At 29.5% G+C, this 144,179-nt stretch overlaps 3 protein-coding genes across 6 annotated transcripts in view; all 3 read left to right on the top strand.

The window, feature by feature from the left end:
* Positions 1-3,765: 3,765 nt before the first annotated feature.
* Positions 3,766-84,779, top strand: LOC129975888 (signal-induced proliferation-associated 1-like protein 2). Of its 3 annotated transcripts, none has more exons than XM_056089161.1 (25): positions 3,766-3,951; positions 47,639-49,119; positions 59,519-59,670; positions 59,819-60,007; positions 61,690-61,765; positions 62,171-62,269; positions 62,624-62,727; positions 63,784-63,941; positions 64,024-64,130; positions 66,423-66,557; positions 66,642-66,736; positions 67,086-67,231; positions 68,725-68,839; positions 68,947-69,084; positions 71,546-71,661; positions 71,847-71,993; positions 73,686-73,761; positions 74,194-74,797; positions 76,134-76,218; positions 77,065-77,269; positions 78,545-78,738; positions 81,065-81,207; positions 81,566-81,629; positions 82,321-82,396; positions 82,839-84,779. In XM_056089161.1, the coding sequence occupies exons 2-25, from the start codon at positions 47,760-47,762 to the stop codon at positions 82,989-82,991; spliced, it is 4,737 nt and encodes a 1,578-aa protein (XP_055945136.1). In that variant the 5' UTR covers positions 3,766-3,951; positions 47,639-47,759; the 3' UTR covers positions 82,992-84,779. The 3 variants fall into 3 exon arrangements, with proteins under 3 accessions (XP_055945136.1, XP_055945137.1, XP_055945135.1); XM_056089162.1 differs by lacking the exon at positions 3,766-3,951 and adding an exon at positions 45,682-45,745; XM_056089160.1 differs by lacking the exon at positions 3,766-3,951 and adding an exon at positions 45,722-46,025.
* Positions 84,780-89,920: 5,141 nt separating this feature from the next.
* Positions 89,921-121,105, top strand: LOC129975760 (cytosolic endo-beta-N-acetylglucosaminidase-like). Of its 2 annotated transcripts, none has more exons than XM_056088960.1 (12): positions 89,921-90,890; positions 91,548-91,705; positions 94,619-94,767; positions 100,206-100,360; positions 101,922-102,070; positions 104,122-104,290; positions 106,205-106,308; positions 107,486-107,594; positions 109,287-109,456; positions 112,045-112,314; positions 113,432-113,549; positions 119,697-121,105. In XM_056088960.1, exons 1-12 carry the CDS (start codon positions 90,027-90,029, stop codon positions 120,006-120,008), a joined length of 2,727 nt encoding a protein of 908 aa, XP_055944935.1. In that variant the 5' UTR covers positions 89,921-90,026; the 3' UTR covers positions 120,009-121,105. The 2 variants fall into 2 exon arrangements, with proteins under 2 accessions (XP_055944935.1, XP_055944936.1); XM_056088961.1 differs by having other exon boundaries at positions 89,921-90,214.
* Positions 121,106-137,101: 15,996 nt separating this feature from the next.
* The window catches only part of LOC129976424 (tubulin beta chain-like), an 8,031-nt gene continuing 953 nt past the window's right edge, over positions 137,102-144,179 (top strand). The window contains exons 1-5 of the mRNA XM_056089985.1: positions 137,102-137,261; positions 137,860-137,968; positions 138,487-138,597; positions 140,017-140,261; positions 142,491-143,127. Of these exons, the coding sequence (XP_055945960.1) occupies positions 137,205-137,261; positions 137,860-137,968; positions 138,487-138,597; positions 140,017-140,261; positions 142,491-143,127 (1,159 nt within the window). The 5' untranslated portion in view covers positions 137,102-137,204. The remainder of the gene's footprint in view (positions 137,262-137,859; positions 137,969-138,486; positions 138,598-140,016; positions 140,262-142,490; positions 143,128-144,179) is intronic.

Raw genomic sequence — 144,179 nt, forward strand, 5'->3', positions numbered from 1 at the left:
CCAATGAATCTAAAATTTGTAGCAGAACTACAATTTTAGAAACAATATTACTTACTAAAATTTCAGTTATCAAAGCTGTTGCAATTTTCTGTTACAGCTGTTCTGCATATAAGAATATAAATAGTCAATTCATTGACAGATTTAGTTCAAAATTTTGATATGGATGAATACTTTAGATGTTAAAACTATGTGCCAAATTTTACTGATGTAGCACTTTGAGTTTTGTAGTTACTGTGTTCACTTATACTTGAATAAACAGACAAAATAATAATAATAATAATTGAAATGGATTTCATTCAAAATTTTATAGAATTTAGAATTATGAAATTCAAAACTTTCGTGTTATCATGTTCACAATCAAACATAATTCCAAAAATGTTTTATTCAGATATTTGAATCAGAAAGATTGGACAAAATCTTGAATTTGATATTTTGGAGATTATATTTCTTTCTCTTTGTATAGTTCATATTAGAAAAAGTGAAAAAAAAAATCTTATAGGCATTAATTTAGTTTTAGTATATTTTGGCAAAAGTAGCAAATGATTTATAAAATAACTTTGGAGCATCATAAACATCATGGCTAACTTTTATTTTTTGAAGCCTCGAATCATTCAGTTTATTGACATTTGGAAGTCCACAATGAATGAAATACATGTTTTTTTGGGGGGAGGGAGGGGGGCATATAGTTAAAAATTTCTAAATTATTGCCCAAATATTTATTAAAGCAAAAAGATTTAAATAATTCACTAATGGCAAATCACTAAACGGTGTTGAAATATATCTAATAAATGCTTTTAAGCAATTGCAATACAGCAAACAAACAATCAGATTTAGGATACCGATTCAGTCAAAAACCAAAACTAGTGGTTTTGGATGAATACACAAAACTATCTCTAAAAAGGAATTATTTTTCCTCTGTCTAAACAAGTAAAAGGAGATAAAAGAAAAGTCAAGTAAATGAAAAGGATATATTTTTCTCTATTCTATCAGCATTTCCCTAAATTGAGATAAAAACCTTTTCTACTGACCTTCAGATTCATTGAAATCCATTAATCACATTGACACCATGAAAAAAATACAGTCTATAATCGGGTTGTTCTAGTGTGGTGATTTTTTTTTTTTTCTTTCAGAAGAAAAAATACAAGCATCTGGATAAAAAAATAAGCACTTTAAAGGTTCTTATATAAGGATCATAAAAAATAAATAGTTTTAAGGACTTTTAATCATACTACACAAATTGAATGACAGTATTTTCATAGTTTGCAAATCAGCCAATACAATCATAGATATTTACTAAACATAAAATAATACAGATGACTATTAGATATTATTATTACTTAGTTCACTACTTGACTATGTTATATATATATATAAGTTCATATATTATAATTAAATTAAATCATGTACTGAATCTATAGAACTTCAGCTTTTAAGTATTGACAATTATAATCTTAGTGATTACTAAATGAAATAATGTATAAAAAGTTTAAACCAATTATTAATAATAGCATCTTATCTTTAGTAATAATAACATTTTATAAAATATCTACTAGAATCAACGTATTTCTTAGTTACATTGCAAAAAATGACATGAAATTAAAACTTCTTTTTAAAAAAACTTGATTTGCAAACAAATCCTAATTTTTCAGAATAAAAATTCATTTGATTTCGATAGCTAATCAGTTTCTCTGTCGGTCTGTAGTTTTATTATATCTAATTATTAATAGATATAGATAAATATAAAATATATTAATACTGAAAAAAAATGTTTGTTTGACTCCAAAAGGCAGTGAAAGTTTACAGAATAGTATAGCTTAAAAGAATATCATGAAAATAGATACATTTTAATTTTTTTTAATAATATATATATACACAATTTTATTCTCTTTTTTATGAAAAGAAATATAATGGTTGCAAATTTATATTATTATTAGACAAAAAAAAAATTAATAAACACACAATAAAGTTCGATAAATACTCCAGATGCTCAGTCGTAGTAAGTCAGAAAAATTCAACTAGACACAAATTTAATATAATTAAAATTCAGCTTAAAATTTACTTTAAGTATTTGCAAGCCAGCTGAATTTTGTGAGATGATTAAGTAAATAATACATTTGTTGTCATTAGTTTTGCTTGGAACAAAGTATGACTGGCTGCTGAGCATATGGTTTATGATATACTCAATTAACATGGGAATCATTGAGCATGCTCAGGTATGGAATATAAAATAAATATTTATTTACGTAAAGTATAGGGATGTTATATACAGTATTCAAGTGTAGAATAAATATATTTACAAACTGGAATATAATAAAAAATCACCTGGCTGAATGCCTGCTAGACACTTATTTGATAAGTTTTTCCTAGAATGAATCCGGTAACCATCAATACAGTTATTCATAAAAGTTTCAGGCTATTTCAAAATTTCTTTGCATGTTCCAAAAATATCATTCAACACATTTACCCATTTGATTATCAGAATCCAATTTCAAGAGAAAACAATTAATGAAATTTCTTCAACTGGATTATTGGCTGAACAAATGTATTTTAGGTTCATTAAAATTCCTATAAAACGATTAGCATTTTAAAAGAAAAGAACTTTAGGTACTACCGTCTGCTATTTATTTATCGAGATAGATGTAACCAACAATTTATACGAATATTAATGATATACATTAATGCATTGATATTTGACTGACATGAGTTAATTCAAAAAAACCACATGAAGAAAATAAAATCAGAAATTTTCTGTTTGTACTGAAATTTTGACAATTTCTTTATCTCCAGCATTCATAGTACTGCAATAATGGTGGTAAGTTGAAAAGTTACTGAAAAATATTTTTTTAAGCTAATTCGTTAACACAAAAACACCATTTCGCGCCCCAACACACCAGCAAAGAATTGTGATACAACTCAACGTATAAATAACAACACTTTTCCTGGGTGCCCTTACATCTCAAACGTTCCCGCTTCCGAAAAGTATAGTTTATGATAGAAGCCGATAGAGATACGATCTTACAATGTTATTGGACTTGAAAAAATTTTAGAGGTAAATATATACCAGGACGCTCTAATCGATGAGATCTTTGTGATCACTCAGCGTTGATATAAGAGAAATTATTAAGGACAGGGTCATTATTTATTTCGTGAAACGTGATTGTTATTTGCATTACGCTTATAGTAAACATAGATTTCTCTACAAAAATGAGCTAATCATTAATCATTCAAAATACGCTTTTAAATTCGATTTATCGCAAATTCATCAGGTCAAGATCAAAGGAAAGATAGAAGATAAACAGAATGCAAATATCACTGAATACTATGATGTTTTTGGAAGAAATTTTAAGAGCAACTCAAAAGTTATATTAGCATCAAAGAAAATAAACACAGTGTTTCATATGAATAATCGCAACCGAAACAGAATTTAGTGTGTCCTAATTGATAATAATTTTTTTTCTTTTAGTAAATAGAAAAACTTCTAAAATCTTGTGGTAAATTTCTTAAAATCTTCTATCTTCGATTTCCAAATGCGAAAAAAAAAAATTTAATGATTTAATGATGATAACCATAAGTAAAAAGCTCATTAATATTTTCCATTTCTTACTAAACAACAAGATGAATATTACTCGTTTTCTCCAGTTAAATCTGAGCATGCGCAGAAAAACTCATTTACGCTCGGAATCTTTCTAAGTGCATTGCACGATCGTTCTCTCGCTATCCGCTTGTTTACTATGGATTCACCTATTCAAAGGCAGACTTGGGATACTTTGCTCACTTGTTGCTCTGTCAGAACTGACAGAAAGCTGTACTGATGTTAATTCTCAAATAGTTTACTGATTCTTGTGATTACATAATAAATATTGCATTTTTGTGAATTCTTTGGAAAAAGATAGCTTCTTTTTATTTTTTTGATTTACGAAAAAAAAAAATAATAATAATAATAACCGCCTGGTAAGTAAAACTATTTTTCCAGTTGCTTTATTTAATTAAAATTTCCTTGAAAGTGTAAAAAAGTGATGCAGATATATAAAATATTGTAAGCTATTTAGTTTTATTGATTTGAACTTGTAAAAAAATTTGTTTGGTGCTTTTTTTTAATTAAATTTACTGAAGATTATAGAATTTTTTTTATTTCATTTGTTTCTAATTTTTGCATTCTAATGTTTGAAAATTTGCTGTTTAAACAATCCCTGAATTTGTCTTGAAGGCAATAAAATTGTTGAAACAGCTCTGTATGTTCCAAGCATATATTTGAAAAATATGAAGTTGTGCTTTTTAATGATTCAAATTTATTATTCTGTCATTTATCATCTATGCATCATCTACTATCTATCATTTAAAAATGTGTGTATTGGATTCAATGCATTAATGTCGGTATATTATTAAAAAAAGCGATGCACTACAAAATTATATTTTATATATAGTTAAGAAAAGTTTTCTAACTACATGTAAAATATAATATATAAGTAACATTTTTTAGTAAAAGCAATGCTAGAAATTATAAACTTGTAAAAACAATATGGATTTTTATAATTTTCATTTGTGTGACATATTTTTGTTATAAAATAAAGAATTTGATTATAATAATTTTTTCCCTTCTAAGGAAATTTCCCTGTTAAGTTAATCCATGTCTTAATTAGTCTTTTTTTTTCATATTGTTGTTCAATTAAAGCATTTTATAAAGGGTTTGAAATATATATTGAATTATCATTAAAAGCTTTAATCGTCAGAGTTTAATATAAAAACAATTATATTTCCCACTAATTTTATTCATTCTCATTTTTAATTCTGCCTTAGTGTTAAATATGAAATGACTTTGAAGAGAAATTTAAATATTATCTAAATTTAAATCTAAAATATTGCACCATTTCTTATGAAGTCAGTTCACATGATAAATATTACTAATGTAAGCACACCTTCTAACTTTTGATTGCGTGTACTCTTATGTTGTCCTGTAAGATTAATAGATTTCAAAATTGAATTATATGGCACTCTTGACTGTGTATTATACAAGAATAAATAGATTTGATTGAAAAGATTTTTCTTAAACAAAATCTTACAATTAATCAATTTTCATTATTTTAATGCTATATATTTTTCAGATAATGAAAGCTTAATGATACTCTGAGGGGATTATTCTGTATTAATATAATACAATTATCCCGTGAAACTTATACATTATTTAAAAATTCAGACCTGAAAACAATTGAATAATTAGTATGATGTCAAAGTTAATTTAAAACAATGGATAACTCTATTCAAATTCAGTTATCCCTTCTTAACTAGAAAAAAAATGCAATGTTTTATATTTAAATAAAGTTTTTAAGCACTTTTATCATTAAGAATTCTATTAATCTGAGTTTTGATATTTATATACATTTGTATGTATTTTATTTCAAGCAAATTCAAAGTTTTAGGAAATATCAGTAATAGAGAGGACCAAAATATGAATTATTTAATCAGCAAATTGTTGCTACTAAAATATCGAAAATTTAGAACTCTATTATTCATTATTTAAAGCTAACAAGAATTTTGAAGTTGAAATTAAAAACATTACATTTTCTTATGCAATTAATATTTATATTTAAAAATAATTTGTTAAAGTAATTAAATTATTTTATGCTTTACTTCTATTCTTCTTATTATTTTTAAATATATGAGGGCTTATTGGTGGAAGTAAAGAATCAAACATTTATGCAATAAAAAATCTGTGTTATGTTCTTACATCATGACCATAAGTTCTGAATTGATTTAGTAAAAATCAGCTTTAACTGACTCCCATACTCTTGAAAATTTGCATTTATTTATTACAGTTTATACTCATTTATCATTTGTTGCCCTTTTCATTGTTTTGGCATATTAAAATGTATCTTTTGTATTTTATTTATCCAACTGAAGCTCATATGTTTATAACTACTTCAAAAGTTTTTAATAAAAAAAAGTTTTAACCCTCTCTTTTTTTTCTTTGAGATTCAAGAGTTTTATTTTAAATTTTTAAGATAATTTTCAAATTTTTTTACCAATAGTCGCTTTCAAAAAATGTATATATATATTAAAAATTGGTAAAATTATATAAATGGGGCATGATTATTGAAAAACATTTCATACTGCGTCCATCAAAATTTATATAATTGCAATTTTAAAATTTTTTTTCTTCTTGCATTCCTATTTCAGCTACAAACCCATTCTCTAATTTTGCTTCTGTGTATTTTTTTTTTTTTTTTTTTTTTGTATGAAAATAGGGAAGAAAACAGGAAAATGAATGATTCGTTGATAATAAGAATATAATAAAAATAACTAATGCATTCATTTGGTGTAATTTTAATGATACTTTAAATATAGATGACATCCTAAATATATATATATATTTGAGAAGGAAATAGTCTAATGATCTCGAATGATATCAGTTTTTATCATCCGAAAATTCGTGTGTAGCCTTCTTGGAGTGTAGACCTGTAATTTAAGAAAACCTGAGGTGCTTATATTATACTGATTATTTAATATGCCTAAAATGCAACAAATTTCTATCCTTAAAATTGTTAAGTAACTTATAGGTACAGTCGTCAACAACAACAAAAAAGGAACACCTTTGTGTTATTTATTATCGCATCTTCACAAAATTGGTATCAATGGAGATGGATTAATGGGACAGGTTTGAAGAGATAGACAAATTGATTAACCGAGTTTATTAACAGGGTTAGTTAATTATTATCTCGAAATTTTCCATTATGGAAATTGGGATTTTTTTTATTTCGAATTAGAAGGTTTTTTTTATGTATGTATATCAAATTTCGTTCTGAAATTCGTAATAGTTCTTGAAATGTTCTTAATTTTATTCGCCGTGAACTCCGCCTGAAAAGAGGCAATCCACCAGGGACCGTATAGTAAGTAAGTTTCAGCTTGTTAACAGAAAAATGACTTTTTTTTTCTCAGAAATTTCGAAGGATCGAACAACACGATTTAGATTTATCCTTAGTATGAATGCGTTTTTTTTAAATATAAATATTTTTTTTATTTAAATGTTGAAGAATTTCCATGTTTCCATTTACTTTTAAAATCAATACATCATTTAGTCTTTTTTTATTGTTCCCGCACTAAGAAATTAACACACATTTTAATTTTTATAATGAATAAAATATTCTGTTTTACCCATTTCTTAAAGAGTCGCTGATTTGGGAAATGTGAATGCCATAGATATTTTAAGCCAATGAAATTATATGTGGTTATTAAAAATTTCGTCTTTTATTTTAAGACGAAAAGAATTGTTAATCGGATAGAAGATTTATTGTTTACTACTGTAAGAATGAATGAGTGATGAACATTCTTTTTGCTATGCAATGGCTGATGTAATCAAGAGAAATAAATACAAATGAATTAAGCCAAACTCATTATCATGTACATATTTCGAACTTCAAAAACAATGTTTTTCAATAAACATAGTTACAAAGACGAGATTCATTAATAACTCTGAAGGAATCATTTTCAACATATTTTTAAAATATTCTCTACCTAATTAAAGAAATTTAGGAACGAGTGCTCAGCTTTAAGCCATTAAGTATGTAATAATAGATGCTAATTAATATCCTTATTTTAGCGTTATTTATTTTACTGAATGGTAAGAAATGGTGCGAATTTCCTTGCATCCCTATTTCTTGTACTTACAAACAAATAAATACCAGTAAAGAGTAAAAATTAAACATTCCTACAATCATTCTGTTCTGCAATCTAATTTTATATACTCTAAGTGGAGGAGGGGGAAACATTCGTTTTTTTTTTAAAGAAAGCAAAATTCATATTAAATTAAAATCGTCTGATCTGAAAATAAATTCAATACTTAACTAAATGCGATATTGTAATTGCAGTTAAAGATCGTGCTTCATAAAAATTGGATCTGTAAATACAAATAAATTTAATATACAGTACCTCAAAAAGTGGGCATTGCAATTCGACTGAAGGAATTTTACAATTATTGTGAATATTTCGAAAGCTATTTGGGGTATGAGCACAATTTTTTGAATTCCGCAATTTTAGCACATCAACTTTGCGCCCATGCAAATATTTTATTATATTACAATGTTGCAATTCTCTTTTTTTCCCACATTCATTTAAAAAAATTGTTAAAAAAATATATCATTTGTGTTATTTATGCATTTATTTCGTGCCTTTTTAAAATATGATAATTTTTTTTTTGAGTGATTTTTTTTTTTTTTTTTTTTTTAGAAATATAAAATAATATCCGAGATATTGTCGAAAATTCATGATTCATTTAACATTGGAAGACTCATTTTTCAAAACTCTTGATATTATCCATAAAATTTTATTGAGAAGTTAATTTTAAAACAACAAATCGATTCAGTAAAAATATCGATATCCGTAATGGAAAAATTTTGAGATAGTAGTTAACCATGTTAATTAACCCGGTGAATCAATTTTTCTATTTCAACAAACCTGCCCTTTCAAATAATTTCCATCGACACCAAATTGGTGAAAATGCGATAATAAATAAGTTATAAGTTATATATATATATATATATATATATATATATATATATATATATATATATATATTAAGTAATAAGTTATATATATATTATGACTGTACAATAGCTTTTTTCTAAAAATTGAAATTTATGATAAATATTTTTGCAGCATTGGTCATTTCTCATTACATACTGAACTTGGTGTATTTCCGTGTATATATATATATGTGATTTTGTTCTGTTAATATAGTTAATCGGTTAATTTATTAATATAGTTAGTTAATCGGTTGTTATTAATAATAATTTATTAATCAGTGAAAAAAATTCCATCATAGAATTCATTCTGCCAATTTTATTTCTAATTTTAATTTCTTCTCAAATCTTCCATATTAAGAAATTTGAAATTTCTCAAAACTTGGTTCCTAATTATGTATGTTTAGAAATATTGAAATTGAAATTTTAGGAACTAAATGCATATTATACCTTTGTTTAGTGTCTATCTGAGTCACAGAGATACTTGCCAGGAGTTTGACATGCATGGCATATGAAAGAGATGCATTATCTTCAAACTGCGAGAGATAAATTTCCAAGAATGTGTATATTTGCGACGACAGATTTAAAATTAATATTTATATTATTTTTAACTTTATAGTTGTTCCAAATTTAGCTGCAAAAAAGTTAGAGAAGTTTTCTTTTGCTATTGACGTATGCACGTATACACTATCTCCATTCATTTCAAATGCAAACGACTACTTCGCATAGCCAAGAAAAGGAGGAAATCGTTTTCATCCGGATGTTATCGCGGGGTTCGGCGCCGGAAGCGGGACCTTTCGCCCTAACCCAGTATATTTACGGGCATTTTCCTTCTGCCTTTTTCTAAGTTTGTCATCGCCCCTGCCGGTGCCCCTTTGGTGTGACTGGAAGCCCTTTCTTTTGGTATACAAGTCTAAATAAAACAATTGCATTCAACACTAGTATAAAGTTCACTTCAAAATATTTGGACATTTCTTAGTTTTTTCATAAATATTTAATCTCTATAGTTGAAATGGATTTTGATGTGTTATTTGCTGTAGAAAATGATCAAATATGTTATTTTCTGACGAAAGTGAATTAAGATAAATGCAATATTAAAATAAAATAATACTTAGGCCAAATGTCGTGAGACGTGTATTTAAATTGTATATTGGTGATATATTTCCAATAAACGAAAATTACTTAGTTTAATCGAAGTAAACATATTAGACAGGGCAATCCCGATTTTCGTTATCTGCCCCGGATTCGTTTCCAAGTTAGTATAAATTTCCCGGTTTGTTCGGGTTTTTTCTAATGAGTAAATAAATCATGTTGAAAATGCTCATATTTGAAATTTATTTCATATCGCAATTTATTTCATATTAATTCAAAGAACCAGCCCCCTAGCCATAATTACTATTCCGATTTCGCCAGCGTTTGTTTAATATGAAAGTTTGACATCTGAATCTGTCGTGAGTGGTCATCTACCTCCTTCCTCCATTTTCGACGGAAATTGGGGGGGAAAAAAAATACTGTCTCACTGTGCATTCTCTATGAAGAACCTCTTCTACATTTCGCCAGCTCTAACTACTGTACCAATTTCATAAATTTTAATTTCATAGTAAAGTTTAAATCTCGAAACATCAACAACAATCACATATTCTCTATAACCCTCCATTTTCGAGAAATATTATTAAGTAAAATTTTGAGAGAGCTTTCAAGGTCAGTAACTGGATACATTTCGGTAATTTAATTCGCTAAGTAATTTCATAACTTAGTAAGTATAGATAACCAATCAAAAAGCTCTATGTTTATCGATCAGATTTAGTTTAAAATAATACTTTCTTTTGTTTTGATATTTCATTAACATTTGTTGATATGATTAAAGCAATACTATTAATAATTTCGACTCTCAGTTGTTTGTTGAAGGCGATTAGTATATACATAATTATAAGAATTATATATATATATAAACATAATTTTTGAAGCAGAATTGTGGCCGAAGAGTGAAGGCACTTCGAATTTTTTAAAATTCGCTCTTATTTCATCCCGGGAGGTATATTTTATGTATAAGAAGCGCGGACGAACTGACGCCTATTTACCAGCGATACAAGAGCAGAAGAGCGTAAAAGAGACAAATATTTTTCCCGATGCTTATATACCATGAGATTCTGATAAGGATTTCTTTCCACGTGTCTATATATATATATATATATATATATATATATATATATATATATAATCAACAATAAAATATATTCTATGTCGATATGAGGGGAAATATACACTTCAGAACATTTTGCTTCAATTTAAGAAAATTAAAGGCACTAATAATTATTTAATATTACGTTTTCATTATATATAGCGAAGGGTCTTTAAAATAGTTTGGCTTTATGCTGTCAAAATCGCCACTGCCTGTGTGTAAAGAGCTCCTGTTCAAACCCGCATTGTTTTCGTCGCCATGCCCAGGCCATCCACAATGCCCGTTTGGAGGAAACGCATTCGAGGAAACAAGAGGCAGGATGCTGGCTTGGATGCGTCGGCAGGAACATGGGCGATCCCGCGCCAGCCCGAAAGAAATGAGTCAGTGGCTTTCATTTTATTGCTGGCCCCACCCTTTCCCACTTTTGAAACACGCCTTGGGAAGGAGGAGGGAAAACCGTTGTATTTTTCAGAGGAGCAAAAGTTTGTTTTTAAGGAATTGAGTCTTTGGCTACTCAAAATTTGTCTCCCACCCGCTCCCGACTTTCCTGTTTTCGAAGATAGCATCTCTTCTCTTACAGTTTCTCATGTACAGAGAGTGTGGTTCTGGTTTAAAAAAAATTGACTTCGATATTTAGATGAATCTATTCGTTTTTGACATTCCATTGTAAGAGTAAAAAATGCTAGGTAGGTGGTTGGGGAAAAATAGACAGAGAGGATATAGACATAGAGGAACATACATAATTAGAAAGAACTGGAAGGAAACGATTCGGTAAACAATCTTTAATAAAATTATACATTTCTTTCTAATTTTAGATGGACTCCGTGGGCAAGAAGTTTCTCTTTCAAGCTTTGTTTATACGAATACGATAAATTGAAAAGTGCAGTGAGCTAGATAGATGAATTTTGGAATACTGGTTTAGAATCGAAATTATAGATTTTGTATCAAATATTAAAATCTGTTCAGATGATCGATTACTTTCGGAGCCAAATCCAAAAAGGGGCTGACCATCAGTGGGTGTTTACTTTCAGGTGCATGCAAACGCGATAACTGAAAAACGTAATATAAAATTTTGTGACTACAAGTGTAGTTTTGTGTCAAATTTTTGTTTCAATCTGTTAAGAAAAAAACTTGTCTTCAAAAGAAATTCGATTTTCGTATACTATTTAAACATTTGACAGGAATTAGTCGCTAAAACTCTCGCCAGGGATCATACCGTGGTTTCAGTCAAAATGCTCAATTCACTCCCAAAGTTAATATTTCGTAATTATTGTACACCAGTATCTTGCAAGGCGTTCTCTGGGTTAATACCTTTATTGGGGAGAATGCGAGTTAAGTTTTGGGTAGACGTTTCCCGTTGGTTCTGTTGTAGTTTTGCAGTTTATCGTGGTAGTGATGGATTACTTTCCACTTATCATTTTTGCACATTTTCAGTTTTTGAAGAGCTCTAACCCTTTGTTATATATGTACCCCATTTTTTACAAAACTTAAATCACTAATGTCTTTTACTGTTTTATACTTAAAATAGCAGGGAAACAGCAAAATATTATAATTGCAATTATATCTTTGAAGTTTAGCAAATGTCAGAAGTTTGTATCAGTTGGCAAGAGTTGAAAATTTATTTCTGTATTTTAGACATATTTGAAGAAATTAACTGTCGTTTGCAATTGTTCTTTTTTCAATTAAATAAAGGCGGAGAATACCGTTTTGCGATATAAATTATGAGTTTATAATTCGATTTTTTTTTATATTGGAGGGAAAAATCATCTGGTTTCCTTAATTAACGTTGGAATTACGATATTATCTGTTACGATTTTGAATATTTCAATTACAGCTATTTATTTGAAAAAAAAAAAAAGATTATAAATATATCGTTTATTTTTTTAAAAAAATATATACTTTGGAACTTGTGTATTAACTGCATGCCATAGGCGAATTTTAGGCTTGTCATGGTCACATGTCAGTGGCGAACATAGTCAATAAGCTATTGTCTTTAGCGATTTTTTTTTTGTGATTAATCTCTCTTATGTGTTTAATACAAGTAGCCATTCTTTGGTAAAAATTATAATGGCTGTCTTTTTAAATACAATATACTCTCTGTAACGCGGCAGATATCAAATCGAAGGACCGCCAGATTAATGAAAACCGCGGAATAACGAATACATTTTAAAAGCAAAACATGTTTATTGCACAAAATATGCAGAATTTTATAAAAATTATTCATTATGTAATAAATATTGCTAAATGTAATTCAAAATTTGAGCAGCAATTTATTTTACTCTTTGACAAGATAATTGACATCCGGTTAATAAGTTGGTTGATTGCTATTTACTAACCATGCTATCATAAGTACTTTCTTTGGACAGCAAAGTATGAATCAAATCTTTCTAAATATTTAATCACATTTAAAGAAGTCTGCTACAGAAGAAACACACACCTAACAATTCCTAATGATTAATAAAAATCTCGTAATCAGTGAATGCTTGGGTGTTTTCTCGCTTTTCTGTATATTGCTACGAAGAAAATACAATTTTAGAAAAAGGTTTGGTTTATTTTAAAAGAGGAAATGGTTATACAAGAGAATCGGTTACATGCCTGCATATAGTACCAAGTTGTATTTTTTTTAAAAATAATAATAGTCAAATGCGTTATTTAAAAAAATTATTATTATATTAGTTAGTTTGTCGAATTTTGATAGATTTGGCTAGAATTTTTGTTTGAGATTTCGTAATCAGTGAATGTGCCAGTGCTTTTCGCTTTCATGAATATTGCCCCGAAGAAAATACAATTTTAGAAAATGATATTATTTTAAAAGAGGAGACATGTCGGCTTATGCTCGGTGTATGGAACTGCAATTCGGACAGAAGAATAACAGCAAATGGATTCCCTGTGCGTTAACTTATTTAACTCCACTCTATCTCTCCTACTTCAAGGTGCTTGTAGTGTTCGAGGGTCACCATTTAAAGTTGTCGCCTTCTGGATTTCCGGCTTCCACTCTTCAGTCAATTGGAATTTTCGCAGCTCCGTTGTAATTGACACTGAGAGAACCATTGTGTCGTTTCGATTGTCCGACCGCCTCCTTATGCGCTATTCTTGGAAAGAGGTTTGTGATGGCTAGTCAGTCTTGGATGAATTTCACTGGCTTAAGAATTCTATCTCCTGTGTCCTATTAAACGGTTCGTTGATCGTTTAGATAATTCTTGATGCTGATTCAGATAGATATTGATCGAAGATATCTATGCATAGTATAAAATGAAGTCTCCTGAAAGCGTCTGAAAGAGAAAAACTCGAGAAATACTTAACTGACTTTGGAGACTTTTTTGTATCATTTTGTAGGGCATTTATTGAGGAATGTTTTAGTATATTGAAGTCATATCAAAATAATAATAATAAAAAAGAGTTTTATACTTGCGATTTTAATTATTTTCCTACTATGAATCGCACGTGCTTAAAACCAGGAGTATCTGTGCTTATCCATGCATGTGCGAAAACCTCAAACTGCGCATGCGCAATTAGCAAGATCTGTGGTATGCATACTAATGCAATACATTTCTTGCCGGCGTCCTGGCATAGGGGTAGCGCGTCTTCCCCGTGATCTGGGCGTCCCGGGTTCGAGTCCCGGTTTGGGCATGGTTGTTCTTCTGTTGTTTTATCTGTGAGATGTGTGAATGTGCCCTCCTGTAAAAAGGGGTTGTGCAAGCGAATGAATGATGCGTGAGTGGCAAAGTCGTACTCTTGGCCCTAGTTGGCGCTGCTATAAAAAATAAGAGACGTTCCCCCTCAGGCTTAAATCGCTGTCTTCGTAACAGCGGGCTTGTCAGTGGCAAGTGCCATAAGAAACAAACAATACATTTCTTTGTTTACGTTGGATTTTAAAGAGCGACTCAAAACTCATTATACCCCCCAGAAATTAACTAATATTGGAGACATTTGTACCATTTTGTAGAGCACTTATTGGCGAAGATTGCAGTATATTGAAGTCGTATCAAAATAAAAAAGAGGAGTTTTATAATTCCGATTTTAATTATTTTCCTAATAAAGCCGAAGGACAAATGTTTCACACTGCTGGAATTGACTTAAGCGAAAAAGGTTTTTCTCATGGAGTTTTGTCTATGAACATATCGTATTTTTTTTTTATCTTTTTAACAATCTGAATATTTCTGAATGTGTGCTACAAAAAATTGTTTTGTAGTTATTTTTGTTGATTTCTAAATATATTTTTATGTTTGTTTGATGTTGCGTGACATGCCCATGACATGAGGCTAGACTTAACTTTAACGCTAATTATGGTTTAAATCCGTGTGCCTTAGGGCGGGTCGGAGAGTTAGATGGTTGACTTTCCTCTTGGATGTTATGCTATGGACAACGCTGTGCGGATACTGCTAGTATATAATATAAAAGGGATAAACGATTCAAGTATCTTCTTCTTAAAGTGCTTTCTTTTTGATGTTAACGTGAAAAGTGCCTGGTGGTCCTTGCAGGAAAAAACGTGCTCGTGTGGCACCCCTTCAGCCTGATCTCGTTTTTAGTCTTTATCGTAAAAATGAAAATTTTCACCAAATCTTTAGAACGAGTGTCTCATCTTTGTAAAATATCTGCGCATAAAGATATTTATTTTTCAGAAGTTCAACTAAATTTTCTTCCCTGCTTTTACAAGAATAATTGGACGCTTTTGTAACTTTGTCATTTATTCACGAAAATTGATTAATTGCGATATTTAATTGAATTAATGTTTCGAAATTTTTCCATTACGCCTACCAGTTTTAATCGTTAAGTCGATTGCTAATCATGAAATTAGCCTTTTTTTTTTTTTTTTTTTTTTTTGTAAGCTTCTGATGAAAACTTCTAGATCTATAAAGCTTTGAAAAATGGCACATCCAATATTAAATGAATCATAACTTTTGGCGATATCTCAGAAACTAACATATATCCCACATTTTTTTGTGTGTATATTTAAACAACCTAATTTGACTACACAAATGGATTAGATAAAGTTAGAAATTAAAAAAAATTTTTTTTTAGAAAGTTTTAAACACAATTGTTATAAAGAAGTGAATTGTAACATAGAGAAAGTTTTACATAATAGCAAAGCTGGGATAATAAAACATTGAAATCCTTGAAATGATGAGCATATCGGTAATATTTTTTAAATATACACAAAAAATGCTAAATGCTCTGAAATATCTGTGTGTTGAAGGACTGCATTATTTCTAATTGTTCTGTTCATCGTGATGCATGTGTTTTAACTACTATTATGAAATCGCCATTGGATGTTTTCTACATCAGATTATTTTTATATAGTTTATAAAAATAGCTATAGTTATTAAAAGTAAATTTATTTAACCCTTTGATATAAAAAATGTAGAATATTTACAAGAAATTCTTATTAGAAGAAAGAATAATTTTGTTGGATTACGATTTTCATCGAATCATTCATATTTTATTGGCTTTCTTTTTAAGATTTAATGGTCAGTGGCTAGTTGTGCAGGTATTGTATACTTATGAATACTTTTCAGTAAAATTTAAGAATCAGTCCTATAGCTGAAATATTTCGCTTCCGTTTGATATAAATATTTAAAAAAAACTCGATAAAAACTACCTTGTTCATCAAGAACAAAGATAGTAAAAATTTCTGTTTTTCATTGTGAAAAACATTTACTATCGAGAAATTAAAAACAAAGCTATTTTATATTTATTTACGATATTTTACTGGTTAACACTGCTATGTTATCTGTGCTTCAAATACGATTTTATATTTTTCCTGAAATATACGAAATAAGATGATGTAACTCAAAGAAATCAATTCATTAAATCTAAATTAAAAAGTGGTCAATCAGAGATTGAAGTAAATAAAATTTATCTTCACTTTTTCTATGGCATTAATAGAAGCCTGTGTGGACTGGACCAAAATTGTAGATAGCTTCATTTTAGAAATTTGGAATACAGATATCAGAAGTGCAGTTCATCAAGGCCAATATTGAATATAACCGGTTTCACTTTCTTCTTTTCTTTTGAATGCATTCACTTTTGTATCCTTCCCGAGTTGATTCAGTAAATCTCCCTTTTTATATCGCTAAAAATCTGCCCTTTGTTCTTCTATGTTGATTTGTGATTAGCAACACCAGAAGCATTTTCGTTCAAACTAGAAAATAAATCACTTTCTCTTTTCACATAACTTTATTGCATGAAGGTAACTGAAATAACATTTTAAAAGGAAGAAAGTTACATACCCTTAACCCTTTCGCCCGTCCACTCCTGTGCGCAAAAATGTCTATTTTTCCTCTGTTTTTCGCCACATTTGAACAGACAAAAATAAAAACTCAAACAAGTAAACATTTACAAAACATTTTAAATGTTTAAAAGTTTCAAAATGGCGAAGAACGCTTGAAGCGCATTGCGGCCGCCTTGCAGATGTTTCACTTGAACGCACTAGACGCGTTGTGGACGACCAAGAGGTTAATAAAACGTATATTTTAAAGAAATACGATGATATATTTATGGTTCACAATCCTATTAATTGCATTTTCATGCTTCTTAATATGGTTTTTGGTCTCTGTAATAGGATTCGAATGAAAAGATGTAATATCGTAAGTTCAAATGCAGATTAATGGCCATTTGATCCTTTTCTTCTATTGTGGCTCTGTATATAGTGCCTTTATTGCAGATGGATACTGTTACTGAAAATGTTCAAAAAGGTAACTGGTGTTTAAAAATCAATCTGATTCATGTTTGTTTAGTAATTTGGAATTTCTACGAAAATAAATACATTTTTTGCTTTTAATAAACTGAGATTTACTTAATGGGCCTTAGAAGGTGGATTCTTTCCAGGCGGAGTTTTAAGCGAACAAAATTGATTATTTATCTAGAAGTACTGCGAATTTTGGAACGAAATTGGATATGCTTATGTAAAACGTGTACTGCGTCTAAGTATCAAATAATTTCGATTACCTTTATAAAAAAATTCATAATTAATTAATTTACATGGTTTACATGGTCTCCTTTTCTTTCTAAATAAATCTCTCTTCCGTGGACACGAATTTTCAGGAGATGCGATAGTAAATAATTAAGTTACAGATGTGTCCCAGGCCTTTTTTTGTTGACGATTTTATGTTTTAATGGTATCTCAGATTTATCATCTTTTTACCGACCTACTTTAAATTTTGAGAAGTTGGATGTACTGGTTTCTGTTTGAGTGTTTTAAAATAATACAAGCCAGCTTTGTTTAGTTCTTTCGCCCAGATTATCTACTTTTTAGGTTATTAAATGATTAATTTGTTAATTGATGCTAGTAAAAACATTCAATCAACATACTGGAAATTAAAAAGTATATATATTTCGAAATAAAAGCGGAAGTGAAAGTCCTACTACTGAGTTAATGACTATTAAAAATACGCGATCGAATGGTTTGATGTATAGTTTGAATTCCTTCTTAGAAATTTACAAACATCTTTTTTTTTTTTTCAGATAATGTATTAAATTGATTTCTTTAAAAAAATTTCTTTTAAAGAGGAAATTGTGCAGAAATGAAAGTGATATCATAAAAAGATAATTTTTTGAGTCTTAAGATAAGACAAATATCATTTTTCGAAGATAATTGTTTTAGAAAATACGAATATCAATTTCCATAGGAAAGTCGTAATGATTCGGTTGGACTTAAAATTAATGTATTGTCTCCAAAATTGAAATATTTTAAGACGATTTTGAGACTTTTTTTTTTTTTTTTCAAACTCTAGAAACCATTTGTTACCATTTCTGGTATCCATCCAGAATAGCAATTTTTAGTCAAATCTTCGGCACGATTTTGAAGTGCTTGTCGAGAAACCGTTAATTAATTTGAAACCTCACCACGGTTAGTTATCTCGAGATGGCCTAAGCCTGTTTTTGTGTTCGATTAAACTTTCTGTTTGAAGTCTATTTCATTATTTCATTTATATCTTCTTTCCTCTGGCTGAATGGACTTTTTGGTGAGATGGCGAAATATCTCCAGAATATTTCTAACAATATTTTGCAGCTCCATTAAGTAGCTGAGCGGAGCGTTGGATTTAATGCACCTGTAAAAATATTCGATGAATGAAGCAGTCTGAAATTCGTATGATGGTTTGTTGATATTTGATATTTGAATTTCTGTGTTTCGTATGTTAGCATTTTATATACAGGGTGTTTATAAAGTCCCGGACCCATTTTGATGTTTAATAACTCATAAAATAATAAAGATAGATTAAAATTAATAACATAAATGGTTAAATAGACTCAAAAAGTTTCATGACCCTTGTCAATGAACTTCCACGTGTGCCCCCTTCGTCGCACGGAGAATATCAAGTCGATAGTCAGATTCACGTCAGGTAGCGACAAGCATGTCGGCATCCACAGAGCCATTTGCGCACATTATGGCGATTAACAATGCCAGAAACATGAATAATGCTTCATCGGAGAACATTATGCTCGTCAGAAAATCAGCAGCATCTTCTGTCCTCCTTAGATATCTGTTGCAAAGGCCATCCTCCTAGGCCTATCGTTCGGTTCCAAAACTTGAACAATTTGAACTTTGTATGCATGCTGTCTTAATTTTTTCTTAATAACCTTGTACACCGTCGAAATTGGCATATCCAATTCTGTTGCCGCTGATCTCACAGATATTCTAGGATTGTGTAAAAATGTCTCTCTGACACGCTCAACATCAAAATCACTTGTGCAAGGACGTCTGGAACGTTTCTTATCTTCGATACTTCCAATTTCTAGAAAATTCTTTTTCCACCGCAAGATGCTGTTTTTGGATGGAGGATCTTTTTGGTAAATTCTTCTGAAATTTCTCTGTGCTTGCACTATCGATTTCATTTCTATGAACCACCATAAAATCTGTGCTTTCTCTTGTGGCGTACGCATTCTCCTTAATATCCACTCGAATAAAACATCACATACAAAAGTACTACATAGAACAAACACATCAAAAGTAAACATAACATTGCAATAGTTGACAAAAACAAAAGAGAGAAAAATGCAATTAATAAGCAGACAATATTTAGAAAAATACAGATATTTAGACTGGAAAATGAAATTATCTGAAAATAACCACACGTGCAGACGATATTTACAAAAGTAAAAATATTCAAACCTGAAAAGGAAAATATATGAGTTATTCCATCAATAAATGCCATAAGTTTGTTTATATCTTTATTATTTTACGAGTTATTAAACATCAAAATGGGTCCGGGACTTTATAAACACCCTGTATGTCACCGCTAAGTTGCAGAAATCATTTAATCTGAGCATTGACTAGGGTGTCCATTAAAGTGCGGAAAATTGTGTCATTTCACAAATTACCTAGATAATCTGCACATTCCCTACTAGATTAAAGGTTAAAGTAACTAGATTAGCTACTCGATTAAAGTAAAACTAAGATCTTGACCGGAACATCAGCAACGTTTCTGTACGCTTAAATTAAATTTCGTTTATTTATTTTTTGATATCTAATAAAATCAAGTTAGTTCAATCGAACAATCATTACATTAGTTGACAGAATCAATCATCAGTCAATTGAAAAACTACAGTACAAAGAATCAAACGGTTTAACATATTATTGCAATTAAGGAAATTGATTTGCGAAGCATATGATAAAATGATGCTTACTTATTGGTGCAATTTAAAGATGGGTGGCATTTTGAATTGCATAGCTGTTCGGTTTTTGCGACAAGCGCACCTATTTTTGGTACATTTAGATTTGCAGTCACCTTTTTTGATACCCTGCCTGGTACAAAGAGATTATTTTATCGATGTTTGACGTAAAGCTATTTCTACAGCAGGGACATCTTCTTTCGATAAAAATCTTTCTTTGCTCAATTCGTAGCAACTTCTGAATTTTAACGATACGGAAGCTGCTAATGCACATTACCCAGTTAACATGCAGAAAACTCTTTATTCCGCACTTTAACGGAGCAAATCAGTTAATCTTCAAATTAACGGCTTCTGAGCTTTAACTGCAACATATATATATATATATATATATATATATATATATATATATATATATATATATATATATATATATATATATTGAATTCAAAGAGTCGTGTGTGTAACACTGAATTTATCGAGAGCATCATGTAAAAATGATAAGCTTTTGAAAATTCCAGAAGCTGTGAACGCTTTAGTTCTTTTGAAAGCGTTTTAGTGTAATCTTTATCATTAAAGAGTTTATTTGTTCATTCTTTGTTTCATTTTTTAAAATGTAATTATTTTTTAATTTCTAAAATTGGGCAAAGAAACAACGGCGGGATTAAATTATTCTCTTTTTATGTGGAAACAAATGAAATCTGTTCGCATTCCAGCTAATCGGCTGGGAAATTTTTTCCAATTTCAATTTCACGATTTTATTTTAATTAATGTTATCAGTGTTTTGATTGTTCGGACATTCATTATGAAAAGGGAAAAACCGTGACCGTACTACAGAATAAGTATATGTTGTTTCTTATTGGCATTTTAATGGAAATGAAATTTCAACTTTAAATTTACAGAAAGGTTTCTTAAAGTGTAGAACGCTATCCTAAATGTTCAAATATTGGGGAGGCTCCCAAGGATTCATTTTTTTCTAATTCTTCAACACTGATACCATTGAAAAAAAAAGTATAATTGAAAATTTTAAAATAGCATTTAAAATTCAGTAGTTTGATATCATTTCAGTTATCATTAATTAGTTATTCGCTTTTCTAGTTTATTTCCAATTAATTTTATGAAAAAATACTTGAAAGGCCTGAGAAGCTCATTCCTTCAGCACTTGCATGTTAAATGGAAAACAGATTGTACTGATGCGACTGTTTCAAAAATTTCGTGTTTGACTACTGTTATGAGCAGATAATAATTATCACCATAGATAAGCCGCCGTCACCTTCACTTATCATTTCCTAGTTCGCCATCTTCTTGGTTTTTGAAAATCGCGATCTGGAAATGCGTATCGGGTGTGAACGGAGAGAGGAAGTGTTCTGTTTGGATTCACTTGGCGGCTACTTCCCGGGTGTCATCTCGCGAGCCACCGAGGTATTTCGGATTTGGTACTTAAGGGTTATGATTCGTCCACATCATCGTCGGAGCAACACGCTTTCATTATGACCCGTCTTGCTAATTCATTTCATCTCTTTCTGCATCGTGCGTGCAGGAATTTCCCTCGCGCTCCCAAGCGAAGGTTTCAGGCCGAGCGAAATTATGTTTACGAATGTTCCGTTGCGCTCAGTGTCGCATCACCGAGCGCAGTGCTCAAACGAGTTCGTGAGTGCCAAAATTTGTCTCAAACTGATGCGGAATGTGGCTCGGAAAAACAATTCTTTGACGTTTATTCTTCTCCTTTAATTTCCATGTTTTATCTCGCCTCCTCCCTTCAGTTTTGGACCACCAAAATGCAGATAAAGTTTATCATTTCAGATTCTGAAGTTCGACTGCTTCATCCCAAAGTTGAATTAAATATCGCTTATTTATAAGCAAGTGGTTCAATTTTTTTTTTTTTTTTTTTAAACAAATGCATTTTTATGCACTCGTCTCTCCGAGAAAACTGCCTCAGATTATGGGGACTGTCTGTTGCTATGCGTGGTAGTAAATAGTTTATATTAAAAAAAACAACCTAGATTTATAAAAACGAATTTTTATGGAATTTTCAAACAAATATTTTGACTGATTTGGATGAATCAACTGAAAGGAAAAATAATAAAAGCGTTTAAGTGAAGTATTTTATTTCGGTTTCTTTAATTCTCCCTCATCCCCTCTTTAGAATTTTTCTGGCTTAAAATTATCCCTATTTATTTGTGGATGGGTTTTCGAGGCATAAAATTTTTAAACTTTACCCTTTAAAAATTAAAATAGGCTGCATCATTTGATTCTGTTTCAATCTTATTTCTTACGTATATCTTCAAAATGACCATACATTTGGTGATTTTTGAATTAAAAAGGTGGATGTTTCGTCTTTTCGCATGCGAATCATGTCCAACGGATGGGTTATCTCTGATATTTGAACGAGTTCTTTCGTATTTTGAAATCAATGAATCAAAAATTATCTTCCTTTTCCCAATCTTATGCTCCCATCCTTCCGATGGGCAGAATGCATTTCTAAACCAGTGTGAGTTAAAACTTTTATTGCTGATTTATCTTTCATGGATGTTTATTTATGCACACGATTAATTCAGCATTTGGAATCTCAATGTGCAGATCAGCTTGCATGATTGCGATTGTCATTCTTCCTATATGAATTTAACATTAGCTTTAAAAGGCCAAATGACGTCGGCACCTGCCCATTTTCGAATCTGAATTATCATGCACAAATCGTTAGCAGGTAAGTCGATTTTATTTCAAGACCAAGAATGCAAAATTGTTGAGAATTCTTCTTATAATCTCATTTATTCAGCGACCAAGTTAGAACTCTTCCACTTCTTTTGAGATCGAAAGCAACAGAATCAGTGAGGTCCATAGTGGAAGTTCTTTTCGCAGGAAATGACTATAGGCTATCTATAGAATTTGTTGATGGTCGGTTATTTCATTTACAAAGACTGTGGCTTTGAAATGTATTGTGTTCAGAAGCATCAAGTGTCTGGTTATAAAGTTTTGGTTTTAAGGTCTATAAGGTCTGGTAATCGAAATGGCGTGAAGTACACTGTCGGATGGTGCTCATGGTCCTCTCGCCGCGCCATTTGGACAAGTCAGTAGCGACCGTTTGTTTAGAGCTTGTGATCTCCAGAACGCCCCATACAGAGCTTGTAAGGAGGTATTAAGAATACCTGGGTTCTAAACACACACTTCCAGTGGTGCCAGATAGGCAGTTAGCAGCTAAAGCAGATTATATTCGCCTCGCTGTTTTCTGGTGTTTCAGTACTAGATCAACCATTTATATAAAGTGGAAACTTGGCAAAGAGATGGAGGATTGTCCCTCATTATCTAATAATGGGATAGCAGTAATATTACTTCAAAATGGGATGTTTATATAAATAAAATTAGAAAGCAATTGCTGCGCCATATGAAAGAATTTTATCCGTTTAGTTTCTTTCCGTAGTGTAGAAAGTTTTATAGTCAATATTTTTATTGTTAATATTTTTTTTAGTATTATGAATAATTTTTTTAAGATTAGTAATTCATTCTTAGGTACATTTCTATTGGAAGACTACCTGGTGCAGTTGTTCTCATGACAAGACGTCTGGAATTTTTCTGTAGTTCTTCACCGATCATGGTCCTTAGAACCCAAAATTATCTTTCGTTCAAAAGTTTACATATGCAATTGCTTCGAAGTTTGTTTGTTTGAATGAGGGGGATTTAGGGATTTTTAGCTACAAAGGCTGTCATCCCAGCGTTCAACAATATCTCTAATTAATAAATGTCAAAAAATTTCAAGTGTTGAAGGAAAATATGGAGAGAGAGTTTATCTGCAAATGCTTTGCTCGTGAGTTGTTTGAAATTACAGCTTGAAAGAGAGTTGAGGCCCAACTTCGACAAGAGGCAGCGTCTGATGCTTGAGTATTTTCGGCAGTGCAGTAAGATATGATCCAAATTATTCAAAGATTGGCATGTTTCGCAATTTGGTTGATTCGACAGGTTAAAACGATGTAGAAGGCCAGGTGTAATGAGTGTTTTGGTAGAAATTCTAGCGCAAATGATGCCTTCTCTTCTATTTCTTGTCCGCTTCGGCTAATAAGTGATTTTCAATCCGTCATTTTGACTATTTCTAATATCAACAATTTATGTTGCCAATTTTGAAAAGAAAGAAAGAAAATGTCGACTTTTATTTCCTTTGTTTGAAATTGTTTTAGTGCACGTGGAGTGAGGACTGAAAGCTTGAATGAAACTAATTAAATAAAAATAAAGAAGAGAAAGATTTAATGGTAGTGTTATGTAAAAATGATCAGGTAAAACATGTCCAGAAGCTATGTGTTTTTTAGGTCTTTATATATTTTTAAATGAACCTTGCTTTTCGGAGCCTTTGCTAAATTTGATGATCTTTTGGCCGCATTATTGAGAGTATACAGTATTAAAAAATATTGTAATAATAAAAGGCAACCATTATGGCTTTAACGCAAATATGGGTATTTTTATTAAATTAATACGATTAATCGGCAATAATATCATATTAGTCTATTGACTATGTTCGCCGATGACATGTGGTTAAGCCTAAAGTTTGCCAATGGTTAAGTTAAAAATGTTAAAGTTAATAACATAAGTGCCGAAATTTAAAAACTGATGATAAATTTCCTTTTAATCCAATTAATAGTTATAATTCAAATATTTAAATGCGTAACAGATAAAATTTTAATTCCGATATTAATTTAGAAAAGCAGAACGCCTTTTTTCTGTATAAATGAAAAATCAAACCTAAATTCTTAATTTCTATTATTAAATGCTATTGTTTGTATTTAATTAAAAGAAGAATATTTGCAAACGATAATTTCTTGAAGTATGTTTAAGATACAGAGATAAACTTTCAATTCTTGCCGACGAATACTAACTTTTGGCACTTGCTAAAATCTTCAAATTTCTCATTTTAAACTTTGTAGCAAATCTAGAGGATTTTTAAAATTTTTTTTGCAGGTGTCTTTTTTTGAGCATTTTGCAAGACAGTAATTCTGCTTAGTTTCAGGATAAAAACATGTTCAGCAAGTAATTTATAATTCAGTTGTAACGTAGATTAAATATGTATTTGTAGCTAGCTATGCAATGTGAATTTGTTGCAATTTCGTATTGAGTCGAAATAATAAGTAATCTTAATCGAGACTCGTATTTTAAAAAATCATTTTGCTTTACCGATTTTTTGCAGGTAAATGTGAGGGCGTAAATTATTAAGTGAATTTATTGCAAAACTTGCTGGATGTCATTTTGTTCATTTATCAAAATTTGTTTGGGCTATTTTTTCATTTCATTTCTGATTGTTTGTAGCAATCAATACTTTCAGAATACCAAAAGTTTAATTAATTTAGTCGTTAAATTTATTTATCTTGCATAACATTAAAAAATGAGTGCTAGTTTAGGAAAATGTAAGTCCAAAAATAGGTTATGTATTATTATTAAAGTTTCATTATAGCTTTAATCTTAGTGCTTCTTGGTTTAAACTTCAGAGAAAGACTGAGATAATTATACGCGAATTGTAGGGTGTTTTTTTTTTTTTTTTTTTTTTTTAAACACTGGGGGACGTTGTTTGGTACTTGCCCTAATCCTCTTTTTTTGCAGGTATGCTTTTGGTTGGAGACTATATAAAAATCTGTACTAAAAATGGCGAGGTCTGTTCATTAACTTAGGCAACGTAATTCTTTATGTCAGTTTGAGCGATTGGAAGTATGTGCCTTTCACTTATTATTAAGGAACCAGCTATTGAATAGAAGAAGAAAAATGTTTTAAAACGATGCCCCCAGAAAGCGCTCATAAGTGGTGTCTCTGCGCTCTCGGAAAGAGTACAGCACAATAAATTTTCCTTTGAAGCTAGCACACAAGAAAAGAATCGGAAGACAAGCGGCCCTTTTTAATCCGTGACCAACCACGCGGGGCCGATACTTTATTGTTGTCCATCGATGGGAAGCGCAGCGAGCTGCCCCGGCTAATATGCGATGGGCTTCTTTGTGGCGAAAGAAGATAGTGGCTGTTGCGATCCGCTCGACTGGGCAGCTCTTACTTTGTTAACTCTTCGCGTCGGCGACCTTCGGTTTTAATTATCAACGTCTTTGATCACGTTTCTTTAATCTTTTGTTCCCCTGGCTTATTTCTTTGGGAATAAAATGGAGTTCTAATTTACGAGTACGAAGATGGAGAAAGAATACGAAAGATATAACAGCAGCTCCTTTAGAGCATTGATGCTGTGAAATACTTCAGAAAACGTTCTCAAGGTCGTTAAATAATAAATAAATAAATAAAACACTGTTTGAAATAGGAGAATTAATTCATTTTTAAAGAATAACACGCAATTTAACTTAAATTGCTGAATATCCTTTATTCATAAAAAAAATAATAATAATAAAATAAATAAAAAAAAAAAGGATGGTTTCAATTTCTGTGTTTAAAAGTCTTGAATTTACCTACTTTTAGAAGAGAGAGAGAGAAAAAAAACACCTTATTTCACCATTTTTAAATCGAAATATTTATTTATTAGAATTTTGGCTGGTTCTAAGTTTTAGCCACAATAAATCGATCAAAGAAATGTATTTTTCGAGTTTTTTTTCTAGTGGGTGCATATATGTAGCAAAACGTGGAACTCTGATGCTACGTGGGCCGAATAAAATTGGATGGTGTGAGATCCAAGCAGAGTAGTTTTATCTCTCAATATCGTGGAAGAATGCCGCCAACCGAATGACGAAATCTAATGGGTCATTTACCGCCCCGGGCACTATGGTAAAAATTTCCATTGGATTAATATGTGGTGAAAGAAATTGCTGAAAAGCAGTCGAATTTCTTTAATTAAAGATATGTATCATTTGGAAACCTGGATAATTTCATATAGAAATTTCGAAACGCCCCATCTTTCAATTTTATCTTAAATAATTCTCTAATTTTTTTTAATCGATTGCTTGCCTGCGGAAAACAAAAATTAAAAAATAATAAATGATCTGATATTTTTAAGAATTTTGTAATGGCCAATGAAAACATTTTTACTTTTTCGTGTATGTTGAGAAAATATTGTTATAACCGTATCTAATCACTTTCTACAAACGACATCCTTGCAATAGCGTAAGTGGGAAGTTACAACATTGTCAGAATGTCAGGAACCCCAACCCAAGGTGAGGAACTAAAGTTAAACATTGTTTGATCCGAATTTTGGATTTGAGAGACTAAGAGATAATTGCAGAAATGAAATTGGAAATAAATAATATTTAAATAAACATTATTCATTTTCAAAAATGAATGGAGAAATTAATTAATACTCAATGAGTACTTTACTCCTAAGTTATAAAGTATTTTTTAATTAATTGATATTATTATAAAGAATAAAACTGTCTTATTGTTAGAGATGAATGATTTTCTAAAGATCCCATTTTAAACATTTGCAGGCGTATGTGAGAGTTTTCGGAAATTCGAAGGGAGGACTCCACGTATTATTATTTTGTCTTTATCGTGGGTCTTTTCATGTTGTGTAAGTTAATACAATAATCTATTTTAAAAACAAATTTAAATTTCTCTTTTGTATTTTGTCACTTTCAGATAGGTTTGCCCTTTAAGATGGAAATGCAAAATAAACCAAAGGGCCATAGATCCAATGATGGAGTCTGTCTGCCATCTGAAAGATTTTTAGTGGGTGCCATTGTTAAAGTACTTTGATTAATTTTTTTTTCTTCCTTCTTTTGTTCTGTTGTAACCTCCTTTTGCGGTTGATATCCGTGCTTTCTTGTTACTGCATCGATTGTATCATGTATGGCATTATTTTTCTTTTCCTTTTACTTTTTTGTTTGAAATTTTGGATGACCTTTAAATTCAAGCATTGGTTTGAGGTGCTCCCCCTCCCTCCCCCTTTCCCCGTTTGTTTTTCAAGCACGACAAGTCGTGGAAGTCGGAATCAGCATTCTTTGTTGTATTGCAGCAATGAGCTGTTTTTTCATTGTATGATAATTTTTTTTTTATTTTGTCCTGATGTGTTGGCGGTTTATTATTTATTAAGGATTTTTTTCAGTGTCATGAATACTAAGCAAAATGGAAAGGTTTCTGAGGATACTCATTACAGTTAATGTATGCAAATAACTGTTTTTTTTTTTTTTTTTGCATTTCCATCTTGGTGAGTTTTATTAAATTATATAACATATTTTTAAAAACGAGAGAACTAAATTCACTTATCGTATGCTAGACCATGCACTTTCTTTAGTCCATCATATCCTCTCAGCCTTAGTGTTGAAGTCTTCGTTCCGTGTTCGATTCCCAATTTAACGAAGGCCTAATTCCATTGGATAAGCCGTCAGCATCAAAAGGTGGAAGAAGGAAGCGATTGGCGTTTAAATACAATGATAGCACGCACGGATGAGATGCCGAAAAATTTAATCAGTGGTCTTTTATTTCTGTTATTACTTGGGAAATTGCAAAGAATCACTAACTGCTTCTGCGACAGTGCGGCCTCGCCAGAGGTATGTATTCAGTGCCGAATGTATTTCAAGCGCTAATCGCTTCCCCTTCGCTTCGACGCTAATGGCATAACGGGTTGAATGTTCAATGTATATATGTGATGCCAGATCAATCTTTAGCAACACAAAATGTCGGGAAAAAGGCCTAGTTGTGCGAAGTTTCTTAACAGAACGCATATCTCAACATATATTAGTGAAAATGCACATGTGTCTCTAATTACGGGGGAAATGCCGTGCAAGTGTCGCTATTGTCTCGTGCGATATTTCTGTGTCGAAGGAAATAAATGTGCCCGATTCGACTGCTGTAAGACGCTAATCGTGTCCCCTACATTTTGACGTTAATGATTTGTCCGAACACCAATCAGACGTGTGTGTCAGCTCTAATCTGATGGCGATGGCAAACTACATCTCGCTGGTATAGTGCTTAAATTTGAAGCGGAAAGTGCCGCCTTAGTGTGACTTTCTCTGTCTTTGTCTCTTCTGTCCATTTTTGAGGCCAGACCCAAAATATTCCTCATGTTGCTTCAAAAAGGGATGTTAAATTAAATCCGTTTATTATGGAGGAAGTTCGTTTTTGTGTATTTTACTACTTATCTGTTTAGTTTTGCGTTCTGATTTGTGATTTTAGCATTTCTGCCCATTAATCATTACTTGTCATTCGTGTTCGAACTGATTTCGAAGACGAATAAAAAAAAAAAAAAAATGGCGCATTGTTGTCTTATTAAACTTAGTTTTTTTTAATACTTTACTTGAAGAAGTATTACTGCCGGTTTGAAAATTCTTTTTCTATTTAAAGAACAGCGTCTAATTTGCAAGATTTGCATTTCGTAAGATTAAGAATACTTTTTGTGCTAAATTTAGCAAAAAAATTTACCCTTTGTGTTTGATATTATAGAATATTTGAAACCAGTAAAAAAAATTTGGGAAATTGAACTATTCATAAAAGGGATGGTGGAGAAGAAAGGAGGAAAAATGAAATGAAAGTAAATACGCTTTTAAATGAAAAAATAATCATGCCTAATAAATCGTGATATAGCTATCAACAGACAAATGAAATTTGAAATATTTCTTTTATACCGCAAAATTTCAGTTGCTTTTAACAATATATTGTTTTTCACTTTTTAATGCTTTCATTTACATAGAAAACTTATTTTTGATTGATGTGATTGGTTTTAAATTAAAAATGCGAGTTAATACTTTTATTACTGTTATTTATATTTTGTACGCGCGATTGTACATCTGGACAAGAATTGGAGATCTTGAATGCAAGTACCTTTATTTATTTGATTTAGTGTTAGTTAAGTTTATTTACTTAATTTAATTAAGTTCCTAATATTTCAAGTCTTTAGAATCGTTGAATATAATTGCATTTTAATATTACTTTATTTTGTAATAAAAATTATTTAGTTTATCCGTCATATTTTTTATCGAACGAGACGTATTACTTTTCTGTTATTGTTTATATACAAGTTGAATATTTATGTGATATTTTTTTTTGAATGTATATACCAATAAAAAAATAAAAATAAAAGTGCCATTTTTTAATTTCATCCAAACTTTTTTTTTTTTTCAATTTTTTGCTTGAAATGAATTGGCTTGCGTCCCATTTTTAGGTTAAAACAGCTATAACTCGGTCTGTGACTTGTAAAAAAATGTTTTTTATTCTTTAATTTTTTGTTTTAGATTGCCAACAATACTTTATCTGTCCAATAGGATCGTGTGTGTATGTGTGTGTGTGTGGGGGGGTATAATAAATTAGAATCCGTATCTTTTGCAGTAATATATTCATTGATTCATACTGTTTAATTTTCCACATCATTAGAAGCATTTTTGCATTTGGAATTCTCTTTCTAACGATTTATAAATTATCTATTGGGCCTGAGTGAGCCCCCTGTTTTATTAGTTTTGATAAAAAAAACTGCTTCTTTAATAAAATTTTAGTAAAATTTTTATTTAAAAAAATGTAGTGTAAGTAAAAAAAAAAAAAAAAAAAAAAAAAAAAAAAAAAAAAAAAAAAACCATCTAGAAACATGCTCAAACCATCTAGAATAAACAATAGCGATAAAAATTATTTTAATAAATATTATGTAATGAGCATTTCAATCTGTTAATGCAGCGTTTCTCAACCTTTCAGTATTCGCGGCCCAGTTTTCATTCATAAATTTCATCTCGCCCCCCCCCCCTTCCCCCGCTTACAATAAAATGTATACAACAATAATGTATATTTTGTACTCTGTATTCTGTTTTTAAATTATTTTTAACTAACTGCCAAAAAAAAGTGTAAAAACAAGCCAACATTGGCGAGAAGTCACATCTGGCATTTTGGATAAGAGTGCGGTGAACAGATGAAGCGAATGAAAGCGGGGACAATTTAAATATTATATTTGAAATGAAAGCCAAACAGGGAGATAACGTTAAAAGAATATGAAATTAGAAAAATTCATTAATGAAAGTTGACCTAGATAGGGTGAGCTAAATTTAGAAACTGGGAATACATTTTTTCGAATAATAAAAGAAACAAAACAGAAGTATAACTAAACAAAAGAGAAAAAAATAAGTAATGTTTGTGGAAGGGAATCCACACGACCGATGCCGTCTCGAGCATGCGCAGATTTTTTCTAATAGGAAAAAGGAAAATGTTCGATAACGCAAGTTTCTATTCCAGTCAGTCTCATTCGAGTCGATCCTTCTATAGCTATCGAATATATCGCGAATGTGTATGTTATATATGTTTTCGTGTTAATTGAAATTCACCATATTAAATATTTACGGCAGCAGATTCATGCAGATTCGTGAATAAATTTTTAAGCGGAAGTAAGCGAGCATTAGACGACAGTCAAGCATCAACAATCACACAGACGAGCGTGGTTCCGAAAATCAAATCAAGAAAATATTCTCAAGAATACTTAAATTTTCGGTTTACCAGTACTGAAGTAAATGGAGAAGAAAGGCCCCTGTGCATCATTTGCTCAAAAATGTTGGCCACAGGCAACATGAAACCTAAATGAACCTAAACTTAAATGACATTTGGAAACGCTTTATAGTGAGTACGTCAACAAACCCAGAGAATTCTTCGAATTAAAATTAAAATCATATAAAAAGCAAAAATAATTTTTTTAAAAGAAACTTTGTGCATTAAAAAGCTCTAATTGCATCTTACAAAGTGTCATATAAAATAGCCAGACGTAAAAAACATCACACACACCATTGGTGAAGAGCTTATTTTGCCAGCAGCTATTGAGATTGTAGAAACTATATTTGGAGATAATTTTTCAAAATAACTGCAGTCCGTACCTGTTTCAAAGGATACTATTGCTTGTCGAATTGGTGATATAGCTGAAAATGTACAGTGTCAGCTTTTCTCGAAGTTGCATGACAAATTGTTTTCAATGATGAAGCAATTTAATTACTTGATGAAGCAACATATAGTAATAAAGATGCTCATTTAATTGCCTATGTTCGATTTTGTGATAATATATCAGTTGTAGAACTACTTTTCTGCAAATTAATAGAAAAAACAACGTCCCTCGCATTATTTGCTATTTTAAAGGATTTTATGAACGAGGCAAACATAGAATGGAAAAATTGCGTCGGAATATGCACCGATGGTGCTCGTTCAATGTTCGGAAGATTCCAAGGTATACAAGGACTTGTAAAACAAAAATCGTCTCAGTGCGTCTGGACACATTGCATGATCCACAGAGAAGCTTTGATTTCGAAAGAAATGAGTCCCGGTCTGAATATTGTGTTAACTACGGTTGTAACCGTAATAAATTATAAAAAATGAGACCCCTGAAATCGAGAATCTTTTCTGCACTTTGTAAAGACATGGGTTCAGTACATTCAACGTTACTATTTTATTGCGTGGCAAGATGGTTATCACGTGAGAAATTTTTGCAACGTGTTTATGAATTAAGAGAAGAAATCGCCATTTTCCTAGAAGAAGAAAACAGACCGGAGGCTGAGAATTTTCGCGATGGTTTATTTGTGATGAAATTGAGCTACTTGGTCGACATATTCGAGAAATTAAATAATTAGAATTTTCCACTCCAAGAAGCAAATACGCATATGTTGTATACGAGTGATAAAGTTAATACTTTTTGTAAAAAAATGGAATTATGGAGCAGAAATTTAAAGCAAAGAAATCCAACAATGTTTGCAAATGTGGATGATTGTACTAAAACTTACAAGGCTGAAGAAGAGCATGTAAAAGTGGTTTTTGTAACCATTGAAAATCATTTAGCCATGCTGGCAAAGAATTTTAAAATGTATTTTCTTGCTGACGACAAACTGATAGCAAGTTACGAGTGAGTTAGGAATCCATTTCATAAGATCCCTAAAGGATTCAATTGATGAGGAAGAAAAATTCATAGACCGCACGACAAGTGGGGAAACTAGAAGACAATTTAGTAACAACTCACTATTTGAATTTTGGGTAGGAGTAGAGGATGATTTTAATTGCACTAAAGACAAGGGCATTTCGCATTCTATTACCATTTTCAACATCCTACCTTTGTGAAACTGGATTTTCTGCTGTGGCTACGTGAAGTCAAAATATAAATATCGGCAGAACTGAGAGTGGCTATTTCTAATATTAAGCCTTCCTTCGAAAAACTTTGATCTGCAAGACAGACCCCAGGAAGTCACTAATAATTATTAAATTTGTTTTAATTTAGTATGTTTTGATTAAGTAAGTTGTTTTACTTTAATAAGTTATTAAATATGTCGAAATGTATTTTGTTTTCTATGTGTACGTGTGCTTTCCTTTCAGTCAGTTAATCAATTTTTTAAAATAATATTTTCTCTTGGATATTCCCACGCCCCCCCATAGTGTGCTCGCGCCCTCCTAGGGGGGGCGCCCCACAGGTTGAGAATCGCTGTGTTAATGTTTTTATCAAAATTTCTCTTTGTTTTACTAAAAGTGACCTGAAAGAGGACTAAATGAAATTATCTTAAAATCTGCGATCTGTCACATCCTCAGAGATTTTGGCATAAGTATACATAACCAAATTTCATAAAACTTTTATTGAGTTGTTCAAAATTACGAACTCCGTCCCAAAATAGCCCTAGTGTTGCTTTAAAAATGGGACATTAATATAACTAAACTAAACTGTTTGGCAAAAATTTTACCATACATCATTAAAAGCTCTCTGAAGCTCCGCTACAGATTCAAACTTCTTGCCTTTCCCGTAAATTCCATATATTCTCTACAATGTTGAGATCTGGGCTTTAGCAGAGTAGGAAAAAAAAGCTAAACATTATTTGCTGCAAATTTATTATTATTGTTGTTATTATTATTATTACTGATTCTTCAATAAACTTATTCTCTCATTGGCTGTTATATATTTTCTTATGTAAAATATTTGTTACTTAAATAAATATTGTATTTGAATCACATACAACACATAGATTTCTGAGTAAAAAAAAAAAAAAAAAAAAAATCTCATTTGTTTGTTTGTGAAAAGTGTTTGCAGTAGAATAAAATTTAAAGAAATTTTGCATATTTCTTTTTGAAATGTGCTTCTTTGAAAATGTGCTATCTTTCTATCTACTTTTTTTTTTTTTTTTTTTTGAAAATGTCCTTATCGATTTTTTTTAGTCATTGATTGCATTAGTTAGTTAAGCATATTTTTTTGAAAACAATGCTTGTCAACTTAAATCCTTTTTTTTTTTTTTTTTTTTTTTTTTTGTATTCTTGAATACATATTCCCTGTATACATTCATTTACATAGAATGGTATCAATGTACAGGATGTCGTAGTCGTATGACGTAAACAAATGCGTATGTCATGTGAGCCGGAATTTACACCATTATGTAATTGATATTCATGAGGGAAAAAAAAAAAAAAAGAATTGTGAAGTGAAGAGTTAAAAAAGAATCCTCCCAGCATTTTGAAGATTCTGACTTTCGGTTTGCATTCGACAGACATGAAATATCGTTTCTTCGTGCAGGTCAACCGTTGCATCTTCCTCTATTGTCATAATTCAAATTTAATCCTGCGGTAAAAAAAAAAAAAAAAAAAAAAAAAAAAGGAGCGAATACCGTTCAGTTGGGTGACTCGAACTGCCAGTTATCTTGCCACAGGGCCAAGTTCAACGAGAGGTAAGTAAATAAACAGAAAAAAGAAAAGAAAAACAGAGCTAAGAGCCATTTAGAGCGCGAAATCCACAACAAAAAGAAAAAGCATTTTTAAGAAAGTCGTCGGATGGCTCTGTCAAAGAACTTTAGTAGATAATGCCTAACTCTGTCTCGGCGTTAAAAGTAAGGCCAAAAAATGCCGAGTTTTAATCGTTCTGTGAAGTAAACACTTATGATTGCATAATCGTGCGAGGAATATAAGTGCGTCATTCATCTAATGATTTCGTCATCAGTATGTAGATGGAAACTTTTTGAGCATGTGGTATGAATTATTGTTCGAATTATAAAGCTGTTCTGATGCTTAAAAAGAAAGACACAACATTTTTTTCAAGCTTCTGCTTAGCATTTCCGAGTTATGAAAAGTGCAGACCATGGAAACTCCTGATAAGAGTTCAAAAATGACTATAAAAGTAAATTTTCGTTGATGAAAGTGAATAAATCGTGCACCATTTAGATCAAAATATATTTTATAGAAATTCTGATAATAGAAAATGATTTTATTTAAATGAACGAACGGAAATTTAAACCCAGATCAGAAAAATACCCTTATTAAGCACTCAAGTCATGTGAATAAAGAAAGAATAGGATAAAAAGCAAATCTTTATTTCATTTGAAAAAAAGAATTGTTGCGAACTGTGATTGCACAATCGGCATGACATGACGGAGTTATAACACCACTCAGGGTCACATCAAAATAATATGAATGCCCGACAAAGAATATCTAATGGAGTCCAGTTAAAGGAGGACGGACATTTAATTTTGTTATGCAGTTTGCTGTCTTCAATTATTTAACACCTTCCGTGGGATATTTGATGTTCGTGGGTTCCTCTCAATGTTGGTATCAAACGTGAATGATTTTCCCTCTCCACTTTCTCCTATATGCGATATGTAAAGAAAAAGGCGTTATAAGCGACAATAATTCGACTTAGGGAATTTAAGAATTATGTCTATCTGTCAGCAGAATAATTCAAATACGCTTTAAGCTATACGATTGAAATTCGGTGTATTGTCTTTATGCAAAACTTTTAATTTCTATCAAATTTTGAAGTTGTTTGCCGAGTGCAAGTGAATTTGATAATTATAAAATGTGAAGCGTAAATGGCTAAAATTTGGCACATAGTTGTGGCATCAAAAGTGTATTTACTTATCAAATTTTCAACCAAATCCGTCCTAATATTCAGCATCACTGCATCTGCATAGATGCACTCAGAAACACGACAACTTAATTAAATGAAATTTAGTATGTAATCGTATTACCAAAAATATTCTGTGTATTTGTTGTTCTGCATCATTCAAAAAACCATCCAAAATGCGATTTTCTTCACTCTGCTATAAAGCACAAGTGTGTGATTCTGAGAATACAAATTTAAGCACTCGTAGTGCTCGCGACTTTACCCAAAGTCTGGGGGGGGATAACATCTTTACTGGGAAATATGCGAGAAAGTTTCGGAGAGACACCATACTCAGGGTTAGAATTAGAATAGACGAAAAGGAAAACACCCGAAATTAGGACTAGGTGACACTGTGTCAGTGTGATGCTTTGTATCAGGTACACAAAACTGATACAGACTAAGAGTCTCAGGTATTCGGTATCGGTTTTTGAATTCGATTGATAATTTCCTCGACCTCATTCGTTTTATGGCCAGGTGATCTATATCGATCCGATACAAAATATTGGGTCAGTATAACTTAGTTCGCCATCTTGGTGACGCTATTACCGTGCGTGATGCTTTTTTTTTTTAACTACATATGCTTCATCCCCAGCCGTAAACATTTCATCATGCTTTTGCCCCGTGCAACGGAGCACACGCCACTGAGTACTCCTCTCCTTCTCCTATGTTAACTGTATCAATACGAACTTTTCTTTCCTCTTTTCACCCTCCCGCCAGTCATTGTAAAACCAAGATTCCCGGCATATCGTCATCAATACTTCTTCCGAAGAAGTGAAATCCCAATTTGAAATCATATTCGCGTCAATATCAGCTGCCAGTCTTAGGCGCAAGTACTAGAACTGATACTTACCGAGTAACCGAGTTGTATCAGATACAGTTCGATATCAGAATTTACTTGGCACAGTAAAGCCGGCAAACTCTACCCTAGATCTATCAGACATAATTTTCTTATTTTTGAAGCATTAAACATGCCATATACAATTATTGTACTTAAGAAACGTCGAGAGGAGGACATTACCATTGATTTAAAATTTTAGGATTGCGATTATTCGCTGCAGTATGACGGAAAAAAGTTAACTATTAAACATTCCTGGAGAATAATTTTTAAAAAAATGTCAAGTGAATTAAAAGCATGATTTAAAAAAATTGTAAAAAGTTGATAAAAGAGCAAATTTGGTCTTGAAAAGACCAGAATAGCAGCGGTGAATAAAAACAGCAGCAGTAGCAACTATCCTACTCAACAAAATTTATCCGTTTGAATAACATACAGTCGTGACTTTCCCAGCCGAACTGTTTCTGTCCAGTTGAAAAGTGGCTTTTTTAGCCACTGGAGCAATGACCGAAACATCACCCGTTCGGATCCTGAATTGCATCTGCTTCGCTCTGACTTAACCCCGAGGGTATATGATATCAAGCAGGTGATAAGGTCATAGAAGTTGGGCAAGAAGGGGGGTGACGGTTTTTTTTTTTGTTCGTTTGTAAATAGAAGGCAGTGAGACAAAATAAACTTTGATAATTATTTTTACGTGAAAAATTTTGCTCAGATCCTTGGTGTCATTCGATCAACATAGATATATCGGTTGCGAATCGGCGCAATATTTTTGAAGTTTGTATTTTTTCCTGCTGCCTTGATTAAAAATTTTTATGTTTGCATGCAAGTCAGTCTTATCAATTCAAAACTGATTAGGGGCCAAATTATTAATCTTCATGTTTGTACAGGCAAAATAAAAAATTAAAATCGAATTGTAAGTTTATTAAAAAAAAGGGAGGGGCATATAGAAATCAGTAATGTTCTGTCTGTCCTCAACTTTTTCGTACAATTCTATGTAATTATACAACATATGCCGTGGAGGGGAGCGAAACATCATTGCATAATAATAGTATTTTTCTTTTTTACTTTCTACTCTAGATGTTTTTCGGCGATGGTTTGTGGGATTATTTTTATACCTGATTAAAATTCAAAAATTTTTGGACAGCGGTGAAATGCAGTATTTTCATTATACTGAAGGCCGACGCACGCATAAATAATGCTCAATTTGAAAATACTGATAGCATCTCTATTGGATATGAATGGCGACGAGTATGCTACAATATTAAATTTCATAGCTGAGAAAAGTGTTGAAAAAGCATCCAGGAGCACATTTTTTTTTTTTGTGCGTGTGTGTGAATTTGCGCAACAAGATTAGTTGCATTTTTGAATTATTGTATTTATATATAAATGCCAATTAAATTCTTTTCCTTTGCCTGGATATGCTTTTCTAATGTATTCACTCCATACCAAATTAAATCTGTTTTACTTGTTACGTTTTCAAGTGCGAAAATTAATTTCTGAAGCTCTTGGTCTTCTGCTAACTTACCTATTGACAGCGCTCGCACGGCGATATGATGATTGAATGTTAGCAGAACCAAAATTCGCAGTGACATAAATTAAATTTATGACAACGAAATCGGAACAAAAAGAATAATTTTGTACATCAATTTTTTTCACAACAGTGATACTGTTTGCGAAAGTGCAGATGATAAAAATCAATACAAATAAATAAAAAAGAGAAGTTCAGAAGAAGAAAGAGAGAATGTGCAAAAGTATAAATTTTGCCACGAACAATAATATTGGATTTTAAATTATTCAAATATAATTTTCAAGGAAAAATATTATGAGAAAGAAAGAAAAGAAAGGAGGAGAAGGGGCTGGGCTTTTCTTATAAATTCTTATTTCTTTTTATTGGGATCTCCTTTATAAAATATTATAAAATTTATTATTTGATAAATCAGATTTTTATTGTTAATGTGTGTGAAATTTTAATTAAAAATTCAAAAATGATCTTTTTTATTTTGTTTATTTTTTGTTCTATGTTTTTTTCTACTTTTAATCAATTAAAAAAATATTTGAAACATGTTTTCTAACAAGAATACAAAAATATGCAAGAATCTTAAGGAATATTAAACATATGAACGACAATAGAACATCATAAGAATTCTGGAAAAACACCAGAGTTGTTGATAAATAATTACTATTGTAAGTTGTAGGATAATTCTTTTTTGTTTTCGTTTTACAATCCAATTAACATCGATATTAATACAAAATACAAAACGTGTAAAATATTGAACGTAAACTTCTGTCGTTATACAACACAAATCGTTATAGACAAAGCAGATTTCTGGAAAGCAAACGATATATTTACTTAATTCTGAAAAGAATCTATAAAAGATTTAAGCTTGTATACTATTAACACGAAGAAAAATATTAAATTTTACTGTTTTAAGTTAGAAATTAAGTTACTTTGTTAAAAGTCTAGAAATAGCAGTGTGTTACGAATTTTAAGGAAACTGATAGAAAATAAAGGAAATGCATTATAACAGTGTAAGGCATTTGAAATAATATGAGTTATATATCCATCAAAATTTGAAGCTTAAAAATATTTTGCCGTAAAAATTACTAAGACCAAATTACATAAAATATTTTATACTTTCGGTGATCCATTTGGTCTTCAAAGGCAGCTAGAATGTAATAAAATAAAATTATCCTGAGTTTTTCGTTTGCCATGTTAATGGATATGTAATCTATTTATTAAATTGAATGGCAGATTCACTGATTTTTTTCCTTATCATTTTTCTGAAATAAATAACTAATGAATTAAACTACCTGGAATTTATTATCTTTTCTTTTAATACCTTTCATATGTAACCATCTATGGCATTTAAGAGCCTCATTTTTTGAAATCTACGGCTTACGCAATTAATATTGCGCACTTATTGTCTTTTTGGAATACTTGTGGTGATAACATTTAATATTCAATGACGCATAATTATTGCAACTTCTATTTCACGAGGTGAAGCGAAAACCTGTTTCTTAAGACTAGGTGTGTTATTTACTCTGATATTATGGAAGAATGCTAAGTTTTTAGTTTTATCTTCATTAGCACTATCTTAACCTTTTTTTTAAATCATTAATATCGTTTTTAATCACCATTGCATTACTTCATTAAATATTTTTAAAAAAAAAATCATGGATAAAAATTTTTTCATGACTTCCCAGTTCCCTCCCGAAAGAAAAGAATTGAACGAAATGGGTCGAAAATTATATCTGACTATACAAAGCTACATGTATCTCAAAATACTGCCTGCATTAAAACTTTGTCACTTTATTGAGTCCATTTACATATCTTGTGAAAAATTCTATGTCATCATAAATTGAGTCAATTGTGCAGAATATTTAAATATGAAGGGTGTTATTCCACTATATTTTAATCATTTTTTTCCCTAGAAATTTGCGATTTCATTATTTAATCCTACAATCTTTTTGAAGAAAACGTTGAAAATTTGAAGAATGACTCGATGAATGCGCTTCAAAATTCAGCGACCAAATATCATTAATTCTTTGCCTCTAAAAAATATTGAATTGCAACACGCATTTTATTGTAACTGTAAATGTAGTAATAGCTAAATGTATTAATGGTTTTTTGTTGTTAAAAATGCAAAATATTGAATATTTATCGTTGGAGCAAGTTACATCTGACGTTAATTTAAAATATAAAGTTTCTTTATAATAAAAGTGCTTGTATCTGGCAATGCATGTAAATATGTGCTGGTGAAGGGCGCTGATCTATATAAAGATCAATTTTGTCAAAGGTTTCACCTTGTTAATGGTTATGGCAAAAGCCTGTCGAACAGGAAATTGTCCTGTGTAGAACATAACTTTTTTTAAAGCACGTGCCAGAAATAATTAAATAAAGAAGTGGGAATTGGATTAAATAATAGGAGATCATTTTAGAATGCAACTAAAATGAGCTAATTTAAGATAAAAATTAGAAAATTAAATATGATTTAAAATAGATTTAAAACTGTCATTACATATTTATATAAACTTATGAAAATAATTATTCCATAAGATATCTTTAAGAAATAATCAGCTTAATAATCAGAAGTATATATTCGAACCTATTTGCTTAAACTCAAAAATGGTGATATAATTAAATTGGCATAGAAAAAAATTTAGCATCTATCAACCTACTATATTAAATGAAGTGATAAAGTCATTAAAAATAATTTCAAATCTTAATAATGCATCAAAAGTAATTTACTAAAAACAACATAATTATTCTTAAAAGTTTGTGAGTAGATTTAAGAATGAATGCAAAAATTAAACCTAAAAGTTTAAAATTCTTTTTACAAGAATATAAGAACAGTTCTTTAATGAGTAAAAATTCGAAGTTTATTGTTTTTTAGTTTTATTTCATCCGCTTCTACCCTTCATTTAAATATTAGGAAAAACAAACGCATAATTTTATACTGTCAAAAATAGTAATAAATTAAAATATTAATCAGTACTTTGTGAGCTGGATTTTCCAACGTGTAGGGAATACATGTAGAATGCATTTTGCACCCAAAATATTAACACAAATGTAGGATTATCTAAAGATGTTTTGATGGTTTAATTTTTTAAATTCCATTTATGATTATATACAATATTATGTGGGAGACAAATCATATGAAAGCTGAGATTTGTGAAAAAAATATTGAGCATTTTAAAAAAAATCTATAAATTTAAACAAACACAATTCTCTCTGTTCTTTTTTCTTTCTTCTTTTTTCCCCCTTTCTTTTTTCTCTTTTTACGGAGTTTGTTATACATTAATTATTAAGAGAAATAATTCATCAGAGTGTTTGTAAAATTATTAGAAAAAAAATTTCCATTCTGCGGTAATTTATTGCATTCTGTCAGTGACCTTATATGAGTCAACAAGTAACAATTCTAACTTGCCAAAAAGACTATCAACCGCATTTAAAGGCATAATAAAATATTATGACATTTCTTTTTACTTAATTTCAAATTTTTTTGACGCTGACAAATTTTTAAAAATATGTTCTTACATTACAACAGCATGGAAAACGCTATTTATTGCAAGGAAGGACTGAACAGTAGCGTTTAAATGCCAAAAGGTATCAACGTTTTGAACTTTGTGAATGCATCTCTACATCGTTTTACAGGAATACAGAAAATTTGATGTAACGTAAAAATTACTGAACGAAGGAGCTGAAGTTTTGCATGTTCCTATAAAATGGCCTTATCGTTCTATTTATATCCAGATTTAAATGTGTTACTATTTAAAAAATTTTAAACTCTAACTTTGAAATTTTTTATTTATTAAAAGTTGCTTTTTAATAATAAATGTGTTTGCAAAATATCTAGAATGCTTTATATTATCATAACCAAAAGAGTTTAGGTCAATAACTGTATTGATTTCTAAGATATGAATAAAAGTTCAAAATTTAATTTTAACATTGGAAAGTCAAAATTTTCTTACCTCATAAATTCGAAACGAACTTGAAAGTTTGATTTCCGGGAATAATTTTTTATTTTGGTGAGAGAATTGGATGTAGTCATTAGAAATTTTAAAGATTGTTCTTATTTCAACATATAGACAGGCTTCTTGTGAAATTTTTGATTAAGAAATCTTTAAGAATACAATAATTCTTTAGTGATACTTTTTTAAGATTGTATGATGAACGACGCCAGAATAAAGCGAGCTGGATCCCTTTTTTTCCCCTCAACTGTTCAACTATATACTGCCATTGCTAATAATAGGATTTTTGTGTAACTGAAGTAGCTCAGATAATTATATTATTTAAAAAGATTTTTAAATTCTTAAACATTTTACATAAAGAATTCACGTGAAAAAGAATCGAGGTTACAAAAATTCAATAACTTTTACATCTGGCTCAGTTATGTAAACTAATAAACTAAGAGAAAAATAACAAAGACGCAATTTTATATTCCATAAATCTAGCCAAAATAGTCATTCCACCTGTTTTACATGTATGTGAGTAAAAGGTAAAATGATTTTAACTTTATGTCATACAATTTTCGAATTCTAACATTCAATTCCTTAAGGGATTTTAGGACCATCAATTCTAATTAATAAAAAAGTTATTAATTACTGTTCTAAAATTTTGGGATGAACGTCATACATTTTTTTTTCACCGTTTGGCACAGAAGTGAAAAGATTTTTTGAAATTCTCATTCTAGAACGGTTGTTTTGATACCGACAACTTTACAGATAAAATGTTGTCTATTACGTTTTTTTTTAATTTAAAATTTTAATTCAAAAAGAAGACAACTTTAAAGGTCCCATGCCATTGGTTAATAGTTTTTAATAATAATATATTTAGATTAATAACTAATAATAATAGTATTTAATGATTAACAGTTTTAATAGTTTTTTTTTTATTTAATAACACATGTAATCGTTTAAGATCAACTGCTGCTAAAACAGAATTGCAATAGTTAAAAATTCATGTCAAAAAATCTATGCTCAAGAGAATATTTTTCATCTAGCAAAATGCTAATTATTCTGAATAGAATGGCAACGCATATGAAAATCACTTAATGTTTAAAAATATTTTTGACTTTATTTGTTTATTTTATTGAAATGTTTTTGATTTTATATAGATTTTGAAATCCTCATTTACTCGAACCACTGCAACCGGAGGGTTTCAGGTTTGAGACCGATTCCACCGAAGAACCGTCGTTAAATCCATCGCTCTAGTGCACATTAAATCCGCCTGAGGCGCTGTGGAAGTTTAGAGAGGGGGTTGCCAGCTCAGGTATCGTCCTCGTCATCTGCCCGCGGTTCAAATTACGTGGTCCTTCCCAAAATAACCCTAATGTTATTTTAAAATGGAACGTTAATATAACTAAGCTAAATTAAACTCGAACCTCGATATTCATTTTTTAAAAAGATATTTAATCAATTGTTGAAATTTTGATTTTGAGCCCAGATAGTATGGCAATCATGGTTAGGCGTGTGGTGGTGTCTGAATTCAAGATATTAAAAGTTGAAAAGACGTCAAAAATCCAAAATTAGAAAATGCAAAGCTACTCTAAATCATATTAACAAATGTCTGTTGGCACGTTTCTAAAAGCATGATTTCGTATGACTTCAAAAGTCGATCAGAATTGATAATAAAATTACTTTGTGTGTTCAAGTTAAAAAACAACCAGCGTAAAAGAAAAAAGGCATATGAATGTGTCAACGTGACTCGTTAAAAATTTCAAAGTGCTAAAAATTGGGATACAGAAAAATTAAGCCAAACGTTACAAAAAAGAAGGGGGAGGGATGAAGACAGAAGGTAAATTATTATGGGCACGTATTAAAAAGTGATTATGTTACAAAATTAAAGGAAAAATTACCCCTTCCCTAGATGTTTTAACTTAAGCGATAAACAAGCTCTCGAGTAATTACTATGATTAAATAGTAAAATTAATTCGATATTTCAACAAACCAGCATTAGTGGTCTTCCTGAAACTTTCTTGCATACTTTTTTTCGCTGCATAAAATTATGAAGGCAAAGTTGGGAACGCCCGAGTGCTCAGATTTTTATTTTTTACTAGGCACTCATGAAAATTTTGGGCTTCATAGTATAGTAAAAAAAGAATGTGCATTTTGATCGCTTTTTTTTTAAGCAATTAAAACCAAACTTTGACACAAAACTCTATTTTCAGTTACCAAATTACATTTCAAATTTCATTTATTTCCATCTTTAAATTTTTGAGTTACTATGTTTATGTTCAGGGGTAGAAACCAACAGATAGTCGACTTTTTGATGGAATTAATTCGATATTTGATAAAAATTTACACTATATATACTAAAATTACATCCCGAATTTCATTTCGCCAAATCATTGTGATTTGAGTTATCGCCTTTATATGCGTGAAATAGTACAGACCAACAGATGATGAATCCTTCGAAGAGTTTGTTAAAATTTGATAGGGGTCTATACTATCTTTTTTTGAATTGATTGTTTTTAAAAAAAAATTTTCATGATCATTTCTATGTTTTTGTCAAATCCAAAGTTTTACAATAGAAGACTTTGTATAAATACAAATATAAATATTAAAATTCAAATTAATTTTCAAAAAAAAACATTTAATAAAAACTATGCATTATTATACAACTGAAAAAAAAATCCTTTACTTAGAAAATACGCAATTTACGTTTACATACTTATACAAACGTGCTTAAAAGTATTTAATTTTTGAAGCAATTTCTCGCTACACACCCTGATCGAAATCGTTTGAAACTTCCTTTCATTCACCTTTCAATCTCTCTACCGTAAACAAATAAAAAAGGGGGCTTCAAAATGTGCTTTACTTAAGGTCGCTAAATACTTAAAACTATCACGATCCCAAATAAGAAAATATCTTTGCTTCTTATAAATGGTTAAAAAAAACATATTGACTTAAAACTTGTTGCATAAATTTTTATATTAATCATAAACTAATATTTATTCACCAAGAATCCTTCTTGGGGACAATCGCACAGTAACCCATTTTAAATTCATGTATTGGAAATTAAATTTAATGTAGGTGCTACTGCGATGGGAGATGAGACTACAGAATAATAAACGCACCGCTCCCTAGCATCCGAATTTCCGTCAAAACATCTTTCCCCCATGCAGTTTTGACGTAGCACCATAGGCTTGTCATTCCTGCGTTTTGTGTGCTATTATATTCCCCCTGGCTCTGCCCGATTCCATCGCTCATTCGCTCTTTTCTAATACGCGGGGAGGTGTGGAAGACTCCAAGACCGGTTTTCTGTCTGTCGAAAAGATAGGATCATGTGACCGGAAACTTTACCGGATGTGCTTAGTAACGCAGGTTCTCTCTTGGCTTCTCCAGTGTAGGTGTGTTATCCAAGCAACGTTTGCTATTGAACCAATTTTCATTCATATATTTCATGCCGTTACTTTGTTTTCACTCATTGTCATTAGAAAATATTGGAACCTAATTTCGAATCCCTACGTTCCGATTTAATTATTGGTGATGATAGTGTTGTGATCTCTTAATCTTTGCTATTGTTTCTCTGGTTCAACTCGGGCTTCACGTTTACCTTGACGGATAACTTCATATTGTGGACCACTTATTGAATCATAACCTCTTTATTGTAAATGAAGCTTTTTTAACGTGAGTACTTGTTGAGTTTGGGAATGTGTTCAGATTGTTTATTGTTAAACCTAATTTTTATTCTTCTTAAATCTCACTTTTTTTAAAAAAACAAATTACGTGTGTATGTGATGTTGTTGTCTGTTTGTTTTGCTTTTACTTGGTTTTCATTCAGTGATAAAGATCGACTGACTGGTTCCAAGCGCGGATAGAAAGCTCAGTTGTTGTTGTTTTTTTTTGAACAAATTTTAACTTGAAAAAGTGATTAAGGGTTTAAGGAGCATTTAATCTAGTGTACGATAATATTGAAAGTAAGATATTTTAAAATAATTTAGATTATTACCGTTGTTGAAAAAGAAAAACTGGATGAATTCATATATTTTCGAATGCTATTTTGAAAGTGTTATAAAGTAGAATAATGTGATTATTGTTCAGTATTATAATATTGAAAACATATATATATATTCTCTTTACTATATCCTTTCTCTTAAGCAAAATGTATTTTATTTCATGAAGTTAATTGTTTTCAGTTTCTCAAAATTTTCTCTTTTCCCCCCCATTTGCTTCTTTAGTAAGTTAGTTAAAAAAAATTTAAGAAAATTATGTAGTAAGTTACAGAAAAATGAAGTTGCAACTTAGCATTATGATTTGTTCTTATAATTATTATTATTTCTTGGTAAAGAACAGCATCATTATATTTTTATTAGCCAATTAAAGTTTTTTTTAAACAACTTCTTTGCAAATAATATATAAGTTATCATATATTTATAATAATCCTGTCTTTTGAAAACTAAAGATAATCAATTTAAAAATCAATCTATAAGTAAATAAATAATTATCATTTATAATAACCCAGAATCTGTATTATATTTGAATTCTGAGTATATTTTGAAAGTGAAGTAATGATGATAAATTCTAATTAATCAAATTTTAACTCTTGGGCAGGTATTAGTTGGTTAATAATGAGATAATACACCTGTCAAATTATGAATTGGCCAGTTGTTTCTTAAGTTCCAATTATTCTTTTTAAAAATTATTCTGTTTATTATAAGATTTCCATTTACTTTTTCTATTTAGCTCTTTTCGACATGTGATTATATTACCTTTATTCAATTTGAAAAGAAAAAAAAATATTTATTATTTCGGTGTATGATGTTATGTTTTCATTCATGTACTTAGAAACAATCAAACTAATTTGATGGTTATATTTATAAATTTATATGGTTATATTATTTATAGTAAAGTATCAGTATGTGTCAAAGCAAATATAAAACTGTTTATGCAATCTAAAAGTAGCTGTACTCAGATTGCGAAATATTTCTAATATCTTAAAAAAAGGGAGGGGGGAGAATCTACCAATTTAAACTATTAATTTTCATTACATAAACTATAAAATCTAGTAATTAGTATTTTGAGAATTCTTTTAGGGAATATATTTGTTGTTTTGTAAAAGATTTAACATAGTAAATTTGAATTATAGAACATGATTTTGAATATTTTTTTAAATTTCTTTTAATTAAATCCTTTTAATATTTATACTCTTAAAGTAAATTATTCATATGAGCTTAATTCTTTTGCTTTTTTTTATGTAAAAGCACTGGAATAATTTTTAATATGAATAATTTTCTCCATAGATTATGATGATCAAGATCTTTACAAAATGGTATTTTCAAGAAGTGCACTTTTAAAAGTTGCCATGTGCTTGAGTGGCAGTTCCTACCATGTTTGTCAGAGGTAGGATATGTTTTTTACAGCATGGATACAGGAGACAGTGTGCGATCATCAGACAGTATTTGTGGATCTCTGATTGGAAATGGCCTAACTTCTGATGTTCTTCGAGCCAGAGCAAAGCAGTATTACAACAACTGCCATCCTCATGTACCACGACCATCTTTCAAAAGCAATGCCATTCATAAATGTGGTAGTATGACTCAAATCAATGGCTATGTGAATGGAGCAAAGACACCAGTGAAACATGAACAGAATCCTCGCCATCCGGTGACCCCACCCAATTGCCCGCCACCAATACGATATCAAAATGAGCGTCCACATCGTTCTAACAGTGAAAGATCCAATAAATCTCCTGGCGAAAATTTAAATTACATTGTGGGAAATAATGGTATATTGCCTGCTAAGATTGGTCTTTATAGAAGCAATAGTAGCTTGGACTTGGAGCATACCTCTGAGATGCTCGAAGAAAGGTCAGGTATTTTGAGACGGGATTATGGAAGTGCTTCGTCTCTTGACTTGATCAGTGCGACTGGTGAGAGCTTTTTTGCCATGTTGCGGGAATTTCGACGTGAAAATTTTGATCAGAGGAGTCCAGGTCCACCCAAAATTCAGGAATTTTTAAAAGGGAAAATCGATCCTACTCCGTCCACTCAGAATGCAGCAAATGCATTAGCCAATGGACCCGAGTCATTTGAAGAGTCCAATAGTCCTAAAATTAAAAACAAATTTTATAAGTTATGGGATATTAAAGACAAAACTAAAGCTAAGAACAAATTGTTGAGTAGTGAGCCTTCCATTTTTAAGAAACTGCGTGGCAGCAAGACTGATATGTCTGACTGTACAGGCAAGGGATCTGATAACTCCCTAGATACAGAAGCTAGAATAGAAGATAAATTACGTAGGAAAGCATTTGCACATTATGATTGTGAGAGCCTTGTTGCTAATTTAAGTTATGCTTCTAGACTTAGAAGCTTGCTGAGCCGTCGGCGAAACACTACAACTGGTGCTTCTGCTGCTTCAATGCAAAATCGTTCTCATGCTAACAATCTTGAAAACATGAATCCTGAAGATTCTGATCCTGGTGATGGACAAAGTAGTGAATTGTTGTTAAGTTGCCCATTTTTTAGGAATGAGCTTGGTGGTGAAGAAGAGAGAGTGATAAGTTTAAATAGGACAACATGCAAAAAGCAGAAAGTTCCTGATGATGCTTTTGGTGTTTCTCCTACAGTTCACAAGCCAAATCTGGCTTATGGAGTATCAGTTTTAGAAAAAAGTTCTGGTTCCAGATGGAGTCAGAGATTTTGCCCATATCAGAGACATCCTCTCCAAATGGAAAAAACTGGTGCCGGTGCTTTGTATTACAGATTGTTTTTCTATGGACAAGGTAAGAATTTCCGTTTCATGAATTTATTTCCTAACTCGTTCCTATCTTGTTAGCTGTTTATTTTTTTCAACATGCAGCTGTATTTATTTGTTTTTAGATATTGTTTGTAAATTTTTCTAAGAAATAGTTGTATTTGAATAAATTCTACAAATCTGCCCCCTCCCTTCAAATTTTGATTGTCATATTTCTGCTTATAGTTGTAGCATTGTAGTTAAGAAAAGCATTTGTTAACAGATACGATTATGTTACAGACCTCTAGTGTTATATCGTTCAATGTGTTCATTTCTGAGCCTAAATATTTAAAGCTATTGCCAATTTCAAGCCTGTATTCTCCTATATTAAGGATTTTAAAACTGGTATATGGCTAATATTTAGTTTTTTTCTGGTTAATGACAAGATGCATTTTGTCTGTGCTCCTGGAATCTTAGCAGAAGTATCAATCTCACCAGCAAATGCAAAAGTCTGTATAGATTTATTAAAATTTTTTCTTGTATGTTAATGCTAGAATCTTTTATAATTTTTTTGAAAAGCGAGATTGAACAAAAGATGAATCCATCTCCTTGTCTTAAGCCATTTAAAATAATAATTTCTAATAGATTATTCTGAATTTTCGCTCTTAATTTAGTTTTACTTAAACTAATAGTGACCACCTTGATTAGTTTTTCAAGTATGTTAAACTCTCTCATTGATTCTATTAGCAGTTATCTGTTTATTTAGTCATAAATTGCTTTAAAATCTCATAATTAGTAGTGGCAATATCATATTTTGTCTTTTCCATAATTTTCTTAAGTTAAAGATTTGTTTTGTCGTTGATCTACCCTTATGAAATAAACATTGATGATCACAGATAATGTTTTCAATATAAGCTACTAATATGTTGAATAGTATTTTGGACATTAATTTATGAAAGTTGCAGAACAGGCTGATACCTCTATAATTTGAGGAGGCACGCTCATCCTCCATCCTCAAGTGGAACTTCATGGTTCTGCACAAACTTGATAAGGTGATAGACTTCCTCAACAATTTTATATACTGCATTTTTTGCGAGTTCCAAGGGAATAAAATCTAGATATTTATTGTTTTTAAGTTTATTAATCCTTTCTTTCACTTTAATTAAAAGATAGCTGTGGAACAAACTCGTTTTTACTAGAAGTTGATTTAACCAAAACCTCACTCTGAATATTAGCATTCAACAAATTATTAAAGAATTTATTCCTTTGGTAAAGAATTTCCTTCTTGTCATTTAAAATTATTTTTTCCATGTAGTTACTTTTAAGTTTAGAAATCCTTCGAGCAGTATCTATTTCACAGAAGAAAGCTCTGCTTTCGTTCGATACTCTCAGATGTTCAAAATCTCTAAAAGGATCTGCAAAAAAAAAAAAAAAAAAAAAAAACTTTTTTTTTTTTTTTTTAACTAGTCTTTTTTTTCTCATGTTTTCTAGTAATCCTCCACTGATCTTCTTGAATGCCATTTTAATTGCATATTTTTATGTACCATTACTTTTACTTATTTTGTGAATACTTGTCAAATCAGTTTTTTGATTTAATTTTACAATGTTCCCTAATATATTATTAACTGTATACATGTTAGTATTTTTTAGTGTACTCCATTTAGTTCTGACATTTTCCATTTCAGCAGCTCCTCATTTTGATTAAACTGGTGGCTTTTACTAATTGTTTCATTTTTAACCTTTTACAATCAAACCACTTCAAAATCTCACCTTTCTAACTTACAAGTAATTGAAATTTTATTTTTGAGTGTAGCCATAACTAAGTAGTGATTGTAGGGACAAGTTGCATCTTGACAGCTTCTAATATCCTGAATATCTTTTACACATCTAGTAAGTACACCATCAATTTAGTTCTGCATCTCCCTATCAGGCGATTGTCAAGTCTTCTGTATTCTTTGATAATTGAATAAGATGCTAAAGTAAGATCATGTCATTATCATCAACAAAGTATATCAAATGTCCAATATCATTAATATTATCTTATTAACTTATTTTCCAGTCATTGCCCTAAATTCATCCTCCTTGTCTATTTTGATATTTATATCTTCCAAAATGGTTTTAATATCTTCTGGACAGATTCTATATAGCATATGAAGTTTTTATATTAGCAAATGAAGTCTTATTAACTTTATTCTCTGTAGGTGTTAAGAGCATTAATAATGCTATAGTTAAAGAACTAAAATGAATTTTGCACACTTGAGATGAAGTCAGTTACTAAGTGCTTTATTTTATTTATTTATTTTCTTAAGATTAACCTGTTCTAAAAACATGTTTCTTCTTTTCACAATTATCATATATTTGTATGGTTTCTTTCCTCAGTAATTCCTTCACCAAGCTATCTCATTTTTTTATGGCAAGTATGTCAATAATATATTTGTTAAATTCTTTTTATTAAGAAATGTAGACTCTTACTAAAATGCAATGTGCAAACATTCCCTGCTTCAAAGTGCAATGTTCTCAAGTCTTTCCCAACTTGTTTTCTATAAAATGACCAAGTATTTCTTCCTTTGAATTTAACAATATTGAAGTTTTTTCTGAGTTTAGGGTTGTTAGCCCCATGTCCAACCTGGAGGACGGCACCCTTAATGTAATCCCCAAAGGCAGGGTACCTATTGTAAATGCTTCTTGTGACTTATGTATGCTATGTTATGATATTCTTTCATACAGGTTACCACACATGTGAAATGACATAAAAAATATCTACTTTATTTTGTTTCAATATTTCTGAAAAAATTATAGTCTAAAGTTTATCTCTCTTGACTCTTTTTGAATCTAAAATGATATTTCTATCTTCTGCGATAAAATCTGACTGAATTAAGGAGCTTTAAAATTTGTTATTGTAGAACAATCAACAGTTTCATAATTTTAAACTGTTCAGTTGGGTAAGTTCTGGGCAACAATTAGTGTATCTTCTTTGAGGCGGGTGATGAAGTGGTCTAAAAATTTGCTTTTTTGCAATAGATAATTTTATTTTAAATAATAATGTTCAAGTTTTTATAACACTCTCAGGTTTAGATGCAATAAAGTACACCTTTCTTTTTATTTTAAATGTTAGTGTCTAAAGAAAAGTTAACAAAATATGATTCATAGGAAAGAGGGTCTGTATAGAAATATAAAATTTGTAATTCATTAGAATATTTGTGAGCTCAAACTACTTAAAGTAGTATTCTTTAACTCATTTACACTATTATTCTTATGAGATATATATGCCTAATACTACCTTTTTAGACATTGGGTGTTGGGGCCCAATTAAATTGGCTATATAGTATATATATATAAATTATGTTTGCTTTAATGCCACATAATAATTGGTGAAATCCTTCCTCCCCCTCCCTTTCCTAGAAGATATCTTTATTTCGTCTCTTATAGATACATGTTAAAAATTGCTCTTTTTTAGTTTTTATTTATAATATTAATTTGCTTAATCTTTTAATTTGAGCTTTTGCTAATGTGATGGTGACATATTGATAAAAGGTTTCCATGCTCTTGTAGATTAATTTTATATCTATTTTATGTGAAATAAGTTATTGGAAAATATGCTTTAAATCTTCTTTAAAAAATTGATTAGAGATAGAAACTTAATTTATATGTTAAAAATAGGTATAATTGAAAAGATAATTTTTTGAATTTTAAAAAAAAGAAGAAAAAAAATATTTGTTCTGCAATATTTTCAAATATGTGCTCAGAAAAATGCTGACATTTTGCTTAATTTTTAATTAATTAAAATTCTAATGGGAATTTTTGTTTAAAAAACTTTGATTTAAACACATGCTATTGATAAACATAGTCAAATTATTTTAGTGATAAACTAACAAATTTGACTTTTTTTTTTTACAATTAATTGTTGGTTTGTAGTTAATATACATATACTAATAAACGTATTACTTTTGATTATTTTATAGTGAATCTTCCTCTTCTTCCTTTTTCTTTTCTTTTTGTAATTTGCCTTGTGGATTTTTTCCCTTGTTATTTAATAAAAATAAGAATCCTTAAAACCTTTTAAGAAACAAAAGAAAATTAGCCTGAAGTTGATGGCCATAGTACATACATATATTTTAGTTATATATATATATATATTATACTCTAGCAACCACTTAATGTGATAACTTTGGAACTTCATTATTTTAAACAATTGATAAGAGTAAAAAAGAGAGAGAGAGAGAGAGAAAATCAGCTATATTTTTCATATCAAAGAAATGAAAAAGCAATTATCTCAAGGCCATCTATGATTTATTCCAAAAGTAATAGTTAAAAATATCACTGTTGCTTAGTAACAATTATTCCTTAACAACTTGTTTTTGCATTGTTTGTACAAGTATCATGTATTAAAATATCAAGTGTTTGCCTTACTTTGAGTTTTGAAGCATTCTCTGCTTCAGAATCATCATTATTTATTGCTTGATCCTGATCACAGAAAACTCACAATGTTTCAAAATTTTACACTTTAGAGTTTGTGAAATTTTCAATCTCACCACAGCATAATGTTAACTCATTTTGGATAGACTTTCATATCTATTAAGTACTTCAGTTTCCTATTTAATACTCAAATCATTTCTTTTCAATCCATTATTCTTTCATGACTCAAACTCCCTTAACAGTAGTTTATGACAGTTTAATAGATTTCAAGCCAGACATTGAAACGTAACTATCTCTTTAAACCGAAACTGATCGAAGAATTTGAGCTCTATCTCATTAAGAAAATTATTTGCAGAGATGTTTCCTTACAAATGAAGCAAGCAATCCGCTTTTTCCAATCATTAACTTTGGTTGAAAATGAAAAATCAATTGATTCTCTACTTCAGACCTGACAATAATAAATGCTGTAGTAATTACAGCATGATTTAATAAATATTTCTGTACATTTGAATACTTCAGTTTGGAACCTGAAGAGTTTGATAATGTGAGAGGAAATATGACATTAATTGCAATCACATTAAGAAGCATCTGCTGTATAACAATATGAAAATAGTTTTTGTGCTCTAGAATTTAGAAAGAAATTGCAGTCATTGTTAAAAGCCTTTACTCTGTTTTTTGTGGGTTTAAGAGGAAATTTAAATGCAGTTTTCAATACTATTGTCAGCATGTTCCAGCCATGATCATTTTAAGGAAATGCTGTTCACCTTCTCTACTAAGAATATGAAGCAAAAAGAGAAATGAAAAGCAAATTTGTAGTGTTTTAATAATTCAGAAATGAGATTTCCTGTTCTCGAGAGGAGCTGAAATCAAAGCTAAAGAATTGCTTGGCTCTAGTTTAAGATAGTTAAAGTTACCATTATCACATACAGATAGAAGTAAAAAACATATGTAATTAAGAAGTGTTTTTTTTATTTGAATTTTATTTGGTAGGAAATAAATTTATGAACTCAATTTAAAGCTATTATATATATTTATCAGGATTCATATAGTTCAAATTACGTTTTAATGAAAAATGACTATAAACTTATAATAAAGAATAACTAATGTAATTTTGATGAGAAACTCTGATTCACTTGTATGGTATTCTTTAGCTTAACTAATTTTGAAATAAGCTTCAGTCAAGATGATATGTCCTACTAAGCTTAGTTTCATACTATTATCATTATATTTGTTGCAAATAATTAAGTCACTAAGTTTTAATATTTCTTTTTTTCCATGTGCACATTTTTTAAAAGGAAAGCAAAATTATCATAATATATTAGTTATCATCGGTAGCAAACTTGCTGATAGAAAAGAGAGTCGGATTTCAACATTAGGATGATCAATTTTAAATAACTGAAACACATCTTTTAACCCTCTTGCTGTGTATCCCACGATTTCCACAGGCAACATAGAAGTATCAAAATTTGTACAATCTGCGATTCCTGCGGGGGTGCATTTTTCCATCTGTTTAGCTGTGCAACCTGTTCTTTTCCTGTTCGTTGTTTCATTTTGGATTTTCTGGTTTTATTCAGATCTTGGTTAACAGATAGAATTAGTTGTCCATGGTTCTGTGAAATATACAAGCATGCTTTGCATCATTTTGCTTGCACTTTTCAAAGTTTAAAGATGTATGGCAGGAAACATATCACAATTTTTGAGCCTATTTTGATAAACCAGTTGTGCAGCGAGTTAAGTTATTGATTAACAGAGATTTTTACAAAATTGTTTTGATTGAATTTTTACATTTTGAGTGGACTTAACAACTTTTTTCCCAGGAAATTATCTTGATACATCATCTTAATATTAAAAAGTTTTCTCACTTTCAGTAGAATCTTTGAAAAGGGCAATTCTTCTTTTCAGATTTCAGCAGCTGAAATAAAGAGTCATGTTTGAAGTTAATTTCTACACAATTGCTTGCTTTTTCCTTGGATTAGACCTCTTATAGCTTTACATAATGCTTGTAATGATGAGTGTGCTCTTGAAGTTGGTTGCTGGCTTTTAACAAATTCGTTTTTCTCTCTCTCTTTCTCTTCTTTTTTAATTTCTTTTTATTTTACCTTCATATGTTTTTGCTTCACTACGTGCAATTCTGCTCTCCCCCTCCCCCCAAATACACTACTTATTTAGCCTGCCATTTTGATTTTTGATAAAAAGAAGTTACATTTTAAAAAATATATTACCAATACTTTGTGAAATTTTATAAGGACAAAGTTATTTTAAAGAACAAAAAAAAAAAAAAAAAAAAAAAACGTTATTTGGTACATTAGTGATAAATTATGTTGATCACAGCTCTAAATCATTAACACTTTTAAATTATTCATATAAGTTAATTATCAATTTAAGAAAATTTACAAAATAAATATCTAGAAGTACTATTTGTAATTCAAGAGTGAAAATTTAAAATTTTGTGTCTAATGTGACTTGGAATGATTACATAAACATGTTTTGAAAAAAATATAATTACTTCTTAAAATATTCAGAAGTTTTTTTTTTACATGCAGTTAACTGATAATCTTTAAATAAATGTATTCATTAAACAGGCAAAATGAAAATAATTTAAAAAAAAAAAAACTTTATGAATTTATTAGAAAAAATAGGCTTACAAACACTGAAATAAGTGCACATATTCTTTGTAAAATGAAATTCCACTAAGCCACTATTGGAAAATTCTATTGTTAGATCTAGAAACAAAACATGATATATCACAATTACTATTACGGTGAAATTTTATTTAGGTGTAAAAGGTAAGTTTTCATCAAATAACTCTATAGATTTTTAACTTTTTTTAAAAATCTTTCTCAATCCCCCCCCCCATATTTGTAAAATTCCAACTCCTTATCTTTTTCAGTATTGTTCTGGAACAAATTTGTTATTTATGAATCAATTTTGACGGAATTCTGTAATGACCCACATACAAAGCAGACAACAAAAATACAAATTGAGTTTTCCTTCTTTGTTTCCTTAGATAATCTTTGCCAAGATTCTACAAGAAGAATAATTTATGAAATAGCTGGAAAACCTTCCAAAATTTTTATATTCCATATATCCTCTCCCGCCTTGCTTCAAAATAAATAAAAAAATTAATATATATTTGCTTATCACAATGAATTTTCATATGTTAGTAATTTTATGAATGTTAGCTTTTCTGTCCTCCAATTATATATTTAAAAATATTGATTAAAGGAATAATTAACATTAATATGTTTTGTGAAACAAAAATTAATTATTACTAAAATTTGTTTAAATTTTGCTTTGCTACTAATTTTTTATACCTCAGTAAAATTATTTTTTAAAAAAAATGGGGTTACAACTGTTTTTCTTAAATAAGATCCTCTGAAAAAATATAGTGTAATTTCATTTCTGCTACTAATGTTGATTTGTCTATATACATTTGAGAAGGAAAGAATAATATTGCATAAACTATGTGGCAAGTTCTATTGTCATGGGAATAACTGATATTTAAGTATGTAGTTGAAATTGTGAAAGTTTGATATTACAAGATATTTACTTTCACTGCTTATGTTGGCAAGAATATCAATTGTACTAAAATGACAAGAATTTCAATTCCTCCCTCACCCATTTAGTAATATAACAAACATGATTGCTCAGAATTTGCCTTTTCACCATTTGATGCTGTACTTTCGCATTAAAAAATGGTGCATAAATATTTTTTAAACATTTGTGGCGTGAAAATCCTGGAAATTGCTGCAATTCAGTAGAGTCTAACCTATTGCTATGTAGAAATTTTATATTAAAGTTTAAAAAATAATTTAGTTTGTGTTTAGATGCCTTAAATTACCGAGTGTAATGCTGCATGTAGTTAACAACCGTATTATTAGTGCAATTTGCATCCAAAAATTGTATTTATTATAGGAAGATAAATTGAAATTTTAACTAATTATTTTATCATTTACATTCAGCTTCTGTTAAAGTAAATTATACTAGTAACCTCGTGCAAGATCTTTGCATATTTGATCTTTTCCTCTAATTCCCAATGAGAATTTTGTCCTTTGCTGTTGATTTGTAGAAATTAAATATTCTGGAGTCTTGCTTTTTTTCCCCTCCCTTTTCATTCCACTTTTTCCAGTGCTCTGGTTTTTGTATTAGTTAAGAAAATAGGAGTTTGATGGGATTAATAATATGTGGAATATTTCAAGTATTTTCTTGTTACTCGGAAGATTGAAAATCCAATGTGACATCACGAAATGAATGAATGCCTGTACCATGTTTTGGAAGAAAATGCAAGGCTGCACATATTTGTCCATATGCAAATTGGTATGGTCATTGTCCTTTGTTTTCTATCTCTATTCCTATATCTTTTAGGTGAAGATCAGTATTTAAGAAATATGAAGGAAAACTTTTTGGCTTAGTTTATTTTTACTTTGCAATTTTACAAAACTGCTTTTAAAAAAGTGCTTTAATTATTGAAGGGAGAGAGTTGAGATTTGAAAGTCTTAAAATTTTAATTTTTCTTGCCAAAGTACCAAGAACTTCCCTGTAATCTCTCTTCATAAATATGACTTATAGAAATATTCATCCATATGTTATCAAAATTGGATTAGTTTGCATCTACATATTAATGTGTGTGTTTATTCAAGAATATAGAACATTATGTCCTGTGTCATTAAATTCTTGAAATCCAATAAAATTAGATAAGAAAATAGAAGATTAAAATTGTGTATGTTGAAACTGCTCTTCTGTTAAGTGTAGTAAAATGGTTTGATCTGCACCATTGAGGCATAGAAATATATTAAGTAGTTTGGAATATATAAAGTAGTTTGGAAATATATTAAGTAGTTCATTTTTTCCTAACACCAGACTTAATTGTATTTTTTCACAGCCAATTTCACATTTAATCCACATAATCATTATTTATTTTGACACTTGATACAGCAAGGCTTGCTTTTGGGAAAGTTCGATTGTTTCTACCCAGTAGTTTTTGGTTGGCACCCTTTCAAGTATGAAAAGTGAAAAGCAGCATTTTCAGTATATTTTACTTTTTTATTATCTAAAAGGTAAAAATGTTATTGAAGATGCAACATGTTCTGGAAGGCCAGTTGAAGCCAATGAAGACACCAATAAAGCATTAAATAATTAATGCAAACCACAAATAAGAAATTATAAGATCGCTGTGAGATTGAATTTATCGAATTCGACTGTTCATGATTGTTTGAAATACCTATTTTTAATCTCAAAGTTCGACATATGCGTTCCTCGTGCTCTTACAGAAAAAAATGTGTGCTGTCACTTTGACATCTGTGAATTGCTTCTCAAACGTCAAGAAAATTATTAATTTTTGAAGTACATCATTATTAGGTACAAGAAATAAGTTTTTACAACAGTGTTGAACGCAAGAGATCATAGAGAAAGCTGTAAGCATTCATCAGAAGAAGGTGATGCTATCCATTATGCAGCAGTTTAAAGTTTTTTTTTTTTTTTAAAGCTTCTATCAAACAATACAGTGATCCATTCTGAAGTGTACTTTCGTCAGATGAACAAATTAAATATTCACTTAAACAGAAAAGGCCAGAATTGATCCATAGGAAAGGTGTAGTGTTCCATCAAGATAATTGGAGACCTCATACAAGTTTGGTAACTCACCAAATGCTTTTACAGTTTGGATGGGATATACTGCCATACCCACTATATTCTCCATATCTGGCACTTTCTATTATTTGTTCTGGTCTTTACAAAATTTTTAGATGGTAAAAACCTGTACTTCAAATGAAAAGGTTAAAAATCACTTAAATCAGCCCCCCCCCCTGCTGCAAAGAACAAAAATTTTATGAATATGGAATCATGCTACTGCCAGAAAATAGCATTGAATGTTGAATTAATATATAATTCAATAAAAGAATTATTCACTATAAAAAAATTCTTTCATTTTTATTAAAAATAACAAAAATTACTTTCCAAATGACCTAATACTTATTTTGCAGCGTTGTTGTTTTAAATCACTTTTTTTACACGAAGATGTTTTATTTTAACAGAACATCAAAATTGGTTTGGGAATGATGAAAATCTAGGACCAGTTGCAATCAGTATTAAAAGAGAGAAACTGGAACATGTTGACAATAGTGCTAAGAATAGCAATGGAACTGTTACTCACATTCAGTATCGATTGATCATTCGAACAAGTGAGGTAAGCAAAATTTTTGTTTATTTCTAATAAATAATTAGGTAATTTCTTTCAAAATTTATTAAATTTAGTTCTAATTTTTCTTCTAATTGCATGAAGAATAATTTTGTTTGTGAAAAAAAATGCTCATTACAATTTTTTATTATTCCAGTTATCAGTTATGCGTGGCACTGTTTTGGAAGATGCTGTACCTACCATTGCTCGATCAAGCCAACCAAGAACGAGTCATGTCAAAGAAGTTATTGGGTATATTGCTCCAGAGCTACATTTGCCTTGTTTGCGACTTGCAAATCTCAGTTCACAAACTGAAGAGCATTTACTCAGGCTTGATGAACAAGGAGTAAGTTCTGAAGCAGACAAATTTTGATTTTTATCAAGTGCATTAAAATTTTAAAGTGTTAAAATACTCTTACTTTGCTATCAAACTCGGTATCCATTCAATAGAGGTAATGTCTTTTTTTTCCCCCTCCCACTTGAGGAACCTATTTTAGAAGTAAGGCCTTTATAGGACTTTTAGAGGCCTTTGCTCTTAAAATATTCCCATATATGTACAGTTCAAAATATAAACATCTGTAAATTATCCGATAAAATAAACAGAATTTGCAAAAGATTATATTAATGTTTATTTTTATATACTTCCTCTTCATTTATATTTGAAAAATTTTCTTCTACTTTTCTAAATTATAAAGTTATATCAAATCATCAAAATGAACACATATATGCTTCTCTAGTTAATAGAGATAAAGCATTCAGCATTCCTTATTGTATAGTTGTTTTGATAGGATTCTTGATGTACTGTTTTGAAGATGTTATTTCTATCATTGTTCGATCAATGAATGCTAAGCTGAATAGTTCAAGATCATTAATGTTAAAAATATTCAGAATTCGGTATCGATATTTAAAATAGTACATTCACTAATGTCTTCTACATTTTTTTTTTTTTATGAATTCAGTATAATTAAATTTTATTGTCCTTATTGCTCCTACTTTATGGCACACATTGGAATTTAACATGTGGCAGATTTCCGACTTCGTAGTTAGTTGCCTTGGGCCACTGAATTGAGGGAAGATATACAGAGGAAGATAGACAATATTAATAATCTAATCAGGGTTGCCAAGAAAATAGGAAAACCAGAGCACTGTGAATTTGAAAATAGACTGGACATTTTTCAGGGAATTTTTTCTTAGTTATTTTTATCTAAAAATTGCTGATCTCTAAAGATTGCAAGAATAAAAAATCGTAGTCATAGCTCTCGAAAACAAAAAAATACCATTTGTGATTGTGTAATGGGGAAATTCTCTACCTTTCTACTCTCTCCCCCTTTTTATTTCTGTATAGATCAGTCCAGTTTCGATTTGCAAGACAGTTTTTTTTCCATGACATTTCCGAATTGCAACTGATAAACATGAATTTTTTCATAATATAGCAGATTCACAAGACTTCTATAACTATAGGAAAGAATATAAACTATTTCTATTGTGGTATTAGCAACATTTAATCCGTGGAAGCAGTGCAGTGGTGTTAAGTCTACCATACTTGAGTTTATCGAATGGTTTGTTTATTATTTTAGTAGCTGTCAGCTTATTCAAAGTAGATTAAAGAATTTTTTAAAACAATGAGGTACACAAAATCCATATTTAATACTATTTGGACAGATAAAAAAAAATCGTGATTGTACTGAAATGGTTTAAAAGGTTCCGTAAAATCCATTTGTTGCGTACTGCTCGCTTTGCAAGAAGATAATAGCCTATAGGGGGTGGGATCTCTATTTCAAAAGAAATCTGTATTCATATACTATGTTATGAATGTAATCTGTATTTTATTTATTGATTAAATCAGTAAGGACATTTTTTTTAAATTTGCAAATTAAAGGCCTTGATGATAAATTAATATTCTGACCTGAATGTTATGTTTTACTATTTTTGGTAGAACATAGCAATTGGAGTTAAAAACTCTTATAATACTGATTTAACCAAGCATTTTTTTTTTGTATAGTATTAATTTCATTTTAATTATTGCAGCTGACAAAAACTTTCAAAGTTGGTGTGATGTATTGTAAAGCTGGACAAGGGACTGAAGAAGAAATGTATAACAATGGTATATGCATTGCTTATCTTTTTGGCATAAATTCTGATACTATTATTGCTAAAAAATGTATATCATTGGCATGTACAAAATTTTTATAGCTTACTGTTTCTTCAACTGTAGTTTCTGCAATATATTATCATTTTCAATAAGTTAAAAAATTCTTTAAAATATTAACATCTTTTCACTTAAATATATGAATTCAACATATTTATACTGAACTGTAAATAGTTTATTACAAATTATATGTGTATTTATAGGAATGCTAGTTTTATTAGAAGTTTTAATCATGTTGTACATCTGAACTCTTTACTTTTGAATTTAGACTTTAAAATGTGAATGAGTATTTGGCGTGTGAATTGGGATTTTATTATTCCAGCAATATTGAAATTTAAAATTATTTTATTTGTCTTTTAGAATTTGCCGGTCCTGCTTTTGAAGAATTTTTAGATATGCTAGGTCAGCGTATACGGCTGAAGGGTTTCGAAAAATATCGAGGTGGTCTTGATACGAAAAGTAATTATTTTCACACTAATTATTATTTTTATTTTAGTTATTCATCCCAGTAATTATATGAAATTTCATATATTTTAATTAAATTCCTAGCCTTTATTAAATGTATTTGTGATTGTATTTCTGCACCTCATATACCCAGTTACATAATTGTAATTTTTCTTTAGTTTTTTTATTTAAGCTTAAAATTTCTAAATGTTGGTTTAAAATTTAAAAGGAATAATTTATATATGTATGTGTGTAGCAACTTAAAATGTTGTTTATTATATTATATTATATGACCTTAATAATAATATGTATTAACTTTATATTTATTGCTTAATGTACTAACCTTTTTCATCTATTCTCTGTGTTCAGCTGACACCACAGGTTTGTACTCTGTGTTCACTACCCATCAAGATTGCGAGGTCATGTTTCATGTATCTACTCTCTTACCATATACTCCAAATAACAAGCAGCAAGTAAGTAATTAACATTAATTTGAATACTAAATTGGTTCCATTTAATTTTAATCTGTGTCTATTTATTTTATAAGCCGATAGAATTTGAAATGTCATAATATACTGATAAATGAAACGTGACTTAATTCAGGATGGCCAGCAGACCAGGAATCATCAGGGAATTTCAGGAGATTGAGAAATATATTCTGAAACTGGAAATTTTTTAAAAATCGATACTTCTGATTAAAAATGGCAATTTTGTGGTATTTTTGCTGTGTTTATTAACTAGATCATTATTTAAATTGCTTTTATATCCTATACACTTTTCTAAAAACATTTACACCTTTATTGTGTTTTCCTTTCATTATTATAGGCATGGAAGTCAATTTGATATAATAGAGTTGCCATGCAGCTCAGAAAACAAAGAAAATGTGAAAAAATATGGAAAATCATTTTAAAAAGCCATAAAAATACAAGGGAATTTGAAAATTTTCATAAAAACTGAGAAAGTAATGGAAATTTTAAGTTTCTTAGTTACTTTTTCCAATCTAAAAAAATGTCGATCTCTAAAGAATAAAAGGTCATAGCTTCCAAAAATGGAAAAAAAAAAAAAATTGTATAATGCGGAAGTTTGCCACTTTTCTACTCTGTCGGCTTTTTTTTCTGTATAGATCAGGTGAATTTCGATTTACAAGACAGTTGTTCTTTCGCCTTGAGATTACTGAATTGCAGTTAGAAGCATTCATGAGACTTCTGTAACTGCCTGAAAAAATAGAAAACATTTCTCTGAAAGTAATAGCAACATTTAATTTATGGAAGTAGCACAGTAGTGTTTAGTCTACCATACCTTTACAACATATTTAGCCTGTTTTATAATAATAATTATTCAATCATTGTATTGGTAAGCTTTGTGGTAGATTTAGTGTGTAATATCTTCTAAGCCTTATGCATATATTGTATCTTTTAATTTCTCATTAAAATTTATTTATCATAGTTTTGTTCCACATCATAAAAATTTTATTTAAGTTTAAATTCTAATTTGTCATTTATTAACTATAGTATCTGGTTAATTTTTAGCTTTTAAGGAAGAGGCATATTGGAAATGACATTGTCACTATAGTCTTCCAGGAACCAGATGCTCTACCATTTACACCAAAAAATATTCGATCCCAATTTCAACATGTTTTTGTTGTTGTTCGTGTTGTTAATCCATGTACAGATAATGCTTGCTACAGGTAATCATTTCAGATGAATCTTTGTAAATTCAGTGTATGATATTTCTTTCTTTTACAATAATAAAGTGCATTGTTTATTTAGGGTTGCTGTTAGCCGTTCCAAAGAGGTTGCTGCATTTGGCCCTCCAATTCCAGCAGGTGCTCTATTTCCCAAATCAAAGAAGTTTGCTGATTTTTTGTTAGCAAAAGGTATTTAGTTTTTGTTGCTAATATTACTGTAGTCTTATGTTTCATTGTAAATTATGTTGTTTTTCTGAAATTATTCAAACTCATAAATCGAAAAATATTCTTTGTAATTTTTGCTATCATTTGGTGAGAATTTATTTTGCTGGCATCAAATTCAAACAATATATGAATCCTGGATTGACTTGCAGATAATGTTTCTGGGCATTACAACCTGATTTAATGGAGGATAGTCAAGGTTTATTTTGTGTTGTTTTGTTCCTTTTTTATTATGGGGGACTGCACATTTTGAAATATGGGAATGATATTGTCAATAGTGTTAGGAACAATCTTGAAGAATAATTATGAATTAATGATTCTTAGGGATGAGTTAAATTTTATTCAATAGTAAGAGAAGTTCTCAAATTCACAAGTTATGCTCTTTCACAAGAGGCGTGATCTTATGTCAGATAATCGCCATTGTACTTACTTCCTTATTAATATGCAATATTCCAATTTTTGTATTTTTTATACAGATACACCTCTATTATTTGTTTCTTATGTTACTTTTTATCAGAAAACATGTTAATTTTTTTATAATCAAATTGAATGGTTCATTATTTTGATAAATGAATGTCTGCTGTGTGACTTCATAATGTGGGAAACTTTCTTAAGCTCTCCTTGATTTTTAGAATGTGTTCAAGAAGTTCTATAAAATTCATTTATTGCATACTGCTTGCTTTGTAAGAAAATAATAACCCTAAGTAATAGGGGAAAGTCTAGTCATGCCAACTGAGAAAAACATACCAGACTGCATGCCAGTTCAAAAGAGTCATTACTGGTGTTGGATGTAATATCTAAATGGAATTCAGAATGAACTAGAGATTAATAAACAATGTTTTTCACATATCCCCATAAGAAGCAGATTAGTTGACCAGAGTATTGGACCTCTTCTTCTTATCCATCGTCAGGGGAATTTTTCATACAAAACCTTTCACACTTCCTTTGTAGAGGTAGCCAACCAGCTAAAAAATGATATTGGATTGCAAGTCTTCTAGTTCATGAAATGCAAAATTTTCAAGCATATTAAGCACAGTTACTTTGGTAAAGAAAAAAAGGCTCAGTAGTTCGATTATGCTTTAAACCCCAACACACATTTATTTTATAGCTTTCTCTTGCTTCTTCCAGTATGATATGAGAATTTCCTAATCTTGAGTATTGCATCGGTTAACAATACTTTATACATGAAACATTGCCTCATCTGAAAAATTGCACATTGTAGAAAATTTTCATCCCCCCCCCCACAATTGTTTGATGTCAAAGCTTATCGTCGGACTTTAACTCGTGCAACAAATGAAATTATGGATTATTACGCACATATTTATTATGGATTATTACGCACATATTTATTATGGATTATTATGCACATTATTATGCTGCAATCTTTCCTTGCATAATTGATTTGATCTTGTTGTTTGTAATTGCTAGGCCACATATCAATTCAGTTTATGAAAACTGTTACGAAAGCATTCTTCAATTCATGTAAAGTCTTCTGCTGAGGTAGTCAGATTTTGGTTTTGACAATATGCTATCTGTTGACATAAATCTTTCATGTCACTTATAAATTATGGATGTTAAATGTGGACTTTGATAATAGGTAATCTGAAGTTTATGCCATATCTGTGTTTGCAGATTTAAATTTGATAAAACATGCTACAATTTGCACTTGTTCTTGCAATGAAGCCATTTTAAAACAAAAGTCTCAAAACATTGATGTAGCGCCATCTAGTTTACATTTCAATAAAGAGAAACTTCAATCTTTTCTTTATGTAACCTAAAAAGTTGCAAGTAAAAATCTTTATATGTTTATTTTTAATTCGTTTTTGAAAATGTAGTCATACTTTTTAGACAACCTGTATATTGGAGTAATCATTTTCAATTGCTATGCATATTTGAAGCATTTTAAGTGTTTTTTTTTAGTATAAAAAAGTTATTTAATTCTAAGAAACCTTTAAAAGATAATATTTCTTTTGCTTCTTTAAACAATGAAATCAATTAAAAAAATTTTTTTTGTCAATTTGGAATATTTTGATAATAATAGTTATGGAAGTCTTTATGCAACTTGAAATTCTAAATAACTTTTTGTTTGATATTTTTTTAAAATTTACTAAAAACTTGAAAAGATTTATTTCAGGTTATATATTGTGAGATTAGATTTTGTTCATTGGAATGTGATAATCTTTACATTTCTGTGGTGCAACACTGTAAAATGAATTTTGTCAATAGTTTTATTAAAATTATTATATTCTGCTTTTGTAGTTATAAATGCTGAAAATGCAGCTCATCGTTCAGATAAATTTGTAACAATGGCTCAAAGAACACGCCAAGAATATTTAAAAGACCTTGCTACAAATTATTGTACAAATACAACTATTGATTCAGGACCCAAATTTTGTAAGTATTTCAAACACTGTAAAATATATGCTTAAATGTGCTGAATTTATTCAATTTTTTTGTAAAAAAAATTATTTTTTACAGCTATTCTCTCATTTGGTGGCCGAAAGAAAGAGAGAAGTCGACCAAGATTCATTCCAGACAACTATGTTTTGGGTGCAATATCTTGGCAAGTTCAGGTTAGTATTCCACATAGTGGAAATATATATAATATACTTATAATAAGTAAGTAATTATATATATTATAAATAATATATATATATTATATAATATATATATATATATTACTTAAATCTCCCTGGAACTTATACTTAAGTAAATATAATATTATTTGTTAAATTTGGTCTATGTTTTATAATTGAAAGTTAGCTGATCTTCAAGTTCTGTTAAATCTTAATTTGTATTTTTGTTTATTCATTTTCACTTTTGATGAAGGAGCCATTTTTCTCAGTTACCTTGTTAATTTTGTGCATGTGTGAGTGTTAGAATTTTGAATATTGATGCTGACTCTATTTTTCTTCATTTTAGGTTGAAGACTTTGGTAGATCAACCTTAGTGGATTCTTTACTTGCTGTTTCTGTTGATACCTTAGTTGTGATGGATGAAACTACTCAGGAAATTATATTTGTTTGTCCATGTGCTTCCATTTTAGGTTGGTCTTCTCAAACAACTAGGTGAGATTTTTGTTCTATATAACTTTTTCAAGATAATCTAATTAATGCTTTTTTTCATTTTAATACATTAAAAAAAATTGTTTTTTCGTAAATCTCTGTATAAAATTCTTAATTTTTTCTTAAGAATAAAATTTTAATTCTTCAGCTGTAATTAATTGCCTGAGGGGTTACAGGGTTGTCATACCATCAGAAAAATGCAAGAAATTTAAAAATCGTTTTTAAAAAGCTAGAGGACCATTTTTTAAATATTTTGTAAGTGCTGCTTATTTTGTAAGAAGATAATAAGCCTAAGTAATAGGGGAAAGCCTAGTCATGTCAAAAGAGGAAAACATGCCAGACTGTACACCAGTTCAGAAGAGTATCACTGATGTTGGATGTTGTATCTAAATGGAATACAGGGAAAGGTGACCATTCAAATCTAAAAACATCTGATTTAATATCCAAAATGAAACCAATTTTGAACATTTTAATTGAAGTTCAGTCATTTGAAAATAAATTTTTATGGGCATTAAAATTTGTTGTGTCACCTTTGTTCTTTAAGGCATTTAATAGTACATCAGAACTGTTTTCACATTAATTCACTTAAAGTAAAATAACTAAAAAAAAAAAAAATTAGGTCCTGCAAAAATATTTTATTTTATTTGTTGCAGATTAGCTTTATTACCGCCATTAAACTGATGGCAGAAAAATCTAATATAGAATCTAATAAATATAATCTGCAGAAGGTGCAACAATCGATGCCCAAATATATAATTAAATGATTTGCTTCACGATAACAAAAATATTTTGTTTTATTTCATCCAAATCATCCACTTTGTGTAACTTACTATTTAAGGCAATGTATCATTCCCCTCTTAATATTAAGGGTTTGTAAAATCAGGGCACGATTGTATAGATTTCAAATTGTAGGCAGAAAGAAATTATTAATACATTGCTTATTTATCAAAACATTATAATATATTGTGTAGATTAGCAAAAATGTGCAAAATACTTCTCATTGACATACTAAATATAAGAATGTGGTACATGGCCTATTGCATCCAAAACAATCTTCCCGCTTTTTCAGTTTTTACATTCTGAAATTCAAATGCATATACATTCCTGTTTATAAACTACAAATCATGTATAATTTATTAAATTATATTTTTAGCAGATTTATTTAATTTATATAGTTTTCACATTAAAGGAAGGAGCATTAAAAAATGTAGGTTCCTAATGCATTGTATTCTGGAAACATCCACTAAAAATAGAAAAAAAAATTTCTAAAATTTAACTATATATATATATTATATATGTAGTTAAATTTTCGAAATTTTCTAATATATATATATAGATGCATAAATATTAGTTTTTATATTGTGTATATATCATAGAAGTGCATCCTCTGCTAACGTTACAGGATAGCATTTTTTATTAAACTATTTTTTTCTTTATATATTAACATAAAATCTGTGAAACTAAACGAAATATTTGTATTTTTAATTTTCCCATAGCCTGAAACTATTTTATCACCAAGGTGAATGCCTGGTTATTCGTTCCAAAGATCCAGATGTAGATGAGATTCAAGAAATTGTTAGTAGGCTCCAGGCTGTTACAGAAGGAGCTGAAGTAAGCTTTACATTTAGTCTGTTTGTAAAAAAATAGCACCTTACTCTTTATTTACTCCATTATGTGTTATTGCACAGTATTAATGACTCTTCTTTACTTTTTTTAAGACCCAGGAATTGATATTGAGGAGAAATAGTCTAGGACAGCTGGGATTTCATGTGCAATTCGAAGGTGTGATAACAGAAGTGGAAAATTATGGCTTTGCTTGGCAAGCTGGTCTGCGTCAAGGAAGCCGTTTGGTTGAAGTATGAGTTTTGAATTTCCTTACATTGCTTTTATTTAATTTAAGCATAATAGGAATTAAATTAATAGTTAATTAATATTTAAAAGTCTAAGCACTGAGCTGTTATTTTTAATTTTACTTAAAGGTTGACATTTCTTAATAAGTAATTTTATTTAGTTCTAATCTGTGAATAGGTATGTAATAAGATATTTAAGTATTAATGCTTGTGTTCCTCGCCTTCTCCATTCCTTTATCCAAAGTATTCTTTAATCCTTAGCTTTTAGGAACAAAATTCTGAAAAAAATTTATAACTTAGGGGCCTCAACAAGAAAAACTTGCAAATGCCTGCTCCTGCTTTTAACCAGGTTTTGTTGAATGACCCCATCGATTTCAACCACCTGTAGCTTTAATGGTTTATCGCTCTCTATTGTAGAAATCAGGCTGCTCTTTTGTGGTTTTGTCATTGCCTGAACCCCATAAGTGCCTTTGTATCATAATTTTATTTTATTTTCCCCCTGAAATGATAACTCACTAATTTTTGCAGAAGACAACATCAAATTAAATATTACAATGCTGAATAAATTATTTGAAATTTTCTGCTGTTTAATACTTGGCTTAGTAAACAAAATTTCATCAAATTTTAATTATTTACAGTGTTAATACAAATGGAAACTTTCATTGAATTTATTTTTTAATGCAGAAAATAGCTGAAATTGATTAAATCCGAAGAGTTTTTGAAATTATGAAAATAGTTCCTTTAAAACTTGAGCACTGCAATGTGAATTTGATTTTTTAGAAATATGAAAAATAAAATAAACCTTTTTTGAACAAGGTAGCAATTTATGTATAATATTTTAAGACTTTTGTCGCTCACTTGTATATTCTATATAAAAAAAAAAGCTCACTTCTTTCTTTGTATATCACACAGGTTACATATTCTATGTCCTTATATGCTAAACTAAAGACTTAATTGAATATTTTATTGTTAATATACTGCATACAAAATTGATTATATTTTTTAAAATTAACATAGTTCGATACTTTTTTATATAAATTTCTCACTACTCTTAATGTTCAGAATGCATGTGGAAAATTTAGTTCTTTGATGAAGAATTTCAATTACTTATAACATGTATCGTTTTTTTCCAAAAATACACTTAGAGCTTAACATAATCGATAATTACATTTAAAAAAATATTTTTTTACCCAAAAATTTTCTAAATTGCAAATAATGATCAGATTTTAAAATGTAATTCATTACATTTAAAATTGAGTATGATTTGATTAGAATTTCATGTTCAAGTGTTGATTATCACTTATTTATTAGCATATGTAGATATAATCAGTAATTTGTTTACAAATTACTGCTTTTCAATATATTATATTTGTCACCATATTACGCTGAAAAGTAAATTGCTTTATTTCTGAAAGGCTTTTCGTTCTTTTTCTGAAAGCATCATCATACAGTTTTAACTTGCATGAATTCTTGATAAAGGCCGCAATTTGCTCTTAACGAGTAGTTTTGTTGATATGGAAAAGTTATATCACAAATTAATTAAATGGGTAAAAAAAAAAGCAATTCGATTCAGCCTAGTACAATTCATGAATGAAATTAAACTTACTCATTCTATAATCTGAAGATTGCTTCTTTTGGGAAAAAAAGTCACCAAAAAATGACTCGCAAAATTCATTAGTGCCAACATTGATTTTGAATCTGCTGGTTAAAATCTCCTGGCCCAAAGAGATATGACACAATAACTAAATGTTTTTATGGGGCAGTTAGAATACTGCTGGAAACTTTACTCAGGGGAAGGAAATCTTAACTTGTCACTGATACAACAATTGTAATGGTCTATAAGTAAAGGTAACAAAAAATTCTGGTACAGCAGTTGTACCACCCATAAGCAAAAGGTTAGAGAAAAGAGATCAGAATACAATATAAGCATTTTAATTGAATTATTATCTTTATTTTTTCATTATTTATTTATTTCAACAACATGTGCATTTCATATAAAGAAAAAATTTCAAAATCTATAATTGGATTAAAATAAACAAGTTAACTAATACTCCAAAATGTCGAATACTTTCAAATGTCGAAATACTCTTCTAGAAATATTGGTATGAAACTGTAAATACATCAAAAAAAAAGTCAAATGGAACTGAATTGATTTTAATTTATTCATATAATTTGACAGAACAGCTTTCCATGATTACAGAATGATAATTTTTTATATATTTCTAAAAAATATGAGACCGATATTTTTAAAACATACAATCAATCATTGTATTTCTTACTGCTGAGAATTTTCAGGCTTTTGAATGTTTTTTTAAAAAGAGTTTCTTAAAAAAGAAATTATTAATTAATATGGATTTGATAATGTAATTGTGATTTGAGAGCGCAGTACAACCTAGTGTCATTCTTATCTTATAATTTCGAATTTTGCTGTAAATTAGACAAAACATTTTTTATTTTTATTTTCCAGATTTGTAAGGTTGCTGTGGCAACATTATCTTATGATCAAATGGTTGACCTTCTTAAAACTTCCATGACTGTATCAGTAACAGTTATTCCTCCTCTCACTAGTGGTACTTCTCGAAAGTGAGTATTTCATTATTGGGACAATGTAATACTTTTTATTTAAATCATTTTTTTAAAATTTAAATCAATACTCTATGGAATTTAATTTCTTATTTTGTAACATGTAAATTTAGTTTTTAAAAAATCATAAAAAGCAGTATTAATGTGAGATTATTTTTAATTCCATATTTCTGTTTTTCTTGTAGGGGTTGCAACTTGCATAACTGTGCTTATCTTTCAAGTGGCAGCATTGGAGATTATGAAAATATTGGTATTTGTGATCATGGGGAAAGTCATCATAAGACAACACCTCGGCAGCAATCTGCATTTCATTCACAACGAATAAGCTCTAAGTAAGAATCTGTGTTTTAAATTTCAGTAAAATAAGAAGAAGAAAAAAAAGATGCCAACATGTGAAATTTGAAATTTTGTTCGTAATAATTGCTTTTTAGCATATTTTTTATGATGTATTTTTATGTTTCTTGTCTGTTAGGCTAATAACATAATTGATTGTAAATTAGAAATAATATATTTACAGTCAAATCGTGCTTAATGAGCTCTTCATATGATGAACAAACAAAATGTAAAAAATTGACCTGCAATAACAATCAATGATTCACAGAATAACCGATGAGGAGGCACTGTGACAGATGCTGAATTGTCTTGTGTCAGTCCGTCTTGAGTACTTGTTTAAAGAGAGCTCTCCTTATTTATATGGAAAAAGTTTTTGCCAAATAGTATTATTGAATGTGATCCAAGGAATGTGAAAAGTGCCTGTGGAGCCTTAATTGACAAAATTTTATCTCTTTATAAGATTATGTAGCAAGAGGTGGATAGCAATGACATTGATGAACTGGTGGAAGAACACGGTCAGAACTATCAAAGAGCTTATAGAGTTTACATTCAATATCACTGTAAACAGCTACTGAGGAGATTTGGCCAAGTGAGATAGAAACTATAGATATAACAAATCAACAACCTTACAATGAAATAAGATAGATGCCAAAAGTTGGAAAATTATTGCATCTTACGTTAAGAAGTATCATCTGGATGAGACAATAGCTTTATGTACTTTTACATAAAGCTATTGACAATAATCTTTGAATTATTGTCAAATTCTTTTAACAATAATTCAACGATAATCCTTGGGCTTTAAATGTTAATGGTATTGTTCAGCGGGAAGCTTTATACACTAATTTACTTTGAAATACACTAGTGGTCAATGAAAAAATACCACTTTACTTTTTATAATCATGGTGTTTGAAATTGGACTTAGGAAATAGTGCTGTTGAAAAGAAGGTAATTTTGATCAGTTTGCAATAGGAATTTTTTTAGTCATTTTTTAAATGGTTGTCAACTTTATATGTAGAATATGACAAAATCTAAGGTGATATGTTTCAATTGCCCATGATTGTAAAAGCACAAAAGGCTAAACTATTGAAACCTGATTGCATAATTTTAATTGATTATCCTGTACCAGAACTTAGCCTGTTTTATTCTCATCATAATAATAAAGTAAATATAGTAAAATATTAAACAATGCATTAAGTTATTGTGAAGTGATTCATTATTTAACATTGTTTCATGCCATTTTGTATAATATTGAAAAATTCATTTTAAATATTGCTAACTTTCTCATTGATGTTAGAATTTAAGTCCAACAAAAATATTTAGTGATTAACCAATATGAAGGCCTTTATAATGAAGATATTTATGCTTGCCTGTATTGACATCTTAAACAGTATTTTATTTCCTTCTAAAAAATTTAAGATATTTTCTGATGGTTTTACATGTGTAAAAAATAATATAGCCTTAAAATTTTAAAAAAATGTTTTCAACATTTCTGAAACTTTAAATGTTAGGACAAATGCATATTCATTTTTTGAAAACTTTCAATTGTTTTAATTTTAAAGGAAATTAATGTTACAAAAAATGTTAATTATTTTATAATCTGTATTATATGAGTTCATTATTGGTTATCGTGTTTTGCCTACAGGAAAAGTTGATCATAGAATAATTTATTTCTTTTTATTCTTATAATTTAGAAGGGAAGACAGGCATTCAAATCCACAAAATTCAAACAGAAGTCCTTCTATGGACCGCATCTTACCAAAATCTGATGTAAGTATTTTGCAAAAATAATTCTAATAAGTTTAAATGCTTAAAATAAAATTTCTTATAATTTTTTCATTGAAATAATTAACACTGTGAATCTAAATTAATTTTTATGTGCAGGTTTTAAAAATTAGTTTCAGTACTTTTTATTTTTTTAAAATTGCTTTGTCATTGGACCAGAAAATAATGGCCATCATCCTGAATTTAATTTGAGGAATTAATCTTTTTATATAATGTTAAAGTAAAAAATGTGATTGAACACATACATGACTGTCTCAGAAAAGTTCAAATTTTTTTTCTTTGTAAATGAATATTTGGAATCCTTAGAAATAAATTAAATTTCTTATTTTTGTTCTTGAATTAGTCATATTTTTTTATTACTTGCAATAAAATGACTCTTTTAATGTTCCTTTTTTCATCTCACTGTCCATTTTCCAGGTACGAAACATTTTTTCCGAATCTCGGAGAGACCACATACAACATCATTCCATTCTTTCTTTACGTAACATTCAAGATTCATCGCAGAATGTACTTCCTTCAAGACTTGCTGCCTATTCTGGTGTAAGCAATTTGCAATCTATTGAGCATGAAAGCAATCCAAAGTCTGGTACTTCATTTCCTACTCCAAGATCATCTCCTGTCTATCTATCTTCAAACTCTCATGACCATGGTTTACCTGCCTATGGAAATATTCAGAGCCATCTCCATCGTAGTTTTCATGATCGTAATCGCAGTGGCATCAGTCAGCGTCTTACTCATATTGGTGGCATGGTGTCAGCCCGAAGTGAGTTATCCTTGACAGACATTAACCCTTTCCATATGAGAACACATTCTTACCAAAAGGGACCATTGTGTCAACATTCATCTAAGAGTCAATCACCATCAGAAAATTTCACTCCACTTCAGTCACATCAAAATCCATCCTCTCATTCTCCGTCTTTCAAAAATAACAATGCTTTTGTTAAGAGATCGCCTCCTAGTGTTAATTCTGATTATCATTCTGATAGTTCAAGTGATTGGCATCAAGGAGCAAGCAGTGCTGGTAAGACAGTTTTAAATATTTAAAATTTATAATTTACATTTATTTTACTGAGCTGGATACCAACTATTAAAATTGTAAAGATTTTGGAAATTTTGGTTTTGTTTGTGTATTTCAATTTACCTACCTTCTGAATTTTTTATGTACACAAGATTTTTTTAGAATTTATAATTCATTTATATAAAATTTGGCCTGGAGAGAACTTTGAACTGAAAGAAAACTGGAGGCACAATATCAGATGCTTGATTCATGATACTTAAAAGCAAAATTAGTCATTGCACTAGAAGCTTATATCTTCTAAAAAATTCTAATCTGATAAAATATTATTAATATGTATTTCGGAATATGATTCCAATGATATTTCAAAATTCTGAAATAAGTTCTGATTTGTTTAAAGCTTATTCATTTAAATATATGAATGCAGGATATGTAGCATCATGAAAAGTACTTAAATTTGAAAATCATTAAATACCTTAAAAGTGCTTAATTTTCTAGAGAAGTGCAAAGAAAACTTTTGAATGATGTCACTCCCTATTTATTGTCTATTGAAATACTAGGGAGGTTATCCCCAAGGGTAATATAAAATGCATACTATGTCATACTTGTTACAACATTGAAAAACATTCGAACTTCAGTAGATGGTGAAGAAGTAGAATTCAAAGACGGTGACATATTTGTTTTAGTTATATCTGATAAATGTTTAACTTTTTTGTGTGCTGTTTAAGAAAAATAAGTAGATTGATCTGGCAAACTGAAAATAAGAAGCAGCAAAATGAATTTTGTGTCCCAAAGAGAGATATTGATCATTGGTGAAGCTTCTCTAAAAACAGTTACTGTGAAGCATCTTTAGTTCATTACACATTCAATTATTGTTCTCGTTAATATTTCGTTTTTGGGCTTTTTTTTTAATGACCCCATTCATTTGAAAATTGTTATTTGTTGGACTGATCCCAATAATTTTTAGTTTATATATATAATCTGCTAGACCTGGTACTTAAAATCATAAAAATGTTTTTCAAAAAAAAAAAAAAAAAAATCAAAACTTTTGTTTATTAGTGTTCAGATTCTATCATTTTTAACAATTTTTGCTTTTCCTCTTTTTGTAACTCTTATATATTGTTTCCCATTGAAATCACTCTATTATAGAGGTTTATATAATGAAGGTAATGTATGTTTTATATTATATAAAGTTAGCATTATATTGTTTCCTGGTAATTTAATTCCTCCATGTTTTGCAGTGTAATTTTACATTTGATTTGTGAATTTTATTAAATTTGTTAAATTTATTAATTTTTATATAGTTTCTTGTATTTTACTTCTTACTGTTTTCTATTTTCAGATGAATTGTGCGACTTAAAAATAAATGCTAGTCCACATCGGTTTATCCAAGATTCGAAATCTGTTCCATCTGTCAATCCGTCCAAGTAAGTTTGTGTCATTTTATTGAATTTTTTAAACATTTATTTTTTGCATTTAATAAATAGTTTTTAATTTTTGAAAGTGTAGTGTAAGAATGTGGGCTGTACAATTTAAATGAAGTCTTTTAAGTATTCTGATATAACAGCTCCCACTATAGAAATTCCAGGATGCTGAATAAGCAAGGCTGATCAGTTATATTTAATTATGTGTATCAGTATGCATACTTATTTACATTTCAATAATACTTATTCTAACATTTCTATGTTGGTCGTAACATAATTCCATGAGTGCGGCTCAGCTTAGCCAAAGATGGTTTTTGTACCATAAAACACAAGCTCTAACTTAAACTGGTCATAATATAAAAAACCATCAACATGTGGAAGTAAAGGCAGACAGAGGGCAGAGCCCCTTTATATATTTAGGAATTTTGAAATCTGGCTTCTAGTATTTTTGAGAATATTCATCTGGCTGTACATCTTAATTTTGGTTTGTCTCCTCTCCGCTTGCTTTGTGTCTGCTCTACAAAGAATGATATACATTTGATCAAGCAAGAAAGATCTGATCTTAACTACAGTGCAGTTACATTTCATTCTTTATTGCCTTTATGTAATGATTATATCTATTCCTATATTTTATATTATAACACATTTATAAAATTTCATTCTTAATTCTATTTATTACTATTTCATGTTTCTATTTATTCATTATTTTATATGGCAGTATTAAATTCAGTATAAAATAATTATTATAAGTAAGGAAAATCAAATTTTGCTTTAACCATGTTTATGCTTTCTTGGCATTTTGTAATTTGAAACACTTTTAATAACATAGTGTATTTTTCTGCCTTGTAGAAAAATTTCTGAATCAACACAATCAAAACTAAGCAGGCTAAGACCAGGTGTGACCAACTGCAGTACCCGTCCAACCAAACCAACAGTTAATTTTGTTGCAATTGCCAGTAGTGGAAGTAGTTGCAGTGGCAGTACAAGTACATTGCAGGAAGATTTGCTTAAGTTGATAAATCCAGAATATCTAGACAGTGACAGTAATAGTGAGGTAAAACATTTTATTTGTATTATTATTTTATTTATGTTTGTCTTTAATATTATAATATAAAATGTATGGCTCTTTATAATTATGGTTTGAAATAAATCATTTTTATCCCAATGATTTTTTGAGAACTCGGGAACCTCACAGAATATTAAAAAGATATTGAAAGATATACCTTTTTAAAAAGGTATACAAAATTCCTTGTACTTCAAAAATCACAATGGTAGCTTATAAAGAAGTTATATAAAAGAAGTCTACATTGAGGTAATGGGTATTAAAAAGATTTATTTTAAGAAAATGGGTTTGGCTGTTTTTATGTTCCTCAGATATGATCAGTCTTACTAATAGAGAGGGGTTGGAAATTCTGTGGATATTTGAATGTTTCAGAATTAAAAGAGTTTAAAAATTAGATTTATAACCTAACTATAAATCTTTTATTTCTGATTTTAACTGTATATGAAAAATACAAGAATAAGTTCCCTGTGATTTAATTGAGTTGATATTAATTTTTAATTTATGTTGTCAAAGAAAAAGAGAAGAGCGATTAGCACTAATTTCCAGGGTTCTCTCTCTCTCTCTTTTCTCCTAATTCACTTTCTCTGTTCATCAACTGCATTCAGTTCCCACACAAAGCTTACAATTGTGTCAAACTCTGTGTCATTCAGTTTTTTAATGCCTTTAAAGTATAAGCATTATGTATGTACACAACAAAAGTAAATAAACTTGTCACCATTGGCATTATCATCATAGCTATTGATCAATGACGGATAAAGGATGGAAAAGAATATTTATCTCTCTAATGTTTAAACATTTACTCTGAAACTTAACCAATCCAGTGGAAGCATTTTTTAAAGTAATTTTATTAAAGTATATATAATCAAATCCATTAAGGATGTAATCAAATAAGTTTATATGATGAATGTTATTTTAACACACTTAAGGAATAAAATATTTAGTAGAATTTGACTTTTTTTTATGTTTTGAGTATTTTCTTTATATATCTAGTATTTTTTTTTCTATATATCATAATGTGAAAAAAAAAAGATTAATTATCTTATAGTATTTTTTTTAAGGTTGCAATCATTGAAATGTTATAAATGTGCTAAATACATCAACCTTTCTCAGCAAACTTGATAAATCTGTCAATTCAATTTTAGGATGCGAGTTTGACACACATTTAAAATTGTGAAGTTTACGGAGAAGATAGTTGATTTTATTATTCCTAATATATATGGTATTACTAGCTAAATAACTTGAAATATTCTGTTCTTTTTCGTACAGGATCCACCTTCATCTCATTTGGATTCTGATGCTGGGTCAAGAACACATCTGTCTACTCCTTCATCTTCATTAGAACGAAGTACAGGCAACACTCCTGATCCAGCTTTAGATGTGATTCTCACCAAAGCTCAGCCTGCTCATGTTATTGCTTCTGAACCATCATCTCCTGCTGCATCTGACTTGCGTTTTGAAAGGTAATTTTATCTGCTTCAGAAATATCTACTATTAAAAAAAAAGTGAATGTAAGTCTATTGGAACTCTGCTGGATAGAACATTAGAAATTTAATGTTACCATATATTGCTCAAAAAGAATTTTGAAAATTATGTATTGTGTATCATTATACAAAAATAATTTGCCACTAACCTTAAAATTAAAAATAATAATAATTCTTGCCTTGGAATTTTTTCCTTAAAATTTTGCAAATTTATGTATATGTTACAGGGTGGCCAGCCGACCAAAAATTCCGGGATGGTGAGAAAAGTCAGGGAAATTTATCATCAAACTGGAAGTTTTTTTTTTTAAATCAGTAATATTTATCGAACATGATAATTCTCTGGTACTTTTTCATAAGTAGAATGAAACATTATTTTTGACAACCAATGGAAATCAAACTTTTACAAATAGTCTAAAATAGACTTTGAAGAGAAAGATCAACTACATCTCATTTATTGTATATATGTATAAATATATTTCACCGAAAGTTTTTGTTTGCTTTTTATTTTTTCAGAACAACAAGTTATCGAGATGATTATCGGAAATTGCTTTGCATATTATGGGAAAAGGCAGCCTAACTAAAGCCCAGCTACTGTTATTGTTGTGATTTTAAGCTTTAATGGGTCTCTTTTATTTAAAAAGAAATATATGGAGCTACCTCCCCCATCCACGTTCTTCCTTCAAGCATCAAATCAATCATACCACGTGTTTATGAGACTAAAATTATGAATTTGGGATATTAATATTCACAACTGGTTGTAAAATATTGATCCATTATTGGAATTCCGAAAAAATTTATTCTAATTAAATAAGTATTTTACAATAATTTTTTTTCACTCCTCTTGGAGATTTTTTTGTTGAACTATGAAGTATTAAACATTATTGCTATTACTTCCATAAAGCATTTCTTTTTAAACATTAATTCTTTATAGGAATGGATGCTATGAACTGTATGAAATTGACATTATTGCTAATATTTTCTTTTAACATTTTTTTTTCCCCTGTACATTCAACAAAATGTTCAATAACTTTAAAATAATATGAAACATGAAAAATTAATTTGTTTCATACGTTATAGGTATACATGTTTCAGGTAATTTTTTAAAAAGAGAAGGCAGCATTTTTTTTATATGGTTTGAGGACTGTTTGCCACAAAAATTTACAAAATTCATTCATACTATTTTTTTTTTAAATTTATACATCTAAAACATTTTCTTTTTGTGCAATAAAGAAAAAATTTGATAAGGACTGATTTTCCACTTTTTTCTCTATTTTACAGGTTAAGATTTTTTTTATTATAGTTGGTGAGCTGAAAGTCATTGCAATTTTGATTTCATCGAAGAATTGTTCTTATTTTGATGCAGAGATTTTGTTTTCTATTTGTAAATGATTTTTTTTTTTTCTGTTAGTAAAATTATTGTTCAGTTCTGATTGGTATGTTGGTAAACAGTATGGATAGGGAAGATCCTAGTGGAAAGAAACAAATCATTTCATTTTTAAGCACTCTGTCAATGTGCATATACTTTTGTACTGTATTTTTGTGTGCAAAGTTGACAAACAGTTTTATGATATGATTGGTTGGCTAAAAGTCGGTCTTGATGAGCATGCATCTTCTAGTGTCGGTTAATATATTTGCAAAAATAAGGAGGGGGGTTTACTCAATATCTGAAACTTATCTAAAATTCAATTTAAAAAAATGTTTACTTAAAATAATTAATTAAAACAAATTTTTAAATGTAAAAAAAAAAATCCCTAAGAATTAAATTTTATTTTATATTGATTTTAATTTAAAGAGTAAAACAATTTTTCTAATAAACTTAAGAATATATTGTGCAATAATTAAAGAAAGAAAATAAAGCAACATTGTTCTGATAATATTAGAAACATCTAAAAAATGTTAAGGAATTTCTTTAAAAACCTGGAAATGTCAGGGAAATTCAAACAGTAGAAATGCTAGACACCATGTGTTATTTATTTTCATAATGTATTATTGTACTTTTTATTGTTATAATAAGATTAAAACTATTTGAATTGTCCAAAAATTATTTGGCTGTGGTTCTCTTACAATTAACCTCCGGGGTTGGGGGGTATTTATTCTTTGAAATTTGAAACCAAATTATTATTTTTGTTCCATTTTACAATAGGCATATATGCACTCTTGATAGTTATAAAACCAAAAAATTAAAAGTTATTCATCAATTTAAAGTGAAAGGAGACCAAAGAAATACCATAATGCAAGTATCATTAACAACCTGATGACCAAGAGAGCTTCAGTATAAAACTACATATAATTTTTCATGTTTTAGGCTTTCACCTCGTGTATTACCTGTTCAAAATAAATTCAAACCATTACCTCCACCGCCCTCATCACCATCTTTAATTTCTTTGTCTGACAACCGCGATATTGACTGGACTGGCCTTGTATCTTCAGCTACAAAAGGAATTGAAGGTAATTTTTTATTTATTTTAATTAAATTTAAACTTTTATCTGAATGGCTTTTCAGTTAAATTATTTATCTCTGATAATTAAAGCATTTTAAGAATTTTGTTTGTGATAACTTTTCAAATTAATTTGAAATGAAAGGTTAATTTAAAGAAATGAAATGAGCTATACAATTTCTTTCAATGTTACTTAAGCTGAATGGCACATTAATTCTTAGTTTCTTCTCTGTTGGGTTTAATTTGCAGTTTTATGAGTGTGTTTAGTTTTCAGAACTTGCATATATGCTAAGCCTGTGCTTCTTATCAATATATATATATATATAATTTTCCATGTTAGTTCTGATTTTATGTTAAAATTATTTCAGCCCTTCCAATTGGTTCTGCATCTTGGTTGGAAGAAGCTGAAAAGCAGCTGTGCCTTGAAAGCAAGTAAGTATTACTTATACAATTAAAGTCTTAACTTTTTATTTTGTCTTAATTCGGTGACCCATCTGTTTTGGGAATGTAGTATTGATTCATCTAAAATTCTATAAGTCATTTGAAATATATATGAATTCTGCATATTTCTTGTATTGAATAAAATGTCTATAAATTAATTAGTTTTAGTTTTTAAATATAAAACTCCATAATTCAATTTACATATTTCAGGTATGATAGTTGTTGATAGTTGAAAATGTTTTTTTGGCTTCAGCATGTGCCTTTAAATTATTAGATTATCCTAAGAGAATTTTTAGAGGAAAAAAATCAGTTATTTCTACCACATAATTTCAGTTATTTTTACCACATAATTGTCATAAAATGGCAGTAATTTAAAAATCTTGCAAAAATTTTCAAGGAACTTTAAATTTAAAAAATAGTGGTTTTTTTAACTATTTAAGTTGTGGCACATTGAAAACAGACCAAATATGCAAAATTTGAATAATAATATTTAAAAAAAAAAAAAAAAAAAACTTTAATCTTTCATTGCATGTTACTGCTTGGAAATAAGTAAAATATTTTTAACAAAAAATCTTTGATATTTTCAAAATAAGCTATCAGTAGATAAGAATTAAATTGCTATTTTGAAAAATTGTAATTTTAACTTTTATTACTGAATTTTAAAATATACCATGTTCTTTAGTACTTTAGGAGCTGCCATTCCAAATGTGAAAGAGTTGGAATCAAGACTATTGAAAATGCAGCAAGATTTACTAAAGGTATATTTCCTTTGAAACATTTTTAGCGACTAATTAATTTTTATATGGAAGCAAACAAAGGATTATGCAAAGATTGATTTCTACCTTATTACAAAAAAAGAATGTTAGAGTTGAAAAAATGAATTGGATCAGTAACGAAGTAATGGGAGGTAAATATTTCATTATCTGTAAAAAAAAAAATGGAAAGGTATGTTACAGATGAATGCATCTGCAAAATAGAGAGAAGGTTGTTCTAAATCTGTCTATTCAAGCTATTTATTATCTATTTCTTGTAATTAGAACGTTATAATCCTTACCCTGCACTGATTATTAATACATTGATTATGATTAGTAATAATGGAAAACAAACACTCAAAGCAGTCTCTGTAGAATGCTTTTTGTGTTGCTGTGATCTTTTTTTGTGTGAATGACAATAACTTTTTCTGTTTCTAATTTTCTTTAGGAACAACACCAAAAGGCAAATTTAGAAAATGAAGTCCTTCAGTTAAGAGAAGAAAACCAAAGGCTTCAAGCAGCATCACAAACTGCAGCTGTTCAAATTCAAAAATACAAAGATTGGTACAGTTTACAAAAGGCAGCGCATTCTCAAGAATAAATAGTTCTTCAAATGTTTTAGTATCATTATCCTAATTTTATATGTCATTTTTTTTTAATAATGAGCAGAATATGAAAACATTGCTTGACAAAAATTAAGTTTTGAAATTCCTGATATATATTTATTTGCTTGGTACTAAAATTTATTGCCACTGTTCTATAACTGTGCATTTGAATCATATTTTAGAAATTTATATCCTTGCCTGTTGAACCTATTTGTTTGTATATATGTGCTAAGATGAATTTGTTTTTATTGATCAAGCTTTGCACTTGGTAATTTATTTACAATTTTTTATTATAGCATGAATATAATTGGGAGTAGTTGCGTTTTTATGTATTCTATATGATGTTGGAGAGAACAAAAATATATATGATGAAAATAAAGAAAAATGACAAATTTATATATGCATCTTAAAATGTTTGGTATCTTGTGCTGAATTGTATTAACAAAAATAAATTGTCATGCAATTCCTTATTTGATATAAAATTGAATTTTATTTTCTATTAAAAATTAATTCAAATTTCTTTTTTCATTATAAGTTTTGGGATCAGTTTTTTATATTTGCTTTAAAAATTCATCAATTAATCATCCTAAGACTTTTTCAATATACAGTAATTTCTTGATTATCGATGGTCGAAATCTTGTTTAAAAGACCTCAGTTACAAATGAAAAATATATATAAACAGTTACAAATAATATATTTATAATAAAAAAAAATTTCAGCGCAGAAATCTACTGTTCATTAAGTCATAACTTTATATGTAAGGCCCTTACTATAAACGAAATTCTTCAGTTTTCATTTTACTTTGTTCCTTTTTTTTTTTTTTTTGATTATCCATTGTTACTATGCCATTCATTCCCAGGATAAGTAGGAATTTACTGCATTTCATTTTTCATCATTACAATGGCTAATCAACCAAATTCATTTTTTATTGCTTTCACTTGATCAAATTTAGCATGAAATAAAATTTTTTGAAATTAACATATCCTTTCTACAAAAGTACTGTTCGTAAATTAGTTTTGGTATTTGATTGATTAATTATATGCATAAAAGTCTTGTGCATATTTTATGTTCTGTTTCAAAATATTTAATTCCATGACATTGATTATATCAGTCTTTTTAATGAATGCATAGTATTTATATCATGCCTGAATGTTGGAAGAATGATTTGTTTATTGATCGGCTTATTTTGAATAGAACATTATCAATGATTCTATCGGGGTTAAAACAGACTTATGCAAATTTTTTCTTATGGAGGAAAGTGTGAGATTTAGAAAGTACTTTACTGACAGAAAATATTTTACTGTTTTGGAGGTAAAGAAATTCCAGATTTTTAACGCTGCTTGGTTGTGAATGTTTTATCTTTGAAACAATTTTTCTATGAATGAATAAATAAAATATATAAATTTATATTGTTTCATGAAAAAGAAATCAAAATATACACTATAGTTGAAATAATTTTTTTATAAATATATACTTTTTAAATGTGTATTATTGCTGATTTTTTGTAAATTTGTGTATTTTTTTGGCCAATTAAGTAATAATGCATTGCATTACAAGACTTGTACCTGCCATTTTGGTTCATTAAGAAGTGCATTTTATTTATTTACCATTTTGTATCAGCTTGAATCATTGTAGTAATAATGTCTTGTAGATATTTTTTTTATATATATATATTTGAAATGTGCATTTATCAGTATGAAAACAGCTTTTGTATTTGAGATGTTATGTTACCTAGTCACTGGAGTCAATTATTTTGTAAATATTTTTTTTACTAATGTAAATAAAGCCAACATAATGTATTGAATAATGCTTCAAGCAATTATATTGAAAATGATTTTTATTCTTTCATGCACAACATTCTACATTGCATCTCTTGAAATACTTTTACTGATTATATCTTTTCTGTGCATTAGTGCCATTATATCATTGATGTATTATTATATTTCTAATACTACAAATACCATAGTGAATATACGAAGCACGTCAGACTTTTTTTATCTTAGAATCAAAAAATAGCAAATTTAAGCCATATCCTAAAATAGTTTGCATAATAACTGCTGAAATCTGAAAATTGAAGTATATAATCTATCAACAAAATATCTATACACATGTTATTGCTCATAATCTATAAAACTTGAAAATTCAATGAAAAAATTATTTTCTCTGTGGAGGGATATGCTCTTTAAAAATATGTACTTAAAAATTGTATAACAGGTAATTAATTTTTTGATTAAGAGGTAATTACATAATGCATGCATTTATATTTGCATAATTGAATTTTTTTAATTATAATTTTTTTGTCTTTTAATGAGAATTCCTCAAATATAAAATGAAAAAAAAAAATCATGAAAAGTATATGAAGAAAAATTAGGGGCAGTTCCAATATATATAACAAATTGGTTGCTTTATTAATACTTTCTTTTATACAAGTTTTTCTCAGTTGTTAATAATGTAATTTTGCTCTAAAAGATTAATGTGTTTTATGTATATATATTGTCAATAGATATAAGATTTTTAAATCCATGCTTTTATTTGTATATTTAATTATAGATAAATAACACTTTCAATGCATATTTTTTAAATTAATTAAAAATTTTGATTAAATTTATATACTTGAAATAAAAATTAATATTAATAAGACGATTTTAAATTAATAGCTGTTGGAGCAGTTGAAAGACACTCATCAGATACTTATTCTCAGAAATATTTAAAATTGGAGAATAAATAACATTGTTGATTTACATGCTCTAGTTTCCACTAAATTTACTTTGAATTATTTTTTTATTTAAACTATTTTTACTAGAATTTGTATTAAATATAAAGAAATAATAATTTACTGAAATGTTTAAAGAACTTTTCTTTTTTAGGGAAAAATAAATTTGTGAAAGTCAAGTAACACTCTATTATTCACTCTAAAGGAGTTGCTTTTACATTTCTTTTAACAATACTTTATTTAGCCGAAATGTTTTACGATTTATAAATTTTAACTTTGTACAGATTTTTAGCTGTTATTTAAAAAATTTTAGAATGGATCTAGTTTAAAGATTATAAATTCCTCGACAAAGTGCGAAATTTCCTCAATATAGTAGTTTATAAGTAATCTATATGTGTGTAAGTTCGAGTTATAACTGGGCCCAGGTTTGCATCGATTGTGCTGAGATCTCGGCGTCTTTTGACAGCTGGAATATTCCCAAATACTTGATTAAGTATGGTTCGTGATCTCTTGCGAGAATTTGGAATAAAGGGACCATATACTGGTAATTGTAACATTGCATTGCAAATCTGAAGTAGTTTCTCAAAAAATAAAAAAAAAAGAAGGGGAGGGGGAAGCTTTTGTATATGATTTATAAAAAGTTTTATTTTCAGATCAATACGTACGATTTTCCGATATACGTAAAAAGAATTGTCGACAATTTTCATTAATTCTCTAAACTATAAAAGACTTCAAACATTATATTGTCTTTTTTTTTTTTTTTTTTCCCTTAAAGTTCGCTAATTGATGCTACTTTGTTTGCTTACTTTTGTGAAGGCTTTGTTAATTTGATCTTGTAAATAGACCTAACTACCTTATTTCTATATTTTTTTCATAAATAAATATTATTACTTTCTCGTATATGAAGTATAGAAAAACTATTTTAACCGTCAAAAAATATGAACTCCAGATTTTGATGAATCTTCTCATTTTAGACAGCCCAACCGAGTTCGAAAAATACATTTTTGCAATTATGTCTGTCTATGACAAAGATATTTCAAAAACGCTTTCAGCCAGATGGACGAAATTCGGTATGTGGCTACGAACATACATACATTTGGTGTACTGTGAACTACGGTACACCAAATTCTTAGATTTCTATCAAATTTTCAACAATACATATTCAGGGGAAATCTTGCTGGCCTGTTCGAATATAAGTTAACACAGTAATTTATATTCGAACTAGAAAACGAAGAGAGTTAGATGGATAAAACTCTGTGCACAGATTTAGCATCTTTAGTGAAGACGCCTGTCAAATTGTGAACCAAAATCAAAAAGGTCTTTATTATTTGTTGGACTGTACGTTGAGAAGCATGTCCTATGCGATAACTGCAAAACGCAATGACTTAAATATGTCCTATTTGGTTTGTGATTGCAGCTATAATTCTGTATCAGATTTCGGTTTCAATTGGGTGGGAAAAAACACGTCTGAAACACAGCAGGCTGAATAAAGTTTGGCAACCATGAATGCAAATTACAAAAATGAATTAGAACTAAGTTGCCTGTTGCTTTCATAAAAACTTTTTCTTGTATGACAAAGAAATAAGGTTTTTTAATATGTATTAGCATTTGTATAACAATATATTTTACTACTTTTTTTTTTCTAATTCATGTAGAGGTAATCATAATCTTTATTTTGAATGAAGCAACACTGTTACCAAGTTGTTTTATTGAATTTCGATAAACCTTATTTTTAATTTTAGTTACGTACAAATAAATAAAAATGGATGATAAGCCTTCAAAAATGCAGACCTGTCCTGACTTATCCTGGATATCATGCGATCAGTTTACTTTTATTCTTTATTTAATGTGGGTAGGATGTTATTAAATATAAGTGCAGAATAATCAGTAAGCTGATAAGTGAATAATTTTCGCAGACTAATCTTTGTCTTTCGGCTAAGATGCTATCATGGGTTAGAAGAAAGAAATTGTTTCCATTGAGCATTTCGATTACTTGCAAGTGGAGTTATTAGCGAAATATACTTTTAAATTATACATATAGATATAGAGGACGATAGAGCCATTTTCCCTAATTCAGAATTTAATGGAAAATAGTTATTAACTGTCATTTTTTAAAATTTAATTGTTACTTCCTCAGTAACGAATTGGTAAATTTATTTTATTTGCTTCACTGTGAGATTTCTCCGCCTAAAATCTAGTTTATGGCTAAGCTAAATTTAATGAAACACTCTTTTTTTCTCGACACTCGAACTTGAATATAAACAGTGAGGGGCATATAGCGACAAAGACTGTTGTCCCATTCTCGACACTCTTGTGCAATAGGCATGCTAAGAAGAGTTATTTGCTGTAGCCAGATAATGTGATTTCATTATAAATCACTGGACTAAGTAAATTCCATAATTATGAATTAAGTTTATTTAACTATAAAATATCCGTTTTTTGCAACTTAATTTATAGGTTGCAATTATTACATTAAATTATCGACTGTATTATTATTATCGAGTGTAAATGACGATAAAAAAATCAATATATGTGGTATGTATCAATATATGTAGCTTTTTAGCAACACTAAAAGAGATTATCCAAGTATGCACTAAATTTATTTAAAAAATTATTACTTAAATTCTTCAGATTCTGCATTCGGGATTATAAATATGTAATCGGGAAACGTATTTAAAAAAAAAAAAAATCAGTTAATCGTCGTGGCAAAATCTATATGATTTCAGGTGCTTCTAAATTTTTAGTAGAATTTTAAGATTTCTTGATAAAATGATGATTATTCATAAAATACTCATATATAATATATTGACCCCTTGGCGTACGAATTTATTTTACTTCCTAATGAGATAGCGCCTCTGATTTGGGACAATTATTAGTATTTTAATCCCTAAAATAATATAAAGATATTTGAGGTAATGATATATTATATTTTTTCCAGAATTAGATCTTAGTGTAAGTAAATCTCAAGAATCGCGCAATAAATAAATAAATAAAAATTCAAATGTTGACAATCTTTTAATGGTCCGAAAAAAAAACAAAAAACGAGAGCATTTTTTAAAAAATATCTTAGTAAATTTTTAACAATGAAAGAAAGTGTCAGTATCTGAATAAAAAAAAGAGGTTAATTAATACTAATTTCCTTTAATTAAATGTAAATGTAATCTAAAATGTGAAAATTATTGTTGAAAATTAATTAGTGTCAAACGAAATGCTATAAATATTGAATTAATCACTTATTTCTTCTAAATTTCAGTATTCTCTAATATTAATTAACAGAATTATAAAGAGTAATTGATTGTCTGTAGATAGCAGTGCTTCTATAATTAATCACAGTGATGAGTTCCAACTTTAGTGTGGGGTTCAATAAGATTGAACCCCACGCTCTGTGTGTTATGACTTTGTGTATAAAATTTAGATAGATGTAAAGTTAAAAAGTCGGAAACGCAACAAAAGTCATATAGATGAACGCCGGTCGCAAAACAGCAAATAAACAATGATGCTTCGAGAACGAAATTTCTTTCGACAACGCATGAGCAAGCTTGGTTCCTCTAGTTTTCAATCAGTTTTGAATTTTATTCATTCGAGGACAAATGGCAGCTATCATGAGAAGGACTAGCACCTGCTAAACAGATGTATGCATAATACAATTCAAAAGAGCCACATGTCTTTGTCGAAATACTGTAAAGAGTAGCAAATAGCAAAGAAGAACAGAATATTAATTATTCTTAAGAAAACTGCTAATCAATTGTTAAATTGTCTATTTTTAAAGTTTTCCCAGTTTTAAAGTTCATTTTCTAGTTTTAAAATTGTCCATCTATTAATTATTAGAATCTCAATAGCAAAAATATTATAATTAAAGTAATTGTAGACAAGAATTTTGTTTGAGTTTTGGATCTGGACTTTGGAACGGTTTAATGTCTGGTCCTGACATCCTGAATAGCAAATAAAATAATCATCACTGTTGCTTTCAATATAATTCATTTAGTAAGATCACGCACGCGCATCAAGTGTACAGTAGCAAATACTTGTCTGCTCTTTCAGCGATCTTTCTTGTGAATTTGCTTGAATTTATTGGAATCTTAAAAACTGGCTGTGTGTAAACCCTCCTTCACCGCAATACCAGAAGCATTCCTTTCTCTTTGATCCGTTCTGTTCAGTCAAGTCAGATCGGCTATACGGAATCGATTCGGAATGATTGACATATCACTTGAATACACCCTTGTTTTTATTTAATTTTGCAAGTGTGTATGATGTGTTGGATCGGCTACTATTGATAAAACTGGACGTTGTAGAATTTTTTTTTTTTAAAATTTAGTTTATGCAGGACGAAAAAAGAATGGAAAACAAAAATTGGGAAAAATTAAAATTAATAACTAAACAGACTAGGAAGGAAAGTAATGAACAGAAAATACTGTCTGATTTGAAAAATCTTGATTTTAGCAATGATTTGGAAATGAATGAAAACTACTTGCTCAATAAAGTAGTAGACTTTATTGAGAGAAAAGGGTATTTCTTCCTCTATATTTCTTTGTTGAAAAGTGGATTTTCTAAGAAATTTCTTGATGCAATGATAGAACAGTGTCCTGTTCTTGATAATGAGAAGTTTTTATCAGAGTTTGATATTTTTTTTAATGGAATTGCTCAGTGTGAAAATGATGGTAAAGAATATTTGCTTTTATCTGAAAATATTGATTTTTCTGATGCATTTTTTAATTATAACTATGGGAAAGATACAAACTTGCATGACAGTTTGAATATTAATTTTACTGATCATACTCAATGTTTAAATATTAATGGTTTTTTTGAGGAAAAGGCTGAAAGATTAGCCCCAAATAAATGCAAGTTGGAAAAATTAATACTCTATGACAATGGCCATAAATCAGTGATTATTGAAAAGAAATTTGATAAACAAAATTATTTGTTTACTCCAGATAGTTCTTGTCAGTTAATAATTAATAGGTTTAATGAAAGGGATACATATACAATTGTATTGGATATCACATCTGGTGAAATTATTAATGTAGAATTAAAAATTAATGGTAAAAATTATAATCCCCCAAAAATATTAGATTTAATGTCAAGTAATGAAAAAATTTTAATAAAGAATTTGAATCTGTCTGAAATCTTGGCATCATATTTTGATAACGAAAAAGAGTTGCATGTTGACATTAAATGTTTACAGGTAATTAATATTCTGATCTGCTTTAATTATATTGTTACACAATATTATTTAGAATGCTTTATTAATAAATATATCTAGCTTCATAAATTCATTTATAATTTTTAGATACTTTTAATAATTTTTTTTTTTTTTTTTTTGCATATTACATGTTTAAAAAAACATTATTTGTTATTAGAGGATGTTAAAATTAAGAAATTATATATATATATATATATATATATATATATATATATATATATATATATATATATATATATATATATATATATATATATATTTCTTAAAACTATAATTTAATATGTAATTAAATCTATTTTAAATAATAAATTTTTAAATACATGATAAAAGTATATCATTTTTAAATTTGAGAAAGTTTTGTATAAGTGAAAATGTTACAAATTTCTGATTTAAATTTTTAAAATTCTATCAAAAATGATATTGTCAATAAGCCTTTATTTTAATATGTTTTTTTATCATATATTTTTAGTGTGTATATTAATTTTGATTTCATGAGTTATTGTTTGAATCAGTTATTTTGTGATTTTCCTTTATATAACTGAAAAATAAATAAATAGATTATGTTAGCATATTTAAGGGTAATTGAATATTAAAATTTTATCAATTTGGTTTATTCAAATATTTTTGTTATTTCTTTAGAATGAATGTCTACCAATAAAATCCTTGAATGACCTTAAAAATTGGAAACCCCCATCAATTAAGCATATCACAGCCCCATTAAGAAAAAGAGTAACAGACGAAAATTACATTAAAACTCTAGTTTGCCATGATATGAAAGGTGGATATTTGGAAGATAGGTAATCATTTAAATAATTTTCCTTTTCTTTTTTTTTCTATTTTTGTAGATTGTTCATTCAAATTACTTATATCTAAAATTTTCAAATATATTATCTGTATCTGATAATATTATTTTAAAATATTACACAAGGAAAGAAAGATAATTTTACAATGTATTACTTTCCTTAGTATTAAATTTAGTATTTAGTTAATGTATTGATTTCTTTAGTATTGGATTTAGTTTTTAGTTAATGTATTACTTTCTTTAGTACTTCTTTTAATATTGAAAGAATTTAAATGCCTCAAGCCTGTTGATATTTTTGAATGGAATACTAGACTTAAAGGCTAGCTTTTTGATATTACACATTTGCACAATAAGATATTGTAAAGATGCTTGCACTCCTTATCATTATTTCATTCTGTTTTCCCTCCCTTATAAGTATTGAGGTCAGAATGGGTCTGACTTAAAATTAACGTCTTCTCACCAAAAATTTATTTTATTTATTTATTTATTTTGCTTAATGTAATCCTTACAATTTTGTATTACAACCCTTAAAGCCATTTGATATTGTGCCTTGCATTTATCTAAGATGGCAGACTTTTGACAAGTTTTTGCAGGGTTGATATGATATTGTCATGTTTGGTAAGAAGCTGAGCAATAAACTTACTGTTACAATATTCAGGTGCTACTTAATTTATAACTATTCCATTGTGCATAATATATTTGAAAATCAAATATTATATATTATTTATATAAGTAAAAAAAAAAAAAAAAAGATAAAGAATGTGGAACCTATTTTATCAATCACTGTAAAAGAAAAGAGATGGAATATTTCATTGCTAGTAACAGAATGCAAAATTGAAAACATGTATACATCTAAACAAACAAAAAATTAATTAATCAAACAATTAAGCTCTTTAATTGCTTAATTTAATGTAAAGAGAAAAAAAAATATTTTTCAAAGTGGGCATTATTTTTTCAGTCAGCAACATTTAATTTTTACTGACATAAGTTGTGAGTACATTGAAAATCATTAATCTGTAAATAAACTCACTAATTTTGCTTTTGTGAGATGAATTTTTATTTTCCTACATGCTGAATGTTTATGTCAAACTATCAGTTTACCATGCAACAAGTGCTTCTAGTGATTAACAATTAGATGGCATTGTTAACTTTTGCTGATCATTTGATAAGTGTGCGAAAATTTTGTATATTGCTAGATGATAAAATAGTCTAACCTCTATTTAAAAGCTGAGATGAACTTGGAAAACAACCATTTGAGATTTGTAGTTTTAAAATGACTCATAAGAATCTATTAAATGATATTGAAATAGCTTTGAAATATATTGAGTAGCAAATGAGTGATATACATTAACATGATGCTTTTTTTTATGTAAAAACAGTTAGAAAATATTGATCTACAAAGGAGAACTAATTATCTATATTTCTTTCTTTTCATTTTTCTTATTTTGTTTTAATTTAACTCTGAAATGAAAACATGAAGTATTTGACTCCTTTCTCTTACTCAGACTAATGTTATGCCACTTCTGGGAGCGGAAGGGGGGGTCATCTTTTTTTTATAATTATTCTTAACTATAGATTGTCAAACTACTGAAAACCAGAAACTTTTTATGTATTATCTGCTGTCTCGTTTTCAGCAGGTAACTTTCAAAATTCAATATATCATATTGACTGTATATTTATAATAGATGATTTAAAGTGTAGATATTCTGATCCTTGTTTTCATCCAGCACTACACAAGAGAAGTCAATTTGGTTCTTTGTCACCATTTTGTAATCTTTTATTCATTAATATGATTTTTGTAAGGATTATATAGTTTGCTAATTGCATTTGTTAGCAAATCAATGTAATGTAAAATATATATAGTTATAATTTTCACTCAAAGAAAATATGATTTATGAATCCAAAATAATAGGTCAAATAGATGAAATTTAATGATTCACAGGATAAAACACAAATCCTAAAAGTGACTTTAATTTTTAATTATTTATCTATTGGTTTTTATTAATAACTTTTAAGTAAGTCATCTTTTTATAGATGCTTCCGTATTTTATATCCATTGTCCGTTATACATAAGCCAATATTTTTTAAAATACACTTTTCTTTAAATTAACATTTTAAGTACACTTTATTTAAGCAAAAGCTTTTTTTTTCCTAATAAGATTTAATTTAATGCCTAATATTGTGATAAAATCATCACAATATTGGCATTTTATTCACATGATAATATATAATTTTTATTACATGTTATTACATTAAGTGTTATTGCATTCACTAATATTAGTTTCTTTAATATTTACTATTATATTTAAGTTACTTCTGCTTGCACTTTATGAATTTATAACATTTGAAATTTAACAATTTGATATGTTATGCTTATTTTAAATTTGCTATTGTTTAAAATATACATTGCATATTTGCTTTTGTTTTAAAAATTATTAATTAAAGTAAGTGACTATGTTGAAAAGTTGATTTTTGTGTGTGTGTGTGTGTGTGAAAATATGAAATTTATTTTATTTAATGTTTGAGCTATTTTCTTCATAAAACCATTTGAATTTTGTTTCCAAATCATTTTTTTTTGGGGGGGGGGAACTACACAGCTTTTTAGATTTTCATTTATATTTTCATTTATATTTGCATTTATATATGTTTTAATGCTATTTCACATCTTTAAAACTTTGGTAGAATTTTCTTACAGAAATCTCATAAATTAATATATATATATATATATATATATATATATATATATATTGATGAGGAAAAGTTTTTTATAAGAATTATATATATATATATATATATATATATATATATATATATATATATATTGTTTTAAAAAACCTAACAGCCATATCTATTGTTAATAATTTCATAGATTTTTATCCTTCTGTTTTTACACAGATTCTAATTGCAGATATATTAATGGTGTTAATCAAGAAAATTGCTTCTTCTTTGTGCATTGGGCTGCAGTAGATATTTTTGGATATTTTAGTCACCATTTAGTATCAATTCCTCCTTGCTCATGGATTTCAGCTGCTCATATTAATGGTGTACAAGTAATAGGTAAGAATGGATTTCTATTATATTGTTACGGAACTTCAATTCCACTAAATCCGTAAATTCACCGGGTTCGCTTGTAGTGGGTGTATGGTGTGAAAACAATCAGCAAGTCTCAAAAACGAACGACGACTTTTATTAAACACGAAGACAATTATACGCAGACATAAAATATGCAGCCGAGACGAACACAGCAGTACGCACTACTAAACAGTAGCCTACAAGTAGTAATCTGTAGTAATAACAACTACAGCACATAACGCTTCCAGACAGAATTCAGCAGGAGAAGATCTTTTCGTAGCATCACTCTACGGTCTCTTCAAACGCCTGCATTTATCCACTGTCTCCTCGCTTTAGCTGTATCCAACTGCCGATTCACTACTACAGGACTGGCTACACCTCACACGACGCGATGCTGCTTCTACAGTAAACACTAGGACTCGATACACAACTCAATTCGGCAGTTGCTTGAGCTCCACACAACAGTTGTTCTTCGTTGGACTGATTCTAAAATTCGCCATTGAATCTTTCCACGATTACTACTCGTTTCACGACTGACTTCGACATGTGGGATGGGTTGATGGGGAGCCTAGTTCCGGCAGGGGCTTATAACCGGTAATGACAGATTACATAGAACCTTACGGTCAATATGTTGCCGTGGTCTTTTTCGATGAGTGCTGAAACTGACTGCACTTCATGAGTGCCGAAGTGTAAATGAAGCCAAACTGGTGAAGCTGAGAGGCCAGGAGTATAGGTGAGGCGGTGTCCAATCAGAATGGTCCGACGTCAGGGATGTAGGTGGTGAGGAGAGGTTCTTAGTTCTGTTTGGTCTTGGGTGCTGGATAAAGCATTGTTCCTGGGCAGCCAATCAGAGTGGAGTTATTTTGCAGTGGGTAGGTAAAGCTGGAAACGTTATTCTATAAGTGCGTTGAGAATGATTAACTTCTTCTCTTAGGAGTGTTTTGTTTTCCCTGCTAATTTAGTCTCTTTTATGAGTCCTGGGAATTCTTTTAGTATATTTCTTTAAGGGCTTCTAACACCTCTTATGTCATTTATTTCTGCGGCTGTGTGGTCCTCCAAAGCTGAGTTCATCCTTGTTTCTGGTGGTGGGTGTGGGTGCTGGTGATCTTTGATACTTTGATGCGCTGAATTGGGGGGGGGGGGTACCTAAATCCTTGTTCCGATCGGGTAATTTCTACTGCCTTTCCATGCTGCAAGATGTCCAGTTTCTTTCGACTTGAGACTGCCGCCTTTTATAGTTCCCGGAAGCGGTTGGAGAAGGTTCTGAAACAAACAGGCATATCTCGGTTCCTATTGGCAGAATCGTTACAATTCTGGAAGTTTCCAGTGTTATCTATTTTATCACCAAGTTTGTCTCCAAGCTCTGGGATCACAGACTCGGCACCCGATCAGCATTGAGCAGAGCTGATCGTAAAACGGTCTTTCCAGTGATTAAACTAAATGTGCTGGGAAGCAACATTACATAATATTATATAATATTGTCACAGATTGGTAATAATATTATGACATTTCAGCTGCTCATATCATATAATGGTGTGTAAGTAATAGGTAAGACGGGATTTCTATTATATTATGACAATGGATAAGAACATTGTTCTTTGCATTTTAAGCCCCTTGTTGCCCAGATTCAGGCATAAATACAGAATAGAGGTTCCTCAGTAAATAAAGAGTGGTAACTCAGTAAAGTGAGTTAAAATCAAGATAATATCATTAGGTTCTTCTTGATTTGATTGCAGAAACTTTCATTAAAATTTATTTTGTTTAGATTATAGCATTTGAATCTTGTTGCAGAGTTTTCTTAGTTGACTGATTTCAGCGGTATAGCTGAACTTGAATCTGACTAATATATTTGGTATATTATATATAAACACAAATAAAAATGTGCATATTTGCAGTAGTAATGTAGTTTTTCAATCCTAAATTTTAAATTTGTCTAATAGGAGATTGAAGCTATCATTGTTTTATTTCTATCGTATTTTATCCAATAAACGCCATCCTTTTCATGGGAAAATCCAGAATGACGTTAACGACCGTTTGTTTAATTCGCGCAAATCCTACATACCTCATTTGGGATTGCGTATACGAAGAATATTACCAAATGATTTTACCGATATACAAATATATGCGGATGATAGTCCAAATTCAGCTCCAGGGATAGAAAATAAATTACACTATGAAGACCCATTTAAATAATTTAGAAAATCAGACACTGAGAGCTCGGTTTTTATTTCACTTTTTAAATATCATCGTGAATTTTATTGTTCTTATGAACCCATTTTTACGGATGGTTCTAAGTCACCTCATCATGTGGGTTGCGCATTTGTTCATGGTCATCGCATTATAAGTTATAAACTCCATCCTTTTACTTCTGTTTTTACCTCGGAATTAACTGCTATTTACTTAGCCCTCAAATATATTGATGAACAACAGATCCATAAGTCTGTTATTTACACGGACTCTCTGAGTGTTCTGCAAGCTCTAAACTCTTCATCTCTCGGTCATCCACTTCTATAGGAAGTGAAGAAGATATACCGACTTCAATGTTTAAAAAATATTAGAGTTTTGCTTTCCTGGATCCCTTCGCACATGGGTATTTCTGGAAATGAAATCGCAGATACAGCAGCTAAGTCAGCGAGCGTAATTTTGCCCCAACATATTTCTTATAAAGATCTGCGTACAGCTATTATTCATTGGTGCTATCGCCAGTGGCAAAATCAATGGGACATGAAAACTAACAACAAACTTCACTTTATTAAACCACAATTGGCCAACTGGTCTTCAAAACTAAGCAGGCGCTATGATGTAATTTTATCCCGACTACGCATTGGTCACACTCGCTTGACACACAGATTTTTACTTTTTGCCGAGCCACCGCCAGTATGTTTTAATTGTGGAGATATTTTAACAATCCGACGCATTTTAATAGAATGCGCAAGTTTTACCGATCTTCGTTGGAAGCATTTTAAGTCCTACAATTTTACCTTAGATTTTTTATAGGGTGAGTCGCATCATCCAAACGTTTTTTTCATACTTTAAAGATGTTGGTATCATCCATGAAATTTAACTTGAGGTTTTAATACCTTCTTTCCTTAACTTTTGACTAGTTTGAACACTGTCAGTTTCACTTCTCGTAACGATAAACTACTTTTTATCTTGCTGTAAAAATTTTAAGTTGCTTCGGCGCAGCATATTCTGCAACAGGATCTTGCGCCAGAAATCTAAATCTAAACCTAAACGTAATCCTAAATTTTAAATATCGCTATGGAATACCGATTTTCATACTTTTCAACTATTTTAATGTGAAAATACACTAATTAGATTTTCCTTTTCCTTTCAACCTAAGGAACAAGTAGAGGGTGAGTCTAATATGAAGAACCAAAGACTGGATTGCCCTAACTATGCAGTGTCTGGTCATAATAATGATAGTATAACTCTAGAAATAATTTTAAATTATCATTTTCCTAAGAATTAAAATAGTTATCATAGTTTAATTATTGCAGAGATATAAAAATTCTTTAAAAGCTACTTCTTTCTAATGAATTCTTAAAAAAACTTATATATAATAATTTCATTTTGACAATGTTAATAAAATTATCCTGTCAATTTAAATTCAAACTTAAAAACACTTGAACTTCTTAATTGCACAAGTTTACGCAAGCCTTTTAAGTGTAATAACAGTAACTTTAACAGTCTTAAATTACTGTCCTAGCTATTCTTTAGGTTTGGCTCCTGTATCATTCCCAAAAATGGCACACACTCTTTCCAAACTGTTAAAAGCCGCAAACTTACTTATCTATTTACCTTTTGCTTCACATTTTTAGAAGCGAAGCTGTGCTGCTTTTTTGTCTTGTCATGTCTCAATTTTGCATAAATAATTTTAAAAACATTATTTAAATTTCTTCTTAATCAATCAAGTTATCAATAAACAGAGTTATGCCTATTTTTAAACAACTGCAAATTCTTTCAAGATTTGACAGTACAAAAACCATTTTCTAACATTATATATATACTAACCGCCTTTGGCGACCAGCCGGTTCGCCAATCTTCAAATTGATGGAGCTAAATGTACACAGAACTATTTACATGTAAAAATTTATATAATCAAGGGCATTTAAATCAAATGTCAAATTTCTCTCCCTAGTTTAAGCAAAAAACTTATTTCTTCCTCATACTATTGTATGAAAAAATTAACCGGCTTTACTAATTTTTGATCTTAGATTAGGTTAAAGCTTATAAAAGCAATTTAAGTATATTATATGTTGATAAGGCATACTATAACATCGCTTTAGATGGATTTTTAGTAATGATAAGAAAATTGACCATATATTTTTTTCAGGTTAGAAAGGCGAGTTTTCTCTCCTTTTATGCTTTCTATTATAAAAAATTTATAAAGAAAATATAATTAAAAAAAATTCTAATCTCTAGATTTTGATGAATTTTCAGTTTCTTTGAATCCACAAAACACATTTTTGGAGTTACACACACACACGCACACACACACCTGTCTATGAACACAACAATTCTAAATTACTGATCAAATGAAATTCTTTACACCAAATTTGTACATTTCTATGAAGCTTTGCCTTTGCCTTTCTCTCTGAGTGCAAGTGGATTACCACTAATTGCAAAAAACTAAAATTTGGTACACATTGTAGCATCTAAAATGTGGATCAATATCAAATTTGAATCATATCTATTGACTGTTAATCAACCTGTACATTCAATCGCAATTTCATTCCATCAAATAGAAGGCAACCATATTTCATGTTCAATTTTCTTCATTGTATTATGAAGCAAAAAACACTTAAACACTTACCAATCACTCTGTGTAAGGATCAGAAGTTTCTCGTATTGTCTTCCCATTCTTTTATTTCATAATAATTAAACTCTGAGCACATATAATATTCATGAACCAATGTTTTCATGTTAGCGATAAGATAACAGGTAAAATAGATAACATCTTTACTTGGGAGCATGTGAGAAACTTTTGGGCTAACTACTCCTACTTGTTTGCAGAGTTTTTTAAAGCTTAATAAATGTACATGAAACTATTTTAATCAATTTAATGATGATCTTCTAGGTTCTAAAAGTAATGATATTTTATATTTAGTTTTAATTATATTATGACCTCATACTGATGTAAAAGTAAATTCAGCAATGAAAATTTTAATGAAAAGCATAATTTTTAAAAACTTTTAAATCACATTTTCCATTGTATTAAATTCTGATGTATAATTTCATTTTATTATCAGTGTTTATTTTAAGAACTTTTATTTTTTTTAATCAAGAAAAATATTTTAAATTTTGGAAGATATGTAAATCAAGTTCAAACTTTCATAATCATACTAAATTTTAAACACTTTGTTAATTTCTGATTTAAAATAATTTGTTTTATGAAACTGATCATCAAATTAATTTTTTAGGTACTTTCATAACTGAATGGGATGAAGGTGTGGAAGTTTTTGAAAATGTTTTCACTGATAAAAAATCAATTCATGAATTGTGCAAGCAGTTGGTCAATATTGCAACCTATTACAACTTTGATGGATGGCTAATAAATATTGAAAATGAAGTGAAGGTTAGTCGATTTAATGCTGAATTTTTATTGTATTTTGGCAAAATCTTTACCATCAGGGAATTTTGTTAAAAAGTGTAGCAAATAAAGTTTTGCAATATGTGCTGATATGTGGATCTATAGTAGGAAAATTGACTTAGAAGTTATAATTTCTTAGAATATGGGATGCTCTTGTTAAAAAATTGTGGAAATTACAATATTTATTATTTTTATAAAGTTCAGATTTTATTATATTTATTGATATTACCTAAGGAAAAGAAAATTAATAGTGATTTTTATGAAAGCAGACATCAGACTTGAGTTTTTTCTCTCCAAGCGGTATATATGTTATAACAGCAGAATTTTTGCCATTTGTATATACCCAATTTCTGTAGTATTAAACTATTAGGAATTTGCTCCCTCTATGGAAATAATCTATCTATATTCTAATAAATAATAATCCTATTCAGCAGTCTCAAGTGTAATGAGAAGATTGGCTGTTATTGAGTAAAGACAAGAACAATGGTAGTTGTCATTAGTTGTTGAATAGAATTACTATTTAACTTCCAGTTATTTGAAAAGAGGGAAAGCTCTTTCTTGTTTCTGCACCCATTTTAAGATTTTTTCATACATGTTTTGAAATTTAATGGTTCCCAAATAGTATTTAGGGACCTAGTTTTTATTATATAAGTTTCTTCATTTCTTTCATATTAGTAAATCGAATATCATATATATCAATATCATATTTTGCTAATATTTCTTAGTAATGTATTTTAATCGTAATGTATGATATTTTATTTCATTTTCTTTTAGCTAATTTGAAATCCATTGCATGTATTTATTAGATTTAATAGCAATAATATTCTAGAAGTTTCAAAACATTCATAATTTCAGTTAACATGAAGATATATATAAGAGAGAGAGATTAATTGCTCTAATTTGCTAATCAAATTTTGCATTGTTATGATGCTTCAGTAATGTTCTAATATTATTCTGTATGCTTTATAATATTATTCATGTGCATATCTAGATATATTTATATATTGGAATAAGTAAAGCTAAAACAATGAAATTTAATGGAAATTAATGAATGGCATGAAGAATAAAAAAAATCTGGAATTAACTTAGTTTCGTTAGATTAATTTTTCATTTTAAAGTTATCCAAGAATTTATTGGGAGGTAAATTTTGTAGTTCAAACTATGCTTTATTCATAAGAACAGTATATAAGCTATTACCTCTCTACAAATTTCTTTTTCTCAGTCTTTGATTATCTGTGTCACATTCCTGGTCCACATATATGATGGTAATATTAGATTTCAAAGAACCCTCCTGTTTTGAGATCTAATTATCATGCTACCATAGACCTTTAAAAATTTGCCTAAACATTTAAATATATTTCAGTGCAGTTTTTCAAATCCCAATACAGTTAAAGATAATTTGTAAATCTTATTTTACTGAGATTATTTATATAAATTGTAGGATATGTAAATGATTTTAAATCTTTATATTTTGAAAATTGTTATATATAATAGTCATTAAGATAGTCATGCAGTGAAGTTATAATATTTTTACTTCTATTTACAGCCATATCAAATTCCTTTGTTGAAGTATTTTGTGAAGTCTTTAACAACTATGATGCATGCATACATTCCTGGATCTCAAGTGATTTGGTATGACAGTGTTCTTAAAAATGGTGATCTATCATGGCAAAATTGTTTGAATGATCTGAATAGGTAAATAAATGACTCAAAATATTAAATCTTTAATGTTATAAAAGAGGTGTGTATAGCTTAATCACTGATATAATTTACTGTATTTTGAGAGTGATCTCAATGTTATGAAATTATTCATTTTTTTTTTTAGATTGCTTACAGAATTTTTTTTTATCATAATGAAAAATACTTTACAGATTTTCATATATGGTTGGGCGACTTAGCTAAATATGTATAATAAACACATTAAATTGCTGCAAAATAGTAATTTTCTTTTATTTGTATTATATTTTTATAATTTGCATTTGCATGCTTTTGTATATTTTTGTCTTTGTGTGATACATACATATACATAATGTAATCAAAAGTATATCTTTTGGATTAATGTATTTTATGTTTGGATTCATTGTAAATTCATCAGGATTGCATTTAAGGTAATAAGACAAGAAGAAATTAAATAAAAAAAAATTGGCTCCTCTTATTTCACAAAAACAGATAATTATTTGAAGTTTTCAGAATCGTTTTAGTTGCTGTGGACAATACTTAAATGTATTTTTGTAAAAATAACATGCATATTTGAGAAGATATGAAGGTGTGTTTTAAAAAAAGTCCAAATTTCTTCTAGTTTTTTTCATTTATAAAAGCAATGTTTTCAAATAAATTATATGAAACTTAAAAAAAAATGACTAAATATAATTAAAATATTATTTTAATTATACTTAGTAATAATAAGTAATACTTAACAATAATAATATTTAAATTAATAATATTAAATTAAAATTGAAATAAATTTCATTAATGTGTGAGAAAAATATGAGCATTTATAGCTAAAAATAAAAACAAATTTTTGAACATGAAAGACAACACATTTTTCTTTTCACATTTTCAAAGTCAGATATATAAAGCAACTTTTCTAAAAATCCCAATAAATAGCATTAAGATTCAGAAAGATTGCATTAATCATTGTGGCATTGCATTAATCATTTGCTTTCAAGGGAAAGCTTAGTTGAAGGATTTTGCACATGTTCATGCTCTTAGACTTCACTCTTTGAATAATTATACTAAATTCTATAAAAGTTCGAAAATTTAATAAATGCCCTTTTATACTTATAAATTAGATATATATCATAAATTGCACTAAATTAAGCATCATAAATTTTAAAAAGTGTTTTATTATGTTGTTTTTTTATTATTGTGCAGATATTGTCCTTCTAACATTATGTAATTTAATTTGCAATGTAATTAAAATTGATTAAATAAACAGATTTGGATTGACAGGATGAACAAATCACATTAATGATTTGTTTATCCTGCAGTAGAATGATTCAATAATATAATGTGAAATCATTGTAAAGATGACTGCTACTTTAAAGGAAGACTATCCATCAGTTTTGGGAATGTTTCTGCAAGAATTGCTTGCCATTCTTGTAAAGAGCAATTGAGATTCAGCAGATTGCAATGACAATATTTTTCTGTGTCTTAATAGTATTTGTTTGAAATCTTTAAGAAAATAGCTGATATATGTTTTTAAAATTATAAAAAGAAAATGTGCTATTTTTACTTAAATTTTTAATATAACTGTTTAATTCTACTTAGTCATATTATCTGTAAGTTTCATATAATTTATGTGAAAACACTGCATTTTATAAGGAAAAAAAGCTAGAAGAAAAAACTTGGAATAAAAAAACACACCTTTGTGTCTTCCTGAATAAGTATGTTGTTTTTATGAAAAATGCATTTAAATATTGTCCACAGCAATCCAAATGATGGTTGAAGGTTTCAAATCTTTATTTATTATTTATTTTTTTTGTAAAATGGGAGGTGCTAAAATTATTTTCTTCTTTATCAATATCTTGTCAGTCCTCTAAATGCCCTTCACATGGATTTTGACAATAAAGTATGAGTTTAAGAATATTTTTTACTTCAGAATTTTTTTTTGTGTTTGTTTGTTTGAAATTTTAGGTTATTCCTTCAGCCATTTTGCAAAATTTCAGAAAAATGCATGAATGTGAAAGTATATGAATATTTTTGATCACATGATACATATTTATGTTGATTTTACTTTTCCACAGAGTATTTTTTCTGAATGCTGATGCAATCTTTTTGGACTATCACTGGAATGAAGAGAAATTGCTGCTTACAAAACTTCAAGCAGGTGATCGCTGTGCAGATGTTTATGTAGGAGTTGATGTGTTTGGAAGAGGCAACTGTTTTACAGAAGGAGGATTTTCAACAGACATTGTTAGTGCAAAGTTATTTTTATGCTTATATATGTGGATATTTTAAATGCTATATTAATATTTGTATTCCTAATAGGTTCCAAATTTGATATTATAATATTTTTACTAACATAAATTAATCTGTTTCTCTCAATTTGAGTTGTAACTAATGTCTTTCATTAATAGAGCTTATAACTCTGATTCAATCGCAAATCTTTTTTCTCACAATAAATTCTTGCTATTCTCTGAATTAGAGATGTGGATTATATCTTTTCAATAGTTGGTAGAATTTGTATTCCTGAACTATTTACAACTTAAAGTTTTCACTCTTTTCATTCTCATAAATACATTTGTTTCTTGGAATGTAAATTAAAAAATAAATCTTCGTGTTCATTTCTTTTGAATTCTTTGCTGTGGGAAGATATGAAAATATCTAACAAAGGGAATTTCTACAATATTAATTCAAAAATAGTTTGCATCTCACTATTGTTTGTATGTATGTGCCTTATTTTGTTAAAAGGGCAAATATTTAATTTTAAAAATTAATTTATATGATCATTTAAAGGTATATTCATTTATTTAAAGCTAGTAGATATGTTGTTTAAATAGATTGTTATTTTGTTAACAATATCCTGGATATGATTGATACACATGAGCTAAAAAAAATTAATAGTAGCAAATCTTATGCACATTTGCAGATTGTTTTATATATATATAATATACAATATGTTATTTGTAGTAGTACTGTTTAGAGGGTAATATTTAGTTACATTAAAAGTATTGTTCCCCTGAAATGATGTTTATGAACAGAAAGAAAATTGAAAGAAAACATTATAAATCAGCAGACCATAGCTCATTAATCGTAGAGACTTCATTATATTTTCACTTGAAGGACTTCCAGTTGTCCTATGAGGTGAAAATATACCAAATTCCAAGATAAAAACAACCTAATAACATTCTTATTGATTGGAAATTTCCACATCCATTTTCTTTTAAACTCTATAGCCTACTTAAAAGAACTGTCATACGTCTGGGTTTTTGCTACAATCGAGCATTAATAAAAGCATAAATAAAACTTGAAGTTTATGATCATATCATTGATTATTATTCATTTGTGTACATAAAAAAATAAATAAATAAATCTACCTGTGTCAGTTGCTAGTGCCAACACAGAAGTTGGTTTGATATCAAATTAGTGTAAGATATTTCTTTAAATTATCTGTAAAGAGATGGATTAGAAAATATTTAGGTTTAATGAATAAATATGGGACTAAATCAGAAATATGTAATTCCGTGTATATATCTGCTTTAGATCTCACCTATCTTATTTGTTATACGCATAATTTTTTCAGCACTCTTTGTATTATCTAATATTTTTTGTGTACAATGGGATTAAGAAAATAACTGATTTTAATGTTATAGCAAAATTAGCAGTTCTTTATTTTGAAAGTTTTATTATCAATCTGTTTAATTTTTTGTTTTTGAAATAAAACAAGTATTTTAAAAAATCAATAAAATATGACATGTTTGGACTTTACCAGCAGCATATGAAAATTGATAATCATTTACTAACTAAAATATTATTAACTGCTGTAATTTAAAAGGAAATTTGTTTGCAGCACTGTCTAGATGAGCTTATTTCTTATAAAATAGCATTGCAAATTTACCTGAACTGCTTTATTTAATGGTAGATGCTAAATTGAAAAGTATTTTATATTGGAAGCCATTAGAGTAATTATTATAATAAAAAAATTGGTTTAGTATTTTTGTGCTATTTTACCAAGTGAATAATATATAAATGATCTGGATGCAACAAATAATATGATTATTTTTTTTAAATATATTGCATATTTTTGAACATTTAAATTATGTTTGAAAAAAAATCATTTCTTGTGTTATAATAAATCTGATATATATCCTTAGTTTTTTCTTTCAGTCTGTCAAAGAAATTAGAAAACATGGATTATCGGCTGGAATCTTTGCTCCTGGATGGGTCTATGAATGTCTTGAAATAAAGGACTTTAAAGAAAATCAATTCAAGTAAAAGAACAATTAAATTCACTTAACTGTCTCTTGAAATTTAAAGAATGCTAATCAATATTGGTGCAATATCAACAGTTGCATTGATTATTCATAAAAAAATTCTAAAATGTTTTTGCTTGGATAGATGTTGTTATCCTGTTCATTTTTAGTATAATTTTGTGGAAAATTTCTCTAATTATTCATAATTAACTACTTTCAGTCACCAGTTTTTGCATTTAATGTATTAATAGCATTGATTTAGTAATGCAACCAATTTAAATCTACTTATATGCTATATTTGATAATTGATGAGCTGAAAGCTAATGATTACAAAGGAGAATAAGTAATAAATTAGGGAAGAAAGAGAAAATAGTGCATGAATAGAAAATAATAGCATTTGAAATTCTGGTGCATAAATAAAATGAAAATAATGTGAATGTTGTGAAATTATAGCACTTAAATGAATCATAAATTAATGTCAATGATTTTTAATAATGTTATAATTTTTGTTTTACTCTAAAATTTTACCTACTTAGGATTACTCATATTTTTTTAAAATTAAGAATTAACTCTCCCAAAATGTGAATTACATATATTTCCATTTGATTTCATATCATTTTAAACTTTAATATGAAAGGTCTAAGCAATCCAAAAGAATATTATCTGACTCCTGTTTTCTTTTAGTATAAAGAGAACTGTGTTGAAGAGAACTCTGTTTGCATTTTAGAATAGAACATTAAAAAATAACTTTTGAAATCTCTATATAAAAAGAATATATTTAAAGAAATTTCTTGAACTATAGAAACACTTTATATCCTTTGCAACAGTATAAAAGTGTTCTATAGTTCAAGAATTTAGAGAGATTTGTAATGGCATTATGCTTTGAACACTCTTCTTTGAATAATCTAAAATTGAGTTGGAAAATATGACAGTCGTGAAACTTGTGGAATTGAAGAAATAATTTTCTGAATTTTAGCATAATGTAAAATTTTTTTCTGTATAATATATTATTAGGATTTATATTTTAGGAAACAGCAAGAAATTTACACGATTTTAATTAAATTTAAATTAATTAAAATTTCTTTTTTAGTTTATGTATAGATTTTTTACTTAAAATTTGGTGTCTAAAAAATAATCCATTTTACTTTAGGAAAACCAAAAATATTATTTAAAACAACTTTTTTTTCTTTTTTAGATTTTGGGGTTCCTTACAAGAATTGATTCCCCCCAGAATTTTTGGAGACTTGCCATATTGTTCATCTTTTTGTCCTGGATTTGGTGATAAAATGTTTAGGAATGGAAAGGTGACAGTTTTATTTACTTAAACAATATATTATTATTTTATTACAAGGGTAGATCAAAAACTAACCAAATATTATGAGTTATTTGGAAGAACTTCGATTTCTAACTGCCTGCCTAAGTTTGGAAAAATATCCCAGTTTTGTATATAAAATAGCCTTTCCCTTAAAATTAAAAAGCTCATATTAAAAATTAAAAGTATATTTAAAAAATTAATTTAAAAATAAGTAATATTTGGATTCTGACATTTATTTCCAACTTTAATAAAATAATATAACCATAAGATAACTATTAGGATTGAATCAGTCTTTTGAAAAAATGATGAAAGTATTGGTGAAACATAATAATATTTCTGTCTGTCTTCCTTTTTCTTTTCTTGGCAAATATTTTACAATCTGTATTGTTCATTACTTTTCCACCCTACATATATAGATCACAACATCTTAACAACAGCTTTCTTAATGATGAATATTAATGCAAAGATGAAATAGAGCCAGCAGTTCAGTTTTCATTCCCCTTTTTTGCCATATTGGTATTCTGTTATAAAAAAAAATACAGATTTAATTTTCTTTAATTCCAACTCTTATTTCACCTACCAGCTACCGGCTACCAGCTTTAATATAAAGAGGGAGAGTAATATATATATATATATATATATATATATATATATATATATATATATATATATATATATATATAATCTACATCGGTTCCTGTTAGGTAGTCTTGTTAAATTCTTTTTTCTCTTTACATTTTGTCAGTTACTATATTATCCATTTTGATTTTCCCTATTTTCATTATCAGTATTTGAATTAAAATAATAATTTATTAAGTTTCATTAAGATACAATTTTAGAATATCTATGATGAATTAAAGCATGCATCGTCTAAACATTTCAATCCCCCCCTTTTTTTCGCTTTCAACAAATAATAAAAAACACTTTAAGTGATATGAAATTTTTCAATGGAATTTTTTCCTCTTCAATGTTTAGTAAACATTATCAAGGGACAGATGGATGAGAATAATTCAAAACTCACCTGAATATGAATATATTTTTTAAAATCTGTATCTCAAGCTTAAAGTGACTTTTTCAGGACAATGATGCTAGTAAAATATTGCCATAGGAGAAATAGGCAAATCTGCCATTGTCAGTGTTTTAAATTGATTTTTTAATGAAATATTAGATTTTTAAGCTTTGATACTTTAATTAAAACTATCCATTAGAATGTCTTCAAAATTTATTTCAATTTTTAAGTATTGAAAATATTCAGATTACCAGGTATTTCTGTATTAATTTTATTTATTTATTTGTTGCTGTTTTTTAAAAAATTTCATATTTGCTTATTTTTTGGAGAGGCGCATAACTTTAATTTATCATTTTCTTTATCTTGGATAAAATTATTACTGTTAAGTCAGAATTTTATTTTCTGTTATCTGTGGATTTTTTTTTTTTGTAATTTATGAAATTTTTGCACAAAAGTGTCTTAGTTTATGAAATCCATATTATCAGTGATGGATGATTTTCAGGTGATAGATGATGAACCATGGTACTGTTACTGTTAAGTCAGAATTTTATTTTCTGTTATCTGTGGATTTTTTTTTTTTTTTTTTTTTTTTTTTTTTGTAATTTATGAAATTTTTGCACAAAAGTGTCTTAGTTTATGAAATCCATATTATCAGTGATGGATGATTTTCAGGTGATAGATGATAAACCATGGTATAACATGAATCTTCAGCAGCCACAACCAATTTACTACTCTTCACCAGAAAAAGGCCTTACATTATACAGTGATGATGCATTTAATGGTGGAGGATGCCTGTGTTTATCAGGAAGTATCATTAATGAAGAAAAGGCTATTGAATTTAAGTAATTTTTTTTCTTTCAGTTTTCCTTTTCTTTTGATAATAATTTATATAAATATCCCTTTTAAAAAATAATTTTAAAAAATAGATTGAAAACACTCTCTATAGCAGACATTTTTGTGTGCTTGCACAAAATAGAATGCTTTGATTTAAGTTTTAAATCACAACAAAGTGAATCGAGTATAAATTTGGTACCTCTAGACCTATTGAGTTCTAAAATTTGATACAGATCTATAATTTCTATATCAAGCTCACATACCAAATTTCATTCATGTACGCTTGTATGATTTCTGAATTATTATGTTCATTATACTTATCAGTATTGTTGATATGTGTCAAATGTAGACCTAAATCTACCGATGGATGTATTGGTCTGCATTTGTATATGATGGCCATAACTTAAAAATACTTCAAATTGCAGAAATGATATTTGACATTTGAATGTGATCCTGAAATTGTATATTTGTATCAAATGCTAGTTTCAGTCCACTAAAGAAAAGAAGTACAGTTAGAATACAGCATACTCAGTTTTTTTTTTCTTTTTTTTCCGCATTATATTACAAAACGTAATACAAAATGCTTTGTATTGTATATTACTGGAGTGGCAGGTTTATGCATTTTACACTCTTTAGAGTGCACATTATCAAGTACTTGTTTTAATAACGTCAGTTTTGTTTCATATTGCAGTACACTTTTAACTTAATTTACATGTTAATTATTTATTTTATTTTAATTATTTATTTAAAATATATATGATGGATTAAAGTAATAAAATTCTTGAATATTTAACAAAAATTATTTGTTGATGATTTCCTCATTTATGAAAAAAAGTATTTAGTTATAAGGAAATAATATTCAAATAAATATAGTAGCATTATAAATTATTACTTTACTGGATCATCAAACAGAGTATAATACAGTGAGATCTCACGTAATGAGTGATTTGCATAACGAGCAAAACGAAATGTGAAAACGTGCCTCGATTAAAGAGCGATGTTTCGATGAACGAGTGACGAGGAGAACCCCATAACGTTACAAGCAGGGATTTGCTTGCGTCAATCTGTATTGAATGTTTGTTTGAAAAGATCTCCCCTGTTTACATGGGAGAAGTGTTGGTCAAATCGTATTATCAGTTGCGATTCCGAGGAGTTTGAGCAAATACTTGTAGAGCCGTAATCGAAAAAATCTTATCTCATAGCCAAGAGGCGAACAGCAATAACATTGATGAGCTGGTGGAAGAACATGGTCAGAATTATTGGGAAGCTTATGGAGCTACATTCTATATCACATTAAAAGGCTTCTGAGAAGATGTGGTCAGGAGAGGAAGAAATAATAACTGCAACTGAGCCTTACCATGAAATAAGGGAGTTGCTGAAAGCATTGGAAATTATTGTATCTTATGTTGAGAAGTTTCGCCCTGATAAGGCTGTAGTTATACGCACTACAAATTCGTTTAATGATAATGTTGTTTCTTATTTTCCAAAAATTTTGAAGTATAGCAAAAGACAAATGTCTTTAAAAATTTATCTTTAAAAAAATATTCATTATAAATTATAATTTACTTTTATTTATAAATTTGTTTGAGTATTTTTTTTTTTATGGGATGGAACTCATTGTCCTATATTACATGTTTAAAAAAAAATAGTTTCGTTTAATGATTGTTTCGCATTGCGAGTGAGATTCGGGAATCAATTATGCATGTTAGACGAAGTTCCACCTACAATGCAAAATAAATATGTAATATTTAACCGTATTATAAATGAATTTTTAATTATACTTTAATTTATTTAATATTGATTTTAATAAAAAATGTAGGTGTAAGTTATCATTCTAATTTTTTTAATTCATAGAATTTGTTATTATTTATTTATTTTTTACTATTTGTTTGGCTTCTATGTTAAGAACATTTTTTTAAAACTCGACTTGCTTGTCCACTCCCCAGAGGTTTTCTGCAACTATCTAATGTGAAATCCATGTACAATGATGTAAAGGCTGAACATTTTCTTTAGTTGATTCATGTTATAAAAATATTTTATAACACTGAATAATTTTTGCTGCTCTTATTGTTTGCATGTATTTTGTCCTGTTTATTGATTACCTTAACAAACCACGTATTAAAATTGATAATGCACATGTAAATATATATTTAGTGGTAATGGGCAGGAACAATATAAATTATATTTAGTCGACTTCAAATTCAAATATTAAATTTCATATTTATGGCTTAAATCAAGTTTCTTTATGGCTTTGGAAATCAAGTTTCTTTTTCTAACTTATTTCTACAGAAAATAATAAAAATTAGTAAATCCTTTTTTTTTTTTTTTTTTTTTTTTGCCAAAGTGGCGTATTTGTTCATTTTGATTAGCTTAGTTGTCATTTTTCTTTACTCTGTTATTTATTATTATATTCTTTCTTTATTTGTTTCCAATTTTTTTAAAATTCAGATTTTTAGATAAATAAATTTTTACTGTGGCCACACTGACTTTGAGTTAGATAAGTTCTGCTATATTGATAAAAAAAAAATAATGAAAAGGTTAACCATATCAGTTTACTTGCAAGATTTCTTTTAATATAAAAAATTTTCTGTTTCAGTATTTTAAAAACATCTTTTTGCTTGGAAAATGCATGTCTCATCACTTACACTTTTAAGCCATTAGTGAAAGATATGGATATAGGATTGTGTTTGGATATGCTTTCAAGTCAAGAACAATACAAATTATACTTAGTTGACTTCAAAAGCAAGGTGCATTCAGATAATAACCCTTCTGTTAAACGTTTGACTCCAATACCAACAGATGAAATTTTAAAAACAGGATACAAAATTGATCAAGAAATTTTTGAACAACAGACTTGGATTAAAAGGTGATTTTTCACAAATAACTATTGTAACTTTTCAATTGATAATAAATAGTATATGTTAGTATTTATAAAAATCTTTACACAATCAAAAAAATTCAAAACTAAATTATTTCCTTAATTATTGATAATTAGTTAATTATTCCCTATATTTTTATAGAATATAATTATGAAATGTGTGTAAATTAATTTTCACCTTTAAAAAATTGATTTGAGATTATTTACTCCATCAGTAATATTTATTTTTATACCAAGTAAAATCCAATTCGAATGTTGCGAATTTCTCGAGAATTAAAAAAAAAATTTCTTCTTTAATATCCTTTAAAGCAGTGGAAAGAAAAGACAAGAGTAAATGATAATCATTGAACCAATTAACTATTAATTCAAACTATGTAATATTTTAAAATACAGGAAAATTGAAATAATAAATATTATTAAAATGTAATAAAATTATGAAATGTAATATTCAATTTATTTCATAAATCAATAAATATAAATTTAATTTTATAGCATTCTTGTCATTTTGCATCATTATTATAAAATCGTTCATCACCATTCTATTCATTTTAGAATATATATATTCTATAAATAGCATTCATTACTTGGATGCTATAACATTCATATTCACAAACATTTTAATATATTGTGAAAACAATGTCTATAATTCGAATTTATATTGGTCAATGCTGAAAGATGTGTTTATAACTACACAAAACTAAAATTTTTGTATTTAGTTTATTTGAAACTGCATACGAATTTAAATTTGATTTGCATAATTATCTGTTATTTACAATTAAACTTGTATATGGTTTATTTAAATATTAAAGAAATTTTTAAAATTGGTATTAATTTTTATTACATTTGTTATCTATATATCGCTGCTTTTATTTTTGTGTTATTTTTTAAATATTAAAATTGGTTTCTCTTATAGTCGACTTTTCTAAACTTAGTTTCTTAAATTTTTGTGCAATTCACATTTTTTGTGCGACCATTTCAGCTTCAAATTAACTAAACTGTCATGTGTTTTGATGATTTTAAAATAGTGAAGAAATAACCATAATTTTGTCTAACTACAATGATTTTATTTATAGAACAGTTGAACGATATATATGTTCTTTTCCAGAATGTTTCTCTTAAATGCAGATGATTTCAGTTACCACTGTATTCAAAATATTTCTGTGGTAGCATCTTGGAAAAAGGCCACGGCTGAAACTGCTTCTATTCTTTTGGGAGAACTTGAAGTTTGTATTTCTTTTTTAAATAAATATTTCTTGATTAAATTGGTGAAAATAATGCAACATTCTTTTGTGTGTGAGAAATATATAAACATAGATTGTTTTCATTGGTTGCAGGCATGTTTTAAATTTAAAGAGTGTAGAAAAACAACATCTTCCAAATATGATTACCTCAAATTGAGAATTTCGGATTAGTATTCTTTTCACTGTCTTAAATATTTTTGAAATTAAAATGTTAAGGACATTTTTGATTTTTTTTTAACACATAGTGACTTTGCAAGTGTTAATTGCACTCAGGTCATGATATTGTGATATATTAGATAAATGCAATAATAAACTACAAAATTTCCAATCCCCCACCCCCTTTCTTATTGTTGTTGACGGTTGCACATTGCCTATGAGGGAAGGAGAAAAATCAACAACGACGACAAGGTGTCTCGATTTCAGCTGCTACTCGGATTTCATTATTTTTTCTTTCGTATAACAGCTCATGATCTCTAGATGTGTAATCAGGGATCTTCTTCGTCTCCATTTTTAAGAGCAATTTTAAAATATCGAACCTTCAACTCAAAAAATAGATCGATATCTTCCATTAATTTCACCACTTTGCATGCATAGCTAACCGATCATTATTGCATGTTCACTTTCTTTTGTTTTAATGAAATGCATTTCATCAAAATTGTTACACAATGTGAATAACATTTCATGATTCCCGAAGGTAGCGAATATTAATAAGATTAATTTAGTTATATCAATTAATTTTAAAGAATTATATTTTAATACAGCAAAAATATAGTATTCTAACCTTGCCATATTATTTTTATTGTGTTATTTTAAAAATATACTTGAACAAAGATAATAGAGTATTCTGATTGTACTTCAAATTGACGAAACTGGTCCAGTGACTGAGATTAAGGCATCTGTCAATGTTCTGCAATATCTGCGGAAATGAAAGAGATGAGCATTGATGACATATCAAGAGGCATCAATATGAAAGAAAAATTTCTGAAATCGAGAGAATATATCCCGGTGTACAGTTTTCCCTGAGAATGCAGAGGGTCAGACGATATTTCTAGATGTGCAGCAGTAAAGGATTCATATATTCCGACTTTCATTTCATTATTGTTACATTGAAAATTCTTCATTCCCATTGTCCTTCAGTTACTCCTCCACATTTTTGTTCAAAGCCCATCAATGTCATTTGAGAATACAGTTTTATTATCACAATGGGAACACTTGAGTAGAAAAAATCTCGTTAAATATTCAAATCCTTCTTCTTAACATTAATGTCAGTAAGTTTTTAGATTCTTGGGATCACACCCGAGAAATAAAGCTGTTAAAACAATAGGGAGATAAGAAAACAGCCTGAACAGATTTTTTTCTTCTTTAATTCATAAAAAAAAAAGTATAATGCCCTTCCTATAATGTTAGTAATCTTCTTCATATCATTATAGTGTAGGATAATATTTGGCAGTAAATATTTAATAGAATTACTTCTTAAAAATTGCATTTGCTCATTGAATTTCAGAAAATAAAATAAAATTATACTAACCTCTAAATATTTTCATATAGCATTATAGAAATGCTATTTTCAGTTTCAAATTAATTTCTTTTTCTTTTAAATGTATAAGTTCAATTTCTTATAATTTAACACTAAGAGCAAAAGCAGCTTAAATCAATATTTTTTTCTCATTTTTAAAAATCTTAGCAATGGTTATAATAGGAATATAACTAAATTATACCTGTAAATTTAAGGAAATAATTCAATAATTTCAATTAAAAAAATAAATACTGAGTTTGTAAAATATATTTCTTTTAAAAATTATTAAATTCAAAGTCCCCTGCAAGAATTTCCTTTAACTTAAATTTATATTAAAGTTTCCAAAGAAGGAATTCAAAATCAATAATCAGTTCAATTTTCCAATGCAAACAGCTGAGTATAGTTTGTTTAAACAGTTTCAAATGTTTATTGTTTTAAAAGTATGATCTTGAAACGGATTTCGGTATTTTTTAGTTCCATGTATGATCTTATTTAATCTGTTAAAAAGTTATGTACAAAGTTTGATTTACGACAAATAATTTATTAAAATTCAGTTTATGGCATTAAATAAAAGTTTTGAATTCAGAAAAAGCTATATAAATATATTAACACTTTCAACGCTATCGACGAAATACATGCATACCGACAAGATTTTTTATACAAATAAATAAATGAAAAAAGTAAAGGTATTCATCAAATATGTATTAGAAAAGTCAACCTAACTGGCACAAGAGTCAAATTTTAGCCCACAGAAACCTATAGTTGGAAGTATCTGAAGGAAGAGATATCTCGTCGGTAGCGTTGAAAGTGTTAAGGTATAAATTTTTTTTAAGAATGTGTCTTTAGTTTTTGTTAATAATCACATGAAAACTTATACTCTTATAATTGTATTTTGTGACGTATACAGTTTTATAATTAATGTAAATCATTAAAAATTCACGGTAAAGTAGAAAAACAAGACGCCATTCCCAGAACGTAAATGAAATAAACAGTTGAGTTTGTACTTTTATTATATAAAAAAAGAAATAATGATACTTTAGAAAAGATTCATATTAAAGACGAATGATCAACAACTTTTTTTTTTTTTTTCAATCGCTTCAAACTGACGCTAATAATTACCTCCCTCCCCACACACAGATTTCAGTCTGGTCCCTTCTATTCAGAATGAATCTTCCCTACCGAAACCTATTTCTATGACGCTCACCGTAAATGTAGACATTTGGCGAGTAATGTTCTCCTGGTGGACATACAGTAGCTGTCATGACCTTCGGCACGGTGCCTATTGATACCCCCAACTATTGTGGTTACCGATGCATCAACCAGACAGGCTTCTCTATCTGTCCTCTTTGGAACTGTGAGGTCTCTCATTTTAGCTTCACCCGAAACTAAATGAAGCGGACAATACACTCGCACACTCCTTAATTTAGTCCTATACTATCACATATAAAAGTCACTGCTTTCAACGAGGATTTTCTATTATTTTTGGACAATGCCTGTGTGGATGATTGGTGAATTGAGTTGGAATAGAACCTGGAACCTTGTGGTTCACAGCCGAGTAACAAGACCACAGGACAAAAGTAATTACTCGTGTTTCGCAGCTGTTATCTGGCTTATAAGCTTTTCACCACAGTACTCTCCCTCCAGTGAGTCGGAGGTGAGACGAACGATATGGCTGTTGTGTGGTGATGTATTTAGCTTTTGAGTCTAATGCGCCTGCACCCATTTCAGCATGTGAGAAGAACTAAGCGTTATGGCGAGCGTGTGTGGGTGAGTAGTTGCTGTTGCGTCAAGTGAGTCTGACGACTTTGGGTTGCTGTGGGTAGATGGGGCCACAACAACTGTACGAAGGTTGAAGGTTCCGAGGTCACAAATGTAGCGGATTGTTATCACGTCCAGGTCACCAGTGTGGATGATTGGTGAATTGAGCTGGAATAGAACCTGGAACCTTGTGGTTCGCAGCCGAATAACAAGACCAAAAAGTAATTACTCGTGTTTTGTAGCTGTTTTCTGGCTTATAAGCTTTTCACCAGAGCTGTATATGCATCAAACGCTGACACAAAAAAAAAAAAATGTTTTTTTTTTTTTTTTTTAAATCCACATACTTAAGAGAAATAATTCTGAGGTTATAGCCCGTTATGGGTTGTATAACTCCAACTGTACGAATATAAAAACTGTTTGAGTATATGTGCTTTGCTTTTTCGTGCAACAAATAAATACAGGCAGGGAGCCGCGGGTAAAGTGGCTAGTTTTAAATATATAGATAGAATAATTTGTGCGAACTTTCTAATTTTATTTTCTTCCTTTCTTTTCGTGTAAAGTCTTTATTTTCAGATGTTTTTTTTTTTTCCGATTTTTATCCATGTTTTACCAAGCAATGCCTTTATCATAAAGCACACACACTTACACAAGTAAAATTATAAATTTTACTTCATTTTGATAACTTTATTTTATGGTTTCGATTTCGCTAATATTCGTCATATCACGAGCAACGCCATGCTAGTAGATTACATGGAGATAAGTTGGATGCAATTATATATTAAAAATTATTATTTTGTGCGCCATGTCAAATGGAATCTAACATAATCAATTAAATTAATAAATATTCTATTTTAAATAAGTGATGCATTATACATTAATTTATTGAGTTACGGTTTAATAATTCAATGTAAAACCATATTATAGCCCTGATATTTTGCGATTTGTATTTTTCGAAAATTTATTTATGCGGCAACTGGGGTGGTTACATTTTTAATCGGTATACCTTTCAGTTGACTTGTCGGAAATCCGTTACGTCCATATGCGAGACGCGGATGAATAATGGACTTGCCTTCTAGGGCAAGAATCGATGCGAGGCTTACGACAAGCACTTATAATAATTGTGACTCTTTTTACTTTTATGTGTATACTAATACATTTAGAGTTATTTTTGGAAATGCGTGTGTCATCAATTTCGATCACACTTTCTCAAAGCAGTGGTTAAGAGGGTCCAACACTACCCAAAATTGATTCCCTATTTCCCTGAAGAGATATTTCACGCATCGACGACACATTTAGATAAATACGACCGTGATGAGAGAAAAAGTCAATGAAATTTTTTTCTAAAGTCGGTATTTCACGAATTAATGTACAATTCGTGAAATAACGACTTCAGAAAAAATTGTATACTTTGCTAAAACAGCTACGAAAAAAAAAAATGTTGCCCTTGCGCAAAAATATTTTTTGCTCCGTGACAAAAAAAAAAAAAAAAAAAAAAAAATCTTTTACTTCCTATGAATATTTTAAATGCTATAATAATATGCAAGTACAATCGTGAAAAAAAAAATACAAAATTGATGGTTTTCAGCTTCTAATGTTCCCGATTAAAAAAAGGATTTCACCCTCTTACAAAAAGATGACGAACTGCAATGTCCAATTCACTATTTTTATCGGTTTTTATTAAGAATTGAAATTAAGGAAGAAGCTTCTAATGATCCCGACTAGAAAGGGATTTCGCCCTCTTACAGTCTCCAATTCAAACCAAGTCCAAGAAAGAGAGGTGCAGCAGCTCTTGAGGGTAAGGACCCCTGAGCACCCAAGGGCAGTAGTCTGACTTCTAGCTCATATGAAGATGACACTCGCTTGCACAATCCCTTTTTACAGGGTGAGGGGAGGGGGAATCTTTCACACACCTCACAGATAGAACACAGGGTAGAGAACAACCATGACTCAAATATTGTTCTCAACATAAGCGGAAGAAAGATTTTTCCTGATGACCGTAGAAAAATGACGATCTCCGATACTTTATAGTTTCTGATACCGCAACTTATCCTGTGAAAATGTTTATTAGCGGAATACATGTCGACACCAGCTGCAAAGAAGAGTTGGAAGAAAATGCCTTTCAACTTGATAGAGTGAACAATAGAAAAATAAAGCTCCCTTGCCAATTTTTCCACCTACTTCTTAAACCTGAGAGATGTAGGAATAGATTCCCCACTCTGCATAACGTATGACTGGAAAATTTCTACAGAAGAGTTTATCATCAATTTTACGATTGTTTATTATTTCATCATACCACCAAAGGATGCCAACTAGAAGCTAAATGTACAATTTCTGTTAATACTTATAGTTCAAGAGACTGCGAACTCAAAAGAAAACTACACAAAAAAAGGAGTGAGATTGAGATAAGAATGTGCCATTTGAAAATGAATTAAATTGACATTTCTTCGCTCAGAGGAGACAATACTCAGTTTGATGTCCTGCTGTAGTATTCTCTTTTCAAAATGACAGAGCTTCTTTTGGTCAAGCCGCGAAATGAGCTATTGGCGGCACTAGCCGTATTACATACAGGTAATTTATTATAACTTTGAGGAAGTATGTGTTTCCTGAAAAGAATGTTGGCAGAAGTCCTAGCAAGATTTTTTTATTGAAACAAATCTTAGTTTAATCTTAAACTAATTACTAATTTATTAAATAAATTAAATTGACTTAATTTTATATGATATAATTTCTTCTTTTTAACGGATCTGAAAAATATTTTAATAAACCATTACAAGGGGAAAAGGATTGAATCGTAGACGCATTAATAGTTGCTGTGTCCTTTATATGTTGCTGATCACTTTATCCTCTTATTTTAGGTCTTACCTTTGTATCCTGTTTGTAATTTGACGTACGAAGATTTGACTTGCAAGCGTGCCCCTGCTGACTCCCAAACTATAGACGTGGAATGCATTCTGAAGTGGCAGCCTCATTCTTCGATATTTTGCTATGACTTATATATACAGGTCTTAAATGAAGATAAGCGATTCATTTGCACCACTAATCAAACTTTTTGCAAACTAAAATGCAATGTCAACTTGGCATCTGAAATGATTATAATTTTACATCCAAAAACCGCTGGCAGTGAAAGTTTCCCTGCCGCGTCCATCAGAATACCATTAGAAGCCTGACACTTTTACATATCACTATGTAAAAAGTATTGTCACGTTTTGTACATTTTATTAATTTTGATAAAGAAAATGAAGTTTTCCATATATTAAATAATGAATTCTTTTTTATAATTGCTATTGGCTGTTTTATATCAAGAAAAGAATTGTGTGTGTAGATACAAAAATAATTTATCAAAATGAATTCAGAAGTGATGTCCAATCTTTTTATATTGGTGATTAATTTTTTTCACATTGAAAGATGAATTTCGTAATGAAAAATAATGCTTAATTATTAATGTTAATTTAATTGCCGAAAGATATTTGCTACTTTAAGAAAACTGTACTTGGAAAGTACCAGTTGAAGGGAAAGGTAGTGAAAATTCAAGTTACTTGTAAAGATTTAAATCAGACAATTCGAAGGAAGTAAACTTTCTTTTTTGTTGCCAAAATCATGCACTGTTCAATAAAAGTTCAGTTGTTAAAATGTGGAATGATAATAGCTTAAAAATCAATCATGAGAAGTTTTTTGCATGTGTTTATTTAGAAAAGTTAATTTAAAATGTTTTGTTAGTTCATATTTTCAGTTTAAGCATGAATGGTTTTAAATCTTCATAGTTTTTTTTTAATAGAATTTATCTCTTATAAAAAAAAAAATCAATAAATTTTGTTGGTCTTAAATATTTTCAGAAAAAATGGAACAAACTTTAATTACGACGCACCGTAATTAAGAAATAAAATAATAAAAAGAAGCATCAATTAATCCAAATTACAAAACAGTTGAAAAATTCATTTAAATATTGATACATTTTAACGAAATATCTTCAAGCGAAAATGATTTTCGAAACTACTTTTTAATAGTGTACTAAATATGGATGAAACATATTTTAATTAATTATGAAATTTGTTAAATTAAAACAGTTTGCAATGGCACGATAACTTTGTTTGTGATTTTCATTAATTACTTTTTTTACACTTATGCCATTCTATTGGGATAAGGCATCTTTCAAAATTAAATTGGCGTTCTGATTTCTATGTCTGTTGTCTTGTGAGCCTGATTTCTCTGAATGTCAAAGAAATGATTACTTGTCTTTGTTGAAATCAATAAAATCAAATAAAAATACTAGTGTCAGTCTCCATTTATTTTGTGAAATGATTTGCAAAAACGGAAACAGATTGAACTCAATTTTTTTCAAATTGCCAATAAAGCAATGCTGCCAGAGAAAACAACAAATCTGAAATTAAAAAAAGCAGTAAAAATTTATCTTTCACATTTAACTGTTATGATAAATAATATGTAATAAATATGTAGTAATTTTAATTTATCAGTGATAACAATTGTAATTAAAAAGACAGTAATATTAAAAATGATTTCAATAAATGAGCAATTTTAATAAACACACAGCATTTTGGAATGGGCAGTAAATCATTAACATAAGAATCCATAAAGGATTTTCAACTGGACAGAATGGATCGCTGTCTTGGGCGCTAGTCTGAGAGCGACCCGCGAACAAATTGATTGATTTTTTTTTAAGTTATCAAATGAATAAATTTTAAAAAGAATACTTATTCTTTGAAAGAAAGAACAACATTAACACTTTATTAACTGTAATTAGTTAAGCTCTAATATGTTTCATTGCGTTATATTTATAAATTTGCTTCAATAATATTATGTATTAATCAGGATGTCTGAAATCATAGTGCATAAACAAAATACCAGAGTTATTAAATAAAACTTACAAACCTAAAATGAATCATTAACTTGTTAAAAATGTTCTGGAATGTGTAATTGAATTAATTGATTGTCTGTTATAAAAGAGAGCTGTTATATAATGCTACCGCAATTCCCGCAAGATACCGAAATCTTCCACTTGTTAAAATGAGTTGAGAATATTTTTCAATTTGAGTGCTCTTGAAAAGCAGTCAAATCCTCGAATGTAATAACCACTGAGAACAAAAAGGATGGATGAATTTAATCAATTTAAAAACAATGCAGAAGTCAAACTTTTTTTTTAAATTTTAGTTTTGCATTATAGGTACTATATTAACAATGCGTTAAAAAGATATTTAAGGTATTAGAGAAAAAAAAATCGGCCAAATTCCCCTGCAAATTCCAAATACTTGGCAACCATGGCCAGTGGCTTTGAATCACATTTCTTGTATGAAAGGAAATTACTCCTCAAGTTGTCCTCAATCGAAGAAGTACTCTGCAACGATGAACTTCAAATGGAATTCTGTGAATCGCTTTTGCCGCTCTCCTCTTCAGCTGAGTTCAAAGTTAAAAACTGTGCTTGGCTTTCATTTCAGGTGCATTTTGGCGAGGAATGCATTCTTGAAACAATCACCAGCAAAATCTAACTCGAGGTTTTGACGAATCTCGCGTTTTATACATTTTCGGGCCCTCAAAAGTCATTTCAAGAATTGCATCGGTCTGGCCACGAACGCACTAGGGGCCTGGTGGTAAGTTCTCGGCTTCGGAGCCGGAAGGCTTCAGGTTCAATACCCTATTCCACCGATGAACCGTCGTGTAAGCGATGCACGTTCAATCCGTCGGAGCCAAACTTCCTTCTGCTGGAGTGATGTGAAGATTTGGAAAGGGTATGCTAGATCAAGTGTCGTCCTCGTTTTCTGACAGCGGTTCAAAATGACGAAGTCCGTCCTTAAATAACCCTAGTGTTGCTTTCAAATGGGGCGTTAATATAACTAAACTAAACCGCGAGCGTAGTAGCTCAAAGCGTCGCAAGCTAGACCGATACATTTGGTATGTGGTTATTATACCAATATTTATTTATTTTAAACAAAAATCGTTTATTATAAATTTATGTGTTTGTCCGTCTGCGTGTGTCCACGTGAACATAATTACTCAATAGCGGTTGAATTAGGTGCTTCATTTAGAATTGTATAACATTTAAACCAGGACCACTAAAAGTTTCGCTGTGTATGTCTAATTATTTATTCATGTGTGTATATGTGTGAACACGATGGTGCAACTGAAATGAAATCAAAAAATGCACACATCAGCATCATTTTTTAAAAATTCCAAAAATGAATTTATGTAATACTTTTTGGCAACACAACCTTACCAGCAACAAGCTAAACCAAACATTCGTTGGACGTATTAAACATACAAACTTCCGGATTTTGTTACCGATTATCAGCACAGATTGAAATGGTCAAAGATGAAAAACACTCTCTCCTATATCCCACCTCGGATGTAATGCAATTTTTTTCTATTTAGTTTAATATTAGCCGACTTTTGCGACCTACTAGGTTTGTTAGAAATTCTGGTTAAGTTAACTTTAAATTAAATCCTGTATAACTCATAGGATATTCATATTTCCCCCAAGAAGATATTTTTAAACCTTTAATTAGCAGACATTAAAGCCGTATTATTTTAATAACTTTGCACCTGTTCTTATTGTTGTGTACTATCTGCCTTTGGCCCCGGATGTATTGGTTGTAATGGCACCTTTAATGGCATGCCTTACTCAGAGATTAAATAGTTATTAATGAACGATTTCCTCATGAAAACATTGTAAAAAAATCAAATCATTGTTTTACATCTTGTTTGTCCATTTTATGTGAAACATCCTAAGAGAGTCAGCGTATTATCGTCGTTAGTGTTAAATTGTCCGGTTAATCTACAAGGTGGCCATAAAATAACTTTCCTTGTTTGACGGCTTCTGCAGCTAAAACAATGAATGAAATGAAACCACATTTCATATACAGACTGTGGAAGACATGGTAAGATAAATTCAGTTGCAGAAAAAGAAAAAAAATTATACCAAAAGTTGCCGATAGGGGAAACACTGACGCTGTTGGAGTACAATTATTAATGAATTCATGAAACTCAGAGAAAATAATCTTTTATTCATCAATATCAAGGTTCCCTGGAGCCCGTACAACATTTTCAAAATTTTGACCTTCTCTGTGTACAACCTATTGCTTACGGTGTATGACGTTTTCCACTGCTGCATGTAAACTGTCGGTTTCGTTGTTCACAACAGCCCACACATTTTCTGTTTCCAGACATGAAGGTTTGCTTAAGAGCAGCCACGGCATCGCACTATCTGGTGTAGAATAGACTTATCAGTAAAGCACGCCGAGGTAAGGTAGGGCCCATATTAAGCACACATCAACAGTCAATCACGAACAACAGTCAGGAACACATCAATAGTCAAGAACGAGCTTCTAACAGGTCGTTTGCTCTTCTCCTTTTACAAGGAACGCATGGCGCTACTGTCACGCACGCACTAGGAATTTTACATACAGTAGACTCCCGATTATCCGCGGAGCGGATTATTCGCGCCTGTCGCACTGTTTTTTTTTTTTTTTTTTTTTTTTGCTTTCAAGCAAAGAGAAAATGCTTCCAAAGCAAGAAGCAAACACAAATGACTTTTTTCTTCAAAAAGGTGTTGTTTTACAGTTATGCTTTTGTAATTACATAATACATTACAGTATTAAAACAGTACATATGTATTAATTTTTCTGTGTATCCTTGACGCCTCTCGTAAGTACAAAGCACTTTTCTGTTTTCATTAACAAAATGCATTTTAGGTTAGTTTTGAGTGATATACTAAAGTATTAAGCGTTAGTTAAACATTTCCTGTTGTTTATTTTACATTTTATTGCATATAAAACGATTTTTCAAAGTTGGAATGACTGTTTTCTCTTTTGCTATAACCGTTTTTAGCTTTTTTCGGATTATCCGCGATTTTTGTTATCCGCGGCGGCCGCGCCACCCAATTCCGCGGATAATCGGGAGTGTACTGTAATCCATCTAGGATACAAATTTCTCTTTTGCCCTAAACAGCAGCGCCAATCTTTCTCTTATCAGCAAATTTTGGTACTATTCATTCATTTTGTAAACTACATAGATATCTCTGTTAAATTCTACATTATTCTTTAGCATTTAACAATAGAAGAAAATCAAGCGATCAAGTATTAGGTGAAACAATGAAAACTGTTTGAATTTAAGAGCAACAATGTAATTTATTGTTAGAAATTAGGTATGAAAAAAGATTTTTTTAAACATTACCAAAATTTAGAAAAAATTTCGCGTGGCTGTTAAATTATCATTAAAAGACTAAATTTTAAAACGGTGAAAAATTCATTTTTGTGCAATAGTATTTTTTGGCTATACAAACATTTCAGGTTATTTCATTGAATGTTTTTACTACTACATTTCATTTATAGCTCTGTTCTGGTGTAATGTAGAAGTTTGGAGAGGGTACTGCCAGCTCAGGTGCCGTCTTCGTCATCTGACAGCGGTTCGAATGACGAGGTCCGTCTCAAAATAGCCCCAGTGTTGCTTTAAGAAATGGGATGTTAATATGACTAAAGTCATAGCTCCGTTATTTGCTGAAACATTATTTCCTACCATATAGAATTAGAAATGCTTTGGGGGAAGGATGGCTGTATAAAAACTCCATTCAGTCAGAGGAAAGAACGCGTGAAAGAAATCAAGAAAAAAAACCATTTTAAACAAAATTTAATCGAGTGCGAAAATTTGCTTAACTATCGCCTGATGAATATTTGGTATTATTTATTAATGAAAATTGATTACTATATTTTCTAAAATCCTTGACTCAATCATCACTTCTCTCAGCTAAATAAGAGAACTATAAATTATTATTAGAAAGGTTCGGAAGGGACCTGACAGGGTTAGCGAAAACTTTACTCACTCAGAGGAAAGAAGAAATTTTAGATGATAGAAATAAGCTTATATTCGCCAGACAAACAATCTTTAAGGCATGACAACAGAAAGTGATGTTCATATCTTTCTAAACTATTGTTCCACATAATAGTTTTTACATTATTTTAAAACTGAAAACATTACTTTTTTAATGACATCCATTTCGTTTTTGTACACTTTTCCTAGTATTTTTAATTATTTTTAATTTAATTTAATGCGCAGTCTATAACAATATTTTAAATGCTATGATGAAATTCAAACTCATCCATCAAAACATTCAATCAGGTATTTTAGCCAATATTAAAAAAATGAAGATAAAAAAAAACCCAAATAAATAAAACTTAAAATTTCGAGGAAAAAGAATATGTGCACGACACTACCCGAGACTACCAGTTTTTGGCTTTTCTACATCACTAAGGGTTGAGACGCGGATGGATGAGTCTTTCCGGAGTTCCTCCTTTTTTTATCTTGATTTCCTCCTCTTTAAATACTTTTTCTTTCACTTTTTTCCCACGTGTATGTAAGTGTCATGTCGTTTCTGGGATAGTGGGATTTGCGCCATTTTAATGCTTGATAGTGGAATTTGTGCCATTTTAATGCTTGAGTGCAAATGCGACTGAGCGCAAGCGACACACAACCAAGAGTGGTTTACACCATCGTCCATCTGAGCCGGGGTCATCTGAGGTCTTTTCTTTTAATTCGACTGTCATGGCGGGCTTCAGGAATGCAAAGCTCTTTCTTTTGCACCGTAAATCTATTGAAATCATGCGTTGTGATGCTGAAGTGCTGATGGGAATATCGTGTTTTCCTCGTTATCTATCAACTGTCCACAATTACGAAGTTCCTCCATACATAAATCTCATGCCCCTTCGAAAAGAAATGTTATTTAAATAAAACCATATAAGTATAAGAAAAACTTTTTAAGAAGTATTTTGAAAGCCTTTAAAATAATTTTTATTTTATACCGTTTCCTTTTTTTTTTAAACAAAACTGTTTTGTTTTTTCCAATTTTCAAGATATTTTTGCTTTGAGCTGAATTATTAGGGTTACCTGCATTTTCAAAGATTTAAAAAAAAAAAAAATACAATGCATTTATACTAAATACAGCCGCATATTCCAAAACTAAATCTTAACGATTTTAATTCTTTCACCTGAAAACAACGTGCACCAACTGCAAGTATGTAAATCACAAAAGTATCTAATAATTGGAATTATTTTATAAATTAAATTAAGTACTTTATCAAATTAACTATATATTTGTAAATCAAGAAATATAAAAGTATTTTTACAGAAATAGTCAACACTTTTTTTCTCTCTCCCTCTCTAAAAAGAATTCGAAGTAAAAAAGTCGTTTGAACTCTGATAGACAGACTGAAGGTTAAAAAAACTTTTCTGGAACCTGCTTCGAAAGATGAGGCCGAGTTGAATTATTCGATGACTATCTGGCTTCACGGTTGAGTGCGGATGTCAGACGAGCTGCATTTTTAAATTTTCGAATTCTTTCAAGTAGGCATAATTGATCGAGCGTACTTCCATTTTGACTCTTTCGAGCGTGCGACGAGAAAGAAGGAGAGACGAATTTATCATTTGATGAGAATAAGTATTCATGGGATTAAAATTATGCTGTGATTGAAGCTTTTTTTTTTCTTTCTGATGGTTTCAAACTGATAATTATTAATGTTGATGATGTATTCAAAACTTACTGAATATCGAATAGAATTTGAATCCACAGGAAAAGGGGACAAAAATCTGCGATGCATTGACTTTTTTTTTTTAATCTGTGAAGTATTTACTAGTTTTGTATTTAACTTCATTTGATGAATCTATTTTTTAACCCATCTACCGGTATGTTTGGCCATTCTAATTACTATAGTTCATGTTAAATAAACAGATATTGATATTTCGGTTTGGAGGCATAAATCTTACCTTTTATTCATGTGACATTGAAAATTTGTTAAATTTTTAAAATAGGCAGATTTAAAACATTAAATCCGTTTAAAATTAGTTAATATTGTGTCAGGAGCATTATAATACACTAAAATGGGGACTTGAATGAAGGGACTTACACTAGTTCGTTGTAATCCAGCATTTATTATATTTCGATGAAAGATTCGATTTATCGTACCTCAAAAGCAGTTCCGTGATCGAATTATCAAAGATTCTAAGGCACATTTTGTTACACAAAAAACATTTTTGAATAGAATACTTTGCTTTCTTGAATTCGAAATGTACAATAAACTCCCAATTATTTAATGCAAAATTATCAATTTTTGAGACTATTATCTGCAATTCTTAATTCCAAAATTTTGCTTTAAGAAAACTTTAATCAATGTGTCAAACTTCAATCACAAAAAAATTGCTTAAACGAAAAAAAAAAAAAAAAAAAAAAAAAAAAAAACTTACGGGTTTTTTAATAACATAAACTAACAAATTTGGAAACATAAAATTCAATCGTTTATCCAGTCCTATTATATATGCAGGTCGGCTGCTGTCCATAAAATTGTTTGAAAGCATTGTCTGTTGAAGTGTGTGATGATTCATCGACTCCAGATCCGAACTCTCCAATTAAGTTAGACCGAGATTGTGAAGACTAAGCTGATTCCGATGTTTTGTAAAAGTTAGTTCTGTCTGGTTTTACTGTGCTGTAAAAGCTGTTTACTGTGTAATCACTATACTCTCCTATGCTGTATGCAGCATAGGAGAGTATAGTGATGGGCTGGGCAATCCATCATTATCCTCTCCTATACTGCAAGGAAATCGCATGCTTTTCCCACCGATTTTCCTTCATACTTTGCCGGGAGACCGTACCCTATTAGCTCTTCCGATTGCCTCTGCGAGGGTCACTTCTGCTGTCCTTCCTCGCATTCCTAGGAGGAATCCTCGCTGAAGATGTGTGCGTTTTTGCTATGAGCCCTGTTCTCGGAAACAATTTCTGAGGAAACGGATTTGTGTGCATATTTAATCGCATCTAAAACCGAAATGTTCAACTTTTCATTCTTATTACCAGATCCTTCACAAGGAGATTATTTATTTTTCTTGCTGACTTCCATCATTTACAGATCGGGTATTTTATCATCCTCTAAAATTTTCGGATTAGCCGAGTCTGATAATCTATTTTGATAACTGTGTCCTATTTTTAATGTCGTTTATAATAGGTCGAATCTACTCCAAAATATGTTTTGACTTTGGCAACCCTAATTAAACCATCTTTTCTAACAAACGCTTCGACGACTTCTTTCTTAGAAAGTCAATATAATTTTTTACTATCACTATCATTAATGCTGATTCCTGATTCATTTTTTATGGATCTGCTTTGTTTTAATTACCCTTGTTATTCTGACTCAAAACATTTACCAAAATCTTCACGAATTCTTTGAAGATCGGTGTATCTTTTAAGGAAATCTGTTTTAGAAATGGTATCAATATGAGACATTCCAATTTCCTTTAGAACCTATCTAAAATTGTGAAATCAAATCTTGCTCATCTTCAGATACGCTTATCAATAGAGGAGAACTAAGCAAACTTTCAAGGCTGGAAATCTGGAAAGCTATAGACTATATTAATCTATATACTTATAATAAAGCTCAATGTGTGTGTGTGTGTGTGTTGGCGCTCTACAGGCCGGGTCATTTGACATACAGCTACCAAATTTGGTACATGTATACCTTAGAGGTCGGGAATGTGCACCTGGGGTCCCTTTTTTTGAAATTTTAATTAGAATTTTAATTATTAATTAAAAACTAACTTTCCCGCCAAAAAAATCTTCCATTTTCCCCACCGCCAACTTTTCCGCCAAAATAATCCTTCATTTTCCCCAACGCCAAATGATTTAGGCTTTAGTTCTTTTTTTCTCCCAACAGTAATGAGGTTAGGGTTAAGATTTTTCGGCGGATTATTTCAAACGATTCTGTTTATTTTCTTAATGTTTTATGCATTTAAAATGAAACATTGTTAATTAATCCATGTTTCAGATTCATTCTGAAGTACTTTTGAATTAAAATAACACAGAATAAAGGAAATTAAAAATGTATAATCTGCATAGCGTTACCCCAACTGGCGTAGAAAAATTCACGCATCTGCGTTACCGTAAAAGGCGAAGAAAATTCACGCATGCGCACTGTGTTCTGATTGTTGGCATGGCAACCATTATCAACGGACGATTTAAATTACTTTTAGGTTAGTTGTATGCTTTTGTAAGTAAATTGTATTTATGTTAGTTATATATTTTTTTGTATATGCTTATAGTTTTAAGTACATCGTTTTTTAAGAAGTTTTTTTAAACCTGTTTTCAATGATTTAAATTATTTTTAGGCTAATTGCATGCTTTTGTAAAAAAAATTGTATTTATGTTAGTTATATATTTTTTGATATATGCTTATAGTTTTAAGTAAATCTTTTTTTAAGTAGTTTTTTTAAACCTGTTTTCGACCGATTATTTTAAACGATTCATTTTATTTTCTTAGTGTTTGATGCATTTAAAATGAAACATTGTTAATGAATCGATCCGTTCATGATGAATCTGAGAAAATTTTGTTGACAAATTCTTGAGATATATAAATTAAGAAAGATATTCTTTAGTGCCCATAAAGTTTAAACGCTCAGTGACTCTATTATCAGTAATCATATTATTAAAAAAAATGCTTTGTTTCAGTAAAAAATATTATTATATTAATTGCAGATTAATCCTTTACACTTTAATTTAAAGCATAAATTCTACGAGGGGTAACAGAAAATTAGAGAGATACATATCACGTTATGACTGAAGGCCTTTATAATATTATGAGCGAATTATATGACTATCAAAATTTGAAGTTTTAAAATATTTTGCTGAAGAATCTATTAAAGTTGGAATTGCATAAAATATTTAATTATTAAAATTTTAACGAACATTAAGATTGGCGAACCGGCTGGTCGCCAAAGGCGGCTAGTAATTTTAATAAAATTTGTTTGGTTATGCCAACACGCCTTTACTACTAGTTGTCACACCGAGCTATGTTTTGCTGAGTATTTGTTATGTTTTTGCAGGTTACATTATGCTTTTCACGATACGTTTTAGCAAGTAGTTTCTCAATCAATTTCTTCAGTTGCAACGAAGCTCCATTAAAATTTGAATCGTCGTGTCTGCATATAATCAACAGTCGTCCTCTTCTGTCTATAAATCTTCTTAGGATTTGCAAGAAATCCTCGGTATATAATGTTGTTATTTCAAATGAATGACCGTTGGGATGAATACTGCACAGGTGTACAGCACTAACCAGCATTTCTGTAATTCCTTTAAATAAAGACAGCCTGTAAAATTCATGCTGAATTTTTTTGAAAGAGAATCGACTTGCCTGATTCTGTTTTCTTATAGGTAGGGTATCTCATTTGAGCAGAGGAAGCAGAAAATGTTCAGCAGCCAAAGCATTGAAGTGAAATTAGTCTATTGATTTTTCTTCTTCGTTTCTCTCGTTCATCAATATTTGTACTCTCATAATATTTTAAATCTTTATGCTTCCGAGCCAAGAGCTTATGAGCTATTAAATGATCAGCTGATAATAAAATTGGTAAATGAAAATTTCTTTTATCCCTTCTATAGAATATTTGAGTTTTTACATTTTACTCGAATTTCTTTTTCCCCGACTACAGTTGAATTGAGAGGTTAGGGATATCAATACCTTTGACAATTCTTCTCTTCCTACTTGCAATTTTCTGCATTCTTCCGTAATAAGTTCACCTTTAATCATTCTGTTGTGAGTCCGACAGGGGGGGGGACGTCGTAATTGAGGATGAGAAGCTTCCGTCATGGCTGTTGGGTCCTACCACCTTTGTGAGTATACGAAAGATTGGGGGTGGCTACCTCCCATCGATGCTAGGACGTACTTCCTTAGGGAAGGATTGTATCGTGGCGGGTGATGGCCCTTAGGATTCAACCACAGTTCCCGCCAGTGTTCCTGTCGCGGCGGTCCGGTCATTCAAGTGTTTCCTTGTATTTTCCGAAGGGTCGGAGTGGTCAGTCTATGATTAACCATTCTGTGAAGAATTTCCAATTTCTATAGAATTGCTGATTTCAAATCTCAACATTCTCATATAAGACGAAAATCACTCCTAGTATTTGTGAGGATAATTTTTTCGGCATTCACAAATGTGACGGACTAAAATAGCGTCAAGTTTTGACGCAATTTTAGGTCCTCAGATCCCGTTGGTAAGTCTGAGTCAGATCCCGTTTTAGTTTATGCCTGTGAGATGGCTAAGGTCAAGAGAAACGCGTATGAGATTAAGGATATAATTTTAATCCATGCCGAATATTTTTTCTAAGAAAATATGAATGCAAAGGAAATAAAATTCTTAAGACCCTCCAAGATATTCTTTTGACTAGAGACCTACGTAAACAGAAAACTAATTAAACGCATTAAAATTTGATTCTTTCTGCCTCTCTTTATGAAGACATTCTTCAAAAGTTATAATACATGCTAATTAAGAAGAGAGGTTACATTCAAAGATTACTTTTCAACTAGTAGTGAAACTAGATATACCCTTTGAAATTTGGAACATTAACTATATTGGACCGCTAGAAACAGATTTACGTCGAAGTCACGAATTTGTCATCTGCTGTGGATTTGGTCACATTAGGTCAAAACTACCCCAGTCAAGAATATTACAGCTAAAACTAAATGTAACTTTCTTATGAATGTTTTTATTCAAATCGGGTAGCCCCGAAAATAAACTGCAATTTTGAAAAATTTTCTGGCACATTATTTGCCGAAATAAATATATTTGGAAAAAAACATTCTGTTCAGTTGGATACAAAGATGTATTTATTGCTTTGCGAAATAAAAATTGTATAAGAAAAAAATTTTTTACCGAAAAATTAAATCATCAACTTTTTTACTGTTCAGTGCATATTTTTGCTTAACAGTCTAAATCATCCGGAAATGTCAAATAGATTCACTATCTAAAATAGGGCCTATTTGGGCAATTTAAATATTATTATACAATTTAATTACACATTACAATTTATTAAAGACTCTTTTATAATTTAAATAATATTAAATTAATCATTATTAAAATATTTGCTAAAAAAATAAGCATTTTCCGCACAGCTGCCATTTTGTTTTGTTTTCCTAGTCTGGAAACGTAGCAACCTCGCTTAGTCACCCACTCAGCTGTATGACTCATAGGGAGAGCCCAAGCGAAATCCACGAGGAGGCGACTGCAAATCAAAAGCGACAAGAAAATGAACGATCGATGCCTTCATCAGTCTGCAGATACCGTGCCCGATTGCGTCACCGACAAACAGTACCTGTGCACTGCGATGAAAATGACACATTTTTTTTAATGAAGGGAAAGGACATTATGTGCATGCTGTGAAGCTGAACATAGGAACTTTGTATCATTTTGTAACAGCTAAAAAATGAAATAAATTCAAGAACTTCAGTAAACTTAGTTTATAGTTTTTTAATTAAATTTAATTGATAAATTTGAACGAATGCATAAAATTAAATTTTGTATCCCTGAATCTTTTGAAACAGAGTACAACTCGAAATAAAATTTTGGAAGAAAAATCTTTTTTTTTTTTTTTTTAATGAAGAAATAAATAAAATGAATGTCTCAAACATTTCTATGTTGTCACTAGTTTAAAAAAAAAAAAAAAAACATAAGAATTATTCTTACGAATTAAATAAAATTGCAAAGAAGAATTTTTAAAACTTTATTGCTTTTTTTTTCTTTATGTCTTTAAGAAAGCAAAATAATTATTTCTAATTTTTATTGAATTGATTTTATACTATTTTCTTTATTTTCTCAATTAAAGTAGCGTAAATTGATTGCATATTCATGGTTCTATAGTCCATAACTAGCTAGGAAAAGAATTTTAATGTTCATTCATTTTAATAAGAAAACTTCTCTTAACTTTTGAATAAAACAACATATTAATGATAAGATGTCAATTTAATTATAGTGAGAGAAATATGAAGTTCACCCTCGAATGTTGAGCGGGCAACCAGGGACTTTGGTTGGTGACGATGTTAGCGGAAATCGTATAAGCAAAATAAAATTTGGAAAATTTAGAAACACTGAATTAGTTAATTACTATAAAAATTTCAAGGTGGAAAAACTGAAATATTAAAAGCTTGTTTTCCTAGTTTCTCCCCTTTCACTTTAGTCTTATTTAGATGAACATTCTGTAGTCATAAATATTCCGGAGTACTTCCATAAAATTTAAATGTAGATAATCTTTTTTTTTATATGAAATTCTTATCTTCAAAAAATAAATAAATAAATATAAAAAATAAAATAAAACAGGACCTTGAATTCAAATTCGGCGAGAGAAAAAATAAACTGCGTCGAATGAAAATATCCCGGTTCTACAGTTGCTTTTACATTAAAGATTACAATTATATCTAAGCCCAATATTTAGCGAAATAAATATTTCTTTGACTTTTCTGGGAAATCCTAGAAAGCAAAAATACTTGTATGAAATAGCTGTACAGTAGAACTTCTGTTAGCGGTATTATAATTTAACGAAACTGTGTAATGGTGTAACTGTGAACTGTAACTGTGTAATGTATATGCCTAAGTTCAATAATTAATAATCGCTTGTTCCACCTTTTCGGACTACCTATGTAATAAAAATACTTGCATAGAACAATTGCATAATAGAAATCTGAAAACGATTATCTGTATTGTAATTTTTCGGATGCTATTAATTGTACTCTGTAATCTTTAATGTGAAATGTACCATACCACATATATTAATTTTTTGTCGTCATTTGCAGTCGGTAATATTTATTTAGTATAATAATTGCAGCCTGTAAATTAAGTTGCAAAAAACTGATAAATAACTGTTAAATAAACTTGACTTACAATTATACAATTTAGTTATTCCAGTGATTTCTAATGAAATGGTATAATTTGGAAACAGCAAAATACCTCTTCTTATCATGCATGTAGCACAAGAGTGTCGGAAGGAAAAAGCGCTTTGTTAAATTTATTTTAACTATTAACTGGATTTGAGTCAGAGAATTCTCATAGTGATAGAAATAAAATAAATTTACCGATTCGTTATCGACTAAGTAACAACTAGATGGAAAAAAAATGATGATTAATTTTAGAACTTGAATTATTTTAATTAATTTTGAATTTTAATGATAAGTTAGGAAAAACAAGTCTATCGATATAAAAACCTTATTTTCCCTAATAATTCCACTTGCAAGTAATCGGCTAAAACATTTTTTTTTCTTCATAATTATGATAACATCTTAGCTGAAAAATAAAAATTAGTCGGTAAAAATGCGACGTCATGTTCACTTCAAAGTTTATTGATTATTCTGCTAAATATGGTACAAATTATAAGCTGAATGTACGACATTTGAATCAGATGTCTGAAAATCTGCGAACTTAATGTCTTCGATATCCATTGCATTTAGTCGGTTTATCTAAAATTGTTTGCAAAATACGGCATCTTATTGACCTGGTACCCTATCGATTATTTTACCGAATATAGTCAAACTGTTTTAACCGTTACTTGGATATTTTGACAGTTTACAATATATTAACTTTAAGGTGGTTTTTAAATAATCATATTCTATAATGCACAGCTCTCTACAACTATCCCGAAGTGGGGAAGACTTTAGTAGACGAAACTCTCAATCTCTCGCCGACGGGAGGGGGCAAGCAGTTGCCGACAGGGGGACAATTGTTTCTCTGCTACCATCGTCTCTGCATAGAATACAAGCGATGTTAATGATTTCAATTTCAATAAATATCTACTAAATTTGTTGCGCGTGTTCGCGTTTTACAGATCAAACCACTTGACCAACAGCAACTAAATTTGACTCAAATATGCAAACTTTAGAGGATGGGAATGGGGAGGAACGATTTTTTTTGAGCTTTTAATTAATTAAAAAGTAAGTTAGATTTTGATTTTTTTCGCGATAATCTCCGAAATTATTTCCACACAAAAATAATTTTTAATCGCTTTTAAAGTTCAAAAAGTTATCTTTTCCATCATACCAATATAGTTGCTTTAAAATTCTTCAACCTAGATGTAATTAACTTTTAAAAATATTTTTAAGTATATTTCAAAACAATAAAAATATTGTTGTGAATGAAATCGAAATCATTTTCATTGCTTCATCAAATATTTGATTGCGTGATTTTCTCCCATTGTTAAAAGCTAGAAGAAAGATTCTATTGAATGTCTCTGCTGTTTACAGGACGAATAAAAGAGTAAAGTTAGAACACTAGAGAAGATAGATAATCCGAACATAAAAGCGTTCTGAGATCAGTTATGGAACTGGTCACAGTTTGAAAAGTTCATATACAGAACGAACAGAACATATGTAAGACTGTTAAAATAATTCGGCTTTAATGTGTGACAATGGACATGCAATTTTAACTGAAAATAAATATAATCACTATTTACGGTAAATTAACTGTTCGCCAAAAGCCACTAGCAAGAATTTTGCTTTGCAGGTTTTAAAATACAATGATTTGATACATTCTTTTCAAATTAATCAAAAAGCTAAAAAGTATGCTAATTATTTAATTTTCTACTTCTCCTCTTTTTTTTTTTGTATTTTCTTTGGGTTAATTAAAGTTTATTTTCGCCATGAATTAAATGTTAATATAAACTTTTAAAGTTTATTTTCGCCCTGAAATAAAATATAAACTATTATTTTTTTTTTGAAAATTAGTTTCTTTTTAAATGCGAACTTTCTCTTAAAAAGTATGTATTTTAAACAAAAGTATCTTTAAACATTTAATAACTGTCCACCTGATGTTGGCTCATATCTCTATTATTGCAAACACAATATCGCTAATATTACAATCAGTTAAATTTACATACATTTATTCGTTGAAATATGATCATAACTAATAAAATATACTATTTACGGAGATGGTTTTCTTTATTATTCTAAAATTAAAACCGAAAAATATGACAGAAGCATGTCTTTGCGATGTTTTTGCAACATCAAAATTCATCTATCCAACTCTTTAAAACATCTATAAAAATTTTAGATTTACACAAGTGTTTTTTCAAAAAAATTTCTAAGAGAACAAAATTTTTCTGGCTTTAAATTATTATAAAATAATTTTTTTTCTTTATTGTTTATAATTTTTTAATACAAAATGTAGAATTGACATTTGTTCTGATACGAAAGGCCATTGCACTGTAATTCTGTGGAAAAAGAACTTTGCCGAATAAGGTAAGAAAAAGGAAACCCTTCGCCACTGATGGTTGCACATCTATAAAAACTACTGCCTAGGAGACGAATTTTGTTTTGTTTTGTTCTATAGACTGAAAAAGGGATAAGATGTTGACCTTGTGTGCAGCCTCCGTGCTATTGCGAAGTTTGAAAAAGAAAAGAACAAAAATCGACCAATAGAAAGCTGCAGCGTCGCTGTCCCGGATTGTTACGTAGTTACCGCACTTCCTGCACTAAAGCGGTTTGACCGGCGTCAGTTTGAATCATTCGTTGTTCATTCTCTCTGGCGGAGAACAATTGTGAGTAACTCGTTTCTACTTAAAATATATTCTCAAAATGAGGGAAATTGTACACGTTCAAGCTGGTCAATGTGGTAACCAAATCGGTGCAAAGGTGAGTTATTAAGTAGTTTATTTTGCTTAAAGTTAAATTATTTAAGACAATTGCCAATTTGACCAATAGGACAAAATATCTTCTCTGTAGGGTGTGGTCACGACTCAATTTGCATTTTACTTAACATATCCGTTTCCCAGTAAATTGCTAATTTTTTTTTTATTTTTTTTTTATTATAATTATTTTTTTGAGTTAAGATTATACAAAATAAAACATTTTTTTTTCAATTGATTGAAGTTTTATAATTATGTGACGGAAGATTAATTTTCATTCTCACTTTATTTTAATATTTCGAATGGCTAATAAATATGAAAATTCATTAAGTAAAGTTAAAAAAATTAGCATTATTACTTTATACATGAGTTGGTAATCGTAGTGCACAAATTTCGGCTACTATAAATTTGCAAAGAACAAATTGCTCTTTAGGATCTAAATGAAAAACAGTGGAAAAGCGAAGATAATCACTAAAGTGTCAGTCAATTTTAATAAAATATTAATGCTCGGCATTACATCTTCTTTGAAATGCATGTTTGGCACGGTTAATTTAATTTTTGTTCAAGTTTCGTTTTCTAAAATCTTATTTTTATCTATTTTGTAGTTTTGGGAAGTAATCTCTGATGAACATGGAATTGATCCTACCGGCTCGTACCATGGAGATTCCGATTTACAATTAGAAAGAATAAATGTTTATTACAATGAAGCTTCAGGTAATATGGAAATTAATATGTGTAATTATTTGAGTATTTTTCATTATCCAGTTTTCCCCCCCCCCATTCATTTAATCATTTGTAATATTCCTTATGAAATAACAAAATGTTAAAAAGGAAGTAGAGGGGTATTCTAGATCGTAGATTCCAGTTGGAAATGCACCCCCTCCATCAATTTATAATTAGGCATATCAAATTTTTATTTGATTGAAAAATATTCTTGATTATTAAATTAGACGAAATTTTAATTGAAATGAATTTTTTAAGTTATAATAGTGAAACTAATATTTGACTAACATTAAAAAATTATATATATGCTTTTAAATTTGTTTATAAAGATAGTTGTAAAGCACAGATACAGTCAAAGCTGTAATCTGTATTTGTCATTTCTGTGGGTACTTTTGAGATGTCTCTTAACTTATGGCCCTTTTTAAATATTCTATTTTCATACTATTGGCATTGATTTTTTTTTATTTAAAAAATTAATTGTACTCTTTGTAATTTTGTTTCGTTTTTAGGTGGCAAGTATGTTCCTCGAGCTATTCTTTTGGATTTGGAACCTGGCACCATGGATTCTGTGCGTTCTGGTCCATTTGGACAGTTATTTAGGCCTGATAACTTCATTTTTGGTAATTTAATGAAACCTATAATTTTTACCTTTTTGAATAGACTTACAATATATTTGGAAAGTGAGAGAAAAATCATTAATATGCAATTTGAAACAATTGAGTTTAGAATGTAATTAATAATGTAATAACATTTGCCAAATATATTTAATGTGTCTTGTCTTTAATCCTCTGTCTGGTTTCATTCTGTGTGAAAAACTCTTCGAAAGTTGATGACAGCGAGACCAGTAAGCTGTTGTAAGAGTGCATGGTTTCAGGGTTGTTTTCAACATGAATGCACATATATTTGCACGTATGCTCAAAAATTAGAAAATTTCTTTTTATCAGCACGATATTAAGCGATATAACTATTATAAACTGAAAGAATGAATTTAAATCTGAAAGCAGAAGCAGTATGACAATATATTTCTATATATTCCTTAAAATTTAAACTGTTTTGATTTTTAAAAATAAATATCAATTTTTGCAAAGACAATTTTTTTTTTGGCAGAGATTAAAGTTAGTATAAAAAAGTATAAATTAGTATAAAAAAGTAGAATAAGAAAAACATTGATTAAAGAAACGTTTAACTACATATGATTGGCAGTTTGTCATACTTACAAGTTTTTAATGTTTCAATGCGATGTTTAATCACAAGTGAGTGTAAAAATATATTTTGAATAAAAACTTGATATAATTTAACAGCAACATTTTGATTAAACCAGCTTTTTGAAAGAAATACTACTTGAAGCAAAATGCAATTTCATTCTAAGTCAAAATTATGCAGGTAAGAAAATCCTCTTTCTAAAGAATTACCCCCCTCGACATGAGTGTTCATCATAAAGACTTACACCTAAAGGAAACCGCAGGGTGCCGAATTCTATAACATCTATAAATAAAATCGTCTTGTCGGAATTCATTGTGTTGACTACCCTTCAATCTATCAAAATGCAAAACCTGTGTGAGGAAAGAAATGCATCTGAAATATACAACCTATGTAATAATCCGTGCAAACCGAACTTTGTTACTGACCACGCCTCTAAGATTGTGCGCAATAATCTTGAAGACAGCCAGGGGTCACATCAAAACACATGTGAAACCCTTAGAGGTTTAAGTTAATATACATACTATTATTGCAACTTATAAAATAATTATTACAACTTATTGAAATACTTACACCTCTACTGGAAAGTAAATTATGGTATCAATCAAATATCTAGAACCATAATAAGATGTTAGTGGCATATATAAGTAAAAGTGAGAAAAACACTTGGAAAAATCTTTGTCGAATAAAGTAATGGTAAATTGCAAGTATTTGCTTTTTCTGTTTATTTCTTATGTATTAAACTTATTCATATTCAAATTGAATTTAAATTTTGTTTTTTTAAAAAATCAAAACAAATAAAAAAAGTAGCCTTGTAAAGAAATATATATCTTTTCTAGGTCAAAGTGGAGCAGGTAACAATTGGGCTAAAGGTCATTATACTGAAGGAGCCGAGCTTGTTGATACAGTATTGGATGTTGTTCGAAAAGAAGCTGAGAGTTGCGATTGTTTACAAGGTTTCCAGCTGGCCCATTCTTTAGGTGGTGGAACTGGATCTGGTATGGGCACACTGTTGATCTCAAAAATCCGAGAAGAATATCCAGATAGAATTATGAACACATTTAGTGTTATGCCTTCTCCAAAGGTATAAATAATATGACTTTATTTTTTTTAAATGTATTTCTTTAACTGAATTTTTTTAGTACTTAATCTATAAATATGTTTAAAGTACACTAAGACATTCTATTAATGGACCAACAAACCCACTGGGTTGTTAATTTTGTATTAGGAGGAATTAAAATTGCAACGAAACATAGTGTAGCAAGTCACATTTAGAGGCTGACAATTTAGGAAAAAGGCATACAGAGACCATTGGGGGACAAAAAGTGGATGTCAGTTGATCGTTGAATGCTTTCTCTAAAGTTAACCATATCCGATATAAGCAATGTCGCAAAATGTTTGTACTGAGGTAAGATGCTGTCTATGTACAGTGTAAATTAGTATCATTGCAGGGACACTTAGTACAGCAAACATATTAACACCGATGAGTCAGTCTTTTCCATACTACTTTTTCCACAATTAGTCATGTATGGGAAACATGAACCTTTCATCCATTATAATGTGAGACTGCACACTGTACATATTCCTCAAATGGGAAAAAAATTTTGTTGCAAATTATTTGTCGATTCCTCATTGACAAGTATGGTAAGCAGTCTAAAAAAATTCTATGTTGTAAAAAGATGCGCTGCTTCCTGAAAGCACAACTCTTAATTGAAGGCTGATTATTCCCATTGTAAACAGTTCACACACTGAATGTGAGAATTGTGATACATTCTAATCTTTAAATTTTTATTGCTATCTTAATTACTGATTAGGCGAGTTTTATGTCGGAAGGCATTATCAACGTACATAATGCACTCATGTTAGTGATGTATAATCTTCATGTCAATACAGCATGGAAACCTCAATAGAAATTTATTAGAAACATATAGGTATGAGTCCTTGAATGTCTCCTGCTGTCCAGATACTTGAATAGAGAAATGTACCCTGCTTTTCTGCAGCACATCCTATTACAAAAGTTCCAGCTGCTAGGCAACGAGTTATTTGGCTCATGCAAGGTGACACGTTTACACATTTTTCCTACAAGCTCGATGGTGCGTAGCCACCTCTATGTTACATATCCAAGGAGGTTTTCCCTTATGCAGTCACCTTAAATCATTTGTTTATAGTTTCTTATGGGCTTGTCAGAGGGTCTTGTGCAGGTTATCAATTTGTGACAGGCATGAAAAGCACACCTTGTATTAAGGGTGACCAGAATTCGTTTTTATGTCATTATGAACTGTGCAGTGATTTCGGTAGTCCCTCCATCCAACAACACTTGAAATAACTAATTGCATCTTTTTGCAGTTTTCTCTTGCCCCCCCCCCCCCCCAGTTTTCACTCTCTCAGAGTGGTTTGTGATGTTCCATTTAAGTTTTGTTCTTTTTAATATCAGTTTACCACCTACTGAGTTTGTTAGTATTTAAATTATGGATACTGTACTGGTTGTTTGATACTTTTTCTGAGCATCTGTAGTTATTAAAATTTTTTTAAATATGGTAGTATTGACCAGTGGCATACATGTGTATATGTCTATTATTAAAGATCTTGCAAATTTTGGAATGCTCTATTGAACATTTGAGTGCTTTAATTAGCTAATTAATAGAGCTGTAAAATGTTGTTAGAAATGTTCAGGAGATGGTTTCCTAGGTTCCTAAATGTGCATTAAGTTAGAAGAAAGAAATCAAGAAACTTCTTACTGGAAGTTTGAGTTCAAAAGTAGGTTTAATATATTGCCAAATGGATAATGGATATAAAAATTAATGTTTGTATCTTCCTAAACAATTATCTTATGAAAATATCATTGTATTATCTTAAAATTTAAGCACATTATCTTTTTACCAATATGTTTCATTTCTGCACAACTTTTCTCTTAATTTAATAATATTTTTTTTTAAATTTCTTTTGGTACACGATTCATAATACTTTTAAATGTTACGATGGAATTGAAAATCATTCATCAGAGCAGTCAGTCATGTACTTTTAAATCCCAAAGTAATATTTACACTTCCAGTTTTATTTTGTAATGTAAACAAATAGACAATGTTGGCTTAATTTTGAAGATAGAATATTTATATAATGAAATAAAGTTTCAGGATTATGACAAATTATGCATTTTAGTTGTGCACAGTTGTTTAGAAACTTATAGAAATTAATCTAAACTTTTTTTTCTAAAAAGTGTGAAGATTTAACTTTTTAAACAAATGCTTACTATGATCTTCCCGTTTTTTTTTTTTAAAGTTGCATAATGTAAAAATGTTTTTTATTATTACAGGTTTCAGATACAGTAGTTGAACCATACAATGCCACATTATCTGTTCATCAGCTGGTTGAGAACACAGATGAAACTTATTGCATTGACAATGAAGCCCTGTACGACATTTGCTTCCGTACATTGAAACTGACCACCCCTACCTACGGTGATCTCAATCATCTTGTGTCTGTTACTATGTCTGGTGTGACTACATGCTTGAGGTTCCCTGGTCAATTAAATGCTGATCTCCGAAAACTTGCTGTGAACATGGTTCCTTTCCCACGTCTCCATTTCTTTATGCCTGGTTTTGCTCCACTTACCTCCAGAGGCAGTCAGCAATATAGAGCTCTTTCTGTTCCTGAGTTGACCCAACAAATGTTTGATGCCAAAAACATGATGGCCGCATGTGATCCAAGACATGGCAGGTATTTAACTGTTGCTACTATCTTCAGAGGTCGTATGAGTATGAAGGAGGTGGATGAACAAATGCTCAATGTACAGAACAAGAATAGTAGCTACTTCGTTGAATGGATCCCCAACAATGTGAAGACTGCCGTATGTGATATTCCACCTAGAGGACTGAAAATGTCTGCCACCTTTATTGGAAACAGCACTGCTATCCAAGAATTATTCAAGAGAATTTCTGAACAGTTTACTGGTAATTTTGTATTTTTATAGTTTATGAAGTTTTAAAATCTAATTTTTACCTTGAAATTATAAGTGTTTTTAAGCTATATATATTTTTTTCATAGATTTTAAAACTCATGCTTAATGATTGTATTTTCTTTGATTTCCATATTCATTTAACTTTTAAAACAGCTGAACCAGTGTTTCACCTCTGAGTTCATATGTTTAACTGCAAGTGAATAAGCTAATCTCGGTATCAGTTTGTAAAAAGTTTTTCAGTAGGATTGCCATGGCCCTGAGAAAATACGGGAAATTTAAAAATCTTCTAAATGCAGGGAAATTTCAGAATTTCCATAAAAATAGGGGATATGCAGAGAATTTTATGTTCTTTGTTTTTTATTTCTTCTCCCATCTGAAAATTTCTTCTCTAAACACTGAAAGAAGAATCATAGAAACTCGCCTCTTTTTTTTTTTTTTTTTCTTGCTCTCCTTTTTCTTTCTTTTTTTACAGATCAGTCTGATTTCGATTTCAGAGACGGTTCTCTTTCCTTAAGGTCCTCGAATTGCAACCAATAAAGGTGCGCAAGACTATAATTGCATGAGGAAATAGAATAAATTTCTGTGACGGGAATATCAACATTCAGTTTGCAAAAGGTGCCATCAGCTCTGAATTCTAGCAAAAAAATCTTTCTTTTCCTAGTAATCCAACATTTTATATCGGGCGCATTTTTAACAAAAATGAAATCGTCCTCTTAATCTTGTGAAAAAGGCTTTAATCAGTAGTGTGGATAAGATGACATTTGTAAAAAAAAAAAAAACTCCGAGCATATAGTACCCATTATCATTATGAGAAGCGCCGAGTTTCGTAATATCCAGAACCGGTGACTGCCATCCCTTGTTGAGAACCGGGGTGGGCGGTGCCGTCGGACTGGAATTATTTTTAATATCATATGGGTGCGCAGGATTGCCGTAGAATCGAGAGAACCAGAAAAATACAGGGTATTTAAAAATCATCTGAAAAACAGGGGAATCCTTAGTTTCATTTTTGTTTCATCTGAAAAATGCTGATTTCGGAATACTGAA

This window comes from Argiope bruennichi, chromosome 7, assembly GCF_947563725.1.
Source record: "Argiope bruennichi chromosome 7, qqArgBrue1.1, whole genome shotgun sequence".
NCBI classification, from domain to species: Eukaryota; Metazoa; Arthropoda; class Arachnida; order Araneae; family Araneidae; genus Argiope; species Argiope bruennichi.

Coding starts and splice junctions, on each gene's coding strand:
- LOC129975760 (XM_056088960.1), top strand. CDS start 90,027: ATGCAGGACGAAAAAAGAATGGAAAACAAAAATTGGGAAAAATTAAAA. Junction 94,768..100,205: donor TAATGGTGTACAAGTAATAG/GTAAGAATGGAT, acceptor TTAATTTTTTAG/GTACTTTCATAACTGAATGG. Junction 102,071..104,121: donor TGTTTGAATGATCTGAATAG/GTAAATAAATGA, acceptor ACTTTTCCACAG/AGTATTTTTTCTGAATGCTG.
- LOC129975888 (XM_056089161.1), top strand. CDS start 47,760: ATGGATACAGGAGACAGTGTGCGATCATCAGACAGTATTTGTGGATCT. Junction 64,131..66,422: donor TGATTTTTTGTTAGCAAAAG/GTATTTAGTTTT, acceptor CTGCTTTTGTAG/TTATAAATGCTGAAAATGCA. Junction 69,085..71,545: donor AAGGAAGCCGTTTGGTTGAA/GTATGAGTTTTG, acceptor TTTATTTTCCAG/ATTTGTAAGGTTGCTGTGGC.